Genomic DNA, 144,179 nt, shown 5'->3' with positions numbered 1-144,179 from the left:
GCCCTCGCACAGAAACGAAGACCCAACACAGCCATAAATAAATAAATAAACCCAAAGTTTAAAAAAAAAAAAAAAAAAAGAGGATCTTCATAGGAGGGAAAAGTCAGTACCAGTCATATCTTTCCAGGAAATAGTAAATAGTACATAATTACCTCACTATCTTCTTCATTCTTTCATTGATATATAGAAGATCCTGATGTACTCAGGAGCTAAAACAGTGACTTTCAGATGGGGTGGGAGCATATAATTAACTCCAGGAAGCATGAAATATTTATATCTAAAACAATTGATTATACAGTGTTTGAGGACTAGGCTCACATCTCATTTCTTCAGTTTTTGTTTTGTTTTGCTTGTTTTTTACACATCTCATTTCTTTACGGAGTGGAGCTTCCTATCAGATAGGCAAAAGACAAAATGCCTGACAATTCCAAAAGTAGGAGAGGAAGTGGAGCTCTCATAAACTCTATACGAGGGCTTCCCTGGTGGTGCAGTGGTTAAGAATCCACCTGCCAGTGCAGGGGACACGGGTTCGAGCCCTGGCCCAGGAAGATCTCACGTGTCATGGAGCAACTAAGCCCGTGCACCACAACTACTGAGCCTGCACCCTAGAGCCCACGAGCCACAACTACTGAGCCCGCACGCATAACTACTGAAGCCCACGAGCCTAGAGCCTATGCTCTGCAACAAGAGAATCCACCGCAATGAGAACCCCACGCAACGCAACGAAGAGTAGCCCCCACTCACCGCAAGTAGAGAAGGCCCGTGAGCAGCAACAAAGACCCAACACAGCCAAAAAATAAAAAATTAATAAAAGTTCTCTCTTTTTTTTTTTTAAGATTTTTAGAAATTTCATGTAATGTCTGAAACATTTATATTAACATATTTCCATACATATTTCCATACACATACAAATATAAGATTTTTAGAAATTTCATGTAATGTCTTAAAAGTTCTCTCTTTAAAAAAAAAGATATTTTGGAGACAACTGGAGAAATTTAAGCAGAAAATAGGTATCAGATAATATTAAGGAATAATAACTGTCTTTGTTAGATTTGATAATGATGTTCATTTTTAAATTTCCATAGCCATTAGAAATGACCCTCAGGTTCAAGGAAGTGATTCTCCTTCACCTCACAAACTACCCCCACCTCCATCTCCCTGGAAGAAAAAAACCAGGACATACACAAGCTGTGTATGTGCCTGAGGTCTTCCCTGCCAAGGAAAAGGCAGAGCCTGTGACACAGGGGACTAAAAGCAGCTGGACTTTCTGGCAGAAAAGGAGAAGAAATACGGGAAACCAAATAGTCTAATTTCTTAAAGGACCCACAAAGGGATCAATGGGCAAATCCTGCAATATTGATAATGTCATGTGATTTATGAATGCTTGAATTCTAGTGATTCAGTTAAAACCTGTCTATCTTTTACGTAGACACAATTTCATAGCACTTGTTTTCTTTTTTTCACTTGTTTATTTTCCAGTCCTTCTGAAAAGCAGTGTGCTGTGTGAGAAGCTCTGGATTGGGAACCAGAAGAGTTGATCACTTACCTTGATTCTTCCCGGGGGTGATACTAAACTTACTTAACAACAGATGCGGCACAGGTACCAACTGTGCAGAACAGAAGCTGCTCAGTGCTGGAGAAAGGGTCTGGATGCTGCCTGCCCCAAGGGCCAGGTATCTGTAGTCAGATCATGGGTAGCTGTGGGGGGGATGCCGAGGCCACAGAAGGAGATTCTTTTGGGGGTCTGAGGGCAGTGGCTATTTACTAACCACTGTAAAAGTATTTCAGTGTTTTCTTTTGGGAATGATAGAAATGTTCTAAAAATTATGGTGATGATTGACCAACTGTTTAAATTTACCGAAAATTATTGAGTAATTATTATGGGTGACGTTTATGGTATGTGAATTATACCCCGATAAAGCTGTTTAAAAACAAGAGCATTTCAATATTTTAACAAAACAGCCATAACAGTAAGTCCTGGCTGGCCTTCAGACTGGCTTTCCCATTAATGATATAAGATCAGAGGCTGGTCAGGTGTCTCCCTGGGTCTAGATTTTTAATCTGTAAAATGGAGAGTCAATGGTTTCTTCAAAGCTTTCCAGATAAATTCTTTCCCTTGTCAAAAAATCCCATAATTGTGTTATCATAATTTATATTGTCCTTCTTTACCTACTTATAAAGCCGTCATTGCCCAAACACATATTTACCCTTCCTCTGCTGTTTAGGAGGGATAGCAACCCTAGTGATTTTGTCCCTGCCAGACAGTTCTTTCTTATCCTGTGACTTTACCTCCTGCCTACCTTTCCCGTCCTTTGTGTGTGTGTGTGCGTGTGTGTGCGTGTGTGCCCCTTTTTCACCTATCTCCACTTAACACGTATTAGAAAAGGCACTAGGGCTTCCCTGGTGGCACAGTGATTAAGAACCTGCCTGCCAACACAGGGGACACAGGTTTGAGCCCTGGTCCGGGAAGATCCCACATGCTGCGGAGCAACTAAGCCCATGGGCCACAACTACTGAAGCCCGCACGCTTAGAGCCCGTGCTTTGCAGCAAGAGAAGCCACCGCAATGAGAAGCCCTCACTCGGCAACCAAGAGTAGCCCCTGCTCGCCACAAGTAGAGAAAGCCCGCACGCAACAACGAAGACCCAATGCAGCCAAAAATAAAAATAAATAAAATAAATAAATTTATTAAAAAAAAAAAAAGAAAAGGCACTAGACTTGGAATCAGAAGGGCTAGACTTTGAATCCTAACTCTGCTACTTAGTTCTGTGACCTGGAGTTGGTCATTTAAGTTTGTTTGAACCGGGCTTCCGTGGTGGTGCAGTGGTTGGGAATCCACCTGCCAATGCAGGGGACGAGGGTTCGAGCCCTGGTCCGGGAAGATCCCACATGCCGTGGAGCAGCTGAGCCCGTGCGCCACAGCTGCTGAGCCTGCGCTCTAGAGCCCACGAGCCACAACTGCTGAGCCCATGAGCCTAGAGCCTGTGCTCCACAACGGGAGAAGCCACTGCTATGAGAGGCCCGCTCACCGCAGGGAGGAGTGGCCCCTGCTCGCTGCAACTGGAGAAAGCCTGAGCACAGCAGCAAGGACCCAACGCAGCCAAAAATAAAATAAATAAATTAAAAACAGAATAAATTTATCTGAACCTTAGTTTCATCATCTGTAAAATGGGGATGAAAATGGCAACATGTGGTTGGTGGTGGAGTCCAGATGCGATCATGGAGGTGAAGGAGCTTGGTGAACGACACAGCACCACATGGATGAGAGGTGATGCCTAGTTATTCTTCTGAATTACTCTGTTCTCTCTGCAGTGGACAGATGAAATGCTGGCTAAGGAGTGGAGTGTATGGCAGTGATTGAGAAATACCCATGCCAAGATCCCCAGATTTCACACCACTTTGTGAACATAGAAGAGACTGGACACTCTGCTCTGAACTGAAATTGCCATACACAGATATTCAAGGTTGAAATCTTGCATCTCCCCGCCCCACCATTGCCCTTCTTCACATGGCATCCTCCCAGATCCGCCCTTATTAATGACGATCAAGAGAACAGCTACCTTGGATTGAACATTTATATGTGCCACACAGGCACTGTGAGAGGCACTTGTATTTCCTATATTATTTAATCTTTAAAACAATTCCCATTTTATAGGCTAGGAAACAGGCTTAGAGAGGCTAGGTAGTTTGCCAGAGTCACCCAGCTTCTGAATAGAAGAGTCAGAATCTTACCTTGGAAACTCTAACTCCATTACTCTACAGATCGAGTTCATTAACTAGTATGCCATATTGTCCTTCCAAATCCATTCTCTTAATGACCCATGTAAGTGAGGTTTTAAAATAAAAGTAACTCTAATCAAATTGATTCATTTTAAACTATGAAACCTAATAGGCAAGGTAGACTTTACATTTTGCTAAGAATATCTGATGCCCCTAAATATATCTAATTGGTGAATTTTCAGACAGTTTGACAAAATACAAAATATGTGGCAATTTTGTCCCCAAAGCATATATTGAATGCCAGGCATTGGGGATACAAAGATGATAAAGATAGCCTCCTTATTCACATTGCTTGCAATCAGGAAAACAGTTGAAAGAGAGGATTTTGGTAGAATAGGGAAAAAGTTATTTACTGGCTATGACGGGATTATAAATGAGGGGCACTTGACCTTGCCTAGGAGCTGAAGATGGCTTCCTGAAAGAGCCAAAGCCTGAGCAGAGGTGAAAAGGAGAAAAGAGGCATTCTGTGCAGAGAGAGCATGCATCACATAATGGATGTCTACAGAGGATGGAAAACATTTTGGTGTCACCCAAAAGAAACTGATGGAGGGAGGTGAGAGACAAGAGGCAGGCCAGATCTGGTCATGGAAGGCTTTGTTGGCTGGCAAGGTTGGACTTTATCTTAGAAACCATTTGGCGGGACTTCCCTGGTGGTGCAGTGGATAGGACTCCACGCTCCCAATGCAGGGGGCCCTGGTTCAATCCCTGTTCAGGGAACTAGATCCCACATGCATGCAGCAACTAAGAGTTCACATGCCACAACTAAGGAGCCCATGTGCCTCAACTAAGGAGCCTGCCTGCCACAACTAAGACCCCACGCAACCAAATAAGTAAATATTAAAAAAAAGAAGAAGAAAGAAATCATTTGGCAAATTTGAGTTATTTTCAAATGGGAGGTGGTAAGGCCAGATTTATATTTTGAAATGACTGTTCTGAACAGATTTGATCAGGTCAGATCAGAAAAGGAGGCTATTGTAAGGGCCTGACAGATGGAGGATGAGGGCTTGGACTAGGGAATGTAGAAAAAGGACTCTTGAGATATTTAGGAAGGGGAACAGACAGGACTGAGATTTGTTGCATATAAGGGACAAGGAAGGAGTTGAATGCCAGGTTTCTGATTTGAAAGTAAAAGAGTTGGTACAGACAGAAGAAACGCAAATAGAAGGGAAAGAAAAAATGATTCCATTTTGGACATATTTGAGGATTTAAAGTTTCCCATAAGTCATCTCTCATGCCTTTTAAAAATGAAACTTGTAAAATCTATCTCAAATGAATTCACTAGGAAATCCTGGGACCAGAGGCTCAGCTGATGTGGAGGGCCCTTTTTCTGTCAGTCTCTGTGGTGTTCAAGATAGCCTCTAGTCTCCAGACTCATATCCATCCTACCAGCTCAGTAACCCCAGTGGATTATTCTAACAGCAAAGATCTGGGAGGGGGGTCCAACTGGCTTAGCTATAATCAGCTTCATCTCTCAACCAATCAGTGATCTGATTGATCAGGCCTGGGCTGTAGCATGGGTGGGAGTGGAGCCAGCCCCACTCAGATCACATGAAATGAGACTTCCCATAAGAAAGAAGCTTCTTACACTAGGGTGAGGGGAGATAAGAGATGCAAGAGAGACAAAAAGTACAGATGTCCACTACTACATCTCAACTGGAATATATTCGGCAGACATTCTACACCAAGGGCTTAAGCTGGGAGAGGATACGGAGGAGCTTTCATTTAAGTGAAGTTTTGGATTATGATGTAATACTAGACGGCCTGAAAATTTTAATGACTGATAAGAAACTGTTCTTTTTTTTTTAAAGAAACTGTTCTTGTGACAGAGGGACTGCAGATGTTCTGGCACCTTCCTGAGATTTCATCCAAGGCAAGGAAAACCCATGGAGCAGGTTTTAAAGGACAATGGGAGACAGCACCACATGGAGTCCAGCTCATTCAGTAAAATGATTACATTTGAAACCATGAAAATAAAGAGATCACTCCAAGAGAGAGTTCAAGGGAGAAAAAAACATAATGCTGAGGTCAGTGGCTAAAGGAACACCAACATTTAAGAGAAATGTGGCCTAGAAGTCAAAAGAGTCTTGAGGAGGGAGTAAGTAATCAATAATGTAAATTCCTTCAAGATTTGTAAAACAAACACACAAATAAAAACTGAATTGGCAATGTGGAGTACATCAGTGCTCTTCATCAGATTACTTTTTGTTGTAGTGAACTGTGGAGCGAACTGGTAAGTGAAGATAAAGAGGCATCAAAGGCTTGGACTTCCCTGGTGGTGCAGTACTTAAGAATCCGCCTGCCAATGCAGGGGACATGGGTTCGATCCCTGGTCCAGGAAGTTCCCACATGCCGCGGAGCAACTAAGCCTGCGAGTTGCAGCTACTGAGCCCTCGTGCCACAACTACTGAAGCCCATGCGCCTAGAGCCCACGCTCCACAACAAGGAGAAGCCACTGCAGTGAGAAGCCCGTGCACCGCAACAAAGAGTAGCCCCCGCTTGCCGCAGCTAGGGAAAGCCAGCGCACAGCAACAAAGACCCAACACAGACAATAAATAAATAAATAAATTTATATTTAAAAAAAAGAGAGACATCAAAGGCTTGGAGGAGATGAGAAAAAGGGAGATAAGACTGCAGTAGTGACAAATGCAAGGTCAAGAGTAGGGAGAAGTTTTGTTTCTTGTTTGTTTTCAGAAAGTGATTTGAGCATTATCATAAGCTAAAAGGAGTCAATAGAGGAGGATATTTGAAAATGTTAGGCATTTATAGCTACTTTATCTATTTATTTCTTTTATTTTTGGCTGTGTTGGGTCTTCGGTTCGTGCGAGGGCTTTCTCTAGTTACGGCAAGTGGGGGCCACTCTTCATCGCGGTGCAGGGACCGCTCTTCATCGCGGTGCGCGGGCCTTTCACCATCGCGGCCCCTCCCGTTGCGGGGCACAGGCTCCAGACGCGCAGGCTCAGCAGTTGTGGCTCACGGGCCCAGCTGGTCCGTGGCATGTGGGATCTTCCCAGACCAGGGCTCGAACCCGCGTCCCCTGCATTAGCAGGCAGATTCCCAACCACTGCGCCACCAGGGAAGCCCTGTTAGGCATTTAAAGAGGGAAGGTTGTGTGGGTCATATACCTTTGGTTTGATGTGGAGAAAGATTCCTATTAGCTTCTTAAATCATAATACGCACAATGAAGACCCAATGCAGTCAAAAAGAGAGAGAGAGAGAGAGAATCAATGATAGAATTAGAAGATCACTGTTTTGCAACCACCAATGTAGTAACTGATTCAGGCAAAGAGCATCAGTGGACACAAATTCCATTAGGTGAAATGTTGTTGAGGAACAGGATCGTCACAAAGTATCAAAGTATCAACCCTCAGGTTCCTTGTCAATTTTAAAGGGGAAAGCTTATCTTTATTAATAGAGGAATCTGGCAGACAGTGCATGAACCAAGTGATGAAACCAATGATGAGACAAACTAAAATTATGTGCCTCCTGGTGGGATTTGACGGTAATATAGCATTACTCATTTAGTATTCTTTGACTAAAATTTTAACCTGAATCTAATCATGAAGGAACAATCAGTCAAATCCAGACTGTGAGACATTCTAGAACACAATTGGCCTGGCCTCTTCAAAAATGTCAGTGTGACCAAAAAAAAAAAAAAAAAAAAAAGTGGAGGATGGCTCTGGAATTAAAGAAAAATAAAAAGACAAAACAATTAAAGGCAATAAGTAATCTTCAATAAACGCTAGATTTAAAATTTATTAGAACAGGACTTCCCTGGTGGCGCAGTGGTTGAGAATCTGCCCGCCAATGCAGGGGACACGGGTTCAAGCCCTGGTCCGGGAAGATCCCACATGCCGCGGAGCAACTAAGCCCGTGCGCCACAACTACTGAAGCTTGCGCTCTAGAGCCCGCGAGCCACAACTACTGAGCCCATGAGCCACAACCACTGAAGCGTGCACACCAAGAGCCTGTGCTCCACAACAAGAAAAGCCACCACAATGAGAAGCCCGCACACCGCAACAAAGAGTAGCCCCCACTCACCTCAAGTAGAGAGAGCCCACATGCAGCAACGAAGACCCAATGCAGCCAAAAATAAATAAATTTATATAAAAAAATTTATTAGAACAGTTTGGGAAATTTTACTGTTATCGAATCAAAGTTAAATTACCTTGTCCTCACTGTATTGTGTTATGTCGGGGAATAACCTAGTCCTTAGGAGAAACATGTTCAAGTATTTATGGGCGAAGTGTCAGGATTTCTGCAACTTTCAGAAAATTGCAAATTTCACACACACACATATATGTATTCTATATAATGAGAGAGCTACAGACATATAGAGAAATATATAGATAATTTTTTTTTTTTGGCTGTGCCGCATGGCATGCAGGATCTTAGTTCCACCACTAGGGATCGAACCCATGCCCCTGCAGTGGAAGCGTGGAGTCTTAACCACTGGACTGCCAGGGAAGTCCCATATAGATAATTTTGATAGTTAACTTGATGTGTCAGTTCAGCTAGGCTATAGTACCCAGTTATTTAATCAAACACTAATCAAGGTATTGCTGTGACAGTACAGTTGGCTCTCCATATCCGCAGATGTGAAACCTGCAGGTAGAGAGGGCCGACAGTATCCATATTGTGCTATGCTATTTTATTTTATTTTATTATTTCATTATTTTTGGCTGCGTTGGGTCTTTGTTGCTGTGAGCGGGCTTTCTCTAGTTGCGGCGATCGGGAGCTACTCTTCGTTGCGGTGCACGGGCTTCTCATTGCGGTGGCTTCCCTTGTTGTGGAGCACAGGCTCTAGGTGCACGGGCTTTAGTAGTTGCAGCATGTGAGCTCAGTAGTTGTAGCTCTCGGGCTCTAGAACACAGGCTCAGTAGTTGTGGTGCACGGGCTTAGTTGCTCTGCAGCATGTGGGATCTTCCCAGACCAGGGATCGAACCCATGTCCCCTGCAGGGACAGGTGGATTCTTAACCACTGCGCCACCAGGGAAGTCCCTGTACTATGCTATTTTATATATGCAATTTGAGCATTGGAGGATTTTGGTATCCACAGGGGCTTTTGGGTCTTCTGGAGCCAATTTCCTGGGAAAAGGAGGGACAACTGTACTTTGTAGATGAGTACATCTAAAATCCAGTTGACTTTATTTTTTTTTAATATTTGTTTATTTATTTATGTAGGCTGCACCAGGTCTTAGTTGTGGCGCTTGGGATCTTCATTTCAGCATGCAGGATCTTTTAGTTGCAGCATTCAGGATCTAGTTCCCCGACCAGGGATCGAACCCAGGCCCCCTGCATTGGGAGCAGTGTGGAGTCTTACCCACTGGACCACCAAGGAAGTCCCGCATGAGAAAATTTCTTAAACTAAATCTTGTTATATATATCTCTATCTATCTATCTACCTATCTATAGAGAGAGGGAAGGAAAGAGAGAAAAAGAACTATATATCTATATAGAGCTACAGATTGATAGAAAGATAGATATGGATATATCCTATTGGCTTCGTTTCTCTGGAGAATCCTGACTGATAAAATAATAGATATAGATATAGATAAAGCAAATGTGGCAAATGTTAACAACTGCTAAATCTAGGTGAAGGGCATATGGATGTTCAGTGTACTATTAACTTTTCTCAACATTTGAAAGTTTTTATCATAAAAATTGATGGAAAGATTAAAAGTGTGTTTTAATGAAAATTTTGGAAAGGTAATACAGCTCAATCAGCACAGAGACATAGCCTAATAAAAATACTGGTATGGGCTTCCCTGGTGGTGCAGTGGTTGAGAATCCGCCTGCCAATACAGGGGACATGGGTTCGAGCCTGGTCTGGGAGGATCCCACATGCCGCAGAGCAACTGGGCCCGTGAGCCACAATTACTGAGCCTGCGCGTCTGGAGCCTGTGCTCCGCAACAAGAGAGGCTGCGATAGTGAGAGGTCCGCGCACCGCGATGAAGAGTGGCCCCCGCTCGCCGCAACTAGAGAAAGCCCTCACACAGAAACGAAGACCCAACACAGCCAAAAATAAACAAATTAATTAATTAATTTTTTAAAAAAATACTGGTATTTAAACATAAAGAGTGGTGATCGTACAGCACAGGGAATACAGTCAATATTTTATAATAACTATAAATGCAGTATGATCTATAAAAGTTTTGAATCACAGTGTTGCATGCCTGAAACTAAGATAATATTGTAAGTCAATTATACTTCAAAAAAAAAAAAAAGAAAAAAGAAAGAAAACTGTAAATATTGCCTTAAAAAAATCAAGAACAAATCAGTTTGGCATCAGAATCCTCCACTTTAGTATTAGCAAACAGTGAATTAGTGTCTTAAAAATCCTTGGGGAAGGGAAAATGTGGTCCTAAATTTTAGAATCATTTAAGCAAAAACTCATGGAAGTGGGAGCTCAGTAGTTGTGGTGCACGGGCTTAGTTGCTCCACGGCATGTGGGATCTTCCCAGACCAGGAACTGAACCCATGTTCCCTGCATTGGCAGGCAGATTCTCAACCACTGTCCCATCAGAGAAGCCCTGGTTATCTGTTTTAAATATAGCAGTGTGTACATGTCAATCCCAAACTCCCAATCTATCCCTCCCGCTCCCTGACCCTTTCCCCCTGGTAACCATAAGTTCATTCTCTAAGTCTGTGAGTCTGTTTTTTTTTTTGTTTTTTTTTTAATTTGCCCTGCCTCGCAGCTTGTGGGATCTTTGTTCCCTGACCAGGGATTGAACCCGGGCCCTCAGCAGTGAAAGTGCGGAGTCCTAACCACTGACTTCTGAGAATTCCCATTTCTGGTTTGTAAATAAGTTCATTTGTATCATTTTTTTTTTTAGATTCCACACATAAGCAATATCCTATGGTATTTGTCTTTGTCTGACTTACTTCACTTAGTATGATAATCTCCAGGTCCATCCATGTTGCTGCAAATGGCATTAATTTTATTCTCTTTAATGGCTGAGTAATATTCCATTGTATATATGTACTACGTCTTCTTTACCCATTCATCTGTTGATGAATATTCAGGCTGCTTCCATGTTTTGGCTATCGTAAACAGCGCTGCAATGAACATTGGGGTGCATGTATCCTTTCAAACAATGTTTTCCTCTGGATATTTGCACAGGAGTGGGATTACTGGATCATATGGTAGTGCTATTTTTACTTTCTTAAGGAACCTCCATATTGTTCTCCATAGTGGCTGTACCAGTTTACATTCCCACCAAGAGTGTATGAGGGTTCCCTTTCTCCACACCGTCTCCAGCATTTATTGTTTGTAGACTTTTTGATGATGGCCATTCTGACTGGCATGAGGTGATATCTCATTGTAGTTTGATTTGCATTTATCTAACAATTAGCGATGTTGAGCATCTTTTCACGTACCTCTTTGCCATCTGTATGTCCTCTTTGGAGAAATGTCTACTTAGGTCTTCTGTGCATTTTTTAAAATTAATTTTTATTAGAGTATAGCTGCTTCTACCTATTTTTTGATTGGGTTGTTTTTTTGATATTGAGCCACATGAGCTATTTGTAAATTTTGGAGATTAATCCCTTGTCGGTTGCATCGTCTGCAAATATTTTCTCCCATTCTGTGGGTTGTCTTTTCGTTTTGTTTATTGGTTTCCTTTGCTGTGCAAAAGCTTTTCAGTTTAATTAGGTCTCAATCATTTATTTTTGTTTTTATTGCCATTACTCTAGGAGATGCATTGAAAAAGATACTGCTGCGATTTATGTCAAAGAGTGTTCTGCCTATGTTTTCCTCTAAGAGTTTTACAGTACCCAGTCTTACATTTAGGTCTCTAATCCATTTTGAGTTTATTTTTGTGTATAGTGTTAAAGAATGTTCTAATTTCATTTTTTTACATGTAGCTGTCCAGATTTCCCAGAACTTTTTTTTTTTTTTTTTTTTTTTTGCCCTCTCCGCTCAGCATGCAGGATCTTAGTTCCCCAACCAGGGATCGAACCCTCACCCCCTGCAGTGGAAGTGTGGAGTCTTAACCAGTGGACCACCAGGGAAGTCCCCTCCCAGCACCATTTATTGAAGAGACTGTCTTTTCTCCATTATATAGTCTTGCCTCCTTTGTTGTAGATTAATTGACCATCAGGTGCATGGGTGAGAATATCTAAATAAATGCAATACAACTACACCTCCACTAGAATGGCTAAAATAAAAATGTCAATACTGAGTATTGGTTTATAAGAATGTGGAGTAGCTGGAATTCTCATACACTGCTGGTGAAAGCATAAATTGGTACAACCACCTTAGGAAACCATTAGCCAAAAACGTGTAACACCAAGCATATGCATTCCCTGTGAATCTGCAACTTGACTTCTGGCTTTTACACAAAATGTGTATCTATGAGCCCTAAAAGCCATGTACAAAAAAGTTCATAGCAGTATTTTTTGTAACAGCTCAAAACTGGAGACAACCTAAATGTCCATCAAAGGTGGAATGGATAAATAAACCTATACTGTGCTGCATGTCAATTATATCTCAGTAAAACTGGGAAAAATAAGCACTAGCCCTTCTTTTCTTGAAAAGGAGCAACTGTCTTGCCAATTACTGAATTAAAAAAGAAATCTGAGTTCTCTAAATAATATCAGTTTCTTGTCTAGTTCTCTTGTGATCCCCTCAAGGACTAATTATAAAGTTAAACCTCCAAAAGACCTAAATAAAATAGTGGTGGAAAAAGGAGATGGTGGGAAAAACAAAAAAGGAAAGTAGTTAACACATGTAAATATACACAGGGCATAGCAGGGAAGAATATAAAGGAAAGGTTGTAATTGTCATTTCTACAACAGGTAGTAAGGTTGAAGCAGGTTTTTATGATTTTCCTCTTCCATTACTATGTTTCCTTTGCCGTCAGCCAGTAAACCTCCTGGCTGGAGTTTTTTACCCAGTAGCGTGACTCGAACTTTTATTCCTGAGGGATCTAAGCTCCTGGTGATCTTGTCTTTATGGAGTTGGCAGTAATCTTCCATTAACTTTGATGCTGAATCCTGGGAGTCCCCAGGGATCCATTTGTATTCTTACTCTGAAACAACGGCAGGTGAGGTGAGAATTACCTCTCCCCAGAAGGTATCTCCAGGTATAAGGGAGTCCCTGCTTCTTACCAAAAGATGGTGGCAGATTGATTTAACTGTTGAGGAGGGTCATGAGGGGTTCAAAATGATCCCTGTTCAATTTTTTAGGTTACCACCCTTTTCTCAATCAATATCTTAAATTTTACATGGTAGGCATATAACCACCAGACGCTAACTGAACTGACATTTTAATTCGGCTTATTGGATCAATCATCAAGTTTGGTTTTACAATGATCAGAAAGCTATCTGTGGTTAAAGAACAGAATACTAGAAATTTCCTAGGATTCTACTGTGCCTTGAAATTTGTGGGATTTGAGGTTGTCCTCTTTCTTTAAGTACCATTAAAAGCAACCACTCCAGGGAATTCCCTGGCGGTTCAGTGTTTAGGATTCCATGCTTCCACTGCAGGGGGGCACGGGTTTGATCCCTGGTCAGGGGACTAAGATCCTGCAAGCCACACGCGTGGCCAAAAAAATAAAAAAGAAAAGCAATCATTCCACTTCTCAGGCTATAAATTCACACTGTTAATTCTTTTTTGTTTTTTTAATTGAAAACAGGGTTTAGTTATTTTAACTGATAATTGGAGTACAGGCTACTGGTAAGATAAAATCAGAAACTGAGTTTAGTACATTTTGCTTTTGTTCAGAACAAAATATCAGTTGATGCGTTTTTAATTTTTCCTGAAATTATTTCCATTACATTTTTAAAAACTATTTATTAAATTTTTATTGGAGTGTAGTTGATTTACAATGTTGTGTTAGTTTCAGGTGTACAGCAAAGTGAATCAGTTATATACATATATCCACTCTTTTTTTTTTTTTAGATTCTTTTCCCTTATAGGCCATTACGGAGTATTGAGTAGACTTCCCTGTGCTATACAGCAGCTTCTTATTAGTTATCTATTTTATGTATAATAGTGTGTATATGTCAGTCCCAATCTCTCAGTTTATCCCTCTCCCCCTTATCCCTGGTAACTGTAAATTTGTTTTCTACATCCGTGACTCTACTTCTGTTTTGTAAATAAGTTCATTTGTACCCCTTTTTTAAAGATGCTGCATATAAGCGATATCACATGATATTTGTCTTTCTGTGTCTGACTTACTTCACTCAGTATGACAATCTCTAGGTCCATCCATGTTGCTGCAAATGGCTTTATTTTGTTCTTTTTGTGGCTGAGTAATATTCCATTGTATTTATATACCACATCTTTTTTTTTTTTTTTTTGAAAAGTTAAAAATTCCTTAATTTTTTATTCCTGGTACCACTACCACAATTTACAGGGCAATATACCTGATGTAATGAAAAGAAAAAGAAAAAGACAAAGCTACAACAGATAAAAGACCTCAGGAATGTACATCTAATTGACACTACGTTGCATTAATCAATAGCTGCACTTTTTGCAAACTGTGGCTAGGACAGTCCTGAACAAGAAGGGTTTCCTGTTTAAGCTGCAGTAACTTTTCTGACTATGGATCATCGTTCCTTCTGTGGCAGATTTTTACAGTTCCTCTAATGCATTTGGAACGACTGTCTCAAAGTAACCTGCAGCTTTCCTGACAACTCCTCGCTCTCTCTCCTGCTAAGAACTGTAGCCCTTTTCTTCTGAGTTTTTAGAACCTTCTGCTACCATATCCACCACTTCCACCACCAGATCCATAACCACCACCATAGGGACTTCCCGAGCTTCTTGCACCAAAACTGCCCCCCTTCATGGGTCCATAATTTGATTGCTGTTGTCCACTAAAATTTCCAAAATCATTATAGCTCCCACCACCACCGTAGTTACCTCCAAAATTTCCTCCTTCATTGTAACCATCATATCCTCCACCACCGCCACCATATCCACCACCTTGGTTTCCATATCCTGGTCCACCACCACCATAGCCTCCTCTACTACTGTAACCAGGACCACCGCCATAGTTACCACCGTTGCCTCCAAATCCGTTATATCCACCATCACCTCCTCCATAACTACCTCTGCTGCCACCACCTCCACCACCATAGCCTCTTCTTCCACAAAAGTTTCCACCACGGCCAAAGTTACCTCCACCACCTCCAAAGTTTCCTCCACGACCCATAAAGTTGCCAGATCCACCTCCACGACCTCTTTGTGATCCAGCAGATTGCACTTCTTGTTTAGAAAGGGCCTTTTTCACTTCACAATTATGCCCATTAATAGTGTGGTATTTCTGAACAACAATTTTATCAACTGTATCATGATCATCAAAAGTTACAAAAGCAAATCCTCTCTTTTTTCCACTCTGCCTGTCTTCCATAACTTCTATGGTTTCAATCTTGCCATACTTTTCAAAGTAGTCTCTCAAATTATATTCTTCTGTATCTTCTTTAATACCACCAACAAAAATTTTCTTCACTGTTAGATGGGCACCAGGCTTTACAGAATCCTCTCTAGAAACAGCTCTCTTTGGTTCCACTACACGCCCATCAACCTTGTGTGGTCGAACACACATTGCTGCATCCACCTCTTCAACACAAGAGTAAGTCACAAAACCAAAGCCCCTGGAACGTTTTGTTTGGGGGTCTCTCATCACCACACAATCTGTAAGTGTGCCCCATTTCTCAAAATGTTCTCTTAAGCTATCATCTGTAGTTTCAAAGCTCAGACAACCAATAAACAGTTTTCTCAACTGTTCTGGTTCCTTTGGATCATGGCCCTCCTCCCCCCGGTGGTGGCGGCGACGGCCGGAGTCGGGCTGGGGGCGACCGGGCGGCGGTTTTACCTCCATTTTGAGACCGGCCTCGCCTCTTCCCTACCACATCTTCTATATCCATTCCTCTGCTGATGGACTTTTAGGTTGCTTCCATGTCCTGGCTATTGTTAATAGTGCTGCAATGAACATTGGGGTGCATGCATCTTTTTTTTTTTTTTAATTTTTATTGGAGTACAGTTGCTTTACAATGTTGTGTTAGTTTCTGCTGTACAGCAAAGTGAATCAGCTATACATGTATATATATCCCCTCTTTTTTGGATTTCCTTCCCATTTAGGTCACCACAGAGCACTGAGTAGAGTTCCCTGTGCTATATGGTAGGTTCTCATTAGTTATCTGTTTTATACATACCATCAATAGTGTGTATATCTCAATCCCAGTCTCCCAATTCATCCCACCCCCACTTTTCCCCTTGGTATCCATACGTTTGTTCTCTATGTCTATGTCTCTATTTCTCCTTTGTAAATAAGATTGTCTATACCAATTTTTTGAGATTCCACATATATGTGTTAATATACGATATTTGTTTTTCTCTTTCTGACTTACTTCACTCTGTATGACAGTCTCTGGGTCCATCCACATCTCTACAAATGACCCAATTTTGTTCCTTTTTATGGCTGAGTAATATTCCATTGTATATATGTACCACATCTTCTTTATCCATTCCTCTGTTGATGGACATTTAGGTGGCTTCCATGTACTGGCTATTGTGAATAGTGCTTCAATGAACATTGGGGTACATGTATCTTTTTGAATTCTGGTTTTCTCTGGATATGTGCCCAGTAGTGGGATTGCTGGGTCATATGGTAATTCTATTTTTAGTTTTTTAAGGAACCTCCATACTGTTCTCCATAGTGGCTGTATCAATTTACATTCCCACCAAAAGTGCAAGAGAACTCCCTTCCTCCCCACCTCCTCGAGCATTTATTGTTTGTAGATTTTGTGATGATGGCCATTCTGACCAGTGTGAGGTGATAGCTCTTGTAGTTTTGATTTGCATTTCTCTAATAATTAGTGATGTTGAGCATCTTTTCATGTGCTTTTTGGCCATCTATATGTCTTCTTTGGAGAAATGTCTATTTAGATCTTCCACCCATTTTTGATTGGGTTATTTATTTTTTTGATATTAAGCTGCATGTTCTGTTTGTATATTTTGGAGATTAATCCCTTGTCAGTTGCTTTGTTTGCAAATATTTTCTCCCATTCTGAGGGTTTTTTCATTTTGTTTATGGTTTCCTTTGCTGTGCAAAAGCTTTTAAGTTTAATTAGGTCCCATTTGTTTTTTTTTGTTTTTATTTTCATTACTCTAGGAGGTGGATCAAAAAAGATCTTGCTGCAATTTATGTCAAGGAGTATTTTGCCTATATTTTCCTCTAAGAGTTTTATAGTGTCCGGCCTTACATTTAGGTCTTTAACCCATTTTGAGTTTATTTTTTGTGTATGGTATTAGGGAGTGTTCTAATTTCATTCTTTTCCATGTAGCTGTCCAGTTTTCCCAGCACCACATATTGAAGAGACTGTCTTTTCTCCATTGTATATTCTTGCCTCCTTTTTCATAGATTAGGTGACCATATGTGTGTGGGTTTATCTCTGGGCTTTCTATCCTATTCTATTGATCTATATTTCAGTTTTTGTGCCAGTACCATACTGTTTTTTTATTTTTATTTTTATTTATTATTTATTTATTATGTTTATTTTTGGCTGTGTTGGGTCTTCGTTTCTGTGTGAGGGCTTTCTCCAGTTGCGGCGAGTGGGGGCCACTCTTCATCGCGGTGCGTGGGCCTGTCACTATCGCGGCCTCTCTTGTTGCGGAGCAGAGGCTCCAGACGCTCAGGCTCAGTAGTTGTGGCTCACGGGCCCAGTTGCTCCGCGGCATGTGGGATCTTCCCAGACCAGGGCTCGAACCCGTGTCCCCTGCATTGGCAGGCAGATTCTCAACCACTGCGCCACCAGGGAAGCCCCTACCATACTGTTTTGATTACTGTAGCTCTGTAGTATAGTCTGAAGTCAGGAAGCCTGATTCCTCCAGCTCCGTTTTTCTTTCTCAACATTGCTTTGGCTATTCGGGGGTCTTTTGTGTTTCACACCATTAATTCTTGATGTCTTCCATCTTATTGTTTCATAGGTGCATTGAAATCATCCAAAGCCCTGTCCTCAACAGTAAAGAAATAACTTGAATAGCTATTTAACCTTCCTGAGCTCTTTGATTTCAGATTCCCATTTATGAATATTGTGGAATTGCCACCACTTTTGGCCCTACCTGGGCAAGGTAATCACAATTAGATTCCTCCATTTTCTGGAGGGTTTGTTGCCTGCAACCTACCCTCAATATCAATTTCTGTAGGAGTTATAATTCTCAACAGAAAGCCTACGTAGAAAAGAGAAGGCAATTATTGGAAGGGTGTGGAGGATTCCTTGGTCATGTTCCTGTGCCCTGGCAGTCAGGAGGCAGGGAAGAAGTCTCTGTCTTTTTTAAAAATTTATTTATTATTTATTTGGTTGTGCTGGGTCTTAGTTGAGGCACGTGAGCTCCTTAGTTGTGGCATGCAAACTCTTAGTTGTGGCATGCATATGGTATCTAGTTCTCTGACCAGGGATCGAACCTGGGCTCCCTGCATTGCGAGCATGGAGTCTTAGCCACTGCGCCACCAGGGAAGTCCCCAAGAAGTCTCTTTTTTGATTTCTGTAGCAGGGTGGGGATGCCCCCTTCACCTGGATTTAGATAATGGGTATTTCTCAAACCCAGGGTGGGGATTTCTATGCTGTGCAGCCAAGAGAAAAGAAAAGAAAACATTCTACAAATGTCCACTACAGTTTCTACTTCTCTCTTTTAGATTTCAGAATTTTTCAGTTGACACTTTCGGGATTTTCCTGTGAGATTCTACATTGCCTGCAGATATTTTTGTCTCTCCTTTTCCAGTATTTATACCTACATAAAAAAAATATACAGCAATGTCTGGATATTTCCAAGAAATGCTAAATAGTGTATTGATAGCAAGTATTCTTATGTTTTTTTATTTTGAGGTATAGTTGACATATAACATTATATTATTTTCAGGTGTAAAACATGATTTGATATTTGTATATATTGCAATATGATCACCACAATAAGTCTAGTTAACATCTGTCACTATACACAGAAAAATTTTTTTTCTTCTGATGAGAAGTTTTAAGATTAACTCTCTTAGCAGCTTTCAAATGTGTAATATAATATTACTAACTACAGTCACCATGCTATACATACATCCCCATGACTTATAATTGGAAGTTTGTATCTTTTGACCCTCTTCACCCATTTTGCTCACCCCTCATCCCCCACCTCTAGCAACCACCAATCTGCTTTCTGTATCTGTGAGCTTGGGTTTTTTTGTTTTGTTTTGTTTTTACATATAAGTGAGATTGTATGGTATTTGTCTTTCTCTGACTTATGTAAGTTAGCTTAATGCTCTCAAGGTCCATCCATATTGTTGCAAATGGCAAGCTTTTCTTCTTTTTGAAGGCTGAATAATATTCCACTGTATTTATATACCACAATTTCTTTATCCATTCATTCTTTGGTGGACATAAGTTGTTTTCATATCTTGGCTGTTGCAAATAATGCTGCAATGAACAGGGGGGTGGTGCGTATATCTTTTCGAGTTAGTGATTTTGGTTTTGTTTTTGGATAAATACCCAGAAGTGGAATTGCAGGATCATACAGTAGTTGTATTTTTAATTTTTTGAAGAACCTCCATACTGTTTTCCATAGTGGCTGTATCATTTTACATTCCCATCAACAGTGCATGAGGGTTCTCTTTTCTCCACATCCTCACCCACACTTGTTAAGTGGTCCTCATTTTCAATGAGAGTACCTCTGATAAATGTTTTTTGTTAAGTATGATAACTTTAGCTTAATGTTGCTTTAAAATAATAAATGAAACATTCTATTCCTAGTGTATTAGTTTAAAATTAGGAGTGGAAATGATATTTTGCCACATTATTTTTAAACCTCTATTGAAATGATCCTACATTTTTCTTTCAGTAAATTTATATCAATAAATTTTCTTACCTTAAACCATCCTTGTTTTCTTAGAATAAACCTCATTTAATTATGGTGTAGTATACTTTGACTACAGTCTGGATTTGATTTGCTAGTATTTTATTTAGGATTGTTGTCTCTATATACCTGTGGTATAGGCCTATAGGAATTTTTTTTTTAAGGCTATTATCTCAGAATTTGATATCAGGATTATACTAGCTTTGTAACAGGAATTTAGAAATTTGCTATCTTTGTGAATCGTGCTCCTTGAAGATTAAAAAAAATACTAGAATAATCTAGTCTTATGTTTCTTTGGGAGAAATATCTTGACAACTACTTCACTTTGCTTTCATGGTTATTGATGTATTCAGATTTTGTCTTGGTTTAATTTTCATAATTTCTATTTTCCTAGAAAATCAATCACAATTTAAAAATTTGGTATAAATAATAATCTCTTATAATTTAAGAGCTTTTCTCTGTTTTGGGGTATTAACTTTCTCATAACAAATGTTGAGTATTATTTTCTATCTCATCCATATATTTTTGCTTCCTCATTTTTCTCTTGACATGTCCCATGTTTTTCTACTGCTCTGAACCAGCTCTTCTATTTATAAATGTCCTTCTAATTTACTAATTCCTATTTTCTAATTGTTTTTGCTATTTTTGTTAATTCTTTCATCCTGATTTCGTTGGCATTTGTTTCAAACATTTTGAATTTAATGCTTAGTTTGTTTTCTCATTCTCTCATATATAATAAAGGCTATGAATTTGCTTAGGATGGATAGCTGCACCTCATAAAATGTTACTCTATCCTTTCTTTAAAGAGTAGTCTTCAATCATAACTTTTTTCTCTGTGGTTATTTGATGTTTAAAAACTTCAACGGGTACTTTTGAGTATATACCTAGGCTTATACCATGATGGGTCACATGGTTTGACGTTTTGAAGAACCACCAAACTATTTTCTACAGTAGCTGCACCATTTTACATCTCCACCTGCAATGTTGAGTTGTAATTGTTACACATCCTGGTCAACATGTTAATGTCCATCTTTTTTATTATAGCTATCCTAGGGGGTGTGAAATATCATATTGTGGTTTTGATTAGCATTTCCCTAATGCCTCATGACTTGGGCAGATTTTCAGGTATTGTTGGTCATTTGTACATCTTCTTTGGAGAAATGTTTGTTCAGAGACTGCTATTATTTTTCATGGGAGAACACCAAGAGTCTAGTTCAGCAACAACAATCTTGAACCCAGCTTTCCTGCCTTCGCATTCAGTATTCTTCCCTGCAAATGGCGGACTGCATGATGTGTAGACATCTGCAGTTAGGCTCAGACAAATCTTTTATTTCAACATTAGTTAAGACATAAAACTGAAGGATCCAGTGGCATATGATTGAGGTACTACCTTTCCACACCAATGAGCCTGATTCAAGTCAACATTTATTGAATGCCTACCATGTTTAAAGCACCCTGCTAGGGACTGGGAGAGAGAATGAGATCAACACCCCCTCAAAATATGAAATAATCCCCTTCTTTGTTCCTGTTTTCTTACAATCTAGTTTTTAGAAGATAAGGCGAAAATTGCCATTAGGAAAAGAAGAAATACATAGTTGCATTTAAGAACAATCACATAACTTAAATTGTGGTTTCATTAGCTCTTGGCTTTTTATGACTTTACTATTGCCATTCCACCAGTCAAAGTAACTTCATAGACTCAGCTCTTTAGGAATATAAGTTTTCATTGGAGAGTTCCTTCAGTATTTAAGGATGGAATGGTACTTTATCAGGTAGATCATACTCTTCCTGGTAACAGAAAAACGGTCTTTTTTACGGGGGGGTGGGGAACGTGCGGCCCGACTTGCGAGATCCCAGTTCCATGTCCACGGATTGAACTTGGGCCCGGCAGTGAAAGCTCCGAGCCCTAACCACTGGTCTGCCAGGGAGTTCCCCAAACTGTTAATATGATGTTGCAGAGAAACCAAACTGCTGGAGGCACAAGGCTTAAACCTTGTCTACTTTGAACAAAGTAACACAGATGATGTTTTACACTGTAAGGTAACAATTTTATAAAACCCATTTGAATCACAACTTTGATGCAGCTTTTTTAAATTTGGTTTTGTGACATGTCACGCTACTGGCATGATTACTGGCTGCATGAGAAAGCTAGTCTAATTCCTTTAATTACATATCTTCTTCCTGACCTGGCCTGGCCACTCATCTTTATTCAGTAGGTTTGGATCAAAAACATTCATTGACTGTTGCAAAACATTTAAAGAAAAGCATCTCCCACCACTGAGGCTATTCAAAAGAACATTTATTATAAGCTCTGAAGTCAGTTCCAGAAACATTTTTGAGCAACAATAGCCCTACTAAGTGAAGGAAGATGTTCATTTGGATAGAAATGTTATATACTTTAAAAGGCATTTATTACTTTATAAGCCCAGCTCATGCATTAACTCCCTATCCCAATGCCACCATTTCAATATTCTGTATATTATTTTTCAATGCTCTTAACAAACATCTTTTCTGGATGTAGCATTCACAGGGTGTTTCTAGAATCTAAGCACCATGTTTGTTCTAATTTGAACTATGATCTGGATCTAGAATCCCACCATAAATTAGCTTGTGACCTTGGAACTACCATAACTTTTTGTCTTGGATCCTCATTAAAACAAAAACCAAATATCAAAAAGGAACATACCGGCTGATTCAAATGGTGGCTGTAAGAAACTAAGGAAACATGCATTTTCAAAAACAGCTGAGTGAAATTACGGAAAAACAAAAATTTTCTTTGATGGTCTGAAGAAAATGTACTTTACAATTCAAAATTATACTTGAGATGGATGTACAGATCCTTGAAGTTGTCTAGAGCAGAAATGACACTATACTGATTCAAACGGAAAATATATTTGATAAGTCTGCATCAAAATTTAATATGCCTGTAGTTAAAATTCTACTGATGTATTTTAAAAATCCTAACAGTGGATCTGGGCCAGCTGGTATGCATAGGCAGAATTAATCACAAGCTTTACTTCATGATGTAAAAGGCGGCTGAAATTAAAAAAATTTAGACAATTCTGGTTGAATAAAAAGACATGAAATTTGAATTTTTCTTATAAGCTGTCATCTTATGCATGCTTCTCTAAATAATGAAGCAATAGATGCTATCACAAATAAAGGTATTAGCATATAAATATATACCTAATATTAACATTTTTGTATTAAAAATGATGGTAAGCATCTAGTACTATAAAGAGGGGAAAACAAACCTAATACTGATGCACCTGTGTCCTGTATTAGAATAATAACATAAACACAAAACTTATAGAACAATATGGTGATTAAGACCATGAGTTCTATCTCAAAGCAATATTAAAATTTTCCCAGTTTAAAAAACATAGTGTGTGTGTATGGGGAGGGGGGCGGGTGGGCAACTAAGGGAATGTGGAGAAAGGAAACTGAATATTCTATAGGGCATTAAAAAAAAAGTCTTCTGTTTTCAGATAAAGAAATATGGAGTAAATAAAGAAAATACATATGTACCTAATTGAGGATAAATTACTACATTAGAGCATAAATGAAAACTGAGTTTTGGGCTGACCTGGCATTGCATATACTGGTATGAAAACCGTACATAAATTTCCCTTTGTATCATAAAGTTAATGATGACCATCACTAAAATTGAATTTTCTTTATATAGCAGGCAATAGAAAACAACAAGTATCTAAATTAATCTAGTTACTGTATTTAGTACTGCTGTGTAATATTTAATGCTTAATCAAAAGTAGCAAAAGCTGAAATTTATAGACTGTTACTTAAAAGATGCAGCAAGAAAGGCATTTTTTCTCATTTATAATTCTTCTAATCTGATCATCTGTAATGTTACAATCTTAGATTTAAGCAATATCCACAAACACAATCTTGTTCATTAAAAACTGTGGTAAACATCACCCTATTGATGTGTAGTCTCCTTAATTTCCTAGAAGTGAAATGAAGACCCAGTCACCTGTTCAAGATAACATGGCTTATTAGCACAAGACTTTATACTTTTTAACTCTTAGTTTGGTGCTGTGATATACCAAAATACTTCTAGACTAATAAATATTTGTTTAAACCAACAAACCATTAGGTGTAATATATAATATTTAAGAGTTTCTTATTATAGCCTAATAGGAATATAAAGACTTAGCACAAATATGACTAGCCTGGAATTAAATCAGATTTATATATTGCAAATAAAACACCATATATAAAATCAACCACATCTATTGATTTCCAGATCTTATGTGTTTTACCAAACTTAGATATAACTAAACAGAAGCTCAACTTAGCACTGCTAAGTCTAAATACAACCAAGCTTTGTTAATTTGTATGAATTTTCCTCTACATAGATAGGAATTACTAGATTTAAACACTCTTCAATCTTTAACAGCAACTTTATATAATTTCTCAGAATACCTGCACCATTTTGAAAGAATAATTGATAAATTTAGCAAAACGACCCACAGCTGACAGCTCCATATATAGCAAGATGTCTCTAAATGTATTTCTCTTTTAACATGAGCTGAATTTACTTATAGTAAATTGTATTCCTCAATATTAACAGCTCTTCAAAAGGAGACTTATCTGCCAATAATAATTGCATGAAAGATAAGTAGTCTAAAAAGCATATCATAATCTAGACAATACAAAAATGAAATATTAACTGAATAAAACAAAGGATTTTGTGGTACTATTTTCTGTGCAGAAAAAGTATTGGGTAGATTTCACATAATTCAAAAAGTAAACTAATCGCCAAGGGTCAGAAAACTATTAAGGTCTCAATACTATATAAAATCATCTCTTAAACTGAACCAAATAAAAATTCCTGCTATTCAATCATACGGCAAGATGTCCTGAAGCCAATAGTTTCATACATCTTCAGAAAAAGAGAAAATTAAGGCTAAAAAGATCAAACACCAAGTGTTTATCAAACCTTTCAGTCAATAGTCTTTATTAACATGCAAGTATCATTTGCCGCAAGCTACACAGTTTTTTCTAATCTTTCAGTTTTATTTCAATATTTTGAACTTAAGGTAACTTCTGGACCTAACATATAAAGTAACCTACTAAAATGGGTCAAAGTTAAACTGTATTCTAGCTATCACCTTGACCTTTAAGATCACCACTTAGGTTTATAATTGGCATTATTCATCACCAAGTAGCAGAATATAATTCTTGTACTTGATAATTCTATACTAAAATATGTAACAGTATGTCTTAAGATGTTACTAAAATATATGCAACTAACATTTATATTTAATTGCTTTCAATAACAATGTTAGGTCTTCTAAGAGGAAAAATTACTTTTACTGATCTTGGTTGTTTATGGTTTTTGCAGGTTCTAGAAAAACTGGTCCATATTGAACCAGTCTTAAAGAAGTAAGCTGAAGACGTAAATTTATAGACCCTATAATAACAGCTTTGTTTTACTACTAAGACAGAGACAATAATAAACCCAACTCTAGTGCTTCTTTTTCCACGACTAAGCAGAGACGCTCTATTATATAATGTTCTTCAAATTTTTTTTGTCTTAGTGTAAAAGCTGAATGACCTCTTCTATAAGTTTGAGTTCAGTAGAAGACCCAGATTATGGATATCATATCTAGTGGGACATACTTTAATTAACAGAAGATAATTAATATACTACATCAAAGTGCATTATTACTGCATCTCTCCATGTTTTTCTTATTTTATAACATTTCAGTTGAATGGAGGAAGACTGGAATTGTCAGAGAAGTCTTGCTCTTAGGATCTAGATGAAAAAGTTCATAGTGAGTCTTTTAAAACATATTTAAATAATGAGAAGTGTAATCACAACAAGGGACTATGTAAGAATGAATACTGCAAAGGAAACTTTATAGTCAATGGACTGGCCGAAATGCACAATGCACATGAAACGTAAGTCATGTAGTTTACTTGTTGACCATGTGGCTACAGTTCAAAAAGTCTCTGCTCCAAAAGCTGTACCTAGTAATCTTCCAAAATTGATTTTAAATAAAGTTCTTAAAGTGTAGCAATAAACAAAAAGACAAGATACACTTAAACAATACTGCAGTTTATCAAAAGACACATAAGAAATTTCAACTCTCATGTCTTTGACAGTTATAAAAATCAATATTTTGGCTAAGTTATAAACATGTTTATAATGCAATTATATGCAACTGCATAACTCTAGTAATGCTAATGACAGCTCTAAGATCAGAATAGGTTTTTAAAAAAACACTAAAAACATAAAAATATGTAGCCCCATTATTTACCTGTAGAATGTGTTGAATTTATGCCTAAATTTCAGCATTTACTATATCACCACTGCTCTAACTTTAAAAATCACATCCAAAGGATAAGGCAAAACCACCTAAGAATTGGCATATTTGTTTATTTCTCAATTTGTGAAAATGTCCTTAATTTGTTGATGTAGCAAACAAATTTCAACTCTGATTGCTATGCAAAAGAACAGAAGATAATCTGCTTTGCAATGAACTTTAAAGTTCAATTGCACACAGGCAACATGCTATATATGAAAAAATTACTAACTGAACTACAGGTATTAAATACTGAAAAAAGTTAACAGTTTATTATAATTTATTTTATTTAACAATCTAGGAAGTTTGCAGCCATCAGCAGTTCCAGTGCAATTTCAGGTGCAATTGGAAATTCAGGAATCTCCGTGGAGCTGTTAGTGTAGCGAACCTTGTAGGTAAAATACATGCATACTTTTGACAGCACATGTGAAGGGATCTCTCTAAAATTGACTTCATTCGTTTCGTTCTCAGCAAATTGACCTGGAAGAGAAAATGAATTTGTTCGTGATATATGGGCTGACCTGTGTTCCTCCAAAATTCATATGTTTAAGTCCTAACCCCCAATACTTGAATGTGACTATGTTTGGAGATACGTAATTAAGGCCCTAATCCAATATGACTGGCATCCTTATCAGAATAGGAGATTAGGCTGCAGACACACAGAGGTAAGACAACAATGTGAAGACACAGGAAGAAGACAGTCATCTACAAGGCAAGGAGAGAGACCTCAGAAGAAACCAACTCTGCCAACACCTTGATCTCAAATTTCCACCCTCCAGAATTGTGAGAAAATAAATTTCTGTTTAAATCATCCAGTCAATGGTACTTTGTTATGGCAGCCCTAGCAAAACTAATATAATGCAAAAAGGATAAACCCAACTAGCATCAAATGAAATATGTAGAAATATGTAGATTTCTGAGTAGAAACATAAAAAAAAATCTTTATTAAAAAGATTCAGTCTAGGAAATTAAGTATTTATAGATTACCAGGAGCTCTGTGCTATGTTGTCATGTAAATATAAATAATAAATGAAAACACTGTACTTAATCTTTTCAAGAAAGCAAATCCATTGTTTTCCCCTTTAGTTTTTAAAAATATGGTCATGTTAATGAGATCTCATAAGCTACTTCCTCCCTTTGTTTAATAACAGTTCATAAACTGTTTTTAGTGATCTCTCAGAATTTCTTTAGCTATATGATTTCTTTACTGTTGGGATAAAATATTTTCTTGGCAGTCTAGCACTAGCACTGTGCACTGAATATAAAAGGCAGAAAAATGTACTTTCTGAGAATGTAGTATTTTAAAAGTTTTCTAGTAATTGTCTGTTGGTTGGGGGTAGGATGGGATGCGGAGAAAGAAGGATTCAGCAGATAATTCATAGCAACGAGGTAAATTTTTGTTTGCCAATAACGAAAACTCTCTTTCTTAAATGTATGTACGAAATATTACCAAAAGGCACTTATTAAGCCTTTGACACTAGACAAACATTAGTGTTTTCTTTAGGTGAAATTGGTATAACAGCTGGGAATGTAAATTGGTATAGCCACTATGGAGAACAGTATGGAGGTTCCTTAAAAAACTAAAAATAGAGTTACCATATGATCTAGCAATCCCACTCCTGGGCGTATATCCAGAAAAGACGAAAACTCTATAATTCGAAAAGATACATGCACCCTTATGTTCATAGCAGCACTACTTACAATAGCCAAGACATGGAAGCAACCTAAATGTCCACTGACAGACGAATGGATAAAGAAGATGTGGTATATATATACATTGGACTACTACTCAGCCATAAGAAAAGAACAAAATGCCATTTGCAGCAACATGGATGGACCGAGACACTGTTATACTGAGTGAAGTCAGACACATAAAGACAAATATCAGATGATACCACTTATATGTGGAATCTAAAAAAAAAAGGGTACAAATGAACTTATTTACAAAACAAGTAGAGTCCCGGATGTAGAAATCAAACTTATGGTTACTGGGTGGGAAAGAGGGGGTGGAATGAACTGGGAGATTGGGACTGACATATATACACTACTATGTATAAAATAGATAACTAATGAGAACCTACTGTAGAGCACAGGGAACTCTACTCAGTGCTCTGTGGTGACCTAAATGGGAAGGAAATCTAAAAAAGAGTGGATATATGTATACGTATGACTGACTCACTTTGCTGTACAGCAAGAAACTAACACAACATTGTAAAGCAACTGTGCTCCAATAAAAATTAATAATAATAATAAAAAAAAGAAATTCATGTAAAAGTCACCATCTTAAGATGCACAATTCAGGGTACATTCACAATGCTGAGCAACCGTCCCCTCTATCTGGTTCCAAAACATTTTCGCCACCCCACGTAAAACCCACACCGCAGCCTCTGGAAAACACCCACCTACTTTCTTTCTCTATGTTTTTGGGGTTTTTTTGGCCACACTGCGCAGCTTGCAGGATCTCAGTTCCCTGACCAGGAATTGAACCCAGGCCACAGCGGCGAAAGCACCAAATCCTTAATCACTAGACCACCAGGGAACTCCCCTCTACTTTCTGTCTCTATGGATTTATCTATTCTGGATATTTCGTACAAATGGAATTATACAACAATGTGTGTCTGGCTTCGTTCACTTAGCATAATGTTTTGAAGGTGCATCCACCTTGTAGCATGCAACAGTACTTCATTCCTTTTCATGCAAACATTAGTTTGGCGCCGAAAGTTTGAAGCTTCAAAGATAAAACTCTTGTTTTTAAATTAAAGGAGATCAGGCTTTGTAAAAATCCTTTAATCTCAATTTTTAGTTAAAATTTTGTTGGCATCGGGATTTTTCCCCTGAAGTACATCCTAGTTCCGTCCAGTAGAAAAGTCTAAAAGCACTTCAACCCAGGAGCAATGAGTACTGCTAGCACCCACAGTGGGGTATCTAAGTACCATTTTCCACTAAAAAACAAACCAAAAAAAAAAACTACCCCCCCCCCAAACCCCAGGGCTCTTGAACAAATGGCTGTTTTTAGGATTGAGGAATAATGTACAAAATGAACCGGAGAAATTTTGTTATTACAGGAAGTAGTATAGCTATTCAAGACTAATAAAGCTGTGTCAGAAGGACACAGGAGCCAACCTGATGTGCTCCTTCTGGCATAAAAACGGAGCCATTTGAGCATCAGTAAGAATGACTGCACCTGACTGAAAAGTATCCAATAAAAAGTATATATGCAAACAAACAAACAAAACAAACATTCTTTACTGTTGGAGGATGCTGGAGAACCAATTCATTACTCTGAAAAATTACACGTAAAGGGAAAAAAAAAAATCAAGCATTTATCTTTTCTTTCCCGTACAGACTATATTTCAGGGTAACCAAATAGTTCTTTATAGGAGAGTTCTAACTAATAAATGCAGAAGAAATTACAGAACTAGAAAATCTCTGTTTTACAATTCCAAATGAAGTAAATATCAGCAATAATCACAGTGAATGCTAAAACTAAATATTATATGAAAGTATGACTGGGGAATTGCTCATGGACAAATCAGCTTGATAACTCTGGAACCCACTAATCAGTCTTGACATTGCTAAAAGACGTGATACAATAGGACTACAAGAGTTCCACCTATAAAGTATTCTTGCTAGAAAGATAAACTGGATTCTGCTCAAGGCTCTAGAGTCCTAATTATGAATTTACAAGATGAAACATGATTAAGTATAACCCGGATGTGGACATTACACAAATAACTTTGTTTCTAGTAAAATTGATAGTCTGAAAAAAAAAAAGCAGGGGGGAGGTTGCAGGGGGACTATCATAGATTTTGCAAGTGAAATAACCTAATGTCAGGAATTTGCTTGAAATAACTCTTAAAAAAAGTTAGGGGGCTTCCCTGGTGGCGCAGTGGTTGAGAGTCTGCCTGCCAGTGCAGGGGACACGGGTTCGAGCCCTGGTCTGGGAAGATCCCACATGCCGCGGAGCGGCTGGGCCCGTGGGCCACAGCTACTGAGCCTGCGCGTCTGGAGCCTGTGCTCCGCAACAAGAGAGGCCGCGATAGTGAGAGGCCTGCGCATCGCGATGAAGAGTGGCCCCCGCTTGCCGCAACTAGAGAAAGCCCTCGCACAGAGACGAAGACCCAACACAGCAAAAAATAAATAATAAATAAATAATAAATAAAAATTAAAAAAAAAAAAAAAAAAAAAGTTAGGATACTAGACAAAACAAGACTGGCAAAATGTTGACAACTATTGAAGCTAGTTGATGGGTACAGGAAGGTGTGTTATGCTATTCTCTCCAAGTCTGTGTATGTTCTAAAATCTCCACAGTAAACAATACAGAAAAGGGATTGCAAAGGATCTGAAATAGCCAAAACAATTTTGAAAAAGAAAAACAAAGTTGGGGGCCTCACACTTCCCAATTTCAAAACTTACTACAAAGCTACAGAAATCAAAATAGCGTGATAATGGTATAACGACAGATACATAGATCAATGGAAAAGAATTGAGAGCCCAAAAATAAACCTACATACCTATGGTCAACTGATTATCAACAAGGATGCCAAGATCATTCAATATGGTCTCTTTGACAAATAGTAATGGGATGTCCACATGCAAAAGAATGAAGCTGATTCACACTATATGCAAAAATTAACTTAAAATCAAGAACCTAAATGTAAGCGCTTAAAACACAACTCTTGTAAGAAAACAGAAGGTAAATCTTCATGACATTGAACTTGGCAATGGATTTTTAGACAGGACTCCAAAAATCAGAAACAACAAAAGGGAAAATAAATTGGACTTCATCAAAATAAAAAACTTCTGTGCATCAAAAGATACTATCAAGAAAAAACAGCCTACAGAATGAAGAAAATATTTGCAAATCATTTATCTCATAAGGTATAAAGAATTTATAAAGAACTCTTTATAAATTTCAGAATTTATAAAGAACTTATAAAGCGTCCAGAATTTATAAAGAACTCTTAAACTCAACAACAAAAAGACAAGTCAATTAAAAAATGGGCAACAAAATTGAATAGATATTCGTCAAAAGAAAATATACAAATGACCAGCAAGCACATGAAGATATATTCAACTTCATCAGTCATTAGGGAATTGCTAATCAAAATTACAATGAGATACCACTTCACACCCACTAAGATGGCTAGAATCAGAAAAATGGAAAATAACAAATGTCGAGAGGATGTGGAGAAACTGGAACCCTCATACACGGCTGGCAGGAACGTAAAATGGTTCAGCCACTGTGCAGACAGTTCAGCATTTCCTCCAAGAGTTAAACATAGAATTACCCTATGCTCCAGAAATTCCAATCCTCAAGAAAAATTTTCTTGAGGTAAAATGGGAACAGTAGATATGTGGGAAGCAATAACTTCTATAGGTAAACTTTACATGTAACCAGGAGCACAAATCACCAGAGTCCTTCTGTGGTGAACTGACCATGGAAGCATAAGGAAATGATCCTTCCTATTACAAAATAATCAATTAGTTTTTTTTTTTCTTTTAATTTTATTTATTTATTTATTTATTTTTGGCTGTGTTGGGTCTTCGTTTCTGTGAGAGGGTTTTCTCTAGTTGTGGCGAGCAGGGGCCACTCTTCATCGCGGTGCGCGGGCCTCTCACTATCGAGGCCTCTCTTGTTGCGGAGCACAGGCTCCAGACGCGCAGGCTCAGTAGTTGTGGCTCATGGGCCTAGTTGCTCCGCGGCATGTGGGATCTTCCCAGACCAGGGCTCGAACCCGTGTCCCCTGCATTGGCAGGCAGATTCTCAACCACTGCGCCACCAGGGAAGCCCCTCAATTAGGTTTTATTGAAACTATGGTAAATAACTGAAAACAGGAAATAGCAGAAGACATTTTTTTCCCAATGCAATATAACCATGCAGTAATTAATGTTAGAACAGTTACTGTCTTTCTTTTAATGTTATGAGTCATTTAATTCAACTTAAAAACACATTCATCAAACATTAAAAAAGTGAGGATATATTAAGAGGAAATAAAGAAATGTACCTACCTGGGCCACTCAACATGGCTTTTATTGTTCCTGATGTTAGAGCATGTTCTCTTTTTACAATAAATTCATGACCATCCGAAGATATCAATTTGACATACATGGCGTCAGGGCCCTCACAGCCACCATAGGTTTTCTCTTCTCCATCTAAAGTAAAGTAAGTAGTAAAATAATTTTTGAATCACAAAATTTATTAAAAGTAAACAGGTTTACCAAGGTTAATATCTGAATAACTCAGAGCAGAAACATTTCTGGAGAGTAACAGCCACCAAGATTTTAAAGTTTTTAACTCCTAGTTTTATTATCCTCTACATATTTTCCAATATCAGAATAAACTTTACATTCAAGAATGTTTACTTCATTTATTTTTATTTTTAATTTTTGGCCACACGGCTTCTGGGATCTTAGTTCCCCGACCAGGGATTGAAACTGGGCCACAGCAGAGAAAGCACCAAGTCCTCACCACTGAACCACCAGGGAACTCCCAAGGATGTTTACTTTAGATGAAAATTTACCAGTATTTTTCATGGATGTATTAACAATTTGTGAACACAGCAGCACACTCAAATTTGAAGACTAAAAGAAAATATTCAAATAGTAAAACTTTAATTCTATGACCTGAAATACTCATTTTTAAAATAAGGTGCATAGTATGCTTATGAATAAATGTTTATATGCCATGTGAGCACAACTTCTGACAAGCCCTGTATTCTAAAATGTAGGGCCTTCTTTACTCAGCATTTTACTCTTGATCCGTAAAAAAACAATCAAAACATTTTACTGCCCAGTTTAAATTATTGCATGAATATTGAAATCATGACTACAGACAAATAATCAAGCTTTAAAAGTTCAAAGTGGAGGTGAGGTAGCTACCAGCTACCCTCAACGACACCATGCTGGCTTCAGCCACAGGAGTTGGCTCAACGTAACTTTTTGAGGGAGTATATATTTTTATACAACCCTTTAAGATCTTTTCTCACACGTATAACTTTACAATTTTATACTGACAGAATTTTAATTTTTATGGTACCAATATCTGAAAGAAAATATCTCTTAAGGCTTATTCTAAAAACTTAGGAAGACTTAGCGAGGAGAAATACAGAGGATAAAGCTGAAGTACTGTTCAGTTACAAACATCCATTTACTCATTCACTTGTTAATAATTTAGAAATCCCTAAAACTGAGATTAAAAAATATCAAAATCACTTATGTACTACCGCTGCCAAAAATGATTAATCTGAATCTACTCAGGAGGAAATACTCAGACAAATCTAAATTTAAATGAGTCATGAAAGACCTCACTCCTCACCCAATCCCAAAAGTAGGGCACTGTTTAAAGAAGACTAAAGAGATAAATTAATGCAATAAGTAATCCTTGATTGGACCCTGGATTTAAAAATAATAAACCCACTGTAAAGAACACTAATCAAAAATTGAATGAAAAAACTGAAATTCTGAATATGGAATGAATTAGGAGATACATGCTTAAGCATTTAGGTGTGGAGTATTACATGTACAACTAAATAAATAGAACAGAAAAAAAAGCTTATGTGTGTTTTTGTGTGTATATGTGGGTATATAAACACATACATACGTATACACGCAGGAAAAGCAAGTATGACAAAATGTTAATTAGTGAAGGCTATAGTGTATTATTCTTGCAACTTTTCATAATAAAAAGCTGGGGGACTCATAAAAATGCATGTAACTTCTAATTATAGACTTTTCAAGTGTACAAATTTTTAGCAGTTTTTGCCAACCTCTGAGAACAAAAATAAAAATAATTATCAATTATTTAAATTTATACTTCTAGTATTTTTTTTTTTCTTTTTTGGCAAGAGAAACCACTTTCTATGTCTGTTGGGAGAGTTTCTAATTTCCTAAGGTACAATAACTAGCAATCACAAATTAAATTTGGCATAATAATGTTACTGATCTGCCTTTCAGAAATATATAATAGGGCTTCCCTGGTGGCGCAGTGGTTGAGAATCTGCCTGCTAATGCAGGGGACACAGGTTCGAGCCCTGGTCTGGGAAGATCCCACATGCCGCGGAGCAACTAGGACTGAGAGCCACAACTGCTGAGCCTGCGCGTCTGGAGCCTGTGCTCCGCAACAAGAGAGGCCGCGATAGTGAGAGGCCCGCGCACCGCGATGAGGAGTGGCCCCCCGCTTGCCGCAACTAGAGAAAGCCCTCACAGAAACGAAGACCCAACACAGCCAAAAATAAATAAATAAAATTAAAAAAAAAAGAAATATATAATAAACATAAGCTGCTGATTTAAACAACTAATTTCAGTCTACTCTACTTTCTTACTTGCATTTACTGACTTCAAAGGCCTATCTTTGAGAAGAAAGCTTCAACTAATTGAACTACAAAATGACTTTTATATAACTTACCCATTATGTTCTTATGAAATTCTACTTTGCGTCCACAGGAACTTTAGTAGTTTCCTGAAATATAACAATGCTACATTGAGATTAATGCCAGAATAACATGTTCTCCCGTTATTTTTTAATACGTCCTTGGTGTTACAAGTGCAAGGACTCTCTCTCTCTGCTATGTAAGTTTCCCAGCCACCACAATACGGAACAGTATCAAGTTTCTAAACATCTGAGAGAAGATGATCACCTCCAGGGCAGTAAAGTCTAAATACAGAGTTTTCCCCCGCCTTTTTAAGGTTAACTATTCTGACAACAGTTTAAAAATACATATGTTGTTCCTTAGGAGCCGAACTGAACTTGAAGGAGACACCCTTGGCCTTAATCATCTTTGTATGCTATATCTACTAGATACTGGTAAACATTAAAGCAAGTATCTGCTAAATGAATGACAACATGATAAATCCAAGGACGTGAAGTAGGTTTCATGTGAATAAAAAAGGTAAGGCTTGCCCTCTTCTTATGTAAGTGTGCACATCTATAATACATTTTACTGTTCCATCCCTTCTGCACAGAGGCTACCAAAGTTCTGAGATTTAACAATGAAGTGTTAAAAAAAAATTTAATTTTTGAGAAATCTTAAATTTCACGAAAGAAATGACTACCAAAGGAAAAGAGCTCATGTTTTCAGTAATTTGTATTTTAACAGCATTTCTTCAAAGGAGGATTTTATTTATCCGAATATTATTTTTTATGTCATTATCAGGAAAACAGTGTATCCTAATTATCCTGTTCTCTAAGAAATCCCTGACCAATAAACCTATGTAATCCCTCACCTTAAAAAACATCATTGATGTACAGAGAGGCTGAATGACTTGCTCCAGGTGTTGACAGAGTCAGGGTAAAAATTAAACGTTAGTCTAGAACACTCCCCAAGCATGGAGGGAGGTATTTAAAGTACCATGTCTAATGTGAGAGAAGGGCAGCAGGGGCAATGTAACGTTTTTACCAACCATTTGAGGGCCTAATGAGTGTAAACACTGCATTAAATGCTTTGCATACACTGTCTTATTTTAAAACAACACTTCTACAGGGGAATCATCATTCCCTTTTTTTTTTTTTTCATCATTCCCATTTTAGAGATGAGAAAACACGACGAGGCTGCTACCTGCTCAAGGCTTCTACAGCTTAAGCGGCAACGTGAGAATTTAAACCTGGGTAGGTTTGCTTTAGAGCCCACGCTCCCTTCCGTTATTCCATACCGCCATGGTAATAAATTCTGGCTCCTGTTAAAACTTCTTTTCCACTACTGCTGAGAGGTGCTGATATAAATCCTTAGTTATCTAAAATTTAAAAACAGTACTATGTCATTTTTTGGTCATAGTAGTAGGCAATTAAAAAATTTATCAGTCATTATTATTTTCTTCTGTTCATACTGCTTTGTACTCCTTCTAAAACGCAAAAAAAGGAAAAAATGCTAGAAAAGCTAGAAGAAGAAGAATTTCAAGTGCCAACTTTTCTCTGGAAAATCTCCAGAGCAAAACATCCAGGATGTTTACTTAACTAGCAGTAGCTAAGCAACCATGAAAAGTCACACCTTAGAAGCCCTTTGCATAGCAACAGTTTTTCTACAGACTTCTTAATATAGTAAATCGAATCCATCATTTATACAAGGGTTAAGGTTGGGTGGGGGAGGGAGCTCCCCATCACTAACAAAGAAAAGAGTAAATCAACATTAACAATTAAGAGTAAACACTGATTCCTATGTGGAAGTTAAAAATATTTGAAATATGATTAAATTTGGACTTAACCCACAAACAACCTATAAAAATCTAAGTTTAGGGTTACAAAATCTCAGTGTGAACATCTGAACATCTACTCCATAACTGAATTAGGTATATATGAACAAGGGAGGTAAAAGGAAGTGGTTGAACAGTGGGTTGAGAATAGTTCCAGGCAGAAGACATGAACAAAGACTTGATGTCATTGTGCTTTTAGAGTGTTATATATAAACATTACTTTTTTATAGTTTTCTATTTTTTAGATTTTTATTATCTAACAAATACTTAGAAATTCTAGGTGAGCCTAGGGCCTACACTGAAATCAGTTTTTATCCTAGTATCTTTGAACACCAAAAAGATCTTTAAATGGCCCATCCCTTTTCTGATTTGAAATGTTACCTTTATCATATACTATATTACTACATGGATTTCTAGACTGTATTCTGTTCCATCAGTCTGTTTATACCTGACCAATATCCCCACTGTTTTAATTACAATAGTGTGATAAACATGTTTTTGCTAAAGAGTTGGGCAAGTCCACATTTTGTTATTACACATTTCTTGTTAGGTCTACTTTTAGGTACTTTACAGTTCCCATTATGAATGGGATCTGTTTTTTTCGATTATACTTTCTGAAAGGTTATTGCTGGTGTTCTAAAGAAAACCTTTTAAATTCGGTAAGTTGAGCTTGTACTCCATGATCTTCACAAACTCTCTTATTAGTTCTAATAGTTTTTCAGCTGACTTGCTTGGATTAGCTAAGTAGATGAGAGCAACAGCTGCAAATCTATTCTTTGTATCTTTTTGCTTTTTTACATTGGCTATTTACCTGGAAAAAATAAGGTTAGATGTCTAACTGACATCACTCACAAAAACACGCTACAGATTAAAGAACCAAATGTAAAAAAACCCCACTGAACTCTAGAAAAATAGCAAAAGAAAAAATACAAATAGCTCATAGACCTGTATAAAAATGTTTGATCCCAATGGTAATTAAGAAAACGAAAACATTAAAACTTGCTAAGAACCAAGTTTTGGAGGGAAGGGGAAATGGGTGATACTAAACAAAAATAGTATATTTATACTTTTGAAATATTATGGGACAGTGAAAAGGAATAAGTTAAACCTATGTATATAATAACATGGAAACACCAAGATAAACTGTTAATTTTTTAAAAAGCAAATTAGAATGATAGGTACAGTTTGATGCCATTTAAGTAAAATAAGGGGTTTCTCACCTATTAACCTCACGTTTTCTGCCGGAAAAAAAAAAAATAAAAATAACCCTAAATAGCCAAAACAAGTTTGAGAAAGAAGAACAGAGCTGGAGGTACCACGCTCCCTGATTTCAAATCACTACTACAAGCTACAGTAACCAAGACAGTATGTAGAAAACAGTCACATAGATCAATGGAACAGAACAGAGAGCCCAGAAATGAGCCCACACTTATATGATCAATTAACCTATGACAAAACAGCGAAGAATATTCAGTGGGAAAAAGACAGCCTCTTCAATAAATGGTGTTGGGAAAACTGGACAGCTACTGCAAAAGAATCAAACTGAACTACTGTCTCATACCATATACCAAAATAAACTCAAATACTTAAATGTAAGACCTGAAATCGTAAAACTCCTAGGAAAAAACATAGTGCGTTCTCTGACATTGGTCTTAGCAGTATTTTTTGGGATATGCCTCCTCAGGCAAGGGAAACAAAAGCAAAGATGAACAAATGGGACTACATCAAACTAAGTAAAAAACTTTTGCACAGCAAACGAAACCATCAACATAATTAAAAGGCCACCTACTGAATGGGAGAAGATGTTTGCAAACAATCTGTCTGATAAGGGGTTAATACCCAAAATATATAAAGAACTCATGCAACTCAACATCAAAAAAACCCCAATTAAAAAATGAGCAGAGGACCTAAATAGACATTTTCCCAAAGAAGACACACAACACACAGATAGCCAACAAATACATGAAAAGATACTCAATATCATTAATCACCAGGGAAATGCAAATTGAAACCACAACGAGATACCACCTCAGACCTGTCAGAATGGCTATCATCATTTTTGGCAAGGATGTGGAGAAAAGGGAACCCTCACGCAGTGCTGGTGGGACTGTAAATTGGTGCAGCCACTATGAAAAACAGCATGGAAGCACTACCATAGATCCAGCATTCCACTTCTGTGTATTTTTTCTAAAGACAACAAGAACACTAATTCAAAAAGATACACACACCCCTACATTCCTTGTAGCATTATTTACAATAGTCAAGATATGGAAGCAACCTAAGTGCCCATCGATAGATGAATGGATAAAGATATGATACACACACACATACACATTACAAGATTACTCATATAATGGAATATTACTCAGCCATAAAAAAAGAATGAAATCTTGCCATTTGTGACAACATGGGTATTATACTAAGTGAAATAAGTCAGACAGTGAAAGACAAAAACTGCATGATCTCACTTATATGTGGAATCTAAAAACCAAAATGAATGAACAAACACAACAAAACAGAACCACAGACTCACAGATACAGGAGAACAAACCAGTGACTGCCACGGGGGAGGGGGTGGGGGAATGAGTGAAGTAGGCAAGGGAGATTAAGAGGTACAAACTGCCAGTTACCAGTCATGAGTCATGGGGATGAAATCTACAGCACGGGGAATATAGTCAATAATACTGTAATATCTTTGTATAGTGACAGATGACACTAGACTTATTGTGGTGATCATTTTGTAACGTATAGAAATATAGAATCACTATGCTATGCACCTGGAACTAACGTAGTGCTGTAGGTCAATTATACTTCAATTTTTTAAAAAAAATCATAAAAATACGTGTTTGAAAGAACAAATAACTAAAAACCTATGATTTAAAACTGATTTTTAAAAAGAAACAAGTATGTGGAACTAAGCCACTCATGAAGGAAACAATGGTCAGTCAGCCTGATGATTTGTTCTTAACAATATGTAAGAATATGATTAATTTGGAAAATGAAGTAAATTACATTAAACAAAAATTATCTAATGTTTAGGCCTATTTGAAGAGGCAAGAAGAGAGGCTTTGGCCATTAATACAAATTGACAGAAGTTACACAATTCCGGTTTGTAACAAGACATCAGAATATCTTGCCTAGAACGTGCTTATAGTGTCGCTGAATTTATGTATCTCAGGATGAGATAAAATTCTCATTCTGGCTTATTCAACTTATAACAATGCTCCTATAGTACTTAACTCTTGTGTAGGCAGTTTTAATACTTTTGGCAAAGTAACTCAGTGTCGTTACAAGTCCATGTTTAAATTTCTACTCTGCACATTTCTATCTTGAGACCCAGATAGGTTAAATGATAAAACTTCTGTTTCTTCATCTCCCAAATGAGGAAACTGGACTCGACTGTGTCTGAAGTCCCTTCCAGCTCTACCATTTCATGACTGAACCCATGTGAAATTCACCCTCCCTCTACAACAAACTGCCCATAACTCCCAATTTCCCATTTTTATTAAGCAAGAGTCACTCCCACACAGCACACAACTCAAGAGTTCTAGAGTGCTGTGTGTCCCCACTGAGGCTGTCTTGTCTGCCTTACCCCGTAACCTACCTAATCTCCCTCTTAGACAATGATCTCCAAACTCCTTTGTTTTGGTCTAAAAAGTACGAACAAGTACTTCACTATACAGTGTGAACCTAATTATAGATTCTACACACTATAAAATAATTAAAAAGAACCTTTAAATGATGGGCTGAAAATAAACAAATATAAAACCAACCCTGACCTTGCTTCCTCCCACTATGAAGAGTCCATGAAGATCGGCACCATGCGTGCCTCACGGTCCTTCCACCCGTAACTCCCTGCCCTCTCCTCGGATGTAGCTACCCACCTAAATCCCAACGCTGGCCAAAGCCGATTCTCCACCGAGCTCAGGCCTCAACCAAAGACTGAATCGGCTGAAGAAAAGTCACAACCATTTTGACTGGTCTCAATTTTAAATTTATGGCCACACACTTTAAACAGATACTTGGTGTCGTACTGATCCTCCTACCTAGTAAACTGGCTTTCTTACTTTGAGAAAATTTACAGCATCTCCTAAACCTCCAACATACCTCTCCTCCCTACCCTGACAACTTCACTTATTTCACCAACAAAACAGAAACAAATCACTTCAACTGCCTTATCTTTCCACCTTCATCCTACCTGCGTCTATATACCATATACTTCCTGTTTCAAAAGTTGAGTAAAAATCATCCTTCCTATGCAAGGCCAACCTTTCCACCTAAGCACAGTGATCCAAGGGCTTTGTCCTGCCACAATTCAACGTATCAAAATGCTGTAACTCATCACTACCACACGCTTCTCTGTAACCCACACTGATCAGACGTTTTAGACCTCCAGTCCATTCAAAGTGCTCTTGTCAAATTTCAACTACTTGGTCACTGGGTCAATTTTTAAAATTATTTTATTTATTCATTTAAAAAATATTTATTTATTTATTTGGCTGCGCGGGGGTCTTAGTTGCGACATGCAGGATCTAGTTCTGGACCAGGGATTGAACCCGGGCCCCCTGCCTTGGAAGCGCGGAGTCTTAACCACTGGACCACCAGGGAAGTCCCCTCTGGGTCAATTTTTAATCATCATCTTACTCTTACGGTTTTACAGTTGACTCCGCCCTCTTTTCTGAAACATTTTCTTCCCTTAGTATTACAGATGCCACACCCTCCTGGCTTTTCTGCTTCTGTCACTGTTTGCTCCTCCTGACCCGAGTGCTCCCAGACATCTGCCCTCTTCTCCACTAACACTCTTTACTTGATGTCCTCTGGTCCATAGTTTTAAATATCACATGTAAAATATGACTCCAAGATTATCCCCCTAGCCTGACTTCTCCCCTGAGCAACAGCAGTGGACATCCTACTCGCCTACTGCATATATTCTGAGCTGCATAAAGTCATCAACCTCAGTACAGTCTATACAGAACTCCTGCTTTATCCCTCAGAAACCAGTGCACCTGCCCCAGTCTTCCTCATTCCAGTAAATGGTACTACTGTTCACCCAGATGCTCGGGCAAAACAGGTGACTCCTCCAAATTTTTTCTTGTCCTGGGGCGAAGGGAAGAACCATTTGGCTCCACCTTCAAATTACATTCCAAATCAGACCACTTCTCACGAACTTCCAACTCTACATCTCTAGTTCAAGCTACCACAAGAAAACTGAACTACTACCAGCCTCCTTAGGAGCTGGTTTTTCCACTTTCCTCCAACTCCGTCAGTTTGCCACTCAGCAATTAGTCATCAAAAGCATAAGCCAGATATCACTCCCCTGCACAAAATCCTCTAATGGCTTCTCATCACGGACAGAACAAGGACTGTAAAGTTCCATCTTATTTACTCCTTGCTAACCACTCTGATCTCATCTCCCATCACTCTTCCTTCATTAACATCCAGCCACATTGGCCTTCTAAGTATTTTATTCGGTCAAGTTCATTCCTCCCTTAAGGTCTATGCATTTACAGTTACTGCTCTCTGAAAAACTCTTCTTTCAGATCTTTATTATTTTAGTCTCCAGGCAAAGCATTAACTCCTCAGAGAGGTAGGTCTTCCTTGATCACTTCCCTTTCAAAATCAGACACCACACCCTAGTCACTCTAACTTAATCTAACTCTAATCTAGCTATAGTCTCTTCACATTTATCACCACCTGAAACTGTATTTGCTTACTTAATGTATAGCCTCCTTCCTCAAGCTCGGTGAGGGCAGGCCTCATTTACTGCCTAGCATATAAAAGATGCTCAATAAAGAGTTGAGTGAATGGCACTACTGTTTTCTTAATCACCAAGGCTTGAAATTTTGAGCATCACTGGGTGAGCTTCTTCTGATCTTATTTAATAATGGAACAGTAAACATCTAGGACAGGTTAGCTGAAATGCATTAACACATACCAGTGTAAATACAAAGATTTTCCAGATTATTTTCTAGTACTGAAAAAAATCTTCCCAAAAAAACCAAACAAGCAATTTATACGATATAAATATTAATTTGGAGGGCTTCCCTGGTGGCACAGTGGTTAAGAATCTGCCTGCCAATGCAAGGGACATGGGTTCGAGCCCTGGCCAGGGAAGATCCCACATGCCACAGAGCAACTAAGCCTGTGCACCACAACTACTGAGCCTGCGCTCTAGAGGCCGCAAGCCACAACTACTGAGCCCACGTGCCACAACTACTGAAGCCTGCACGCCTCGAGCCCATGCTCCGCAACAAGAGAAGCCACTGCAATGAGAAGCCCGTGCACCACAACGAAGAGTAGCCCCTGCTCGCCGCAACCAGAGAAAGCCTGCACACAGCACCAAAAACCCAACACAGCCAAAAACAAACAAATAAATAAATTTATAAAATAAAAAAATATATATTACTTTGGAACTTGATATATAGAACTGACTGTAACTTCTGACTACAAACTACTGACTATATTACAGAATTACCATAACGTAATGAAACTAGTATCTTCCATTTGAAATAAATTTATATACATATATATTTTTTGGAATGGTAGATAATTATTAGGTAAATCTCACACTTAAGAATAAAAAAGACAGTCATTTAAAAATTAAGTATGAAGCCAAAATCATCACTGGCAATAAGCACTTAATACCCACGATGACAGGGACCATAGTTGTCTCCTTGCCACTGTATCTCCAAAATGAATGAATCCACGGGTGAACCGTGATATTTCAACATCATGAATTATACCACAATTATAATGTAAACGAGATCCGAGACGCATCATTTTAGTCCACTAAACAAAAAAGGAAACTAGTTGGGGATCAGAAAGCAAATCTGGCAGTTTGAAAATGAGGTTTTAAAACTCTAAAGGATTGCGGTTGTTTTCCACACTGAAGGCGATGCAGAGTAGAAATGCTCGCACTAATAACTCGAACTCCATAGCTGTATTAAAGAGGTTCCATAAGAGACACTTAATGGCCACTGTACTTGACACTAGATACCTCCTTTCAGATGAGACTGGGAGGCAGATGCACGGCAGCCCCAAAACACCAAGTAGGGCAGAGATCACCCAACAACTTGGTAAACTTCTCGGGGTCCCGCAACTGGGAAGAACGAAGGCCCTCTTCTATAACTAGGGACTGACCCCAAAAAAAGAACGAATCTGAGTGCAGCCGGGGAAAGCAAAAAGGGAAAGCGACAGGGCTGCCAGGCTCCTAACTCCACCCTGCCCGCGTTCAACCCCGAGGAGGCCCAGTCTCGCCGGCCGCCGCCCCTCCTTCCACCCTTTTCCAAGCCCACCGAGCGGCGCCAGGAAAGGTCCCGCCGCCCTCCTCTCCCCTCCCCCAAACCAGGAGCCGAAGAGGCCAGGGAAGGTTAAGAGCTTCCGTTCCTTCCCCGCCCAAATGGGAAGGGGTGGGAAGTGGGATGGCGAGCGCGCCCACTAGGAGCCTCCCCCGTCCCCCACGCTGGCCCGGAGCTCCGTTCCCACTCCAGCCCGAGACTCACTCGTCAGCCCCGCAGCAACCGCAGCCACCGCACCGGGTCCACGCGCACCGCCACAGCCCCTACACCAGGGCCGCCCCCCCCCACCCCCAGCTGCCTGCCGCCGTGGGTTCCGGGGCAGTTGGAGGAATCACTTCCGCTGGGTCACGGACGCTTTCTACGAGCGGGAGATTAGTACCTGGTGAGGCGGGGACTCGCTGAGTCCGTCGCCCGCCGGCGTCTACAGGAAGTGCGCAGCGCCCCCTCCCTTCTCCCACAGGCCAAGCCTAAGAGGACGGTCGTCCCTGGAAAGTCTCAACCAATCCTATTCTGGGTCTTTTGACTCCCAGCATGCAGCGCCGATCCTGATCTGATTTCCGCGGGGACAGCATCCTCAAAGAGGTGCTGGGGGGCGGGGGTGTGTGTGTGTGTGTGTGGGGAGGGGGTCCGAGGCAGCATTGCATCCTGGGATTTGTAGTTTCTCTGGCGGGTACTGTCGTATTTGGTTGAGGCAGCACTGCAACCTGGGACTTGTAGTTTCTCACGCTGAATGTTAAGAACCTTGTAATTTTGGAGATTGTTCCTGCCGCTCGTTTAGGGGTACGCGTAGAGGTCGGAGACTATCTGCAGAGGAAAGATTGGGTAGTGGGAGTGCGGTTGCTATGCTAACAAGATCGTGCTCTTTATGAAGCAGCTTGTCTTTTGTGAAAAGTTGCAGAGCTTGTTGAAGAGCGTCCCAACAGCTCGCGAAATCGCTGGCCTCATTTCCTCTCTTCCCGGTACCTTTCGGTGTTTACTGAAAACTAACCACGCCCCCCACCCCCACTCTGAGGCCTTTCCCCCACCTCCTGCTCCCTGCCAGCCACAGGGTTGCTCAGCTTCTGGATTCTGAAATCACTCACCGCAAGTCCTGCCACCAGTACTCAGTTCTGACACCATCTTTGTCACTCCACGCCCCCTTTGCCCCTCCTTTCTCTCCTCTTTCTCCTGCTCTCTCCCCGGCGCGCTTCCCCCCACCCCCAATCCCCTTATCATTTTTACAAATCTTACCTCCACTTAAGATGGGGTTATGTCCTGATAAGCCCAGTGGAATTTGAAAATGTCGTAAGTCGAAAATGCATTTAATAGACCTAACCTATTCAACATAATTTAGCCTAGCTTATCTTAGAATGTGCTCAGAATGCTTACATTAGCCTGCAGTTGGGCAGAAATCGTCCAATGGAAAGCTTATTTTATAATAAAGTGTTGATTATCTTAGGTAATTTATTGATTATTTGTACTGAAAGTGAAAAACACAATGGTTGTATAAGTGTATTGGTTGTTTACCCTCCTGTTTGGGTGGCTGATTAGGAGCTTAAACACCGGAGAGAGAGTTTCATACTGCGTATTGGTAGCCCAGGAAAAGATTAAAATTTCAAATTGTGTATGGTTTCTACTGAATGCGGGTAGCTTTGGCACCATGGTATAGTCAAGAAATTGTAAGTCGAACTATCGTAAATCAGAGCCGTCTTTACTCGCTTTCCCTTGGTGAAATTTAGGCACCCTTCCAGGAAGGGTGAAACAGCTAAATAAAGTTCACCCTCTGTTTACCGGACTGTGGCATGAAAGGAATGTAGGGCCAAGACTCTCACCATTGCAAGTTGCTCAACTCCGACTGTTGTGTAACGATGTCCGCAAAAGGAAAACAGATACAGGCGATCCAAAGTTTGTTGACCTAATTAGTGACTTTTGCCTGCAACTTTTTTAGTTCATTTGGCAGATAAAAGGTGTTGCAAAAGCAATACCGGACAGACCGTCCTGGGTTAATTTTTCAAAGCCTTTGCAAAAATTATTAAAGTTTTTTGGTTATAATAGCTCAGAGTAGAATTTGGTGGGGAGGAGAGGCAATGGGGTGAGAAAAGGAGGCTGTGGGCCCATTTTCAATTATACTTTTCCTCCTCTACTTCAGAAGTGTTGTTTTCTCCCCTTAAAACTTTCCCTTTTCCTCATTGCATTATCACCTTCCATAAGGGTCACTCTGTTAGTTGCCTAGAGAATGATAGAATTTTCCAGGTGAGGATACTGAGGCCAGCTAATGCCAGATTTAGGGCTAGAATCTAGTCTAGGACTGTTTTTTTAAAAAACGCAAAATTTTACTTAAAAATTTTATTTATTATGTAATCAATATAATACATGCTTATAAAAATGCAGAAATTGCAGATAAATTTGGTTTTTTAATACACTTTTACATAGATTATACTGTGGATATATATGGTTCTTTATTTATTTTCCAACTCAACAAACCTCAATAACCCACACTTCTGTAACCAAAATCTCAACAAGCATCATTTTTAATGTCTGTATATACTTACATTGTCCAAATGTACCATGACTCACTTAAGTATTTCCTTAAATGTTGGACATTGACCATATTTCCATTTTTAAATCACTTCATGTAATACTGTGTTCAGTATCTGCAGAAATCTTTGACCATGTTTCTATTTCTTTAGAATATGAACATTTTAAAAGATCTTGATAATCTGTTGACAACTTCTTTTCCCCAAAGATTCTCGTAGTTTATTTTCGAAACTAGTAATGTATAAAGAAGTATTTAGGGTCTTTATCAAAATACTAGCTTTACCACAATTTTTCTTTTCTTTTTTCCATCACACCATTCTGCCCTTTAGCTCATGTTAAAGGAGAGGATGGGGGCTGGTGGATGGGGAGGAAAGACAGCCCAAAAACAAACAAAAAATACATACAATAATGGTAGTCATACATTCTACAAGTGATAGCCATTTTCAATTTTTCTATCTCCCTCCATCTTTAAAGGGACTCTCTCAGATGATATGAATGGGGAATCAAGGCTTATTTTGTAAACAGCCTTAGTATCATTCTAAAATCCCACTCAAGTAGTATATATTCAAAAATTATCTCTAAACTACTAGAATTGGGAAATCTTTTTAACCATGAATGACAATTTCATATAATTCTATAGCACAGAATTTTCAGAATATCATCTCATTTTAGCTACTTAGAAACCTTGAGTAGACCAAATATTATTATTTCCATTTGCTTATAGTTTCTGTAGGAAGAAACTAAGCTTAACAGAAGATAAAAATTCAGGTTCTCTCAATATATATATATATATTTTTAAATTAATTATTTAATTAATTTTTGACTGCGTTGGGTCTTTGTTGCTGTGCGGGCTTTCTCTAGTCACTGAGATCGGGGGCTACTGTTCGTTGCAGTGCGCGGGCTTCTCACTGCGGTGGCTTCTGTTGTTGTGGAGCAGGGGCTCTAGACGTGCGGGCTCAGTAGTTGTGGCTCACTGGCTTGGCTCTAGAGTGCAGGCTCAGTAGTTGTGGCACACGGGCTCAGTTACTCTGCGGCATGTGGGATCTTCCCGGACCTGGGCTCGGACCCGTGTTCCCTACATTGGCAGGCAGATTCTTAATCACTGTGCCACCAGGGAAGTCCCTCAATGTATTGTTGAAGTAATCATACAAAGAGGCCATTAGACTGAGATGGCTCTGATGCCTTGGTAGTTTAGTGAGCAACCCAAAAGCTAAGCCAGATTCAAGTCTTATAAATACCTCAAGGTATTTACAACCAATCACAAACAGACAACTAGATTTTTCTCAAATAATGCAACAGCATAAGCTATAAGCAGGGACTTCCCTGGCGGTCTAGTGGTTAATACTCCACACTTCCACTGCAGGGGGCATGGGTTAGATCCCTGGTCGCGGAACTAAGATCCTACATGCCTCACAGTGTGGCATAAGCTATAACCAATCAAATAATTTCCTTGCTTTGCATGTGCATCTTCTCCATAAAAACCTTGCCCCTAGCTCCTGTCAGTGGAGTGCTCCTGACCACTTCCAGTTTTGGTGCTGTCCGATTTGAATAAATTTTTGCTCAAGTAAACTCAAAAATTTTAGCATGCCTCAGTTTATCTTTTTAAAGGTATTAAAGAAAAACACTATATGAACAGAAAAATTTACATACATATCAGTACAATAATGGCTAATTGATATTGTTTGTAATATGAATTACACTAAAACAAGAGTTTTTGAAAGGTAAGTGGAGGATAACTTTAAAAAAGGGAAGTTACAATAGCAAAGACATGGAAACAACCTAAATGTCCATCGACAGATGAATGGATAAAGAAGATGTGGTATATATATATATATATATATATATATATATATATATATACACACAGTGAAATATTACTCAGCCATAAAAAAGAACAAAATAATGCCATTTGCGGCAACATGGATGCCATAGAGGTCATCATACTAAGCGAATGAGTCAGAAAAAGACATATGATATCACTTATATGTGCAATCTAAAATATGGCACAAATGAACCTATCTACAAAACAGAAACAGACTCACAGAGAACAGGTGTGGTTGCCAAGGGGCAGAGGGAGGGGGAGGGATGGACTGGGAGTTTGGGGTTAGTAGATGCAAACTATTACGTTTAGAATGGATAAACAACAACGTCCTACTGTATAGCACAGGGAACTATATCCAATCTCCTGGGATAAACCATAATGGAAAAGAATATGACAAAAGAACGTATATATGTGTGTAACTGAGTCACTTTGCTATAATATATAATGTGCAGAAATTAGCACAACACTGTAAATCAACTATACTTCAATGAACAAACGAAAGAAAGAAAGTTAAGTTATCCATAAAGAAATAGTATAATTTTGTCCTTCTGGATACCCAGAAAAAAATAGACAGGATTTGGAGTTGCGAAGGTGATACTATTTTCGACTATTAGTTTGTTCCTCTCCTATGCCAATAACATATATATATTTTATTTTATTTTATTTATAAACTTATTTTATTTTTAGCTGCATTGGGTCTTCATTGCTTTGCGTGGGCTTTCTCTAGTTACTGTGAGCGCGTGCGGTGCACGGGGTTCTCACTGTGGTGGCTCCTCTTGTTGCAGAGCACGGGCTCTAGGCACGCGGGCTCAGTAGTTGTGGCTCGCGGGCTCTGGAGCACAGGCTCAGTCGTGGTGGCGCACGGGCTTAGTTGCTCGGCGGCATGTAGGATCTTCCTGGACCAGGGCTCGAACTCGTGTCCCCTGCATTGGCAGGCAGACTCTCAACCACTGCGCCACCAGGGAAGCCCGCCAGTACCATACTGAGTGAAAAACATGGTTCTGAAATAGAAAACAAAAGCGTCCTTTACTAGTTGAATGCTCATCCCTCAATACCCAGCTGAACCTTTGGACATTCAGAGGCCAAATTAATCATTCTGTCTCTCGGGCCTCTGCAGCATTTTGTAAATTGGTATATTACAATTATATTTCAGCATTATATTTTAGCTAATTTTTAGGTGTTTCCCTCACTATGTAAGCATTGTGGATTTCCAATTTTATTCAGTATCTTTGTATCCTCTGCTTCCAACTTAGTCCTGGCAGTTGGCGAGGCGCTCAATATCTCTTTAACAAATAATGAACAATCGTGTAAACGGATGAGAGTGATTTCCTAAGACAAATTTGACAAGTATCAACATTATATGAACAAGTTCCTCTCATTTTCTACCAACCTACTGGTTGGATTAAATTACTATTCATTTTTGTTCAAACGTGCACTGTATTATTCCTCTGTGCCAACAGGTTAGAAACATTTTCCGCAGAGAAAATGGTTTTTTGGGCACAGAAAATGATGCCCACGAGAATGAAAGATTTAACCCTGCTTCCAGGCTTTGTCCTTCGCGCGTGTCTCTCCCCTCTGTCCTTCCACACGGTTATAAAGAGCGCCAGACTCCGACGAGGGGAAGCAGCGCGCGGAATGGCCATTTGCTGGTCCCGGCAGCGAGGGTCAGGTCGATCTCAGCCCACAAGGAACGCGCGTGCCTGGGCAGGTTGCCGGCGGGCCGTCCATTCTGCGCACGCGCAGGCGGCCAGTGCGACCCGCGGACCTGCAGGCGGCGGCGAGCGCGCGGCTCGTCTCTGCCGCGGTCCGGTGAGGAGCTGCGCCTCGGCGTGCCCGGCTGCCGCCGCAGTGCAGTCGCCGCTTCTGGTCACGCGCGGGATGCTGCTTCTGGCGTTGGGCGGCCCGTGGGCGGCCGGCCTTCGGCTCGGTGGGAAGAGGACGGCACCGTGGGCAGCCACTGCGCTCCGAGGCCCTAGGGCGGCCGTCTGGCGGGCGGCTTCCTGCAGAGGCTCCTCGGGGCGGGGCGGCGGCGGGGGCGCGGGGCTGTCGGCAGCCGCGACGCTTCTGCCGTGTCGGGTGCGAGCGCAGGTCGGCGGTCAGAGGGCTCGCGGACCCGAGTAAGGGCGGGGGTGGGAGTAGCACCGGGCCTGGGGAGCCCGGCTCTCCCATAGCTTCTCCCCGGCCTGCACGGCGGCTCTGGTGCTGAAGGAGCCCCGTGCTGCGGGACTGGCAGGAGTGGCCGGCCTCGGCCTGGGCAACAGGCCGGTGCTCCCGGGGTTCGCAGCCCCCGCGAGTCCAGCAGTGTCCCTTGGAAAGTGCTTATTTTCTGGGCGGTTCCAGTCACTTTGCAGAGATGGTTGCAAATCCAGCGGGCTTGTGAGGACTCTCATTTTTTTTTTTTTCTGTCGAGCGCAAGCTCGGAAGGGTTAATTTGCAGCGAGATTAGATGCACCACGTGGAGACCGAACTGAAAGAACTCGGGGAACCTGATTTTGAGTTTGTTCTGTTTTTTATTAGGTGGCTCTATTTTTAGGAATTCCTTTGCTCCTTGGAAAAATGGGATGGAGACGTTAATCCTTCTCATTTTAATCTGAATAAATTGTCTCCTAATCCTGCCCTGTAAAATATTAGGATTAGCAAACATGGTTGAAATTTGGGAGGAAAGGCCAACGCGGGAATTGGAATCGCATTAAATTTCAGCATAAAGGGATTAGGCATGCCTTCTACATCTTGAAGAGTGTGTGTTGTGAAAGTCATTTGCAGAGGTTCGGGCAACTCTTTTGTTCCTGTGAAATTTAATGTAGGAGTTCAAGTAAAATATTTTCCTTGCGAGGAGCAAGAGATGGATACGAGACCCTTGGGGAAAGAGTTATTCTTTTTTTTTTTTTTTTTTAATACTAGCTATAGTATAAATATTTTAGAAGTATTAAAAGAAGTCCGGACTTTAAACTTTCTGAATTTGCAGTATTTTACTTACATAATTAAACTTAATTTTTTAAAAAAAGCTAATGCATTTAAATCTTTGACAGTTGAGCGAGAGTGATGTGGAATAGAAGAAACTATTCCACTATCTTTTTCCTTGTTTAAGGTCACACTTTAAAATGCTTCTAGCTGGGATGCAAACCTAGGTCTTCAAACTCCCAATTCAATGTCTACTTGTGAGTGGAATTAAGGAAAGCCATTCTGTTACTCAGTTTGCTTTCTTTAGCTTTGTAGATTATTGGAAGAATTCCTTAAATCACCCCATGTGATAAGTTCTCTTTTACTCTTTATTATATTTTTCAAAATAAACTTAAAAAAATTTAAAAGTTGGCCTAAAATGCAATTTATCATGTACTCACATTATAATGGTCTCTGTTTCAATAGATACCTGTTTGTTGGGGAAGATGTGTTCGATGTTTACATACACAACTTGAAAAATCAGAAGATGGAAGGCTGATTTATACTGGGAATCTGGCCCGAACAGTATTTGGTGGGTAATCAGAAGTGAGGATATTTCCTTTTTTCCCCCCTTTTACTTATAAAAAAGGTTCTTAGCATATGATACTTATTATTTTAGCACCCTGTAATTGCAAGGCAGAAGGAAAAATTATAATTTTTTTCTTGTGGTCTGTTGATAAAAGATTTAGAGGTTAAGACCTTTGCATTTTTAGGAGACTTTAAAAAGGTTTTTGTAGACTCTTATGACTTTGTGATCTTATGGCTGGGCACTAAAGATTCCATCCTTTGGTCACCTTTCGGGATGTTTAGCAACAAAATAAAACAGAACAAAAAGTGTATGTTTATGTAATGTTTGAATATGCAGAGGAAAAAAATATGGGCGAATACCTCTTAGGAGTAGTTATTTCGGGTAAGTAGACATTTACGGTATATGTTTTTAGATTTTGCAGTTAAAATGAGCAGTAATACTTTTATAATTCAAAGATATATTAATTTTACATTTTTTTAGGTCATCTTAGAATTTTCAGCAAACATATTTACTTAGTGGTTTTCCAGGTAGTAGGGAGTTATCGTGGAGAAGGAAAGGGCAGTGTATTAGATAGCTACAAGTTTAAAGCTCTTTCTTTAGGTCATAATTCAGTATTTAGTATGGAATATTTTAGTAGGGAAAGTCAGAAGAACTTAAAATGAAATACAACCTCAGGAACTTGAACAAATCACAAACTTAATAATCTTAAAAAAAAAAAGTATAACCTGAAATATCTGGAGGATTACTTTATAGCCAGGTTGGCCACAAGATTTCTGTGCCCCATTTGCATGTGTGTTTTTGATCATGCTGGTGTTAACCAGTTGTCTAAAATTTAATCTGGAAGTCTGTAAGTTCTCAAGAGTGTGTGACATTAAAATAGAGTATGTTTAAAATACAATTTTAGCTACTTAAAACTTTTTGGGAATAAGGACTGATAATCAGTATTGAGTGGCGTTCTGAAGTTATTGGAATAATCAATTTCGGATGGTAGAAATTTCTTCAGAAGTCACAGCATGAGTGGGTCACTGAGCCTGTTTCTCATCTCTGGATTGAGCCTGGGATACCTAGATTGATGCCCTTGAGATGTGTTCACCGTGACCCCCATGGTACCCTTCTTTCTGAATACAGACACCGTTCCTTCAAATGAAGGGAAGGCTTAATCAATTTTTTTCATGTTCCCACTTGACTCAATTCTGAAGAGAAGAGAATATAGATAGGAATTAATTTTAGTGTGGGTACGATATAATATTTGTGGAAGAGCAGAGCTACACATGATATTCAAAGTTCTAGAACTGTAACCTGTAGAAGAATTTAATGTTTGAGTTCCTTCAATATTATATTAATAAGAAGTCACTGTACTTATCAGGGATTAATATTTTTTCTGTGTAAAACTGAGTGAGAGACATTAACATAGCGGTACCATTTAAACTACCAAATTGGGTCCTAATTTAAAGATATTTGAAGGGACTTTTAGTTGACGGTTCTTGTTAATTCAGCAGCAAATAATTACGGATGTCATAGTATTCTCATTTTAAGATGAGTAGAATTTGAACATGAAGACGTGTGAAAGAAGGGCATCCCAGGCACGGAAGTAGTATGAGCCAAGGCATGAGAATATGTTTAGAAAATAGCAATTACTTCAGTCCAGGCATAATAAAGTGTATGTATGTATAAGTTTCCTAGGGCTCTTACAATACATTTCCACAGGCTTGATGGATTAAAACAACAAAAATTTATTCTCACAGTTCTGAAGGCTAGAAGTCTGAAATCAAGGTGTTGGCATTCCGTGCTGTCTGAAGGCTCTAAGAAAGAGCTTGTCCTTGTCTCTTCCAACTTCTGGTGGCTCCCAGCAATCCTTCATGTTTCCTTGGCTTGTAGCTGCATAACTCCAGTCTCTGCCACCTACTTTGCACGGCGTTCTCTGTGTCTCTGCTTGTCTTGTTCTGTCCTTTTAAGGATACTCTCATTGGACGTAGGGCCCACCGTAATCCAGTATGATCTCATCTCAACTTTTAATTGTCTGCAAAGACCCTATTTCCAAATAAGGTCACGTTCTAAAGTTCTAAATGGATGTGAATTTTGAGGGGACACTATTCAACCTACTATAGTGTGAAAGAGTAATGGGGAAAACAGGTAGTTGGAAGGGCTAAGGAGGCTTTTATATAGAAGGCGGCTTGGTCCCCATTGAATCCCATGTGTACCAATGTCATGGCATCTACCTGTGGGGGGAAGGAATTATTTTTAAATTACTGATGCAAAATAAGCCTTCAAGCAAGAGTGATGTATGAGAGTGTCTGCTTTGTTTTAGCCTCACCAACAAAGTATGATGTCATATTTTTAGTTTTTGCCAGTTTGGGGGAAAAACGGTATCTCACTGTGGTTTTAATTGAATGTTTCTTATGATTGAGGCGTAGCATCATTTCATCTGTTGAAAGGCCGTGTGCATTTTTGTTTCATTGAACTGTCTGCTTATATTTCTGGCATGTTTGTTTATTGGGTTGTTGATCTTTTCTTCTCATATACTAGAAACCTTTTGTGTATTGGGGATATTAACCCTTTGTCATATAAGCTGCAAATATTTTTCTCATTTGTCTCTTTGTTTACGGTATTTATGTCCATGTACATTTTAAAAAGGTGATCAGGTGTATCAACTTTCCCCTTGATTGCCTCTGTATTTTCGGTCATAATTAGAAAAGTTTTCCTATTCTTAGATTATAAAGGACTTCACGGGTATTTTCTTCTTATACCTTTCTTATTTTATACACTTAAATCTCTGGATTATTTGGAGTTTTCCTGGTATATGGTATGAGGGATAGATTGAATTTTCTCTGAATCTGGTTGTCCCAGCACCACTTATTTTAGATTGTATCTTTGTTCTATATTAAATTTCCATATGCAGTTAGGTTTGTGTCTAGATTTCCCATTTTTTCCCATTGATCTGTTTATGTACTGAGCCAGTACCACACTATTTTAATTATAGAATCTTATGTTTTAGTATCTAACCCTCCCCCCTTTTTTGCTTACTTTGTTTTTCCAAAATAACTTTATAATCAACCCTTCTAGGATCTCAACTTGTCTGTTTTCCAAACCGATGGTATTTGATCATGTTAAAATTGTACCTTCAAACTAAGAAAGTTTACATTCTAAGTTATTTATTTATTTGCTGTGGTAAAATAGACATAAAGTAAAAGTTACCATTTTGACCATTTTTAAGTATACAGTTCAGAAGTCACTGGTTTTTTAATCTTTCTAACATGATAAGTAAAAATATCTCACTATTTTAACTTGAATGTTTTTCCTTGGTAAAGAAGTTGATTACCTTTCCCATATGTTTCTTAACAACTGGTGGTGTTTTTTGTTTGTTTGTTTTTTATTTTGCTGTTTTAATGCTGGGCACTTAGCCTGAAAAAGTTAGCCCCATATTTGAACATTTTATGTTAGATCTGTGGAAGTGCTTGTTAATAGAGAGCTTTATTTGATTATCTGCTGACTGAGTTAACTTTTATAGTATTCATAAAGATTTTTGAGTAATATTAAACCTTTTATTGGGAACTGAGATAGAAGCCACTCAACCCTAAAGCGGACTTCCCAGCTGGAGAGGCAGTGCCTTGTAACGGCCAACAGCCTGGACCCTAGAGTCAGATTGCCTGGGTTTAAATCCCAACACAGCTACTTGGTAGCTGTGTGACATTGAGCAAGTACCTCATATTTTCTCATCTTTTATTTTTATTTATTTATTTATTTTTAAAATTTATTTAATTATTAACTTATTTATTTTTGGCTGTGTTGGGTCTTCGTTTCTGTGCGAGGGCTTTCTCTAGTTGCGGCAAGCGGGGGCCACTCTTCATCGCGGTGCGCGGGCCTCTCACTATCACGGCCTCTCTTGTTGCGGAGCACAGGCTCCAGACGCGCAGGCTCAATAGTTGTGGCTCACGGGCCTAGTTGCTCCGCGGCATGTGGGATCTTCCCAGACCAGGGCTCGAACTCGTGTCCCCTGCATTGGCAGGCAGATTCTCAACCACTGCGCCACCAGGGAAGCCCTTCTCATCTTTTAAATGGGAGTGATGATGATGATAATTATACATCAGTCTCATAGGGCTTTTTTCTAGATTTCATGAATGAAATATGTAAAGTGCTTAAAATAGAGCCTGGAATATAATAAGCACTATATAGGTGTTTTGGTTTTGTTGTTTTGATGATGATGTTGTAGGGAGAAAGGTGGAAGAATTAATTGGATAGGTTGATTCTTTTATAAAAGTTAAAAGTGTTAATCTTCTCCCATTTTTTTTTCTTATTTAGGTGTGAAATGTTTTTCTTACTCTACAAGTCTGATCAGCCTTGCATTCCTACCGTACATTTTTGCACAAAATAATATTATATTTGGAAGTCTGCCTTTGCAAATCTTATTTTATAGCATCATAGGAAGCTTTACAGTGATCACTCCAGCACTGCTTCACTTTCTTACAAAAGGCTACGTCATTCGGTTGTACCATGAGGCCACAACAGACACTTATAAAGCCATTACTTACAACGTTGTGCTTTTGGAAACAAGTACAGTGTTCCACCAGAATGACGTGAAGATTCCAAATAGCACACATGTGTTTACCACCTTTTATGCTAAAACAAAATCACTGTTAGTTAATCCAGCACTCTTTCCAAACCCTGAAGACTATAACCATCTAATGGGTTATGACAAGCCATTCACTTTTGATGTGGAAGAAGCCAGTGAAAAGAAACAGCTTAAAGAAGAGAAATGAGTCTGTCGTTTTTATGTTTGTGCTTAAATGTGATTTATGTTCCAGTGTATAATAATTGCCTTTACTTTTGTTTTTTGTTAGTGACTGATTGTTAAAAACATAATTTGGAATTGTATCACAGAACTTTTAATTTCCAGAGAATTATGTTCCTTTATAATAAAAAAAGTTATGTTTGAAAAACAAAACATGCAATACTCTATCATTTGTGTTAAAAGGGTGTGAAAATACATGTATATGCTGACATATGCATGGTTACTTTTATATAATAAGTGTGATTGCCTCTCAGCTGGGGATTGGATGTCAGAAGCAAATGGGAAAGTTATTTTTCCTTTGTGTTTGGATTTTTCTAAGGATGTAGATATTACCTTTGCCCACATTGAAAACTCTTTAAAAATTCACAGATTATGGGAAACTGTTAATCTGCTTCCTTTGGCTCAGAGCACAGGTTTTTGCCTATCTTCTCTGGCATGGCTGCCCACGTTAAAGATATCCATATCCAGTAGGGTGTGGTTAGCTCTTGGGGAAGTGGTGACCTAAGTAGTATCGTCTTCAGTGGTTCCATTTGTCCCTCCATGTGCACTCTCCTTTGTTACACCCTATCACAGTGGGAAAATTGTATGTACTACATAGATGGATAGTACCTTTTATAAAATAAAAGTCTCCATGCTAATGTTAAGTTGGTTCTTGTGAAGGATTTTCAGCCAGGAACAAAGGGCCTCAAATCATGCTATTTAGACTAGTAGATACTGATTAAGTGCCTAGAGGGTGTCAGGTACTGGGCTAGTTGCCAGAGTCACAGTTAAGAACAAAACACCCAGTCTGTAGAGAGCTGGCTAACATCTATCACCTGCCACGATGATTAATCTTTCTGGCTTGCCTGTGTATGAGGGAGGTGGGTGGAGAAGCAGCAGGGACATCACTAGTTCTTAGGGGAAAGATCATTCAAGTCTGAAGCTGCTAGAAGGTTATAGGAGACAGCTTAAGGTAGAACAGTGCTCATCTTTCTGAGACTTAGAGCCTGCCCTCTGTTGGATCAGCCAGCTTGTGGTCTTAGTAGAGGGCGGGCTCTATTCTCAGATGAACAAGCTGCCACCACCTCTGTCCTCAGTTTGGGCCTCTGCCTGTCTGCTTTTCTGTCCTCTGTCACCTAGATATGGACCTGTTGCTATCTTAGCAGTTAATGTGATTTATATCTTTCTGTAAAAAGATTATTCCATAATCAAATGCTCATTATCAAATGTTAGATAAATATTAGAAGAAAAGAGTGTTGTCAACATTTCAAAGTTTTCTCTCAAGGGTCAGTTTTCTCATAACTTGTTTTTAGTATATCCTATCTCTTTCTTTAAATGTCCTGTATCCATGCAACCATTTTGTCACCTGTGGAGTGGAGTGAAAATCCTATTTTTATGAGTATCAATCAGGGGCTTCCCTGGTGGCGCAGTTGTTGAGAATCTGCCTGCCAATGCAGGGGACACGGGTTTGAGCCCTGGTCTGGGAAGATCCTACTTGCCGCGGAGCAACTGGGCCCGTGAGCCACAACTACTGAGCCTGCGCATCTGGAGCCTGTGCTCTGCAACGAGAGAGGCCGCGACAGTGAGAGGCCCGCGCACCAGGATGAAGAGTGGCCCCCGCTCGCCGCAACTAGAGAAATCCCTCGCACAGAAACAAAGACCCAACACAGCCAAAAATAAATAAATTAATAAAAAAATTCCTCAGATTGTTTAGAGAAAAGAAAAAAGGCTTAAAAGACTACATGAGAAAGATGACTTCTCAAGGGCATGATTTGGAGTGAGACCAAGATGTAGAAAAGGATCAGCATGCATAGGATACCATAATGATTCATCACTGAAATAAGTCTGCAGAAACAGCTCAGGCCAAGGTAAGAAATATACGCACGTCCTTCCATGCCACTTTACTACCCTCTCCCCAGGCAGAGTAATCTTGGAAAGATGAGGAAGGTGGTGAGTCTCCCTCTACCTAAGGGAAGGATATTGAGTCAGTTTTATTTGAGTCTCAAAGGGCAGGGTGATCGCATTGGACCTCTGGGTTACATCAGATAGTATACCCTTTGACAATAAGATGTAATCCTTTTCCTCAACGTAGATTACATCATACTGAAAGACTTCAGCTTTTGGAAGCAAAAGTAACAAAATGGTCATTAGGTATGAATGACAGCCTTAGCTTGGACACATTCGTTAAAATTGTATTCTGATTTTTTCAGAAAAAGTGACTCTATCATCCAGATTCATTGTTTCATCTAGACCACTTGCTCTCTACTTTTATTTGGAACCAAATCCCAGACATCATAAGATTTCTTTCTTAAATATTTAATTTTGTAACTCTACAAGATAAAGACTTAAAAAAATAACAATACCATCATAATACCTAAGCTGCCCTTGACCCCCAGTGTTATCAAATATCCAGTCTACTCAAATTTCCAATTGTTTCATAATTTCCACCCCCCCCCATTTTGTTTGGATTAAGATCTAATTAAAGTTCCCACCTTATTCACACCTATTTTCTAAGTGTCTTTTAAGACTTCTAATCTATGGGCCCTTCTAAATTTTTCACTTTGTTTTTGTTTTTTTAGGCCCTGCCACATGGCATGTGAGATCTTAGTTCCCCAACCAGGGATCAAACCCGGCCCCCGGCAGCAGAAGCATGAAATCCTGACCACTGGATTGCCAGGGAATTCCCTCCTTCACTTTGTTGCCCACCCCCCCCCCCCCGCCCCTTGCAAATCATCTGTTGAAGAAACTGAGTTTTTTGTCCTATATTATGTTTTCATGGTCTAGATTTTCTGATTATATCCCCAAGGTGTAGTTTACCATGTTTGTCTGTCTACTGTATTTGCTATAAATTGGGGCTTCATCAGGTTGAGGTTTGATTATTTTGGATAAGACTGATTCATAGCTGATGTTGTTTGTATTATTTTTCTATTGTTGCATAACAGATTGCCCCTAAAACTTAGAGGTTTAAAACATCAACAGACGTTTATGATATTGCACAGTGTCTGTTGGTCAGGTATTTGGGAATGGCTTAATTGAGGGGGTGTGGCTCAGGTACTCTCATGGGGTTGCAGTCAAGATATCAGCCGGTGCTCCTGTCATTTGAAGGCTGGGCTGGGGCAGGAGGAACTGCTTCCAAGGTGGCTCACTCACATGAATGACAAATTGGTGCTCGTCTTTTGGGAGGAGGCCTTGGTTTCTTGCCACATGGATCTCTCTTTAGAGCTACTTGTTTCCCCCAGAGCAATTGATCCAGGAGAGCAAGGTAGAGGGTAAAATGTCTTTTATGATCTACCTTGGAAGTTGCACATTATCATTGTGCAATATTTTCTTAGTTACGCAGTCACCCTTATACATTGTTGGAGGGGGCTACACAAGGATTTGCATACCAAGAAGTAAGGATCATTGGGAGCCATCTTGGAGGTTGGCTACCACCATGTTCATCCATCAAGAAGTATACCATGTCTTTCTGTCTCTCTCTCTGTGACGTTAGCAACTAATGCTCAGTGCCCAAGTTTACTAATTCATTAGGTGTTGCAAAATGGTTATATTCTATCATTCCTTTTTCATATATTAGCTGAAATACTTCTAAAAGTAGAGAAAAGAGTATGAGAAGGCAAGGGAAACTTGCCTCTCTGTACTATTTGGTTACCAGTAGTTCAGTTTCTATAGAAAAGTCAGGATAAATGCTTGATTCTTTCCCTTTATCAGCTTTCAAAATAGAGTTGGTTTCCTAGCATCATCTGCTGATTAGACTTTAAAAAAATTATTATGAGCTTATTGATTTGAATATATTTGATATATTTCAATTCATCGCAGTTACTATCTTATTAATGATAGTAATAGTCTACAGGAAGGCTGAATGTTCATGTCTGGAAGCTGTGAATGTTACGTTAAATGGCAAAAGGGATTTTATAGGTGGATCTTGAGTTGGGGAGATTGTCATGGATTATCCAAATGGTTCCAGTGTAATCACAGGGTCCTTATAACAGGGAGGCAGGGTATCAGAGGAGAGGCGAAGTGATGATGGAAGCAGAGAGGACAGTGCTGAACTTTGAAGATGGAGGAATGGAAGGATTGCAGCTCTCAAACTGAAAAAGGCAAGTAAACAGTCTTCCCCTGGAGTCTCCAGAAGAGCTAGGTATGCTGACTCCTTGCTTTTAGCCCATTGAAACTGATTTCAGACTTCTGACCTCCAGAACTGTAAGAGAACTCATTTGTATTGTGTGTGTGTGTGTTTTCCGCATAGCATGGCTTGTGGGATCTTAGTTCACCGACCAGGGATCGAACCTGGGCCCTCGGCAGTGAAAATTAGAGTCCTAACCACTGGACTGCCAGGGAATTCCCCATTTGTATTGTTTTTAAGGCACTAAGTTATTTGTTACAGCAGCAATAGGAAACCCATCTTTGGTCAATGGGACTGTCATCAAATTGGGTGTCTAATATGATCAGATGTTTTAGGCTCATCTTGAACCTTTTCTGCCTCACACCTGGAAACAGTAATTTCTCTAGAGTATTTGTTCCCTTTAGTGGGAAATGGTATTTTGAGACTACTAGAAGCGTTCATGGATTTGTCCTCTTTTTTTCCCCCCACTTAAAAAATATATTTTTAAATTGTGGAAAATACATATAACATAAAATTTACCATCTTAACCACATTTTTTTTTTTTTTGGCCGCACTGGGCAGCTTGTGGGATCTTAGTTCCCCGACCAGGGATCAAACCCATGTGCCCTGCAGTGGAAGCATGGAGTCCTAACCGCTGGACCTCCAGGGAATTCTCCATCTTAACCAATTTTAAGTGTACGGTTCAGTAGTGTTAACTGTATTCATATTGCTGTGCAACAGATCTCTAGAACTTTTTCACCTTGCCAACCTGAAACAATACCCATTGAGCAACTCCCCATTTCCCCAGACTACGCCCCACCCCATGGATTTTTACCTTTAAAAAAATGGGAAAGTAGTACAGTTCTTTAGTAAAACCTTTTACAAATATGATTATTTTCCTCTAAACTTGTAGGTTTTTAAGGCCCCGACTCCATGCCATTTTTTGGCTACTAATCCCAGACCATGTCCTTTAAAGAATTTCAGGTAGCAAAGCATCTAAAGCGGTGGCTGTCTTTCTAGAACAAAGTGAGAGTTTTGGAATGAAATACATTCCACACACAAAATAATGACCATTTTAAGGTATTCCCTGGACCTGTAGTTTGCTAAAGTGAGTGCATTCTCAAGCCTGGTGAGACCCTCCCACCCACCATGCAGAACTACAGCTAATGTCCTGTGTCTGGGGTCTCATCCAGCCGGGCTCTACCCTTTGGCTGAACCTGTTGCCGAGCAGAAACACTTTGCATGAGCCTGTTCAGTTCAGAGCTTTAGGTTCTGCTCTCTGGCCATGAGAATTGTATAAAGAACTTGTGGGAGGGAATTCCCTGGCGGTCTAGCGGTTAGGACTCCACGCTTCCAAGCCCAGAAGCATGGCCATAAATAAAGAAAGAAGGAATAGGAGGGGGTGCTTAGGGTTTAAAAAAAAAAAAAGAACTTGTGGGAGAGAGAATAGCAATGCAGAGGGATAAAGAGTGCTAGTCTTTTGATCTTCTAAAGAAGACCTACAGGCTGGTTTTTTTACTATTGATTGGGAAGTACTGGTTTTGTTTTTAAAGCTCTGTGCTCTCATTTGTATCATGCGTTCGCAAAGAGTACATTCTGAATCATTTTCCTTTCCTCTTGCAGGAAGTGCTCAGATATTAAACACACACACACACACACACACACATTCAAAAGAGGAAACAGTTGGATAGGAACTCAGAAATCATGTGACTGATGACTAAGTTAAATTTTTTCTACTTATTAAAAAGGAAGAGTCTGATGATTAGTTACTGATTGTCGTTGCATTTTTAAAGTTTTGAAGATACTGAATCATGTTCCCATTTATGCTTTTTTCCACCCTGTTTTCTTCCACATTTACTGAACCTGGAGAGAAACTCTGGATCTGCAACTCCTCTGACACAAGTGTTTGGTACTCCTACTGTGGTAAGTACGAGAGCAAAAGCAGGTACTCATAATGTCAACTGTTCCAAGGGCAAGTTTTCACAGGAACCTTTTTCCGCTGTCGCCGGGATGCAGGAAATGACCGTATGTTCCAGCTGCCGGGGAGGCTGCTGGCAGCAAAAGTGATGTCTGGTTCCTGCCCTGGGTGGATTTTCTCCATCCGTCACCGGCCTCACAGGTCTCTGAACTGTGTTGCACTTGACCTCCAAGTGCTTCTGTCCTTTCCTGTGGTCAGCTATCTCTACCTTGAACCCAGTTTCAGATTCTTCCCAGTCTGGGCAGAACTATCTGCTTCTGAGATTTTGCCTCAGGCCCAAGACTGACCGGGTCTTCTTGAGAAGGTAGAACAGTCCTAGCTGCTGCTTGGAATTGATTATAGCTCCAGGCAATGATTTTTTTTTTTCCAACGTTATGTTGGGTGTATAACAGGTGCTCTGTAAGTGTTTCAGGCTGTGGTTTTTGAAGGCTCTTGGACTTACCTCCCTAATTGGTTGTAAGGCTGATTCTGTCAGTTACTGTGTGACCTTGAGCAAAGTCTTAGCCTCTCTGTGCCTCAGGTTTTTTATCTGTAAAGTGAAAGTGATTTTTGAACCCATTTTACAAGGATTGTTTTGAGGTAAAATTTTTAGCACAGAGCCACATAGAAACAATAATATTGATTACTTAAAAAAAAAAAATCAGCCACACTCTAATGCTATTTACTGGTTGGATCACTGTTGTTTTGTTTTATCTTGTTTTGTTTAGTTTTCCCTCTTTCTCTACAAATATCTGCTGGTCTGAAAGCACAGCTTCGGGGCTTGACTACTGTTTTGGTTTGGTGCTTTGCACTGTGTTGTTCACCATAGGTTGGTTGGCCTTTTCTACCCACTAGTGATATCAGAAAGGTTTAAGGGGATGCTCCCGAAAATACTTGCTAGCTGAAATCCTCATGGGAAAAAAGGATTTATGGTCTAATCATTTGGGGGAGATTTACAAATGTACTTTGAGTTCTGAGAAGTTCTGCAATAAAGAAACCTATTTAATCCCCCAATTTTCCGTTTTATTTTGTTTTATTTTTTGAGTGTGTGTTTACAATCCTGCAAATGCACTCTGGCAAATATTAATATAAAGTTACTTCTGGGGAATTAGGGTAATTGCCAGATGTGGGAACAAGACCTAAGTGTGTGACTAGTCTCAGACGGGTGGCTTTTTTTTCTGTCTGTGATTGTGCTGAATTCCCTGAAAATTCCCCACCCCGCAAGGTCAGTTTACACTGCCCTGTTCCAGGCCCTCTTCAGCGCACTCGGCCCCCTTCTCTCCTCTCCTTTGGTGCTTCTACTCCACTCCATGCATTGATTATGCCACCTTCTCTGTGCTGTATTTCCTATGGCCTTTATTTATATAACACTTCATATTATTATTTAGCTTTTAATCTTCTAGTAACACTAACTCAATTTGTCTTCTGATTTGATTTTTGAGGAGGGATTTTATCTGTTTCTCTCCAATGCTGAGAAATTCTGTGGTCCTTTCCTGCTGCCCCACGGATGTAGGGACCGTGGAGAGCAGGTGGGATGTACAGCTAAGCGAGACCCTGCTTGCTGCCATGCCCCTCTCCCCTGCCCCTGCCACGTCAACCTTTCCCTGCCTTAGAGAATCCGTCCTGGCTGAGATGGAAATGCGTCATTTGTGGGAAGCACTGATCCCTCTAGGTATTATTGTCAGGATGTTGGTGACGACAATTCAGTCCTTTCTGTGAGGATGATTCCCATTTGGCCAAGCTACTGGGCATACACGGTATACATGTTTGCTAGGGCTGCCATAAAAAACATCACAGACTGGGTGGCTTAAACAGCAGAAATTTATTTCTCACAGTTCTGGAGGCAGGAAATCCAAGATCAAGGGTCAGCAGGTTTGGTTTCCTTCTGAGGCCTCTCTCCTTGGCTTGCAGATGGCTGTCTTCTTGCCATGTCTTCAAATGGCTTTTTCTCTGTATGCACTCATTCCTGGTGACTCCCTGTATGTCTAAATCTCCTCTTCTTCTAAGACACCAGCGGTATTGGATTAGGGCCTACCCTAATGACCTCATTTTAACGTAATCACCTCTTAAAGACCCTGTCTCCAAAGACAGTTACATTCTGAGGTACTGGGGATTAGAACTTCAACATATGAATTTAAGGAGAGCACAGTTCAGCGCATAACATACAGAAATGGCAAGAATTGGCTGTTTTATCCTCCAGCTTTGGAAAAGGCAGAAAATGTGGCTGTCTGAGTCAGTCCACAGAGCCCTGGACACACACCGTCCCGCAACCTAGAGCTGTCAGACTCAGCTCTAACCTTTTTTTGGCTATGGATAGTCCTGAAACTCAAGGAATTAATGGATTATTTAATTAAACCAATATTCACTGAGCATCTGGCATGTGCCTGTTCTAGACACTAAGGATATTATCTAGCAGTGAACAACAAGACAGAAGTCACGGCCCTCCTGGAGTTTCGATCAGTGAAATATTCAGCATGTCAAATGGTGGTGATTGCTGTGAGAGAAAAATAAAGCAGGGGAGGGGATAGAGAGTACAGAGATGGGGATGGGGGTTGCATTTTAAATTAGGACAGGCAAGGAAGGCCTTACTGAGAAGGTGACATTTAGCAAGGACAGGAATAGTTGAGGGAGTGAGCCATGCCCATATCCAGCAGAAGGGGTGGAGGGAAGAGCAAGCACAACGGCCTTGAGGTGGGAACACGGCTGGTGATGGAGGGATAGCAAGGAGGCCAGCGTGGCTGCGATGGAATGAGTGTGGGGGCAGGTAGCAGAAGATGACATAGAAGGGAATGGGCAGAGGATGAGGGCCATGTAGGTCAGGGAATGACTTTATCTTTTACTATGAGCAAAGCCTGGTCTGACTCCTGGGTTGATAATAATCTGTAAGGTGGCAAAGGTGGAAGCAGGCGACCTGTTGGGAAGCTGTTGCAGTAACCCAGGTGAGCGAGAGAATGGTGACTCGGACCGGAGGGGGAGCAGTGGAGGCGATGAGGAGGGGTCCGGTTCTGGAAGTATTCTGTAGATGGAGCCGGCAGGACTTGCTGACTGATTGGACTTATGCTTGCAGCATGGTCCTCCCAGCTAAGTGAGTGTATCTTGGCATCTGGGGTGTCCCCCCAACTCCAAGCAGGCCAGCCTCTTTACTGGCCTTTATTTATACTTCTGTTGATATATATGTGTACTATGCTCTAACCTGAAATATTCGTGTCCATCTTTCCGTTTCATGGAAACCTCTGAGGTCTATCAAAAGTCCTACCTCCCTTACAGAGCCTAGTCAAGTCAGTTGAATTTAATTCAGTTTAATACGTCTTTAATAGGCATTAGGTTTCATTATTATGCTGAGGAATACTGAGAATGCAAAGGTTATGTTAAGATGTAGCTGGTATCTTCAAGGAACTTCTGGCTTTTGTCTTACTTATGTGTAGTAGGAGGGATAACTATACATATCACCAGGATTCATTTGTTTATTCTGCAAACTCAACATGGCCACTGGGAAGTCTAAGAGCCATTTGGAGCTAGGACTCTTTTTTTTTTTTTTTTTTAATTTTTATTTATTTATTTATTTTTGGCTATGTTGGGTCTTTGTTTCTGTGTGAGGGCTTTCTCTAGTTGCAGCAAGTGGGGGCCACTCTTCATTGCGGTGCATGGGCCTCTCACTATCGCGGCCTCTCTTGTTGCGGAGCACAGGTTCCAGACGCACAGGCTCAGTAGTTGTGGCTCACGGGCCTAGTTGCTCCGTGGCATGTGGGATCTTCCCAGACCAGGGCTCGAACCCATGTCCCCTGCATTGGCAGGCAGATTCTCAACCACTGCGCCACCAGGGAAGCCCAAGGACTCTTATACTCCTTTCCAAATCTGTTTCTTCCTAAATCTTCCCTATCTCATCATCCACCTAATTCCTTATCCCCAAACCAAGGGTATCCTTAATTATCTCTTTCCCTTATTTTTCACATTGAATTTATCGATGATTCCGTTTTTAATATCCCCAGAATATATTCTAAAGCCAACTACTTTTTTTTTTTTTTTTTCTGGCCACACTGTGTGGCTTTTGGGATCTTAGTTCCCTGACTAGGGATTGAGCCCAGGCCATCACAGTGAAAGCACCAAGTCTGAACCACTGGACCGCCAGGGAAATCCCCAACTACTTTTTTTTTTTAATTTAATTTTTATTTTATATTGGAGTATAGTTGATTTACAATGTTGTATTAGTTTCAAGTATACAGCAAAGTGATTAAGTTATACATCTACAAATATCCATTCTTTTTCAGATTCTTTTCCCGTATAGGTTATTACAGAATATTAAGTAGAGTCCCCTGTGCTACACAGTAGGTCCTGTTGATTATCTATTTTATATATAGTAGTGTATATATGTTAATCCCAAACTCCTAATTTATCCCTCCTTCCCACCTTTCCCCTTTGATAACCGTAAGTTTGTTTTCTATGTCTGTGAGTCTGTTTCTGTTTTGTAAATAAGTTCCTCTGTATCTTTTTTTTAGATTCCACATATAAATGATATCATATGGTATTTGTCTTTCTCTGTCTGACTTACTTCACTTAGTATGATAATATCTAGGTCCATCCATGTTGCCACAAATGGCATTATTTCATTCTTTTTTATGGCCGAGTAATATTCCATTGTATATTCCACATCTTCTTTATCCATTCCTCTGTCGATGGACATTTAGGTTGCTTCCATGTCTTGGCTATTGTAAATAGTTAAAGCCAACTACTTTTCACTTTCCTTTGCTCACCACTCATGTCACCTTCGTCTCTTCTCTGGCCTCTGCAACATCCTCTTAAATTGTCCTTTCTCCACTTTAATTCTTGCCTCCATACAATCAGTTCTTAGCATAGATACCAGAGAGATCTTTTAAAAATGTAAATAAGTTATATAATGTTATTTCAATTGCTTAAAGCCCCCCAGTGGCGTTTCACTACAATTAGAGTGAAATCCCAACTTTGTACCAAGGCGTCCAAGACCCCTCGAGATGGCCCTTGCCTACCTGTCTGATTCCTATGATTCCCATGATTCCCACCCTCCCTCATTATTTTCCATTTACACTGACCTATATTATTATTATGGTTATTGTTTGTATTACCAATATAACCAGCATAAAATTTACCCTTTTAATGATTTTTAAGTGTACAATTCAATGATATTAAGTACATTCACATCACTTTGCAACTATCACCATTATCCATTTTTGGAATTTTTCATCATCCCAAACAGAAACTCTGTACCCATTAAACAGTAACTCCCCATTTCTTCCTCCCCCCTAGTCCCTGGTAACCTCTACTGTCTGTCTCTGTGACTTTGTCTATTATATGTAACTCATGTAACAGTCTTTGTGTATATATGTGTGTGTGTTTGTTTTTGTTGCTTGAACATGTCAAAGTCATTGTCACCTATGAGTCTGTACTCCTGATTACAATGTCCACAGGGTTGGTAGCTTTCTGTCACTCACTTACTGGATACTGTAGTTGAGGTATCTCTACCCATTGCCACCCCCAACTCCTCCATCCCCACCGTACACTCAGTCTTTCTCTCATGGCCCTCTTTGATTTCTTTACTAGAGTGCACATTTATCAAGAGCCGGGCCCTTGCCTGTCTTGTTCATTGTTTCTCTAGTGCCTAGAGCAATATTTGGTGCTAAGCAGAAGTGAATAAACACACATTTATTATCTACAGTGTGTTATGCGCAAGAGACATGAAAAATGAATGAGACATGCTTCCTGCCCTCAAGGCTTGTGCTATTTTTATGAAGAAGACTGACATGCAAGCAAATAATTGCAGTAAACATTTTAAATGACCATCGAAGGATGATCAAGTACTGTGAATGATAGTGTGTTTGTGGCTGTCGGGCTGGGGAGGTGTGGAGGAGTCAAGGAAGACTTAACAGCATTGTTGATATTTGAGTACATTTTGAAGGCAGACAAGGAGTTTCTAGACCGATGAGGACAGGGCATTCCTGTCAGAAGGAACTGCATATTTATGTAATGGAAATTCTGTTAAAGAGGTAAAATGAAGTGCTGTGATGGTTCAACTCCAGCTAATGCTTCCTCCCTTGATCTCCAATAGTACTTAATACCAACACTCAGGGTGGCACTGGTTTCATTTCCTGTGCCAACTGCAGTTGCCTGGACTCTTGGGTTAAGAAGGATTCTGAGGCAGAGCTCAGTGGGAAAAAGTGCTATGGTGGATTCGCAATGCTGACATTTGTGGTTGCAGGGGAAACCAGAGGCTCTTGTACTGTGCTTTTGCTGAACCTCGTCACTACTTTCTGTGGTATTTAATAAACCAAATGTAGAATTTTACCATAAACATGGTGACTTTAAAGTAATAAAGCTATTTTCCGTTAGCTCCCAAACCTTTGCAAATAAATTAAAAATCACATGCTATGTACTGTTATATGATCTTTTGATTCTTATATCTGATTTTTTTAATGTATGGTGGTCTTGTCTTCCTAGAAAAATCTTAGGCTTCCTGACATAAAGATTAAGGTTACACTTCTATTCTCCACCCTCATCCCACCCTACCCCACTCTGCCTTGCTCTGGTGCTGGCTTAACACTGAGCACCCATAGGGGTATTCTGAACATTTGTCTGATTGCATTGACTTGTCGATGGTTTCATCATAATCAGACCAACTTCAGACATGTGGGAACCTTAACTGAAGATAGAGAATTGCCCTTATGACATACAACATGGCCCTGGTGATTCACTGCTTTTAGCTTGTTCCCGGCTTTGCTGCAGAGTCTTGGTTGGCTTGCTCTGAGGGTTTTCTACAAGCTTATCACTGAGAAAGAAGAGACACATTGCACTGTGCTCGGTAATGCATATGAAAGTGCCCACGTTTCAATACCATGTCAACCTTTCACGGTAAGAAAGTTAATAAGTATATTAATTATGCAAACCTTCAAAAATATAGGTAAAAAAAAAGAAAAGAAGGCACCATAAGCCTATCACAGTTAAGAATTAACCACTATGAGCATTCTGATATTTTGGTAAATATTCTTTTAGATATATAATGATATATGTTGAAAACAGTAAAAGTAGAACCATATTGTATATACTGTTGGGTAACCAGCATTTTTTAAACTTGATAGTATACCATAAACGTCTATAACATTAAATATCCTAAAAATTCATGTTAATGACTGTATATTAATTCAGTAAATAGATGCACAATATTTATTTATTCAGTCACCTCTGAGCATTTTTTTACTTGAGATATAATGGATATATAACATTATATTAGTTTCAGGTATACAACATGATGCGGTATTTGTATATATTGTGAAGTGATCACCGCGATAAAGCTAGTTAGTCTCCATCACCGCACATAGTTACAATTTTTTTCTTCTTTTGGTGAAAACTTTTAAGATGTACTTTCTTAGCAACTTTCAAGTATGTAAAACAGTATTATTAACCACAGTCACCATGCTGTACATTACTTCCCCATGACTTATTTATCTTGTAACTGGAAGTTTGTACCTTTTGACCCACTTCACTCATTTCTCCGATCTCCCACCCCCTACCTCTAGCAGCCTCTGTGTCTGTGAGTTTATTTTTTGTCTTTTGAGTGTGTTCGTTTTTTAGATTCCACATATAAGTGAAGTCATACAGTATTTGTCTTTTTTTTTTTTTGGCTGCGCCACACAGCTGATAGGATTTTAGTTCCCCAGCCCGGGCCCTCGGCAGTGAGAGCTCGGAGTTCTAACCACTGGACCACCAGGGAATTCTCTGTCTTTCTTTGTCTGACTAATTTCACTTAGCACAGTGCCCTCAGGTTTCATCCATGTTATTGCAAATTGGGCAGGTTTTCCTTTGGTCATAATCCACACAGGAATAAACATCTTTGCATCAAATGTTTGTGAACATCCATGATTCGATAAAATGACTGTTAATATAGCTCATTCTGTGAGACTTTTATTGCAGGCAAACTCAATTCATTGAATGAGAGCTGTTAACATTAATTTTAAGGGTTGCATTCAGGGGCAAATTAAATAAAACTGGTTTAGTCTCTTTCCCCTCCTCCTCAGGGCTTTTATAAGCTCTTCTACATCCTTCTTGAAACTTCTTATTTAGGAAGATTTGTTTATTAACTCATTCATTCATGTATTCAGTCACTTACCATTTACTAGAATTCTAAGTACTTGATGTGTATTTTCCATTTTTAACCAATGCAACATACAGAAAGGTGAGGAGAGTATAGAAAAGAAGAACAATGTAGAAAAGAACAGGTTAAAAAGTATGAAAATGGAACAAGTAATTTTACGAAAATATGTTTTGGGGAGTTCACCCCCTTCCCCACAGTTTAAAGTAATTCACTACCTTCAACCTCCACCTTAACAATGTAAGGGCATTAAAATACTAATCTGTTTACATTATAGGGAGTTTTTTTTGGTATTCGTACAGTATTTTAAATTTTATCTTACGTGGTAAGAACATTTTACATGGGATCTACCCTCTTAAATTTTTGAGTGTACAGTACATCATTGTTGACCGTAGGCATGAAATTGTACAGCAGATGTCTACAGCTTATTCACTTGCTTGACTGAAACTCTATGCCCATTGATTGGTAACTTCCCATTTCCCTCTCCCCTCAGCCACTGGCAACCACCATCCACTCTTTGATTCTATGAATTTGACTATTTTAGATACGTGGGCTCAGGCAGTATTTGTCCGTATATGACTGGCTTATTTCCTTTAGCATAATTTCCTCAAGGTTCTTCCATATTGTAGCATATTGCAAAATTTCCTTTTTTTTTAAGACTAAATAGTATTCCGCTCTATGTATATACCACATTTTCTTTATGCATACAACTGTTGATGGACATTTAGGTTGTTCCCACATCTTGGCTATTGTGAATAGTGCTGCAATGAATTTAGGAATGCTAATATCTCTTCGAGATCCTGATTTCAATTGTTTTGGATAAGTAGCCAGAAGTGGGATTGCTGGATCATATGGTGGTAATATTTTTAATTTTTTGAGGAATCTCTATATTGTTTTTTATAGCAGTTGTACCATTTTGCATTCCTACCAGCAGTGTGCAAGCATTCCAGTTTCTCCTCATCCTTGCCAACTCTTGTCCTTCTTTTCTTTTTTTGATAATAGCCACTCTGACTGGTGTGAGGTGATATCTCATTGTGGTTTTGATTTGCATTTTCCTGATGCTTAGTGACGTTGAGCATTTTTTCATATACCTGTTGGCCATTTGCATGTTTTATTTGGAGAAATGTCTATTCAAGTCCTTAGCTCATTTTATTTTATTTATTTATTTATTCACACACACTGTATTTTATTTTTACAAGAGATAAATAAACTGACACCAAGCATTGTAAATGGATGACCACAACAAAAGCAACAATGATTGCAATTACCAAACACAAAACACACTCATACTATGTCATAATATTGACATTCAGTCCAGTAATCCTCCACTGTAACAGCTCCTTTACTTTGCAGTGAAAATTGATTTGTATATTTTTTGCCTCTGAGTCCTTGCGGGATTTTTTTTTTTATTCAAACAGAAAGTCACAGAAATTATAATCATCCTCATCAGTTCACTCAGTCCCATGTAATTAATTTTTTTTATCTTGATCTTTTGTTAGTACTTTTATGAATTCATCAGTTTTCCATTAGAGTTCTGAAAATGCTTATTCATTCAGTTCAGCAGTATAGTCAGTTACCAGAAACCTGTACTTGTCAGAGTCTTTTCCATGGATTCCTTGAAGATGAAACCCTTTTATAGGGACATTTTTGTGAAAGCATCAGAGTACACCCAGAACTGTCTGTAAATGACAAAAGACGTAAAAATGACCACAGTTAAAGATTTGATGAAAGTTCATAATAATGCAATTGACAAGGAAATTTAGTTATTTCTGAGATACACATTTTAAAGTAATAACTAGAATTATGACTTATAACATTATACCAGAACATATAAGATTTTTAGAAATTTCATGTAATGTCTGAAACATTTATATTAACATATTTCCATACAAGTAACCCAAAGAAAGTTTAGCATTAGTTTTTTTGTTTGTTTGTTTGTTTATACCGCAGGTTCTTATTAGTCATCAGTTTTATACACATCAGTGTATAAATGTCAATCCCAATCGCCCAATTCAGCACACCACCATCCCCACCCCACCGCGCTTTTCCCCCCTTGGTGTCCATACATTTGTTCTCTACATCTGTGTCTCAACTTCTGCCCTGCAGACCGGTTCATCTGTACCATTTTTCTAGATTCCACATACATGCGTTAATATACGATATTTGTTTTTCTCTTTCTGACTTACTTCACTCTGTATGACAGTCTCTAGGTCCATCCACGTCTCAACAAATGCAAGTCCTTAGCTCATTTTAAAATCAGGTTATTAGTTTTATAACAGTTGAATTGTTGGAATTCCTTATATATTTTGGAGATTCACACCTTATCAGATATATGGTTTTCAAGTATTTTCTCCCATTCCATAGGCTGCCTTTTCACTCCGTTGATTGTTTCCTTTGCAGTACAGAAGCTTTTTAGTTTGATATAGTCCCACTTGTTTATTCATGTTTTTGCTGCCTTTGCTTTTCGTGTCATATCCATGAAATCATTGTCAAGACCAATGTCATGAAGCTTTTCCCCTGTATTTTCTTCTAGGGTTTTTACAGTTTTGAATCTTATGTTTAGGTCTTTAATCCATTTTGAATTGGTTTTTGTTTGTGGTATAAGATAAAGGTCCAGTTTCTTTCTTTTGCATGTTTTGCCAGCACCATTTGTTGAAGAGACTGTCCTTTCCCCATTGTGCATTCTTGGCATCCTTGTCAAAGATTAGTTGACAAAATACACATGGATTTACTTCTGGGCTCTCTGTTCAGTTCCATTGGTCTATATGGCTGTCTTTTTGCCACTACCATACTGTTTTGATTACTGTAGCTTTGCAGTATAGTTTGAAATCAGGAAATGTGATGCTTCCTCTTTCGCAAGATTTTCTTGCCTATTTGTCATCTTTTGTGGTTCCATATGAATTTTAGAGTTGTTTTTTCTATTTCTGTAAAAAATGCCATTGAGATTTTGATAGAAATGTATTGACTCTATAGATTGCTTTGGGTAATATGGACATTTTAATAACCTTAATTCTTCCAATCAATGAACATAAGATAGTTTTCCATTTGTTTGTGTCTTGTTTAATTTCTTTCATCAATGTTTTGTAGTTTTCAGCATACAAGTCTTTCACAAACTCCTTAGGTAAGTTTAATACTAGATATTTTATTCTTTTGGTGCTATTGTAAATGGGATTGTTTTCCTAATTTCCTTTTTGTATAGTTCATTGTTAGTGTATAGAAATGCAACTGATATTTTGGATTTTGATTTTGTATCCTGTAACTTTACTGAATTTTTTGATTAGTTCTGACAATTTTTAATGGAGTTTTTAGGGTTTTCTAGATATAAAATTATGTCATCTGCAAACAGAAAATTTTACTTCTTCTTTTCTGATTTGGATGCCTTTTATTTATTTTTCTTACCTAATTCATCTGGCTAGGACTTCCAGTACTATGTTGAGAGTGGGTATCCTTGCCTTGCTTCTGATCTTAGAGGAAAAACTTTTAGTTTTTCACTGTTGGGTATGATGTTAACTATGGACTTTTCATATATGACCTTCATTATGTTGAGGCCATTTCCTCTAATTCTAGTTTGTTGAGAGTTTTTATCATGAAAGGATGTTGAATTTTGTCCTCTATTGAGATGGTCATGCGATTTTTATTCTTCATTCTATTAATGTGGCATATCACATTAATTGATTTTTGTGTGTGAGACCATCCTTGCATCCCACAGATAAATGCCTCTTAGTCATGGTATATGATCCTCTTAATGTGCTGTTGAATTCAGTTTGCTAATATTTTGTGAGGATTTTTGCATCTAAACTCATCAGGGATATTGGCTTATAGTTTTCTTGTAGTGTCTTTGTCTTGCTTTACTATCAGGGTAATGCTAGCCTCATAAAATGAGTTTGGAAGGGTGCCCTCCTCTTCATTTTTTTGGAAGAGTTTGAGAAGGGTTGGTGTTAATTCTGACTTAAATGTTTGGTAGAATTCTCCTGTAAAGCCATCTGGTCCTGGACTTTTCTTTGGGAAATTTTTGATTACTGATTCAGTCTCCTTACTAGTTATAACACTGTTCAGACTTTCTTTCTTTAGTCCTCTGGGGATCTCCTTGGAAAAATTGGGGCTCTGAATGCATGAACCAATCTCTTCTCTCTGAGTGAAATTGAGGGGTAGGTTATCTCTTCCTAATTATGCTATGCCAGCAGCAGTGTCTCTTGTGAGAGGTGTCCCGAACCTCAGTACTGAAATGGTGAGTCTGGTTTTACATTCTCCTGGATGCAGGAAACTTTCGGTTGGTTTCTGATTTCTCACAAAGGGAAATTGTCCGTAAATTTTTGCTGAACTGGTGTGTTGGTCAAGGGAAGGAGGACTTTTTACTCTACCATCTGGCTGACTTCACTCCTCTGGGGAGGGAGATATTTTTAACTACCCTCAATTTTTCTCATTATAAAATTTTAATGCTAAAGGTAGTTTTGGGGAGCTGATATTCAGAATACTTACTGTAAATGATTTATAGTAATTTTATTGACATTTTCTTTCTTCCATTTAGATAACTTGAAATTCCCTATTTCAGTAAATTCCGAGCCCTGTATAACATTGAAGGGAGGCCGTGGAAATCTGTATCTTTACTACATTCCAAGTAAGTCCAAAGTTTTGTTTTTGTAGATCAATTAAAAGGGTTCCAGAAATATCAATGAAAAATGATGGTGTTCTAAATGTATGTGTATTAGTTTTCTCTTGCTATGTAACAAATTATCACAATCTTAATGGCTTAAAACAGGACATATTCTTTATCTCATAGTCTTTGTATATCAATAGTCTGGGCATGGCTTACCTGTGTCAGCTTCAGGAGGTCTCCCACAAGGCTGCAATCAAGGTGTTGGCCAGGGTTTCTTCTGAAGGCTTAACTAGGGAAGGACCCAATTCTAAGCTTATGTGGTCGTTGACAGTGTTCAGTTTCTGTCTGACTGTTGGCCAGCCCTCAGTTCCTTGTCATGTGGGCCTTTTCATCATGGCTTCTTGTTTCATTGAAGTTAGCAAGGGGGACAGTTAACTAACAAGATAGAAGTCACAGTCTTATGTAGCCTAATGATGAAAGTGCCACCCTATCACCTTTGCTGTATTCTGTTTGTTAGAAGCAAGTCACTAGGCTAGCTTACACTCATGAGGAAGGATTACATAATGGCATGGTAAAAATTGAAATAATTTGAAACTTCTAACCATCTACTAGGTATATCCATTGTCAATCATTAGATATTCAGCTGATAAGTAAACTTGGGTTTCCATGAGTCAAGGATTTGTGTATGAGCAAGCCAGGACTTTTTTTCCTAAAGGTGACCTTTCTAGAAAAAAATATGATGATGATGATGATATGAAAAAAGGCAATGATTTTTGTTTTGTGTTATTTCTTCTTTTTCCTCTCTATGAGTTTACTTGCCATCATCTTAATAAAAGTTAATTTGGTGATGGTGATAGCATTGGGCTGGATCTGAGTGTTTGTGAAAACACACAAAACTTTCATCCTCTCCTACTGGTCAGCTGTTGCCTATAAGGATCCCAGGAAATTCAGTTGTAATCATCATCATTATCATTATTGTTTTCATTTTCACTATTATCATTCACATCCTAGCTTATATTTGGCGCTTATACTTTAAAATGTGCTTTTACATAAATAAGCTAAAGAAACATATCACCCTGATTTTAGTTCTCCAGCTTACAGGAAAAAAGGTAGTTGAGAATCTAGAAATGATAGACAATAAACTTATGCTTTAATTTCCCTGAAAACCTGTATCTTGACACTTTGTTTCTGCATTCATTTATTCATTAAAAAATACTTAGTAAATGTATAGTTCATTTCAAGTATTATGCTAGGTGCTGTGAATTCATTGATAAATAAGACATTCTCTTGACCTTCAAGAATCTCTCAGCGCAATAGGAGAGACAGATGTGTAGATAATATAGTATGATAAGTGAAATGATAGCAATAAGGCTTAGTGGTAGCACAGAGGAAAGAACAATGAGCTACTTGCTCCACTTTCTTGGCCAAGGGTGAAATAAATAAACTTTTTTTTTTTTATTGAAGTATAGTTGATTTATAATACTATATTAATTTCAGGTGTACAACATAGTACTTCAGTACTTTTACAGATTATACTCCATTTAAAGTTATTACAAAATAATGGCTATATTTCCCTGTTCTATATGATATATCCTTGTTGCTTATTTTATACATAGTAGTTTGTATCTCTTAATCCCCTAAAATAATCTAAATTTTTGCCCAACGAAGGCTCTACAATTTCTTCCTCTTTTCTCAGGTTTTGTTTTCTGGTCGATGTGGTGTGCTTTACCTCTAGGTGTTTGCAAAAGTGATTATTTACATAATGAATGACCTCATTTTCAAGTGATCCCCTTCCCCTTACACACAGGAAGCAGGCCTTCCAGACCCAAGTAATAATAATACAGCACAGTTTCACTTAGGGTTCTCTGAAAAGCAGATACCAAGAAGGAATTAGACATACAAAGGATATTTTGGGGGGAAATGTTTGTGAACAATAAAGGAAAGAGGAAGCTAGAGCAGGCAAGGAGAGGATGCAGATAGAGGTGTTGGTCTGATACCTTTGAAATGAGAGAGAAGGAAGGATAATTTGGTAGGATGGTCATCAGACCAAAATGCATCCCTGAGACATCCTCAGCCAGGTCAGTGGGGAGTCTTAGAGCAAAGATAGCCTGTCACACGTGTCCCATGATAGGCAGGAGTAGGCTGGCTCTAGTGTCCTTGTTGTGCTCTGTCGTTATAGGAGCAGACTGTTAGGGTCTGGCCTCCGGATGAGTGCTAAGATATATCTGAAAGTGCAGTAGCTGATGGCTGTCTGCCCACTGCCCTCCTCCCCACAGATTCTTTGGAAGGGAGTCTTAAGCAGCACACCTCCATGGCCACCGCAAATACCCTAATCACTTACTAAATATGACATTTATATAACATGATATTAATTCAGTAATGAAAGAATTATTCAGTCATGTTTTTTTTATAATGCTTTGCAGTTATGACCTGAGTTTCCCTAGAATATACTAGAACATCTGTATAAAATGTGGGCCACATTCATAGAAATCAACCTTATTTTTGTGGCCCTATCTCTGCTTAAATTCAGTGAGAGCTATAAGAGCAATCTTGTACCAAAAATAGGTTGGGAATGGAAATGATTTGAGACTTCATAGCCTTGCTAATAAATTATATGTCACTATTAACTAATTGACATATACAGCTGGATCATAAGCCTTCCTCAAAGTTATTTCCAGAAGTTCCCAAAGTTGTGTTAGGTGAGCTCAAAAACAGTCTTCTTTGCTAAACCCCCGAGAGCCACCATGTTTCTTGTCTCTCACTCCAACGCCCACATTGATATCTCTGGCCTGCTGAGCCACGCAAGTGGTACCTCACTTCAACCACTGTTCACGTGCCTAACATGACCACAGTGATATCGAAGGGCAAGAAGCTTCTCAAGATGTAAAGGGTTGAGATGTCAAAGCAGCACTTCCTTTCCTGGAATCATTGAAGACTGGAATCATAGTGTGTTCCACCCAGAAATGGAAGAAGATTCTTTGTTCTGCATTATCATTGGATGTCACGCTACCATGTGCTTGTATCTCAAGGCGCCCCTTGTGAAAACAGCTCTTCAACTTCTGTACACATCCCTGCTTTGAGAAAGGTTCAGGTCCATGTCCATGGCGTGGGCCACGGGGCCACTGTTTGAAACAGACTGTATAACGTTCTTCTTCTCTACGCTTTACCCTGAAAGTAGAGAAGTGGAGACAAATAAGGAAGATTGGTGGTACTTTAGGCTCAGAGTAACGAGAGCCTGCATTAAGATAGTGGTAATGCGGATAAAAGGGACGCAAGTAGGATTGACCGGGATTAGGAATTCTAGTGCTGATTTGGTGATGAAGATAAGGAAATCAATTTTGGATCTTTTGGGTGTGGTGATAAGTGACATTTGAGTAGAGATATTGAATGCACACAGGGGACAGATGCTTAAAAGAAAAGTTGAGATTAAAGATGATGATTTGGGAGTCATTACCCTATGTGGTATTTAAAGTTGGGGAGAGTGTGCAGTGTGAAAACTGAGAAGCACTGAGATTAGAATCCTAAGAAAGATGAGTCAGTGAGCTAGACTGGGGAGAGGAGTCAGAACGGTTGGAGGACAAGAAGAGAGCGGTAGCACCAACACCAAAGGAAGGACAGGGTTTTGAGGAAGGAGCTGGCAGTTCTGCACAGCCAAGTTCAAGGTAAAGATGGAAAAAATTTTTTAAATTTTTATTATGACTACAATGAGTCATGGTGACTTTGTTAGAAAAATACTTTCCATGAGGTAGTGGTTACAATAATTGTTTTCATTATAAAAAAGATTGTGCATCTTGTCCAGTTGGACCAACTGAGTAACTTAGAAGAGTTGAGCAAAATGCATTTCTTCCTGGAATTTTCCATCTTCATTGGTAATAAAGAGATCCAGAGGAAATAATAAATAGCTCATCTATTTAATTTTTAATCAAAAGGTTCAGTTTTGTTCTCCAAGAAATCTTTCATCAAAACAACCTTCCTGGGCTTCCCTGGTGGCGCAGTGGTTGAGAATCTGCCTGCCAATGCAGGGGACACGGGTTTGAGCACTGGTCTGGGAAGATCCCACATGCCGCGGAGCAACTAGGCCCGTGAGCAACAACTACTGAGCCTGCGCGTCTGGAGCCTGTGCTCCGCAACAAGAGAGGCGGCGATAGTGAGAGGCCCGCGCACTGCGATGAAGAGTGGCCCCCTCTCACCGCAACTAGAGAAAGCCCTCGCACAGAAACGAAGACCCAACACGGCCAAAAATAAATAAATAAATTTATTAAAAAACAAAAACAAAAAACCAACCTTCCGGGGGCTTCCCTGGTGGCGCAGTGGTTGAGAATCTGCCTGCCAATGCAGGGGACACGGGTTCGAGCCCTGGTCTGGGAGGATCCCACATGCCGTGGAGCAACTGGGCCCGTGAACCACAATTACTGAGCCTGAGCGTCTGGAGCCTGTGCTCCGCAACGGGAGAGGCCGCGATAGTGAGAGACCTGCGCGCCGCGATGAAGAGTGGCCCCCACTTGCCGCAGCTAGAGAAAGCCCTAGCACAGAAACGAAGACCCAACATAGCAATCAATCAATCAATCAATAAATAAATCTTTAAAAAAACAAAAAAGAAAAACAAAAAAACCAACCTTCCTTTCCCTTCCCTCTCTTTTGAATTTCCTAGTGGAACTATGACTACAACTGGAAATTTTATATTTTCATGTGATAGTTTTCTCAAAAATATAGGTTATTCTATTTTTAGGCATAGCCCACATAATTCTCACTGTGGAACAGCCTATTTGATTACAATCAACTAGTGGCCCTGTCAGAACTTCAGTTTTCTCATCTACAAAACAGGATAATAATATCCACATTATGGGTAGTTGTCATAATTAAATGAAATAATGTAGGAAAAGCACAGGGCATATTTTAAGTATACAGTAAATGTTGGTTATTAAATATTTATTAAAAAATACCTTATTTGAGGGGCTAATGAAATTTTTTTCTTTTTAAGGAAGAGACTTAAAAAGCTTATATTTCAATATCTATGTATCTTTTAAGTCCGTGAATTTCCCAGTGCGCAAAGAAGTTATTTGCCGAGGATCTGATGATGATTATTCTTTTTGCAGAGCTCTGAAGGGAGGTAAGCATTCAATTCATATTACCCTCAGAATAGAGTATAATTCCTTATGAGAACGCTATGAAAATTAAATATGTTAAAAATGTGAAGCTCCTTTTCTGATAATAATTCTTTATTTCCATCCAAAGTTTTTCTTTTAGCAGTTTAAACAATATTTTACAATTATGTGACTGGATTATTATTAAGATGACACTTATTTGGTGTGTTTGAAGGGATATTAAAATTTTTACCTTGTTCAGATTAATACTGTATATTTACCTTTGGTTATGTTCTCTTTTTCTAAACATTGCATTTATTATTTTTCATAAAAACACAATAGATCTTTCTATGCAGTTACATTCGTTCCTTCAGTGTCTTTTCTCCCTTTTTATCCACCCTGGAATTATTCACAGAATCATAAAATTTCAAACTTTAGGAACTTAAAGGTCACTTACTGCAAACCCATGGATTTTTCCTTAATAATTTTTAAACTAGTATTTTAAATAGTTTAAAAAATTCTATATATCATATTGTCACATTACCAAAAATTAGAAAATGAAAACAATCAAAAAGTCACAGAATCAAAAAATTCTATAATCATATTGTCACATTACCAAAAATTAGAAAATGAAAACAATCAAAAAGTCACAGAATCATATTTCTAAGAACATTTTGGTGTATTTTGTTCTCATTTTAAAATTCATGCATATTGTTATGCAGTTGTAAGTATACTGTACTATAATTATTTTCTTTTTAAAAATTAATTAATTATTTGACCAGATAATGCATGTGGTTTAAAAATCAGAGTATAAATGTTACATAATGAAACATCTCCCTTAGTGGGTATGCCCTGGTTTACTTAACTATTTTCCTATTAGACATTTAGTTTTCCTCTGATATTTTTACTATTATAAATAATATAATGCATATATAAATATTCTCATATTTTAGATTTGAATATTCTCATGTTTGGAAGAAGGAGTTAACACATAACTCCAAGGGAGATTCCTGAGCTTAAATGGTTTGAATCTATGTGGTTTTGTTTACATAAGGCCGAATTGCTTTTCTGAAAGATTGTATCAGTTTATACATTGTACCACTGGCAATGTATACATATAGTAGTTTAATCTCTGTCTTGTTAACATCGGGCATTATCATTTTATTTTTTAAAATTTTTATTGGGGTATAATTGCTTTACAATGGCATGTTAGTTTCTGCTTTATAATAAAGTGAATCAGCTATACGTATACATATATCCCCATATCTCTTCCCTCTTGCATCTCCCTCCCTCCCATCCTCCCTATCCCACCCCTCTAGGTGGTCACAAAGCACCGAGCTGACCTCCCTGTGCTATGCAGCTGCTTCCCACTAGCTATCTGTTTTACATTTGGTAGTGTATATATGTCCATGCCACTCTCTCACTTTGTCCCAGCTTACCCTTCCCCCTCCCCGTGTCCTCAAGTTCATTCTCTATGTCTTCAGAACCATTTTTTTTTAGATTCCATATATATGTGTTAGCATACGGTTTTTGTTTTTCTCTTTCTGACTTCTTTCACTCTGTATGACAGTCTCTAGGTCCATCCACGTCACTACAAATAACTCAATTTCGTTTCCTTTTATGGCTGAGTAATATTCCATTGTATATATGTGCCACATCTTCTTTATCCATTCATCTGTTGATGGACACTTAGGTTGCTTCCATGTCCTGGCTATTGTAAGCAGAGCTGCAATGAACATTGTGGTACATGACCCTTTTTGAATTATGGTTTTCTCAGGGTATAGGGCATTATCATTTTAAAAAAGAAGTTTTTAAAAAACTTTATTAGGTTAAAAAACTTAAGCCTAATTGTTTTTTATTAACATTTTAAAAATTACTATTGCAGTTGAATGTTTTCCCCTATAATTATTTACCATTAACCAGTGCCCTCTCTTGTTTAAAAAAAGATTTCAGGTAGTTTACATGCATATGTTAATTTGAGCAACATAACATAAATTAGATAGACAAAAATTAGGTGGGACAAAAATGGAAAATAAGGGTAGAGAATTAATGGAATGAGAGTAATATAAAAATTCTTAACGGAAAGGCTTATACTTGCTTTGACAGGGACATCAATTGGATTATACATTTTTTAGCAGTCAATAAAAAAAAAAGTTTCTGGGAGTTCCCTGGCGGTCCAGTGGTTGGAACTCTGCGCTTTCACTGCCGAGGGCCCACATTCGATCCCTGGTTGGGGAACTAAGATCCCACAAGCTGTGCAGTGTGGCCAAAAAAAAAAGTTTCTAAGTAAACCAATCTGCTTGCTATGCAAATGAAGCTTCCAGATATGTCTCCCAGCCAACCAACTCTCCGCATCTCTAACTTGTCTGCCACCCCCAAGCCACATACACATTGTGGAGCTGGCATTGCTTATTAGTCTGGGCTCAGAGCCATAAACACCTGAGTCTGTGTCCCAGCTTTTCCACCTATCAGCAATGTGACCTTGGGTGTTATTTAACCTCTATTAACCTCGTTTTCCTCATCTGGGAAATGGCAACGGTGAAACCTATTTTACATGGTTTTAAGGATTAAATTAGAGAATGTGTGTTAAAAAGCTTAGTACAGTGCTCAGCGTGAGAATTCAAGAATTATGGTGATTAAGTATTCATGTGCATAATAGGATCCTTCTTTTGTTCCTGACTTTATAGTCCTGTCGTTTTTATAAGTGAGGAAACCGATGTCTGCAGTGGTTCAGTAACGTGCCCTTGGTCATTTGGAGATCTGGTAATGGAGTAGCCTCCTAACTCTTAAGAACTACTCTTCCGGGCTTCCCTGGTGGCGCAGTGGTTGAGAATCTGCCTGCCAATGCAGGGGACACGGGTTCGAGCCCTGTTCTGGGAAGATCCCACATGCCACGGAGCAACTAGGCCCGTGAGCCACAACTACTGAGCCTGCGCACCTGGAGCCTGTGCTCCGCAAGAAGTAGAGGCCGCGATAGTGAGAGGCCCGCGCACCGCAATGAAGAGTGGCCCCCACTTGCCACAACTAGAGAAAGCCCTCGCACAGAAACGAAGACCCAACACAACCATAAATAAATAAATAAATTAATTAATTAAAAAAAAAAAAAAAAAAGAACTACTCTTCCACTGGCCATGCTTTCTTTCCCTTTGAAAGAAATCCTCGGGACTTCCCTGGTGGTCCAGTGGTTAGGACTCCACGCTTCCACTGCAGGGGGCATGGGTTCGATCCCTGGTCAGGGAACTAAGATCCCGCAAGCCTGCACTGTGGCCTAAAAAAAAAAAAAAAAAACCAAAACAACAACAACAAAAAAGTGAAAGAAATCCTCTTGGTAGATTACTGTTGTTTAAAAAGTGTCCATTTCTCTCATACCACAGCTTTACAATTATTTCACTTAATCTCTGTGGGATTATGTTGACATTTATGTGAATTTTCAAAGTTTCACTTTCTTGAGATCAAAGATGTATCAGACTCAACCCAGCCTGCCTGCTTCTTCCCACCTCCCCTCCCTGCCTTCCACAAACATCTGTTGAACCTAATTTGAGCGAGTCATGATTTAGGTTGTGGTGATCCAAAGTTGAATGATAGGTTCTCCCTCTTCAGAAGGTCACTCTGTTCTGGGAAAAATAGTCATGGGAACAAATGTTACAAGGAAATGTCATAAATGCTAATAGATTATATGCTCTTAGTCTTAACTGCATAGTTACCAACTTACTGTGACAGGAGAACTCAGATAAGCCTTCAGAGAGTCTTTTATTAGAATCTTGAGTCTGAGAACATCAGAGAGTGAGGAAAAAGGACATCCCCTGAGAGGAAACAGCATATGCAAACGTATCTAGCCATGAAGGAATATGTTTTATTTGGGGAGTAGCTTTTTTGTAGCTGGAGCAGAATGTGTTTGTGGGAATTGCTGGAGGTGAGCCTAGAAAAGCGGGAAGGAGCCAACATGTAAGTCATGCATAAAATATTGGCCTGCACCTTGTTGTTAGTGGGTGGGGATGACCCACTGAATCTCCATTTTTGCAGATAACTAGGGTCCTTATGGAAGTGTTACCGACCAGGGTTCTTAGCCTTCCCTGATCGATAGAAATTGATAAGAGGGACTTCCCTGGTGACGCAGTGGTTAAGAATCTGCCTGCCAATGCAGGGGACACGGGTTCGAGCCCTGGTCCGGGAAGATCCCACATGCCGTGGAGCATCTAAGCCCGTGCGCCACAACTACTGAGCCTGCGCTCTAGAGCCCGTGTGCCACAGCTGCTGAAGCCCGCGCGCCTAGAGCCTGAGCTCTGCAACAAGAGAAGCCACTGCAGTGAGAAGCCTGCGCACCGCAACAAAGAGTATTCCCCGCTAGTAACAGATTCCCTTGCTCACTCCCCGAGAAGGGGTGGGCGAGCTTGTTTCTTGTATGGGGTGAGGGTAGGGGTGTGTCCAGGGCAAGTTGGCCGGAGGCGTGGCTTAGGTGGTCTGCCCACCCCTTAGGTGGTGTGTGCAGGGCGCATGCGCAGTACCCTGCTTTTGCTCCCGACACCCAGTTTTTGCTTCCGGCTCTTCAGAAGTGGCAGTTGGGGTTTTTATTTTTGGCCTTTTTGTATCTTATTGTCCGTAATTTGCCCCGACTGGGCCTGCATGCAGTTATTTTTCCTCCCTTACAGTTTCTCTATGATTTGTTGCTGGAGGAGACGTTCGTCCAGGTGCAAGCACTGCAGCAAAGGGTCCCAGGTCCCAGCCTGTCTCAAAAGGAGGTGGGGTTGGCTGAGGCAAGAAACTTGGACGGAAGGAAACACAGCTGGGAGGCTGTGTGAGGGACCACGAGGGCGGCCCTGGGAGTAAAGAGGAGGAGACGAAAGAGAGCGTATTGAGGAACAGGACAGGCAGGAAGTGCTGACTGATCTCATGTGGCAGGCAAACATTAGATAAATCAGGAACTGCTCCAGGGCCGTTGACTGGATGGACGGAAGTGCCATTATCAGAAATGATGTGTGCAAAAGGAAGGGGCAGATTTTTAAAGGATAACGAGTTCTGGTTTGGCACGTTGGGCTCAAGGTCATTTGGGAACATTCAGATAAACATGTCCATCTGGCAGCCAAATATATGGGCTTAGAGCTCAGGACATTCTGATTTAAGAAGCATTAATGCTGTCAACCGTCCCTTGAAAATTTGGGAAGCAAATGAGTACGGAACATACTTACCAACTTTTAAAATAACTTTCCTTTCTATTGTTGTTACAAAGATCATACATTTTTAGGATATGATATTTAGAAAATATGGGCAAGTGAACATAAAATAAAAATTACACATAATCATTCCACTTCTTTTATTTTTAAAAAATATTTATTTAATTAATTAATTTATTTTGGCTGCGCCGGGTCTTAGTTGCGGCACGTGGGATCTTCGTTGCGGCATATGGACTCCTTAGCTGCGGCGTGCATGTGGGATCTAGTTCCCTGACCAGGGATCGAACCTGGGCCCCCTGAATTGGGAGCACAGAGTCTTACCCACTGGACCACGAGGGAAGTCCCTCCACTTCTTATACACACACACACCCCCCTTCATTTCTTTCAAAAACACGTTTATGAATAAGTAAATGGATATTTCAAAGGTGTTTTAAACTTAATAAGTCTGTTAGCCCTACTTTCAGGATTTTGCAAGGGTTGCTGTAACAAGGTACCACAAACTGGGTGGCTTAGAGATTTATCATCTAACAGTTCTGTAAGCTAGAAGTCTGAGATCAAGGTGCTGGTAGGGCTGTGCTCCCTCTGAAGTCTCTCGGGAAGGATCTGCTCCAGGCCTCTCTCCTATGATCTGGCGGCCCCAGGAGACTCTTGCCTTGTAGATGACCATCGTCTTCCTGTGCCTTCATGTGGTCTTCCCTCTACGCATGTCAGTCTGCATGTCCAAATTTCCCCTTTTCATAAGGACACAGTCATATTCAATTAGGGCCCACCTTAATTACTTCATCTTAATTTGACCGTCTGCAAAGATCCTATTTCCAAATAAGGCCATATTCACAGGTACTGGGGGTTAGGACTTGAATAGATCTTTTGGGGGGACACTGTGCAACCCCTTAACACCATCCGAGGCTTGGGTCCTGCATCCTGCATAGTTGCCAGGAGACCTGGACTGGACCACCAGTGAGCTGCGTGGGTCCCTTCTGGGAAGAGCAGAGAAGGGCCTAAGCTGAGGTTCTGTCTTCCTTTTCTCTGACTCTGCCTTGGTTCTCTCTTGGCTCCTTCACGAGGCTTCAAGCTAACTTCCCGTAAGAGGAGAGTGGGAGATACGTCTTTCTCGGAAAGAAAGACAAAACAGTTGAAAAAAGAGGGCTACTCCACAGAAGAGGTTAGAGCTCCTTCCCACGTGACCTGGTAAACATTTGGGCAGTTTCCCCAGGTAGAAATTTGGGAGTTACTTTTTTTTTTTTTTTTTTTGGCTGCACAATGTGGCATGCGGGATCTTAGTTCCATGACCGGGGATTGAACCCGTGCCCCCTGCCGTGGAAGCTCCGAGTCTTTTTTTTTTTTTTTTTTTTTTTAAAGGATTTTCTTATTTATTTATTTATTTATTTATTTATTTTTGGCTGTGTTGGGTCTTCGGTTCGTGCGAGGGCTTTCTCCAGTTGCGGCAAGCGGGGGCCACTCTTCATCGCGGTGCGGGGACCGCTCTTCATCGCGGTGCGCGGGCCTTTCTCTATCGCGGCCCCTCCCGTCACGGGGCACAGGCTCCAGACGCGCAGGCTCAGCAATTGTGGCTCACGGGCCCAGCTGCTCCGTGGCATGTGGGATCTTCCCAGACCAGGGCTCGAACCCGTGTCCCCTGCATTAGCAGGCAGATTCTCAACCACTGCGCCACCAGGGAAGCCCGAAGCTCCGAGTCTTAACCACTGGACCGCCAGGGAAGTCCCTTGGGAGTTACTCTTGATTTCTTCCTCAAACTCAAGTCCCATCCATCTCCCTCCCTCCTACAAAGCTGACAGGGTTTGCTTCACAACCAGGGCCCCATACTCAGAAGGGCTTCACATTTGGGGTTTACTATTCTGGGATCACATTCTTGAGATGCTTAGTCATTTTATCTTTGAGCGTGTGTTTTGTACACGAAGTGTGTTGGGACAGTGGTGTATGTGCCCACCTCCCCTGGACAGGTTCTCGGCTTCCTGCTGCTCGCTACCTGCTGGTGCCCTGGGCCTGCCTGGCATCTCCCCTCTCATCCCATCCAGTGACACCTGCCGCCCTGTGCCCCTGGTGGAGGCCTGGAGCAGGGAGGGTCAGGGCCAGGCATGGTATCCTGCAGTACCATGGGGGCTGGGGTATGGCAGTGGCCGCCCCACCTGGGCTGGCAGCACCGCGGCACTGTTTAGTGGGTGACTAGGTGGGGGCCAGACGGTCTCCCCCGCGGCAGGTAGCTCGTGGAAGTATTGCACAGAGGTTGCGAAACCTTTGAGGGTCACTTGTGCATCTGCAGGCCTGTGGTAAAGAAAGATGCCCGATTTGGCTTCCTTGCCCCGCTCTGGGGTATGAGGCACCTGGCAGCATGTGGGAGGGCGACCCTGTCAGGCAGCTGTCAGGCCCAGGCTTTGCACAGGTGTCCCCCCCCCCCTCCCACCCCCAGGTCGTCGTGGAGCAGCCCCTGGGTGCCTGTGAGCTTCTACACTTACCTTGCGCCCTGTGCCAGGGAACATTCCCTCAGATTCTTTCATGCCTGGGGGACCTTCTCTTCCTCCTTCCAAACTTCCTGGGCCTGGCTTAGGTCACTTTCTCCTGACCAGCTTCAGGCACCTTCTGGGGATGAGCCACGAAATATAAATTGTGAAACTTCAGTGATTCTGCCTCAGAGTTAAACGCTCTGATATTTGTGTTTACGGTCGGCATTGTACAATATAAAGGGGAATGGTAAAATTCATGCTAATGATTAAAATTTTTGTTTTATTTTGAATACATTAAATAGCAAACAAAAACATGGCAGTGACTGTAGTTAGCGCTGCTGTGTGGTATATCTGTAAGTTGCTAAGAGAGTAGATCCTATAAGCTCTTATCACAAGGAAAAAAAACCATTTTTTTCTTTCTTTCTTTCTTTTTCTTTATTTTTTTGGTTTTATGAGGTGATGGATTACCGTGATAATCATTTTGCAGTGTATGTAGGTCAAGTTATTATGCTGTACACCTTAAATTTCTGTGCTATATGTCAATTATATCTCAATAAAATTGAAAGAAAAAAAAATTTTTAAACTCATGGCAAGTCGAGAGAGAGGGAGAGAGAGACTATGGAAGAAAGGAAAAAACTTTATATTTTAGTACCTTTAATGGATGTTTCCCCTGCTTTCTGAATAAGTGCCCTCCCATTTTCATTTTGTGCTTAGCCTTGCAAATTACGTAGCTGATCTGGGAGCCAGGTATGCAGGGACCGGGTAGTACCAAGAGCTGGAAATTCAGAAGTGACCAAAGCAAAGCCCCTGTCCTCATGGAGCTTGTAGGCCAGTGGAGGAAACAAGATGGTAACTAGGTCACGAAAGAAGATAAAGATGAAAGTGAAATAAAATTCAATGTACGATAAGTGCTCTCAAGGAAAGCAGCAGGATGACGAGACAGAGCATGATGAGGGAGGTTACCTGAGATGGAGGTCACGGGAGGCATTTACTTCCTCTTCCCTTCACCACTGTCACTGCCTCCTGGGCTCTCACGGGTCTCCCTGACTTTCAGTGCTGCCCTTAAATCCAGCTACTGTACAGTCGGGTGACTCATCTCTCTAAACAAACTCTGACCATTTCACATCCTTGGATGTTTCCCTATCACCTCCATTCTCTTAGTGTGGAACCTGAGTGCAGTCACGCTTACTTCTTCAGGTTTACTTCTTAGCACTCCTGCTGCTTCTTTGCTTTAATAACATTGAGCCCCTTGCAGGCATACGTGTAAGCTATACTGATTTTCACCTTCCTGCCTTTGCTCCTCTTTTTCCAGCCACGTGGAATGTACCCCCTGCCTTCCTTCCCATCTTTTATGATGGTCCTACTGTCACAATAACAATAATATTAACATCAACTATAATATTCATAACATTATCATTATTATTCGCAAGATGCCATGGGAGGGGTGTCTAGAAAGGAGTAACATTTAATGTTATAATAAATGACATTTGAATGTTAATAACATTTCATGAGTGCTATGTTCCAGGCCTTGTTCTGAGCACTTACATGTATTAACTTATATAGCCCTTGTGGACAAAGAATGTCACCTGCCATATCAGTAAACAAAGAATGTTGTGGCCATCAAGGCTTCAGCCACTGCAGCCGCCCCCTCCTTCCTCTCCCTTTCCCCCCACCGTGGTAGACTGTGAGGGGATTCAGGATGGAGAACACAGGATACCGGCCCTAGATAGTTAAGGTGCACATCAAAGGAATGATTCAGTGAGCCCAGACTCTCGCATCTTCCCATACATGGAAAAGTGCTAAATTCATGAACTTGAGAGGTCTGGTTTTTCTTTAATTAACAGTAATCTTTTGATGTTCCGACTACCTCAGTTTTTTTTGGGAAAACTTCTGTATATCTGGCTCCTCGCTTACCTCTTTGGAGCAGTGCCTCAGAACTATCTGAGAGACTGTCTCCCAGGCTTAAGTCCTCAGTACGTCCACCGAATAAAACATAATTCTCAACTATAGGCTGTGCATTTTTTTCAGTTGACACCCTCATAATAATCCTACGAGGTAGGTGTCATTATCCACTGTCATTTCACTGAGGCACAGAGAAGTTAAGTGACTTGCCCAAGGTCACACACTGAGTAAGTAGAGGAGCTGGGATTCAAATCCAAGCAGTTCAGGTCCCAGAGCCATCACCCTTAACAAAAATGCTATCCTGCCTTTATCCTTACTGCATCTTTTCATTGCACATTGTATTTGGAATGGTTTCTTTGCATGTCTGTGTCCCCAAAAGACTTTAACTCTTTGAGGGAAAGGATGGTATTGTACTAACCCTTGTCTCCCCAGTCCCTGGTACATAGTAGGCTTTCGATAAATATTGGTTGAACTATTAAATTTGAACTGGATTAGCCTTGAATGAAAGATCGTAAGATCATGAAGATATGACCACTTTACTAAGTTCAAGAACCAACATCTTAATGTATTAGTACCCCTAATAAGAATACTCCCAGAAGCAAATAAATAAATGCTTATTTGTGAGAAATGAAGGTATAGCTGTAGACATCATCTATTCATTTGCTGGTAAGGATTGTCTTTAGCCAACTTGGAGAAAAATAATCAATACAGTTTGCACTTGACTATTTATATTACTTTAAGAAAGATTTTTGGTCAATACTGCTTTTGTTAGAGGTTCAGAACATTTCTCTTTCTATCCCTACCCTGTAAGTTCACTCCTTTGTTGTTTCTGACTGGGTCAGTGGAGTGTGGTTTTTCCTGCATTTCTGACTCTGTCCCACAGCTTCCTCAGGGCCAGGCCCATGGCTGTGCATTTCAACAGTGACTACATATCTAGGCTTCTTGGTGGTGGAATTGGAAGGAGCTTTGGTATCCTGGCTGCCTCCCAAATCTCTCCTCCACCTTTAGGAAGATTTTTCTTTATCATTCCCTGATAAGAGGCAGCAACAATAAATAAGCACATATGTAACTTGGGATGAAGCACATTAGTACTAGCTTGTTCATCATTCATTCATTATTGAGACCAGTGGGCCTTACAAGTTTGTATCCGCTAAGGGATGAGATATAGGCTGATACTGAGAGGGGCTCAGTGTGGCAGAGGAAGCCATAGGAGAATTGTAGCCAGGGTATAAGATTCATTATTTCTCTACAATTTTGCTTGGGATTGCTTCTGCCAGTAGTAAAATTGTAAGAGGTGCACTCCATACTACAAACAAACAAACAAACAAGCAAGCAAACAAAAAAAGTCACCTGATGTTAGCCAGTAACTTTTTGTATTTTGTATTTTGGTTGCAGAGACTGTGAATACAACAATATCATTCTCCTTCAAGGGAATACGATTTTCTAAGGTATTGTTCAAGTCATTTTGTACTTCCTTAACCTTTTGCAGTAACAGATGTGTTAAGAATTTGAAACAAGCAATTCACAACTTCTAAAAATATTGATTCAAGATTAAGATGTTCAGGGCTTTTTTTCACTTCTTTTTGGTTTTGGATATTTTGCTATTTCTTCTTTCTGTGGAATGTGGAAAAATAGAAAACTTACACCGAAGAAAGTCCTCTTTAAATTTTATTTTTTCCTTCCAGCATACCTTGCTAAAAGTAATGCTCATTGTTAATATGTTGAATGATCTTTGGGTGAAAGCACTGTAGGACCATTGTGTATAACTCAGTAACTGCCTCCATGGGTAATAATGATGTAATTCTAGATATTTGCATTAGAAATGCAATGAAATTTTGCACATGTTTCACTTTTGGTAACAATTTTAAGATAGACATTAATAATGCATATTCTTTACCTATTTTGTTACAAATTATATCTAATGTTTGAAGATTTCATAGGCTAGGCTAGAAAACTGAGAAAGTAAAAACCAATTCAATTTAAATGGGTTTCTCCTAGTAAGATAAAATTCTTATAAAAGTCTTACAAAATAGAAGCATCTAACATTTTATATTACTTGTATTTCTTACTACTCGTTTTAGGGACGATACAATTGTATTACAGAAGCCATCGCTGGGAACACTGAAGAAAGGCTCTTTTGCTTGAACTTTACCGTCATACACCACCCTGATTTCAGTTAGAATAAATCGAGTATATGTTTTTATTTTTCAAAGGTTTTATTCTTCATTTAAAATCTTTTTATTTTTTTATAAATTTATTTATTTTATTTATTTATTTTTGGCTGCGTTGGGTCTTTGTTGCCGCGCGCGGGCTTTCTCTAGTTGCGGCGAGCGGGGGCTACTCTTCGTTGCAGTGCACAGGCTTCTCATTGCGGTGGCTTCTCTTGTTGTGGAGCACGGGCTCTAGGCGTGCGGGCTTCAGTAGTTGTAGCACGCGGGCTCAGTAGTTGTGGCTCGTGGGCTCTGGAGCACAGGCTCAGTAGTTGTAGCGCACGGGCTTAGTTGCTCTGCGGCATGTGGGATCCTCCCGGATCAGGGCTCGAACCTGTGTCCCCTGCATTGGCAGGCGGATTCTTAAACACTGCTCCAGCAGGGAAGTCTTTTCACTTAAAGTTTTTTTTGCACAGTGTATTAGTTTGCTAGGAGTGCCATAGCAAATACCACGGACTGGGTGGCCTAAACAACAAATTTAATTTTCACAGTTCTGGAGGCTGGAAATCTGAGATCAAAGTGTCAGCAGATTTGGTTCCTTTTGAGGCCTCTCTCCTTGGCTTGTAGATGGCCTTCTCCTCCCTGTGTCTTCACATTATCTTCCCTCTGTGCGTGTGTCCTAATCTCCTCTTCTTATAAGGACACCAGTCACGTTGGTTTAGGGCCCGCCTGAGTGACATCATTTTACCTTAATTACCTGTTTAAAGACCCTGTCTCCAAATCCAGTCGCATTCAGAGGTACTGGGGGTTAGGGCTTCAGCATGTGAATTTTGAACGTTCACAGTTCAGCCCATAGCACACATAGACACATAGCCCATAATACAGCCTCTTCAATCTGTCGACTTCTCTCCATTTCCTGCCTCTACCCTGGGACAAGTTGCCAGCCTTGCTCCCGTGGACGCCTCTGCTGCCTCCTGACTGATTGTCCTTCACCTGGTCGGGTGCCTCAGGTAAGTCATCCTCCACAAAGGTAGTTTCAATAATATTTTCAAAATACAGGTCCTGTCACGTCACTGCAGTGCAAATGGAACAAAACAAAACAAAAACACACAAGGCCCTTCCTATGGCTTTTGATTCCTTTCGGGATAAAGCTGGAATCTTTCGGAGAGTATGCCAGGCCCTGCCCACCCTTTCCCTCTTCAGCCCCTTTTCCCACCACCCTCCCCTTGCTCTCTGTGTTCCAGAATGTGCCATAGTCCCTCCTACTCCAGGACCTTCACCCACACAGTTCCCTCTACCTCAGCTCCGTGCCTCCACATTACCCTATGCGACCGTCCCGACGGAGAAGGGTAAGGGACTGAATAGCACCGTGAGTATGGGGTCAGAAGGACCAAGACAACTGATGGTTGCAAGGCACTTTATTTAGAATCTACTGAATCTTATATAGACAGAAGAGGAACTCATTATTAGACAATAATCCCATGGAATTGCTTATCTCTCAGTTCAGTCACTACCACGGACGTCAACAAGTTTACAACAACTATCCTTGAACATTATCTTCCCTTAACCAGGCTCCCACACAGCCCCCAGCCATAAGGAACAACCAGGACTCTCAGTTCCCTGAGGTCTCCTGGCTTGAGATAGCTTTGCTGATCTCTTTTACATTCCTCAGGCCTGGGAAAAAGAGTGCATTCCAAGGTAAGGGCTTTGCTTTTTGTGAGAGACATACTGTCTCCTCCAGGAGTTACCTCCCGGCTAAGACTGCATGCTTCCCACAACCCGACCTTTACCCCTTATCAGTAACAGGTGTGGATCTTCATTGGCTCAGGTGCTACTTTCTCAGGGAATTATCATCCGGGAGCATGCAGCACACCTCTTACACTTTTGATACTGGACAGAGGCAGTCCTGAGTAAAATCCTGCAGAAACTATATAACATGAAGCCAGGCTTCCAGTCTCCTATGGCTTTCTTGGTCCCCCAGATCCCTTTCCTCCACCCACCTTTACCTCATCCAGGCAGGCCCAGCTTTCTTTGTGATATGCTTTTGTCTACCTGTGTCCCTTCCTTCCAGTTCTTGACACTCCTTTTGTCATTATGTCAATCATCAGTCACAAGACTCAACTCCATGATCCCAGGCGGGGTAGTCAGCTCAGTTTTGCTCAGCGCTCTTGACTCAGCACCTAGCATAGTACTTAGGCTTGAATTTGCTCTGAATCCATACTTGTTGAATGGATAAACAAACATTTTCTTCTTAGAAAATATTCAAATAATACGTTAACTATAGAAAGCAATACTCCTGCAATCATTCAACTAGTATTTATGGAGCTCCTGCTATATGGCAGGCCCTGTTCTAGATGCTGGGGATACAGCATTTAACAACCCAGGCAAGAAATATCCCTGTCCTCATTGAGTTTATAGTTTTGTGGGAAGAGACTGACAAATAAATTACTTTAGAAGTGAGCATGCTTTGTAAGTGCCATGAAGAACAATAAAGCAGGGAAGGGTGTAGGGACTGGGGTGGGGAGGTAGTGATGGTTGTGCTTTCAGATAGGCTGGTCAGGAAAGGCCCCACTGAGAAGATGATATTTGAAAGAGTTGAGGGAGCAGGCCATGTGGCTTTCTGCGAGTAAAGGCATTGTAGCTGAGAGAACAGCTGATGAAAAGAACCAGGGGTCAAGGAAGAACAGGGAGCTGTTCAGATGAAGTGAGTGAGGGGAGATGAGGTCAGAGAGGTGTACGCGTTGGCGGTGGGTAGGCACGTGCTGTAGAGTTTGATAGGCCATTGTTAGGGCTTTGGCTGTTGCTCTGAATGAGATGGAAAGCTCCTGGAGGGGTCTATTTGGGAGAGTGATGTCAGCTCACATTTTAAAAAGGCTTATTCTGGCAGCCATCTGCTTAGACATGGGAAAAAACTAGGGAGCTTTTTGTGATCATCTAAGTAGGGAAGGAAGGGGAAATTTGGGAGACTTTTGAAGCAATCCAGGTAAAAGATGATGGAGGAGGTGGTGAGAAGTGAGCTACACTGGATATATTCTGTAAGTAGAGACAACTCCAAAAATACTTTTGTCGATGGGTTGTATGTAGGATATGAGACAGAGAGTGGAGTCAGGGATGATTCCAACTTTTTTGCTTGAGCAAATGGAAGGATGGAGTTGCCATTACTTGAGATGGGGAAGTCAGGAAGGAGCATGTTTTAGGGGGGGAAACCAAGAACTTCATTTTGGACATGTTGAGATATCATTAGATATCCAAGTGGAGACTTTCTAAAGGCACTGGATAAATGAGGAGAGGTCTCCTGGGCCGGAGATCGACATTTGGAAGTTGCCAACACGTAGAGAGAGAAAATAAGAGGTCCAAGGGTTGAGCCCTGGGGTTCTCCCTCATCGGAGAGTGGAAGGTTTAGGAGGAGCCAGCAAAAGAGAGGGAATGGCCATGGAGGTAAGAGGAAAATCTGGAATACTGGCCTATTGGAAGTCAGGTGAAGAAACTGTTTCCACAATTTTGATCTGCTGATCTGTTAAATAAGAAGAAGACTGAGTGTTGACTTTTGGATTTTGCATTGTGGAGGTCTGTGATTTGATAATGTCACCAAGAGAGAGTCCCCTGAATTTTCTAAGCATCGGTTCCAACCATGTGCCACCCAAATGTGGGAGTCATTTATTAAGCTCTCTGCAATGCTCTGTGCAATCCCCACTCACTAAGGTTTGAGGTAGGAGGGCAGGTCCTTACCCACCTCCATTTCGCCCTTTAAGAGGAGGGGTTTGGGTTGAGGGTCAGAGCACAGCTTTCTCTAAAAACACTTCCACAAATCCCCTTTAAGATCCTCCCTTGCATAAAAGATCCCTTGACCCTTTTTTATACTTGATGTAAATACTTTTTATTAGTTGATGTAAATATTTTTTTATATACTTCATGTATGATAGCTCATTCTGTAACTTTTGAACTCTTGAGAGGGTTCCAGAGCTGTGGAATGGGTTATCAGACATTCCCTATTCCCTGATGTTGTTTTGGTGTAACCACAGCCCTAGCTCCAGGAATGGATCCTGATTTGCTAGATCAGCCAGTGTGGGGTATTCTCCAGGGAATTATTGGTCCAGTTGGGCACATGACTGAAATTGGCTCAGTCAGATGGCAAAAAAGTACTAAAATTCCTTGGCTGTCTCACTGGATATAAACAAGGAGGATATTGCCTCCATTTCTGCTGACAATCATCTGATGACCAAAGGGGAACCAGACTTTAGATGAAGCCAATGCTGTGGACAGAAGAATAGAGAATTAGAACCTGTAACTCTGCAGACACTGTTGAGTCATTGAGTCAACTAAGCCAGACCCTGCCATACCTCTGGACGGTCCTGTTACTGGTTTAGTGAGTTGGAGTCAGGACTCTATTACTTGCAGCTGAAAGCATTCTAGCTGATTTACAACTACAGGGTCTGACTCATCCCAGAAGTCAGGTTAATTTCAGATTCTGGAACTCCCTTTGCTCCCTTCTCACTTTTTCCATTGCTTTTTTTTAAAATTTAATTTTTAAAAATTGAGGTGGCATTGATTTATAACATTGTATATTTCATGTGTACATCATTATATGTCTACTTCTGTGCACCCTACAGCAGGCTCACCACCAAAGATTTAGTTTCCATCTGTCCCCATATGGTTGATCCCCTTTACCATTTCACCCTCCCCCCACCCCTCTCTGGTAGCCACTACTCTGTTCTCTGTATCTACAGTTTGTTTTTTCCATTGCTTTAACCCTTCCATTGCTGATACTTGTGGGGCAACTTATCTATTAGGCATGGTGGGCACAATGCTTAAGGCCCTCAAAAATGTTTTAAAATTGCCCCTCCCCCTTCAGCATTGGCCCCGAACCCTCTTTTCTTTTTACGTTTGGGGGGAGGAGCCACCACATCAGCAGCCATCATCAACCAACCAGTGGGATCTACTTAGTGGTAAATGGATTAGCTGTTTAAATGCTAAGGGTTACTGGCCTGACCACACCACAGCATGGCCACTCAGGTTCCTGCAGAGATGGCCTCAGTTTCCACCTTTGCCCCCAAATGTTTACTTCTTGTCTGATTGAGGAGGAGGGTTTCGAGACCCCAGATGGGAGGCCATTGAGCTCTTACCCTGCCTTGCTGTGTAGATACATGATATGAAGTGGGAATGGGGGGCTAAGGGGCTCTGACTGTCATTTGGAGATACTTGCCTCACGTAGATCAAGCCTTAATGTTTTTCTCACATCCTAGTGATAGCAGACCCTACACCAAGTGGATATCAGAGTTAATACTGTGAGGAGACAAAATAATGAGAGTAGTTTTACCAAAGATAATAAAATATCGCACAATGTCTGCATTTTACCATTGATTTGAGTACATCCTTAGAAAACTGAATGTAGCAAAAACCCAGGACATTTTTAGAAATTGTATGCTCTCTAGCAACCTTGTGTGAATTTTTATACAAGCACTGTTTTTTTGAGTTATATAAAATGTTATAAAAATAGAAAAACATGTTTAAAAATTTTAATTTCTCTTAAAATCAGAATTTAAAAAACAAATATAATAATGAATATATAATAATGAATCTAGTCTGGGTTATATTCATCTTTATGCTAAGTCAATTATAAAATATACTTTACAAAAAGTTTTATTTGTTTATTTGGCTGCGCCGGGTCTTAGTTGCGGCACATGGGATCTTCGTTGTCTCGTGAGGGATCTTCAATTATGGCATGCTGGATCCTTTTAGTTGTGGCATGTGGGATCTTTAGTTGTGGCATGCGAACTCTTAGTTGCAGCACGTGGGATCTTTAGTTGCAGCATGCGAACTCTTAGTTGCAGCACGTGGGATCTAGTTCCCTGACCAGGCATTTAACCCGGGCCCCCTGCATTGGGAACGCGGAGTCTTAACCACTGGACCACCAGGGAAGTCCCAAAATACACTTCTTAATACATGTATTTTTGAAGCAGAAAGGGGGCCCATGAAAGCAAAAGCACTAGGACCCAAGAAAGTCGTAACGTGGTTCTGATGCTTGGTTACTACATTCACTGCTTTGGGGACTTTTGCTAATATTAGAAGGTTGCTAGATGAATAGACTTCTTCAGTGTTTATTTAATGCCTATTGTTTTCCAGGCACTGTGCTAGGCCTTGAAGGTGCGGGGGTAAACAAGACAAACAAGAATAGTTCCTCCCTTCACAGAATTTTTGATCTAGTAAGAAAATCAAACAACAAAGCAAGTGATTATTGGAAAATATGATGGGAGGTCATTGTTGGAGGGGAAGAACAGAGTGGTGGGGCAAGAGACAAGAGGAGAATTGAATCTAGTCTAGGGGATGGGAAAAAGATCTCCTGGAGGCAGTGACATGGAGGCTGAGAGTTGGAGGATGAGTTTGAAATTAATCCAAGTGCTATATTCCAGGCATAGGAAAGAGCAGGTGCCAGGTGTAGAGGTGAGAGAGATACAGCATATTCAAGATGTTGAGAATGTTTAATAGTTACTGATGCTTATCATGCCAGATGGTGGCCACTTTTCTAGGCATTTTGCAAGTAATAAAGCATTTAATCCTCACAGCAATCTAAGAGATAGGTACTAGTATTATCACCATTTTACAGGTGAGGAAGATAGAGAAGAAGCACAGAAAATTAAAGTAACTTTTTCAAGGTTATACACCTAGTAAGTGGCAGAGCTGGGGTTGGATCCTGACAGTCTGGCTCCAGGCTTAGGTTTCTCCTCTTCTTTTCAGGTATAGCTGGGAGTTAGAAAGTGAGAGAGAGAGAGAGTTGTCGGAGGTGAGGCAGGGGACAGCGCTGCATTGCTGGGCTGTCCTACTCCTGACCCCCAACCCTGAGCGGGAGCCCTGCTCCTTCTTGACCTCTGTGTTTATCTCACCACATCCATCACATCCTCTCTCCTGGACCACTGCAATTGCCCTCGTAACTGACATCTACTCTTCTACTCTTGTCTCTCATTCCCCAAACCCTCCAATGGCCCATCTAATCATCCTTAGAATGAAATCCTACCATTTGGCCCATAAGACCTGATATCTTCTGGTCCCCAAAGTCCACCCTTCCAACTTCATGGCCTACTTCTGTTGGCATCTTTCATTTGGTTCTGGCCACACTATCTCCTTCCTTTTCCTCCAAAATGTTTAACACATTTTTATCTCTGATTTTTGCAATCATCCTTCCCTGAGCATGGAATGTCTTCCAGATATTTACATAATTTATTCATTCTTTCCATTCAATTTTCTGCTCAAATATAACTTCTTCAGAGAGTCCTTCCCTGGTCAGTCTATATAAAATAGAACTTACTTTCTGCTGTCTTCTCTAGTTTACACAATATATCTATTTATTTGTTTATTGTGTGATTCTGCCACTAAAATGTACTCCCTGAGGGCAGGAATCTTGTTTTGTTTATTGTTCTATGCCCTGGGATTATAAAACCCAATAAAGCAGGAGCACTTCTATCTATCTTGCCCCAGTCTCTGTTTCCTAGGCTAAGACAAACACAGAAGGTGTCGGATAAGAAGCACCGTCTTTCAAGCTCTATGAAAGTCACCTGCTAAGATCCATGCAGCTGAAAACTAGGAGCCTGAGTTTCTGATAATTGTTATGGAGTTGGATGTCATACCAGCTCTAGACTGCCCACTCCTGTCTTCTGGTTTTGAGGGAAAATATACCCCTATTCAGTTAAGCCACTTTAGTTGGGTTCCTCTTACATGCAGCCAAACACAGTCTTAACATATGCAGCAACTGCTTATTATAAGGGCATAAGGAGAAGAATTCAAAGACCACTGAGTTTTCAAGCTTGTGTGACAGGGGAGAATTCCCCAAACATAAATAGGACAATCTGACAGTGGAGCTGATTTTAATGGACTAGTGAAGGATTTTATTTTATATATATATATATGTATATACACACACACACACACACACACACACACACACACACACACACACACACATATATATATATGTAATTTCTCATTAGCTGCCTTTCAGTTTGATTTATGGATGCTGGGGAACCACTTTGATTTTACTGACAGCTCATTTACAAGCCTCTCTTGCAGCATGGCTGATGACTTTGGAGAGAAACGCCCAGAGAAAGGACTTTGGGTTGTAATGTCTTGGTGAGATTGCCGTGTTCTGGGAGCACAATTCTCTGTTTTACAGAAGGAAAAAACCCTCAATGTTTTCAGTGAATCAGACTTCATCAGTATTAGTTGGGATGCAAGCTTGGCTCCTGGGACAAAGACCCTATATAACAGTGACTTAAATCAGATAGAAGCTGATTGCTCTCTCATCTAGGACTGATACGGCACCTTGAGGACCCAGGAACCATCTAGCTGGCCCTGGTCTGAATGGACCAAACAGTTCTTCACTGTATCTGTGACCCAGATGGCACCTTTCCGTTAACAACACCATTTAAAAGACACTTTTATAAAGTTATCAGACATCACTTTTTTTTTTCTCTCTTTTTAACATCTTTATTGGAGTGTAACTGCTTTACAATGGTGTGTTAGTTTCTGCTTTATAACAAAGTGAATCAGTTATACATATACATACATCCCCATATCCCCTCCCTCTTGCATCTCCCTCCCTCCCACCCTCCCTATCCCACCCCTCTAGGTGGTCACAAAGCACCGACCTGATCTCCCTGTGCTATGTGGCTGCTTCCCACTAGCTATCTATTTTACCTTTGGTAGCAGACATCACTCTTTTAATTCTTGTTTATTACTGCTCCTTCATTGCCCATAAAGAGTAAATGACTTATAAAAATATTGCTTAGATGTTGACTTTTTATTCTGTCTCTTGGAGTCATTTTAGGGTTTTCAGCATATTTGCTCATTGAATAAATAATCCAGTGAATAAATATAATTGTTTTTAGAAGCTTCTTCTTGATCTACAAACTTAATTCAAGGAAATCCTGAAAATAGCAATTCTTTTATTTAGATCAGTTTATGGCAGCATCATAAGCGTATCATGGAAAACCCCATGGTTTGTGGAAGTAGTCTTTCCCTCACCATTGATTTCCTTTAGGAATTAAGAAAAGACAGTGGTTGTAGTGGTTTACTTGTGTGGCCCTGGGCAGCTGAGGCTAAGAGATTTACATGGATTGCTGTGCCTCATAAGGAGAGCTGGGGTGGCCAATTTTCAAATGAGCCAGAAGGCCCAGATTAACAAAAGCCAGGAGAGACCTAGCAGGTGGTTATTCTATCCAAGGTTGATCCCTTGAGGTCAGAAGATTCAGGTCAATCTCGCAAGTCTTCCTGCAGAGCTGCTTTAAAGTAAACCTTTTGTGATATTACTTCAAGATGAGCCCATTCAGAAGGTTTTAAATGACCTATTTGCTATATTTACTTTAAAATTGTTCTTCATATGGTGTTTTCAAGTTTCAAAAAACAACAGGTGGAAGGTTCTGTAAAGTAATTCTTTAATTAAATTTTTGGGTTTTTTTACAATTAGAATTTCTCTTTAGATAAAAAAAAAATTTGTTGGCCTCTTAATTACCAAATAGTGCATTGCACTGTAACAGTTTCACACAGTTTGTAAATGCAAAAAGCAACAAGTAGAACTTCTCTTTTCATTTCTTTCTCTACACTGCTTCCCCAAAACCATTTTTACAGTTTAGTATGTAAATTTTCAGACCTTTGTTTCATACGTATGTCACACTATACATGCCATTTTTATACACATGTATATAAACATGCACATTTTTAAACATGAAATTACTGCATGTTGTTTTTTATTTTGAATCTGGGAAATATTTCCAAGTCAGAACATATAGATCTACCTCATTTTTAATGACTGTGTAAATTTCTATTGTTTGGATATACCATGATTTAGTTACCCATTTCCTTAGAGAATCTATAGTATAGGATATAGTATAGATGTAGAATATAGTACTAAACATTATACAAAGTATTATTTAATTCTCACAAGTCTCCAAGAGGTAGATATTATTATTATCTTCATTTTTTAGGTGAGGGAATTAAGTTTAGTGAAGTTAAGTAACTTGCCTAGAGTTACACAGTTAGTAAGTGGAAGATCTAGGATTTAATCTCCATATTGTAAATCTCCAAAATCTGTGTTACGTTGCCTATCATTTTGGTGGGATTATAGGTATCTTAGATTTTTGTTTTGGCCACGCCGCGTGGCCTGTGGGATCTCAGTTCCACAACCAGGGATTGAACCTGGGCCATGGGGTTCAACTGGAAACAGTCATTATGGATAATTTTCAAAGTAAATCATGATATCATTAATACACATTATACAGCATTTTAAAGGAATGAGATAGATGTAGATGTACATGTACTAATATGGATAAATCTCCAAGGAATATTATTTTTTTTTTAAAGGGCTTGTTTTTTTTTTTTTTTTTTAATTTTTTTTTTTAATTTTATTTATTTATTTATTTATTTATGGCTGTGTTGGGTCTTCGTTTCTGTGCGAGGGCTTTCTCTAGCTGTGGCAAGCGGGGGCCACTCTTCATCGCGGTGCGCGGGCCTCTCACTATCGCGGCCTCTACTTCTTGCGGAGCACAGGCTCCAGACGCGCAGGCTCAGTAATTGTGGCTCACGGGCCTAGTTGCTCCGCGGCATGTGGGATCTTCCCAGACCAGGGCTCGAACCCGTGTCCCCTGCATTAGCAGGCAGACTCTCAACCACTGCGCCACCAGGGAAGCCCCAAGGAATATTATTGAGTTAAAAAGTTAAGCTGCAGGGACTTCCCTGGTGGTGCAGTGGATAAGACTGCATGCTCCCAATGCAAGGGGCCTGCGTTTGATCCCTGGTCAGGGAGCTAGATCCCACATTCATGCTGCAACTAAGAGTTCGCATGCCACAACTAAGGAGGCCGGGAGCTGCAACTAAGACCTGGTGCAAACAAACAAATAAATAAATATTTTTTAAAAAGTTAAGCTGCAAAATTCATCCTAAAATTCATATGGCATATCAAGGGACCCTGAATAGCCAAAACAGTTTTGAAAAAGGACAAAGTTGGAGGACTAACACTTTCTTATTTCAAAACATATTACAAAGCTACAGTAGTAAAAACAGTGTAGTACTGGCATAAAGACATAAATAAACCAATGGAACAGAATAGAGATCCCCAAAATAAATCTTTGTCTATATGGTCAAATGACCTTCAACAAGTGTGCCAAGACCACTCAATGGGGAAAGAACAGAATATCCACATGTACAAGAGTGAAGTTGGACCCTTGCCTTACACCATAGACATAAATTAATTCAAAATAGATTAAAGAACTAAATGTAAAACCTAAAACTATAAAACTCCCAGAAGAAAACATAGGGGCAAAGTTTCATGACTTTGGACTTGGCAATGATTTTTTGGATAAGATGCCAAAAGCATAAGCAACAAAAGCAATAATAGAAAATGGGACTACAACAACCTTAAAAACTTCTGTGCGCAAAAAGACACAATCAACAGGGTGAAAAGGCACCCTATGGATGGGAGAAACTATTTCCCCATGATAAGGGGTTAATAGTCAGAATATACAAAGAACTCCTACAACTCAACAACAAAAAATCCAATAATCTGATTTAAAAATGGGCAAAGGATTTTATTTAATAGACATTTCTCCAAAGGTGATATACAAATTGCCAAGAAGCATATGAAAAGATGCTCAATATCATTACATCAGAGAAATACAAGTCAAAACCACAATGAGAGGGAATTCCCTGGTCATCCAATGATTAGGATTCTGCACTTTCACTGCCGAGGGCCCGGTTCAATCCCTGGTCCTGCAAGCTGTGTGGTGTGGCCAAAAAAAACAACAACAGAACAAACAAACAAACAAAACAAACCAAAAAAAAAACCCACAATGAGATGACACCTCACACCCATGAGGATGGCTACTATCAGAAAACCCAAAAAATAGCAAGTGTTATTTGTGAAGTTATTTGTGGATGTGGAGAAATTGGAACACTACTGCACTATTGGTGGGATTGTAAAATGATACTACTACTATGGAAAAAAGTAAGGGGGTTCCTAAAAAAATTAAAAATAGAACTACCATGTAATCCAGCAATTCCACTTCTGGGTATCTATACAAAAGAATTGAAAGCAGGGTCTTAAAGAAATATTTGCACACCTATGTTCATAGCAACATTATTCATAATAGCCAAGAGGGGGAAGCAACTCAAGTGTCCATCAGTGGATGAATGGATAAACAAAAGGTGGTGTATACATACAAGGGAATATGATTCAGCCTTAAAAAGGAAGGAAATCCTGCCAAATGCTACAACACAAAAGAGTCTGGAGGATGTGCTATGAGAAATAAACTAGTCACAGAAAGACAAATACTGTTTGATTCCATTTATATGAGGTATCTAAAGCAATCAAAAACCAGAAAGTTGAGTGGTGGTTACCAGGAGTATGACAAAGGGAAAAGGAGAGTTGTTGTTTAATGTGTAGAGTTTCAGATGTGTAAGATGAAAAAAGTTCTGGAGATCTGTTTCACAACAATGTGAATATACTCAACTGTATTCTTAAAAGTGGTTAAGATGGTAGATTTTATGTGTTTTAGACCACAGTAAAATTTTTTGCCAAAACATTAAAAATTCTGTTGTTTGTAGATGTATAGGGAAATGGAAAAATAGTAAAACTAGTATTTATTTAGTATACTGTAATTTAAAACATTGGAAACACTGAGTATTAAAGTGCTTTACTTCTTTGTAAAAGAATAGTTAAGCTGCAGATAGACATGTACTATATCATACATTGAGAAAAGCAAAAGAAAAAATCAAAACCTACCAAAGTATACAGTGTACTTTCTACAGGGACATATATTCATATATAAAGACAGTAGGTAAAAATTGGAAGGATATACACAAAATTGATCACAGTAGTTACCCTTGGGCAAGGGAAAATGGGTCCAGATTGTGGGTGATGGTTAAAAGGGTGCTTCAAGTTTTTACGAATCAATTCATGAATTATTTATATAAAAATAGCCTCTAAACATATAAAATGACATTCATTCTCATAAGGAAAACTGAAATTAAAACTCCATTGAAATACCATTTTTCTTTCTTCAGATTGGCAAACATTCAATAGCTTCATAATATATTCTGTTGGTGAGGTTAGGAGGAAACGTTTGTTGATTCTTGGAAGGCAAATGGTACCAGGCTTACAAAGGGGAATTTGGCAATATCTAACAAACCCAGCTATCTACTTCTGGAAATTCAACATGAACATGTACCTCAAACAATATGAGGATAAATTCACAAGGTGATTCACTGCACCATTATTTGCAATTGCAAAATACTGGAAACTACTTCTATGGCCAAACTGGTTGAATAAATGTTGGAAGACTGGTTGAATAAATGTTGGTATATACTCATGATGGAGTTCCATGAGAGAGATCTCTGTGAACTGATAGGAAATGATTTCCAGGGTATATTAAGTGAAAAAAGCAAGTTGCAAAAGTGTATGTAGAGTATGCTACCTTTGTGTAAGAGAGAAGAAGAAATTTTTTTAAATGCATGTATCTGTTTATTTTCACAAACCCAAATCTAGTAAAATTGGTTACCTACAAAGAGTGTGTATAGAGGAGGCACAGAAACTATAGAGGTAGGAGTAACATTTCTCTGACTACACCTTTTAATATAATTTTCACTTTTAGAGTTATGTTAATGTTCTAGGTATTTCAAAATGAAAATACATCAACAGGGATGAAGAATAAAAACCCTAAAATTGAAGGTAAATAGAAGCATATAAGCCCAACTATGTTTTAAAATGAACATCATGACCACATTGAAATAGGAAGAAAAAGAACTAAGTAACTTCTGAATATAGTAATTTGTCTATATATCCTGTCTAAAGAAAAAAAAAAAGGTGCAAACAAATCTTGAATTCTTCTTAGTAGTTTTTTTCCACAGTAGTGTGGGAATAGCAATTCTAAACCTACTTTATATATTATAGGATTGATCAAAGGAATAAATATATTAATTTGTTGGGAGCTAGGTTTCCCACTATATAAGGAAGGAGATATAAATATGGACAGTGGGGAGGTAAAGAAGAACCCTGTAAACCGGTCCTGGAATTGGTATTGGTTAAACTTATGATTTCTAACATCTTTCCTAAGTTTTCATTGAAGGGGCTTAGGAGCAAGGACACTCCAGCACAAATTTAGCGCATATGATACCATTCCCTACTAACCCACTAATAGGAATTGGTACTCTTTAAGCAATGGGTGACTCAAGCTTGGGGTAGGGAAGGTCCAAGATGAGCCCAAATCATCATATTGTTCCAGACAGTAAGGAAGTGCTAACAAGAAAAAAAAGAGTGTCATGTCAAAAACACTCAAAAGCCGGCTTGAAACGTTCACTGTCCAAAACCAGGTCATTTAGTGCATCAAAATATATAAGAACAGCAATAGATTATTATCTATTAAAATATGAAGAGTCTTTAGAGGTGTACAAGTAATAAATAAAAGAATAAATAAATAGGAGAGAAGGGAGTGTTCTTTCTACAGTAGAACGCCAACTAGTAATGAAGTTAGAAGGAATAATGGAGTTACAAAATAACCATATTTTAACCATCACAGTAAAGTTTTATTCCAGCAAGGATCATCAATGAAAAAAAAAAAAGCATCATCAATGGATGCTACATCTAGGAAGGGAAAGTCTGAAGAGAAACGAAGTGTTTACCCAAAGTACCCTCCACCGTTACTTATTAATTACAACAGGAAAAGTAATAACTATCCAGTGGAGAAACGAGAAAACACCTTCACAAAGCAGTCACAGTTGACATCACCAGTAAAGTGTAAGTGGACATAATGTGTCTCCCGATGGAACTCCTTGAAAAGGACACAATGCCATTCATGTAGCATTGCAGGCAAAATGCAATGAACTTATCATGAGGACACATTAAAGAAACACAAATTGAAGATTATTGTATAACATAACTGTTTTCTTCCAAAATGCCCAGGTCATGAAAGACAAAGAAAGGCTGAGACATGGCATCTAAATGAAATAAGTAATCCTTCATTGGATCCTGGCCCAGACAAAAATTGTTTATAAAGGAAATTATTAGGACAATTGAGATGAAATGTGGACTACATATTAAATTCAAATTCCTTATTAAATTTCTTGATTTTAATAATTATACTATGTTTATGTAAGAGAATATCCTTGTTTATAAAGGGTAAAGGGGCATGGTGTATATAATCTACTCTTGAGTGGTTTAGAAGAAAAAATATATATGCACAAACATTTTATATATGTACACATACACACATATATGCAGAGAGAATTATAAAGCAAATTAGTAAAATATTAAAAATTGGTTAATCTAGGTATACAAGAATTTAACCATTCCTGCAAATTTTCTGTAAATTTAAAACTAAATTCTGAAATTAAAAATTTATTTTAAATGATCTGTAAATAAAAAATTTTAAATTAATTAAAAAAAAGAAATAAACGGACATTGGCATTATACTTATTTAGTTAAACTAATAGAAGTTGAGATGTGGACTCACTCAAAATTCTGCTCCTTTACACAAGAGCCGCAGTGTGTTCCAACAAGAGTACAGTACTCAGGTAAGATGAGAGAACTTGGAACACGGTAGGTTTACCGTAAATATTATTTATCTTCCTTAACCTCCCTCTTCCATGTTTTCTTTTTTTAATAATATATTATAGTAATCACACTATATTGACAGTTTCTTCTTTTTTTAATAATTTTATATTTATTTATTTATTTGGCTGTGTCAGGTCTTAGTTGCGGCACGCGGGATCTTCACTGTGGCATGTGGGATGTTTTTGTTGTGGTGCACGGGCTCTTCGTTGCGGTGCACAGGCTCCAGAGAGCGCGGGCTCGGTAGTTGCGGTGGGTGGGCTCTCTAGTTGTGACGTGCGGGCCCCAGAGCGTGCAGGCTCAGTAGTTGCGGCATGTGGGCTTAGTTTCCCCGTGGCATGTGGGATTTTATTTCCCTGACCAGGGATCGAACCCACGTCCCTTGCATTGGAAGACGGATTCTTAACCACTGGACCACCAGGGAAGTCCCATGTTTTCTTTTATAAACCACTCGAAGATGGACATTTCCAGCGCTTTAGAGTGGAAATCAGAGCCTCTAGGCTGCTTTTTTTTTTATCTTCATTTTCATATATATATATATATATATATATATATATTTTTTTTTTTTTTTTTTTAACTTTTGACCCCCTTCACCCATTTCTTTTACCCTCCACCCCCGGCCTCTGGTAACTAGCAATCTGCTCAATGTATCTATAAGCTTGGTTTTTGTTTTTGTTTAGATTCCACATATAAGAGAGATCATATCTATCGTATTTGGCTTTCTCTGTCTGACTTATTTCACTTAGCATAATGCCCTCCAAGTCCATCCATGTTTTCACAAACGGCAAGATTTCCTTCTTTGTTATAGAAAAATAATATTCCATTGTATACATATATGTGTGTGTGTGTGCATATATATATCTTACATCTTCTTTATCCATTCATTCATTGACAGACACTTAGACTGTTTCCATGTCTTGAGTATTTATTGTAAATAGTGCTGTCATGAACATTGGGGATCATATATCTTTTCAAGTTAGTATTTTTGTTTTCTTCGGATAAATACCCAGAAGTGAAATTGCTGGATCATACAGTAGCTCTATTTTTAATTTTTTGAGGACCCTCCATACTGTTTTCTATAGAAGCTGCACCAATTTACATTCCCATCAACAGGGCACAAGGGTTCCCATTTTTCTACATTCTCTCCAACATACTTGTTATTTTTTGTCATTTTGGTAATAGCCCTTCCAACAGATCTGAGGTGATATCTCATTGTGGTTTTGATTTGCTTTTCCCTTTGATTGATGGGGTTGAGCATCTTTTCATGTACCTGTTGGCAATCTGTATGTCTTCTGTAGAAAAATGTCTGTGCAGATCTTCTGCCCATTTTTCAATTGGATTGTTTGTTTTTCAGGCTTCTTTTTTATGTCAGTGGCCTTTGTCTGTCACCAATCACTACTGCTTGTACTGCTGTGACAGCTCCAGGGTCTGGCCAGTGCCTGTCGGCCACTGGGTGGGCTTCAGATCATGACTGGGTCATGACCAGGTGGGCAGAGTTCTCTGTCACTGGACTAGTCCAGGTGCACAGACCCCTCGCTCTAGCTGGTTTGCTGATGGAAGCCAGGAAACATTGATCCCAGACCTGGATCTATCACGCATCTGACCTCAGGCTTTATCATCGTCACCTGCCAAGTGAGAGGTTTGGACTGGATCATCTCTAAAGGCCATGGCTTGATGAAACAGGAGAACCTAAAACATGATTTACCCTCTTAAAGAATTCTATTACTTTCTAATTTTATCTTGGGTGTTTTATGTTCTTAGAGCATAGAGAGTGAGTCAAAAATTAGACATGAACCCAAACCCTCACTTTCCATTTTAAATTAGATTTTTGTTCACAGAGAATAGTGGAATATTAGGAATGTAAAAGAAATCCTTCAAGTTGACAACCCACTGGGTACAAGACAGCTGAAATGTATGAGACAGAAGCCATTTCTTCTTCTTTTTGTTAAAAGTAAGTTAATGTGGTTAACTCATGACTGTTTAAGTGGGATAGTTTGCTCAGAGGGAAAAAAAAGTGGTCATCTTTGAATTTTTAAAGGGAAATTATAAGGCAATGTAAGTCTGTGAGCATCTCAGCTTCTGATTGTCCCTGATCAAGCTTTTATATGTTTTGCCCTCTACCCAGACACACCTCTTCATCTCTCTCAGAAGAGTACTGTCTGAGGATCTTTGTTCCCTAACAACTGTGAGCAAGAATAGATGTGATTCTCCATTCATTCAAAATATCTGCCCTGAGTTCTGTTCTGTGCCAGGTGCTATGCATGGAGGATACAAATAGAAAACACTTCCCTGGTTGCAGGGCCTTCACAGGCTTGTCAGTCCAGAAATTAGAGGATAAAAAGTGAATCAAGCAAAGATCAAATGGGAAAGAGCGGCTTCATGCCCTAACACTACCTAACAATAAAAATCTCTCAAAGAACAACAGGTGAAAATGAAAACAAAAACACGAAGGGTACAAAAACAATGCCAGTGACAAGAATAAAGAGATTGTTCATTTCTACTTGCAGCATGGTGACTCAAAATCAAACATGGACACTTGCATGGTGTCCATGGTCTATTGTTTTTTTTAAAAAAAACAATTTCAGAAAGTGTTAACGAAGTACAAATAAATTAATGAGAAACTTTAAAAGCTTTTAGCTGTAAGTTATTACTACTGTGTCAGTCAGGGTCCCAGCAGAAAACATGACACATTTAAATTAGGATAATTTAAGGAGCCTTTAGTAAAGAAAGAGTTTACCGAGGCCCAGGTGTGGGGAAACCATGAAGATTAGTGCAGGACCCCAGGGCTAGTAGCAGAGGAGCTCCATTATTGCTTTAGGTCAAGGGTAGGGGACCAGGAACTGGGAGGTAGAGGGTCTGTCTGATGGAAGCTGACATCCCCTACATCCTTTATGCAGCTAGACTAGCCAGAAGTAACCCCACGGGGAGGGACTTCACTTTGCTTCCTCCCTCAGATCTCCTGCTGGGGTCCCCGCTGGCTGAACCCAGTGGAACCAGAAGGCGTGGAAGCAAGCTGTCTTCATCCTTACAGGTCAGCCCCTAGGGCACAGAGCAGGGAGGAGAAGGGAGGGGTGAGTGGAAGATGTCCAGAACAACTCCATGACAGGAAACTGAACATCAGCATTCACAAAGACATCAGATCACCTTCCCAGGCAATGTTTGACAAAATCCTAGAACAGGTCACTTAATGGTTACTGAATGTGGATGACACACCTTGACAGTGCATCCACCAACAATTTTGCCATGTATTAAGGACACCTTTTCCAAGGTAGTAAGGCAGTGTAATTTAAACAAAAAGGATGTTCTGCATGTGAGAAAAACCACTTCCTTACTAACCATAAGCAGGAAGCAGTCCTGAATATTTTTTGGTACTGTATGATCAATAACAAAGACCAGGAAAGCCTTACTAAGAAAGTCAAGCTATTCTTGGAGCAGGCTCTGCTAAATCGTGAAGGGCAAATTATGAATTTGCCTTTGTCATCCTTCCCGTTTTCTTTCAGCAATCCCCCTTCTCCTTTCCTACATGGCTGTTTGTGTGTTTGTTGTTTATTAGAACTTTTTATCTTCATGGCCTTTTGGGGGAGGTGAGCACGTTTCCTGATCCACTCATCCTCTGGGGATTTTCTACAGGAAAAGATTTTGTTTTAATTTAATGGAAGAACCAGTTCCCTGAACCAGTTCCCATCCTTAATGAGCCCCCAGGAACAACAGCACAGAATCAGAGGGTTCAAACAACATCATTTGACTTCTTTTTTTTATTTTTGAGATAAGCACTGTTATTTTTCCCATTTTAAGGAGTATCCACTGTCTATAACCATGCATTCTATTTTTATTTTACTTTTAAAATTTTATCAAAGTATAGTTGATTTACAATGTTGTGCTAATTTCTTCTGTAGAACAAAGTGACTCAGTTATACATATATATATTCTTTTTCATATTCTTTTCCATTATGGTTTGTCACAGGACATTGAATATAGTTCCCTGTGCTATATATACAGTAGGACACCTCGTTGTTAATCTGTCCTATATATAATAGTTTGCCTCTGCTAATTTCAAAGTCCAATCCTCCCCTCCTCTCTGCCTCCCTCCCCCTTAGCAACCACAAGTCTGTTCTCTATATATGTGAAACTGTTTTTACTTTGTAGATATGTTGATTTGTGTTATATCTTAGATTCCGCATAAAAGTGATATATGGTCTTTGTCTTTCTCTTTCTGACTTACTTCGCGTAGTATGATAATCTCTAGGTCCATCCTTGTTGATGCAAATGGCATTATTTCATTCTTTTTGATGGCTGAGTAATATTCCATTGTATATATGTACCACATCTTTATCCATTCATCTGTCGATGGACATTTAGGTTGTTTCCATGTCTTGGCTATTGTAAACAGTGCTGTTATGAACACAGGAGTGCATGTATTTTGAATTATAGCTTTGTCTGGGTATATGCCCAGGAGTGGGATTGCTGGATCATATGGTAGTTCTATTTTTAGTTTTCTGAGAACCTCCGTCCTGTTTTTCATAGTGGCTGCACCAATATACATTCCCATCAACAGTGTAGGAGGGTTCCCTTTTCTCCACACCCTCTCCGGCATTTGTTATTTGTAGACTTTTTAATGATGGCCATTCTGACTGGTGTGATGTGGAACCTCATTGTAGTTCTGATTTTGACCACACATTCTAAAACACCCACTATTGCTTATATATCATGGCTTAAACTAAATCTAGATTTATTAGTTGTAATTTACGATTTGACCTCTTTACACAGCCAATAAGGCATGGTGGACCCTGCCCGTCACACTGGGCTTCTGGCCCCATGACTTATGGGTGAGCCCAGAGGCCGACCCAGGAACCTTTCTCCACTGGAAACAGTAGAAAGATTCAGCGTGGAGTGACTGAAGGATGGAAGAAGATCTCAGTGGATCAAGTTGCTTGCCTCATTTTGAAAGTTGGGTAAAGCATGGTGCCCAGTAACACAATCTTTGTGCATAAGACACAAGAGAAAAGCTATTCTGCTACCTGAGTCCAGTGACAGGCAACTGGTAAATAAATTCTGGGTGTCCTGGTCAGGCCTGGCTTTGCATCCTGGCTCAGCCACGAACTGTGTGATTTATGCCTCCATTTTGCACTCTAAAATACGGCTGATAATAATATATACCAGCTCAGGTGGTGGTGAGGATTACCAGCACAATGCATGTAAAGTGCCAGTGTCTGAGATGCAGTAATCTCTCCACAAATGATGGCTATGAGGATGATAATCAAGATAATTCCATCAACCAAGGTATCGAGTCAGATCCAAGTCCAGGTTATTTTAAATCTCAGGCATGTTTCCCATTTGCTCCCTTGCTTATATTCTCAGGGTGCTACCTAGGCCAGGCTTAGATCTCTCTCTCTCTGCTTAACTGGTCTTCCTGCTTCTAGGCTTGTCCCCTCTTACCTTTCCGTCACTCTGCAGCCTCAGATTCTTTGTCCTCACCCCTTCCCACCTATCACACCTCTCCATATAGTTCTCCTTCTCCATCTTTCTAACCACTCTTCTAGGTCTTTTTCTTGCTTGCTTGCTTGCTTGCTTGCTTGTGAGATGCAGCAGGCACGCAAAAAACTGTACAAGATCTGTACACAGTTTAAGGAATGATCATAAACTACTCCCTAGGTTAAGAAATTCAACACTGTTGCTCTCCAGAACCCTCTCCACTCCTGTGTGCCCTTCCTTGGTTACAAACCCAGCCCTCTCTCCAAGAAGTAACCACTCTCCTGATTTCTGTGATAATGTTTCTGCTTTTCTTTTTAGTTTTACCACCTATGTATGATGAATCACTAGAAGATATATCTCACTTTAGTGAATCCAAGAAGTTCTCTTTTATATTTGAGCATATCTGAAGTGGAGACGTGCTTATGATGATGGCTTGTCAAGGTTTAATTGGCAGCACTTTTTTTTTTCTAGAAGAAGAAATATAAACTATAAATACAATACTATAAAATAATGGTGTGTTTTACAATTAGTGGCACCTTAGATTTGATGTAGACTAGTTTTGCTTGTTTTTGAACCATATGAGTGAAATTATACTGCATGTGTTCTTTTACCTCTGTCTTTTTTCTTTTTTGGATCAGCAGGATGTTTGTGAGACTCTTTCACTGTTACTACAAGCAGTTGTAGCTTGTTCATATTGTCTACTACAAACGACAACGCTGCCATGAACAGTCTTGTGCCTGTGCCCTGGGCTCACAGGAGTTGCAACACTAGGAAAAGGCACCATAATTTCTCTCTCAACCACTGCAATTTTTTTTTTTTTCTTTTTTTGGCTGCCCTGCACCGCTTGAGGGGATCTTAGTTCCCTGACCAGGGATTGAACTCAGGCCATGGCAGTGAAAGTGTGGAGTCCTAACCACTGGACAGCCAGGGAATTCCCTCAACTACTGCAGTATTATCCAAACATAAGCTTAACGTTAATCCCAACTAGAGCAATGTGTTTGAAACACAAATCTGATCATCTTATTCTCCTGCTTAGAACGTTTTAATGGTTTCCCACTGTTCTCACACTAAAGATCGACATCTCTGATACAGCTTTCAAGTCCTTCAAACCCAGTGCCAGCTCCCACCATCATTCTTATACATTTTTCCTCTATGCTCTACAGCTACAGTGGTCTTCTTTCAGTTTTTTAAACAAGCCTCCCCCAGGCCACTCCTACCCACCCCACCCCAGCTGGTTAAGTCCACCCATCCATCAATCTAAGCTCTCACCTCAACTCTTCAAATCAGCATAGGTCATGACCCTTTACTGTGTCTCCTCGGAGAACTCTCTTCTTTTTAGAATATGTATTAGGTAGGACATGGATCTGCTGCTGAAACAGAGACTCCAGTGACATTAATGTGATAGAAGTTTATTTTTTGCTCAAAATACACCGTGTGCCTAAGTAGCTGAGGATTTGTCTGGAGGCTCTGTTCTGTCGGGAGCCCAGGATCCTTCTGCCTTGTTGCGTTGACATCTCTAGATTGTTGCTTACCAGCCTGCTCTAAGATGATTCACCACCATCTCACATTCCAGCCGGTGGAAGGGAGAAGGAGGGAAGGGAGGGCACAATCACTCCTTTTAAGTGTATGAATCAGGAGTTCCAATTATTACTTTTACTCACCTCTTACTGATCAGAACTTGGTCATGTGGCCACACCTAGCTGTAAGGGAAGCTGGGAAAAGTAGCCTTTATTTTGGTTGCCATATGCCTGGCAATGAACCTGGAGATCTGTTCCTATAGACGGAGTGAATGGATATGGGGACACCTAGTGGTCCCTGTGACATAACACCCAACCCTGACTGCAGTGCTACATTAATTAGTGTAATTATTTGATTGATGTCTATCTATCCCACCAGACTATAATCTCTACAAGAGCAGGGACCATATCTATTTTTGCTGACCATTGTGTCCTCATCATCTAACCCCATGCCTGACACCTAGTACGACCTTAATAAATATTTGTTGAATGCATGCATGAATGAAGAGATTGGGTCTCTGACTACCTCTTGTTATTTCTGGTGTCACACTTGACACTCCAGCCAGACCAAACCACTTGTGGTTGCCTTAATTCATTCTCTATAAAAAAGAAAAAACATTTTTTTTTTTTTTTGCTAATCTGAAAAGCAAAAATAGTCATCTCACTGTTTAACTTTCTTTGATTTTTGAGATTACACACATTTTCACATATTTCCATTAATACTTCTTGTTTTGAGATTTGATATAACCAATTCTAACAACATCCTTTGAAGTACACTAAGAGCTTAACACAGTAGATTTTAGTCAAAGTTAGGCAGCATACTCAGGCACTTGCTTGATGAGGAGTAAAATATAATGCTTGGATTAGGGCTTTCATGCAATTCTACCTGAATGCTATTTCTTAAACCTGAGCTTTCCACAAGCGTTGAGAAGCAAAGAGTTAAAGGTTACATTCCCTGTTTAGAACCTGGAAGGCTGGTGTGATGTTGTGATTTATAATAAGAAATCTGTATTTGGTCTTCCTCTCATTTCTGGCACAGAGCTCCTAAAATCCTTGGCATTTCCTAAGTGTTAAGAGCAATTTAGGTGCCTTGATACTCATAACAAAGCCCTTTCAACCACACCTGAGTTTATGTTAATGAGGTGACTTTTGGAAAGGATCTAAGGTTAGGGGCTTGTTGCCAGGGGAATGTGATTGGAGGGTTGGAAATTTCAGTCCCACCCCCTGACCTCCAGGGATGGGAGAGGGGGAGAGGGGCTGGAGGTTGGCCAATGGCCAATGATTTAATCAATCACGTCTGCATAAAGAAGCCGCCATAAAAACGCAGAAGGAAGGGGTTCAGAGAGCTTCCAGGCTGGTGAACAAGAATGCAGCTACACTCCGGGCCTTACACTCTACGGGGACAGAAGTACTTGCACTGGGGACCTCACCCTATGTATCTCTTCATCTGGCTGTTCATTCGTATCCTTTAATATCCTTTGTTATAAACTGGTAATCTAGTAAGTAGACTGGTTTCCTGAGTTCCGTGGGCCATTCTAGCAAATCAATCAAACCTGAGGTGGAGCTTGTGGGAACTTCCGATTTACAGCCAGGTGATCGGAAAAAGCACAGATAACAAGCTGGACGTACGACTGGCATCTGAAGCGGGTGAGTCTGGTGGGATTTGGCTACTAACCTGTGGCATCTGAGGCTACCTCCAGGTAGATAGTGTCAGAATTGAGTTAAATCGGTGGGACACCTGGCCAGTGTCCTCTGAGAATTAAGTTAATTTCCTGATGGTGTGGAAAAAAACACACCCATTGGAGATGGTGTTTTAAATTGCTCTTTAAGGGAATATCCATGAGTTTCAGCAGTCAGTAAAGATTAATGTATTGATAACTGAATAAGTCTGATTAAGTCACGGTGGGAAGGATGGCCAGCTCGCCCACAATTACCCAACCACACCACCTACTACCAGATGTTTTCCTTTTTTAAGAGATAATAAGAGTACAGACACACAGGGATTGGAAAGGGTGGGATTAGAGCACCAGAGGGAAACTGTCCTTGAAAACGAGAGAAGCGTGAAAGAGCTGCAGATCCAGCCACTGGTCGAGTTCGCACTTGGCGTGAGGACCTATTCAGGTCACAGCAGCAGTGATTACCAAAGGAGACGGACAAAAGACAAGTACAAGAAAGAGCTGAAACACCTAGCTCTGTGCCGACTGCCTTCGCGTCTGCATGTCTCGGACAGGCCATGTGCGGGCGGCTGCCGTGATGCTGTGTCAGTTCCAGGCCACAGTCACCAGCCGCTGCAGCGCAAAAATCAACAGAGGAGAAGGCCGGCTTGTAGCTGGATTGGGGAGGTCGGCTCTTCTGGTGCTCAGCAGGCTTTTAGCCTGGCGCTGATTCTCCCAGCTCTCTGGGTGATCCCACCACTCAGGGGGAGGCATGGGTTCATGTCAGCAGAGTGGAACAGTTGAAGTTCTCCCTTCAAAGTTGAGAATGCTACTTTCTAGACCCTTCCATCTCGCCATATAAATAAACCAAGCCTGGAGAGTCTCCAAGTCACCTCTGTTAAACAAGATAGAATTTAAGCTTCTCCTGAGAGCTTTCTGGTAACCTGATTTCCATTCCAGTGAAGAAGTAAAGGTACGCCCACCAGTGTCATGGTGACAAAGCAGAAAAAGAATAGGAGAAGCTGCCTGTGGACACGTGTTCCAGTGGTTACATCATGCACATGGATTTCCTGTTTCTTAGTAAAATAGATATGAATATTGTCACATTGAAAATTCACAAAGTTCCACGTGTTTGGTTTCATCCTCACCTTCTTTGTTGATGAAGTAAAGTAGGAATTTTCTATCCAAAAAAAAAAAGATAATAAGAGTATAACAAATATAAAATACTTTAATATGGACACACTGAATGAAGCTATAGGAAAAAAATGGAAATATGTGAGGGTGGTGGGATTTAGGTTTTATTATCATTATTTTAACATTTTTTTAATATTGTTGCTAATGAAGCTAAATCACAGCACCATTACCATCTCCAAAACATTATCACCACCACCAGTTCTGTTAGCAATGTCCTTTTAAAAATACACAAGACCTGGGAATTCCCTGGCAGTCCAGTGGTTGGGACTCAGGTGCTTTCACTGCTGGGGCCTGGGTTCAATCCCTGGCTGGGGAACTAAGATTCCGCAGGCCACGCGGCACGGCCAAAAAAAAAAAAGAAAAAGAAAAAATACACAAGATCTATAAGATATTATGGGTAATAGAGAAAAGGAGACGGGCTGTTCTAAATATAAGCATGAATGTGGCCAGTGTGCGGAAGACACATTTTCCTGTATAAGATTCAATTATAATTCTGAAAGCCAAGAGAGGAAGCAATAATTCCAGGGAAAGGAAGTAAAGGGCTTCTATTTCCTTAGTGTTCATGAGCAGGCATTGACATTACTGCTAATGAGAACAGCACGCTCTCAGACAGAAAGTACGTGCATACGTGCCAAGCTTCTGTGCGCAGATACCCAGCACAGCTCCAGCAGTCGGGAACTCAGCAGTTTTGCTCCTGAACCTCACTAAGAGTGACCTCTTAATAAATTGTTCAGTGACTGCTCAGAAATGCATTTGACCATAGATGCCCCAGTGCACACATATTTCCCGCTCGTCATGTAGTTTAGGAAGCTTCTCCCTCGTAATGCCAAAATCTTCAGCAGGGTTCAATTTTACTCACTTCTCAATTCAAATGCCTGAGTTTTCAAGTTCAACTACTTTCTGAGTAAAATTTACTCATACAGCTGTTTAGAGAGGCTGAATGTGCAGAAAAAGAAAAAGAAAAGGACTTGGTAATATAGGTGGGGAGAGAAGATTATTTCAGAGCAGGGAAGGAGATTTGGGTAGATGGACAATTTTGGCCAATCGGAGGATACCATGTGAACAGGTACATGTGAGTGTGTGTGTAGGGGGGGGCAGATAAGAGGGGCTAAGAAAAGAAAGTAGACTTGTGACATAACTGCCTCTATTAGAATTTTATAAGAGCACTGGTGGCAGCCCTGCATAAGCAGATGTAACTGGAAGGCTGTAACTAGCTTCCTCCAGTTTAGCCCAGTTTGCCCTGACTAGGCTGATGCATTTCTGACCCTTCCTTTCCTGGTCTGATGGAGGCCTACCCCTCTGGTATTGGAAGGGACAAGGGCGAAAAAGACAAAGGAAGGGGAAAACGCTCAGAGCTTATAGGCAGTGGCACCTGAAACCAGGCACCCCTTTGGGGACATAGTTGAAGCTTCAAGCCCAGCTACAGAAGGAAAGAGTGGTTGGTTGTGGCAGGGTCTCCAGATGCTACTAGAAACGTACCTAGAAAGTGAGGCACCTGGGAATGATGGGAACTTCATTCATGGGATACTTACTTCTCTGACATCAATTGCATCAATAAGAGAGGTTGCAAATTCAGGTCCCAAATCAGGCCAGATAGAGCCTGCTGCGTGTAAGATAATGGGGAGGGGTGTGATTATGGCGAATAGAAGCACGCGAGGACATTGTAAGTTTACTGTAGGGGGATGTAGAGAACAAACGTATGGACACCAAGGGGGTGAGTGGGGGGCGTGGTGGGATGAACTGGGAGATTGGGATTGACATGTATACACTAATAGGTATAAAATAGATAACTAATAAGAACCTGCTGTATTAAAAAAAATTTGCTGTAGGGGAACAAAATTTGCCACCCCAAAATGTCTCTTTGATATGCAGATTATTTCAGGCTGAAAACAGTCAAATTCCAAAGGACTCAAGAAGAAACTTTGACCTTCCCCCTAACTGCCTAAAGAATGTGGAGAGAGGACCTGTTCCAGGAAAGGAACCATCACCGGAGATAACTATACGGATGACCTAGGTGTGTAGACAGGGAGGAATCTAGCAAAGTCTGTTTGTTAAAATTCCTCTCTGTGTCCCACTGTCCCTGCATACTCCGGAAAACATTTGTTTACCAAGCATTTGCTTTTTCATCTCCATGTCAGTTGCCTTTCTCCCCTTCAAGTTCCCAAACCACTATCCCCAACATCCTCTTTTGTCTTTAGCTGAAAACAGTATTTAAAGTGAGGTTTCAGCCATTTTGGTGAGTTACTCAGTTTTCCTGGGTCTCTCACATGTATACATGTTGTTAAACTTTTGTGTGATTTTTCTCTTGTTAATCTGTTTCATGTCAATTTAACTCTCAGACCAGCCAGAAAAACCTAGAAGAGTAGAGGAAAATTTCTTCCTCCCCGACATCATCATATGAGAATCCTGGCCCAAATTATTCAGATCTTCTGACATTTCAAGACAAAGTATAAATTTGAATTTTTATGCAAAAAATTTAATCACAAAATGTTGGCAATTGATTTTAAAAGTTTAAAAGTACCATGTGGGACAGATGTTGCTGTACCTGCCAAACCACGTGTGCACATCCCACAGCCCCTGAAACTCAATATGCCAAAAATGGAACTCATTAGTCTCTATTCCCCATTTCAGTGAATGCTTCCACTGACTGCCAGGGGCTCAAGCTAGAAAGATGGGCATCAGCCCTGATTCCTCCCTCCCCCTTATTCCTTACATCCAACTGGTGACCTAGCTATGTGGATTCAACTTCTGAAATCTCACTTATATTTGTCCCCTAACCTACTCTCACTGGCTTTGTTTAGGTTTTCACAATTTCTTTCCTGGCCTAATCCATTTCTCAGCCTTTAGTCTCATCCATTTCCTTTTTTAAATGAAAATTTTTAAAAAAAATTTATTTTGGCTGCACCGGGTCTTAGTTGTGGCACGCAGGATCTTTGTTGCAGCATGCGGACTTCTTAGTTGCAGCATGCAGACTTCTTAGTTGCAGCATGCATGCAGGCTCTAGTTCCCTGAACCAGGGATTGAAGCTGGGCCCCCGGCATAAGGAACGCGGAGTCTTACCCACTGGACTCACCAGGGAAGTCCCTAGTCTCATCCATTTCTAATCCTCTAGTGACCTACCTAAAATAAAAAATTGAAGCAAGTTATTGCTTTGTGCAAACAATTCCCTCTTCCCTACTACCTGTTGGGTAAAGTCAGCGTGGTTTGGCATGGCACAAAGCTCCGTATTCTGACTCCTGTCTACATATTCAGCCTTATTGCTTATGTGCCTTTGTCGACTGAAAAAAAATGCACAACCTAAAAGTTGAGAATTATGTTTTATTCAGTGGCCTTACTGAGGACTATAGCCCAGGAGGGCAGCCTCCCAGATAGCTCTGAGGGACTGTTTACTTCAAAGAGGTAAGAGAAGAGCCACGATATATAGGAGTTTTCATTGCCAAAAAAAAAAAAAACCAACCATGTAGTCAAACATCAAAATAATATTGCTAATCACAAAAACCAGACATCTCAAGTTAATGATTTTAGTGCTTTTCCATGTATGGGAAGATGCAAGAGTTGGGCTCCTTGAAATTATTCCTTTGATATGCATCTTAACTATCTAGGGCCAGTGTCCTGTTCTCCATCCTGAATTTCCCTCGGGACACACAGCTGTGGGAGGCTGTAGTGGCTGATGGCTTGATGTCGGGCAAATTTCGTTGTTTACACCTTCCTCCTCCTGTTTTATGCTCAGATACTGACCTGCCTGCAGTTCCTCTAAGGGTCGTGCTGTTTCGTTCCTCTCTACCTTTGCCCTCACTGCTCCTATTATCTGGGATGAATGCCCTTGCCTGTCTGTATCAGGATGTGTTCAGTTCTAAGTAACACAAAACCCAATTCAAACTGGCTTAAATAATAAAGTAGGTTTATTGACCTATGCAAATAGTAGGGTAAGCTTCAGGCTTGGTCTGATCTAGTGGCTCAGTGATGTCACCAAGGACCCAGATTCCTCTTTTTCCATCTTCTATTGTTATGTCTTCATCTTAAGGCTGGCATTACAAGACAGCCGCTGACAATGCCTGGGCTACCTGCCTCTTTGGCCACATCCTAAATAGGGGTAGTGGTAGAGAAGAGAAGAAAATGAGGTAAACATATTTTAAAATCTTTGATCTGTACAATTAAGATATGTGCCCTTTATAATATCTAAGTTATAGCAATAAAGCATTTTTTAAAATTCTGCATTACTCGTCGATACATTCTTAATTGGATCTGTGTCTGTGTTTTTGATTAGATACTTCTGAGACTGAGCAGATGTAGCCTAATAAGACACAGTTACATGTGAATTTTATATATAAGTAATCATAATAAAATTACCTTTGCAGGCTTATCTCTAGCACTTCCCAGCATATACATTCCATTCCAGCCAAATTGGATTACTCATTCTTCCTTGAACATCCTGCCCTCACTTCTTTGTCTTTGCTCATATTCTCTTTATATTAATTTTTCATAAGTTAAATCACATTTTAAATGAACCCAAAAAGCTTCCTTTGGAAAGGAATCAAATCTTGTTAGACCTTTTGCAAAATGAAAAATCTCAAATTCTCACTATACCATTTATTTTTTGGAAAAACCCAGATTTTCATACATTGAGCTTGTACAAAATGAAAATCTTATTATCCAGAAATGTTCACAAATAATAGCTAGTAAAAGTTAATAGCAATAATAAAAACAGCTAAAAGCAATATTTCCGAGAGGCAGTGTAAGGTCAAGGAACAAGCATAGACTTTGGTGTTAGATGAATATGATTTTGATTAGTTTTTGCCACTTACCAGATGTGAATTCACCTAAGTCAATTAGGTTCTTTTGGATAAATAGAAGTAGCTTCCAAAAATCACTGATAGTAATGGGTCTATGTCTCCTTTCAGCTTTTCTGTCAGTTTATAATGATAGCAAGTTTTAGACCAATTTCAGTCACACAGAGATATTTATAAATAAGTGGGCCCAAAAGAGTCATTTATACATTCTGTGCTCTGTGCCCTCTGTGTTCTTTTAGGTCTTCCAACAGCATCTTGCGGTAAATGCGACAACCGTCTAGGGACAGGATCCAGCTCATTGGCTAACTGAAGTCAGATGACCAAAAATCTTCTTAATTGGTGGCTAAATTTGGGACTGTTCTTTCAGGAATCATGCACCATTTCTAAGGGTATGGATACCAGGGCTTGCTGGATTTCTATGCCCTGGTCACGCATGGATAGAAAAGCCTGTGAACTAGTTCTTGAACCACTAGTTTCACCACTGAAAAACCATTTATAACCCCACTTTGCTAGTAAGTCACATTCTGTAATTGATCAGAGAAAACAATTTCAGAAGCTCTGATAGTCTCTAAATTGGAGCGTATCCTTTTGCTGCCATGTTAGCTTACCACCCTGAGTTCATATGCCTAATAGGGCAATCCATTGCTTCTTGGATATAGTGAAAACGAACACTCATACTTTACCCCATTTATGCTGAAGCATTTGAAAGTAAATTATAGACAAAACAACAGTGTTGGTAAGTTACTTTTCCTCTCAGAACTTGAGACCCTGAGATGGGTATCGTATTTTCTTCTTTTATTTTTAAATTAATTAAGTAATTTAGGCTGCACCGGGTCTTAGTTGCGGCACATGGGATCTTCCCTGCGGCATGTTTAGTTGCGGCATGTGGGATATTTAGTTGGGGCATGAGGCCTTCTTAGTTGCGGCATGCGGGCTTCTTAGTTGCGGCATGCGTGTGGGGTCTAGTTCCCCAACCAGGCATCGAACCCGGGCCCCCTGCATTGGGAGCGCAGAGTCTTACCCACTGGACCAGCAGGGAAGTTCCTCGTATTTTCTTTCTCATCACTTCTACTATCCCAAACATCTGATGAGCTCTGATAGTTTGCACAGCTCTGGGTAGGTTCTACACGTGATATTAAGATTAGGAATAGAGGAACTTGGACTTTTGTAACCTCTTGGCCAGGGTAATGTTCTCATTTTACATTGTGCTGTGTAACGCTGGGTTGAGAGTGTTCCAGTCTCTGCCCCACCACACCTAATTTTGACAGGAAGAGCAGTATAGATACATGAATCATAATACTAAAGTATAATTTTCAGAAGGTTAAGAGACATGGATTTTATGCAAATGTAAAATAAATATGTCAGAGGTTTTATTCAACTCATTCATTAATGGGAGAACAAGTAAGATGCTGTAACCAGTTTAAAGGGAATTTGAAGAACCGACATGCATAGGTAATCAGGAATGCTGAAATGAATTTACTACTGGATCCAAATCTGGTTAATATCCTATAGGCCAATAAAATGAAATATTTGGGGGGTCATCCTTTTTATAGGATGGAAATCAATTTTATCTCTGTTGGCAAAATTCGTTTGCATTGCCGCAGACAAGAACGTATGGCTCATTACATATTAACTTTTACTTCTACAGAGTTGAAAGCAAGCCTAGTCAATAGATAGACACCCATATAGAATCAATAACTGGGGAGGCTCTATATAGTGTTTAAAAACATGCCCACAAATTCTTTGATACTCTTTACTTCAAGAGATGGAGCTTAATTCCTCTCCATTGAGTGTGGGCTGGATTTGATGTCTCACTTCTAACCAACAAGATGGTAGAAATGATAGTGTGTGATTTCTGAAATCAGGACATAAAAGACATTGTAGCTTCCTTCTTCCTCTTCCTCTTCTTCTTCTTTTCCCCTCTCTCCTCTTCCTTGTCCTCCACCTCCTCCTCTTCCTTTTCTCGTCTCCTCCTCCTCCTTCACAGCATTATTTAGATATAATTTTATAATTCACACATTATACAATTAATCTATTTAAAGCATCCAGTTCAGTGGTTTTTAGCATATTCAGAGTTGTGCAGTCATTACCACAATCAATTTTATTTTATGTTTTTCTTTTTTACATTTTTTTTTTTTAATTTATTTTATTTATTTATTTTTGGCTGTGCTGGGTCTTCGGTTCGTGCGAGGGCTTTCTCTAGTTGCGGCAAGTGGGGGCCACTCTTCATCGCGGTGCGGGGACCGCTCTTCATCGCGGTGCGCGGGCCTTTCAGTATCGCGGCCCCTCCCGTTGCGGGGCACAGGCTCCAGACGCGCAGGCTCAGCAGCTATGGCTCATGGGCCCAGCTGCTCCGTGGCATGTGGGATCTTCCCAGACCAGGGCTTGAACCCGTGTCTCCTGCATTAGCAGGCAGATTCTCAACCACTGCGCCACCAGGGAAGCCCCTCTTTTTTACATTTTTAAAAAATTTATTTATTTTTGGCTGCATTGGGTCTTTGTTGCTGCGTGCGCGGGCTTTCTCTAGTTGCGGCGAGTGGGGGCTACGCTTATTTGTGGTGCACGGGCTTCTCATTACGGTGGCTTCCCTTTGGTGCAGAGCACGGGCTCCAGGCGTGCGGGCTTCAGTAGTTGTGGTGCACGGGCTCAGTAGTTGTGGCTTGCGGGCTCTAGAGTTCAGGCTCAGTAGTAGTGGCACACGGGCTTAGTTGCTCCGCGGCATGTGGGATCTTCCTGGCGATCCAGGAAGACGGATCCAGGTGACGGACCTTAAAATAGGGGAAATTACCCTGGATTGTCCCCGTGGGTCTAATTTAGTCACAGAAGCCCGTAAAAGCAGAGGACCTTCTCTGGCTAGAGGCAGAAGAGATACAGCAGAACAAGGAGTCAGAGGGACACCAAGCCTGGGAAGGATTTCTGCACCACTGCTGACCCTGAGAGGTAGGGGCCATGTGACCATGTGCAAGAACTGGAGAGCAGCCCTGGGAGGTTGAAAGGTGATGCTGGCTGACAGCTAGTAAGGAAACGGGGATCTGAATAAGCCCAGAAGTGGATTTTCCCCCAGAGTTTGCAGGTGAGAGCTCAGGCTGGTTGACAACTTGATTTTGGCCTTGTGAGACCCAGAGAAGGGAACCTGCTGAGCCCACTGGACTCCTGACTTACAGAACTGTGAGGGAATAAATGTGTGTTACTTGAGCAGTGGGCTTCTTTGTGTTAAGCCACTGGAATTAGGGGACTACTTGTAACTGCCTCCTAGCTTATCCTAACTAATGTACTAGTTCTGTAAATATAAATATTTACCAATTGGGAGAAAATAGTTTAAGCCCCCAAATGCCATCTACTTTTTTCTCCTATAAAAACATTACAATGAAAACAAAAACAAATGAAAGTGGAAGTGTGTGGGAAAGGTTCTTGGCAGAAATACACGGAAATCAGTCAGTACGTATTCATCATTTGAATTCATTAAATGTATATTGAATATCTGTAAAAATATATTGGGCTGTGGCAGCACTGGATACAGAGATATACTGTGTAGTCCTTCCTTTTGACGAGCTTGTGGCTGGATGGTGAGGCATAGAGGCAAGGGTATACTGATATCTATACTATGTTTAGAGATGAGAGAGTGGCATAAGTCATGTGATGGAGTGATGCAGGTCACGTGCTATCACATTTAGAGAAGAGAAACTATTCAAGGTTGAGGCTGTCAGCAGATTCATGGATGTACACAAGGAATATGCTCTTGGCTCCTCCTTGCCACCTCTACTTTTTTTTTTAAATAAATTTATTTTATTTATTTTTATTTTTGGCTGTGTTGGGTCTTTGTTGCTGTGCACAGTCTTTCTCTAGTTGTGGCACGCAGGTTTCTTGTTGCGGTGGCTTCTCTTGTTGTGGAGCACAGGCTCTAGGCACACAGGCTTCAGTAGTTGCAGCATGCAGGCTCAGTAGTTGTGGCTCGTGGGCTCTAGAGCACAGGCTCAGTAATTGTGGCACACAGGCTTAATTGCTCCGCAGCATGTGGGATCTTCCCGGACCAGGGCTCGAACCTGTGACCCCTGCATTGGCAGGTGGATTCTTAACCACTGTGCCACCAGGGAAGCCCACCACCTCTACTTTCTCTTCTCTCTCTCCTGTTTTTGTTTATTCCTGGGTTCAATATTGTCATCATATCATCACAGAATTCCGAAGTCTTAAAGGAACTTAGAGATTATCTACTTACAGATGAAGAAACAAAACCAGAGAAGTTAAGTGTGTCATCACAGCTAACTTCAGTAGGTGCACAGTGAAAAAGATGGATCATTTGGTGGCCATTAATATAATAATATTATGTGAATAATAATATTGATTCATAATTATAAAAATTAATTTTATTGGTAATTGGTAATTTCAGTCCAAAAAATCACTAGTTTCTTAAATATTTTCCATCCCGAAAGATGGGGGAGCATGGGTGCTTATGTGTCATGCACTCATAGGCTTGCTTAGTAGATGCCTATAAAATTCTTCATTATGACTATTTCAAAACTTTCTGTTCTCCTCCAGCCTGACCCAAACCCCATTCTGTGATTCGAAATCACTGGGGTCCCAGCAAAAACAGATAATACTCTCAAACCAACTTTGAGAGTTTAATAAGAGGATTTTTGTAAAGATATGTGCAAGATTTAAGAAAACCAGTGGGGGATTGTGCAGTACCTCAAGAGTTAGCGACAGCAGGGGAGCTATTACCACCTTAGTCCTGAAGGTACAACACGGGGGAATGGTTATCAGAACATTGGGAGGGTAGTTACATGGAGAAGCAGCCTGGTAACATTTGTGGCCTCGGGTGCAGGTACATGGCCAACTCATGGTAACTGGCAGGGAGGGAGCTGGGGGAAATACAACCAACGTCAGTCTACTCCATCCCTTCATCTCCTGTCAAGGTCTCCCGTTGGCTGATCACATCCTGATGTGGAGGCAAGGGTGTTGTTGACAGAGTTCATACAGTTCAGCCTCCCAGGCTCAGAGTAGGGTAGAGAAGGTTGGAGGTCAGGCAAGATAGCCAGTATACCTTCTCTTGACCCAAATAAAGACGTCTTCTATTTTTCTGAAAAGATTAAGGCTTCCTAAGTTTAGATGTTTCCAATTCTTTCAAGTCTTTGGATATTTATCCATCCTTTTTCTTTTTCACTCCTATCCCACAGGAAGTGCTCCTTTTTTCAAGGTTAAAGTCATTCTCTTCATCTCCCCTCGATGCCCACTTCCATTTATCCTCCCCAGATGGAAGGATAAATAGTTGCTGCAAAAATTCTCAGTGCTCTTCCAGTAACCCCTAACACTCAGAATGTAAAACAAATACCATCACTGGGACAAATCTGGATATATTCTAATTTGTGTTAAATAGCAAATCAGCAGCATACTTTAGTATTCTCCCTCTTAGCTTAACAAATTATCTGTTGCCCTCATCACAAATGATCATGACATAAGACTGGGATTGATGAACTCCAGCAATGATTTAAAGGAGAGTGCTAACCTGTGTTTTAGAGCAGTCATTGGCCATGTTAGAATGGATGAAAGACCATTGAGATTAGAGGTCGGGTGGTTGAGTCTACTGTGGTAACCCAAATGAAGGCCACAGCAGTGGGGATGAAGTGAGGGGCAGAACATGGAGATTTCAGGGAGGCATCAGGACAAACATAAGGGAAGTGGGGATGAAGGACAGGAATGAGTGCAGGATGACTCCCGGGTTTTTAAGTTGGGTGGCTAAGTGGATAATGCTTGGAATTAGTCATTAGCCAGATAGTAGGATGCTTTGAGCTGCAAGTAACAAAAGCCCAACTAACAGTGGCTTCAGCCAGTGTTTGCCAACCAGTGTGCCTAGCACAATAGTGCGCAGCAGGTGTGTCCCAGGGGCTCTGAGATATTGACCCACTTGGTCCTTGGGGCAACCAGAGCCTGAGGTGGCTGGGAGCCCCTGGAGACAGTTACCCCTAGCCATGAGCATCCTCATCTGCTTACCTAAGTGTGTCCTATGAACATCACTTTTTAGTATGTGGTATGAAATTAAAAAAGCTTGGGACTGGCTTAACCGTAAACCACATAAGTTCTGGTTGAAGTTAGATCCAGGATTGGTTAATTAGTAGCAAAACACAGTTGTCAGGAACCCAGATGATTTCCATCATTCCATTCCACCTTCCTCAGCATGTGGGTTTTCATCTTCACGTTTGCTCCCAGATGATCCCTGGATATAGGTCAGTTGTTCCCATAATGTCCCTTGATTTGGGCTTTTCCAATGTTCTTCATGATGGAATTCCGGCAGGAACATATCTTTGTCCCCGCCCCCCCTCCCACAAGAGGAAGGAAATACTTCTCAGAAGCTCCCCATGAGGCTTTGCCTCATGTCTCCTTGGCAGAACTTGGTCACACATCCACTGCCAGGCCAGTCCTGACAAAGGGGAATGAAATCACTGTGACCTGCTTGCCAAACCCAGATGTGCAGCCATAGCTACCCCTGGTGCTATGCCCTCAGAGTCATCTCCACATTATGAATCAGATTCTCGTGCTTCTACCTTCAAGCCCTGCAATGCTTTTCCGTTCACCTAAGCCATTAATTTTGATCTGACATTTGCTGTTCCCGTAATCTCTTCCACCACTACTCTTCGTTCTCAGTGTTTAGTCATAATGAGCCTTTGAATGGTCTTCTGAAGAACCATCTCTCTCTACATTCCAGTTCATACATGATATTCCTATCGTCTGTTGTCCTACTTGGACAATTCCTATTCTTATTGTCTGAAACATTTTTACCTCCTCTTTGCTTCTCTTTGTCTTTTCTCAGCCTTCAGGTCTTGGCTTAAAATTCACTACCCCCGGATATCCTGACCCTCAATTTGGTTGTTATATCACAACACTTTTCACTGTTAAACCATCTTTGCTGTTGAACACCTAGGGAGTAAGCTCTTTGAGAGGAGGAAACAGTGTTGTTTTTTTTGTTTTTTCTTCCCACTTTTGAATCTCTGTTTCTTGCACTGAGGTGCTCCAAATAGTTGTTGCAAGACTGACCAAACTGAATGAATAAACCCGAATCCCTTGAGCACCTTCCAGGCTCACATCTGTCTTTACTTTGAGAACTTAAGGGTGGATGTTGGAACTTACAGCCAACTTTACTTCAGGTGACTCAAACAGATACTTGTACACCAATGTCAATTGCAGCATTATTCATGATAGCCAAAAGGTGGAAACAACTAGTGTCTATCAATAGATTAGTGGATAAACAAAATGTGGTATACACATACAATGAAATTTTATTCACCCATAAATAGGAATGAAGTTCTGAGTGTGCCTTTGAACACATGGATGAACCTTAAAAATAAAGTGCTAAATGAAATAAACTGGACCCAGAAAGATGAATATTGTATGATTCTACTTATATGAGGTACTTAGAGTAATTAAATTCATAGAAACAGAAAGTAGAACAGAGGTTACTAGAGGAGAGTAAGGAGGAAGAGTTATTATTTAATGGTTATTGTTTTAGAGTTTCTGTTTGGAGTGATTAAACAATTTTGGAAATAGATAGTAGTGATGGTTGCACAACATTGCGAGTATACTTAATGCCACTGAACTGTATACTTAAAAAATGGTTAGAATGGCAAATTTTGTATTATATATATTTTACCACAATAAAAAAAAATTTTTTTAAAGTACTGGATTACTTGTAAGACTACCCCCTTTCCCGCTCTCTTTCCTACTCCTAATACAACTCATTCTTAATTCCTTTTCAGGTTTTGAGTCCTTCTGCTTTTTAAAAAAAACACCCTGATTACTATTTTATCTAGGAATTCTCCTTTTCAGAGGCACATAACAGAGTACTCAGCATGCCAGGCATGTTTTACATGCTGTCCCTGAGGCTGGAAGCAGAATGATCATTTCTCTCTGTCAAGTGAGACTTCTTAAGAACATAAATGGGTCCAGGGTCACAGAATTTTATGACTGGGTTGAATGCTTCCCTTCTCCCCCACTTCGACATCTTAACAGGAATGAAAGTTTAAAGAAGATACAAAAAAATGGATAGTGAAAGTCTGTATCCTATTACTCAGGTAAAACCTTACTTGTGAATTTTCAACTTTGCTAGTATTGCCAAATTGCTCTCTAAAATAGCTGTACCAATTTATACTGTCACCAGCAAGATATGCAAGCTCTTGTGTTCCACATCTTTGCCAATATTTGATATTAACAGAGCATTTTCTGGGGGTAAGGGTAGAGTGAGGGTGAGGATTGGCTTTTTGTGTGTATTGTGTTATTTATTTAAATTTTTGAATTGAAGTATAACATGTTCACAAAAAATGTCTCATATCAGAGATAGACATGTTGGTAAATGATCATGCAGTGAGGATGCCCATTCTACCGTCACTCAAGCTAAGAGTTTATGCTTTTTGCTGATTTTATGGGGAACAAATAAGTCTCATTGTGGTTTTATTTTGTTTCACTAATTTCTAGTGAGGTTGATCATCCAATTTACATTCAGATTTACTCTTTTGTAAATGGATATCAGCAGCTAACACTTCCCAAATGCTTCCTGTGTGCCAGATATTCTTCTAAGTGCTTTACTGTATCAACTCACTTCATCCTCACAGTGGTCCTATGTGGAATGCTATTATTATCTCCACTTTACAGATGGCTAAACTGAGGTCGTTACATGGCTAGTCACTTCCCATAGTCACATAGTTAGTTAATGGTGAAGCCAGAATTGGAATCTAGGCAGTCAGACTTGGCATTTGGGTTTGTAGTCACTATGCTATTACTGTATAACTTCATGTACTAGTTATCTATTATTGCATAATTACTAGTTATCTATTATTGCATAATAATAGATAACTCCTAGACACAGCAGCTTAAAACAGCAAACATTTATTAACTCATAATCTCTGAGTGTCAGAAATCTGGGAGTGGCTTAGCTAGGTTGTTCTGTCAGGATCTCTCATGAAGTTGCAGTCAGGATGTCAGCTGGGACTTTGGTCTTCTGAAGATTTGACTGGGGCTGGAGAATTTGCTTCCAAGATGGGTCACCCATATGGCTATTGGATGGAGACCTCCATTCCTTGCCACAGGGGCCATTCCCTAGGGCTGCTTGAGTGTCCTCATAACATGGTGGTTACCTTCTGCCAGACCAAGTAATCCAAGAAAGAGCAAACAGAAAGTCATGATGCCTTTTACGACGTAGAAGTCACATATAGCCATAGAAATCACACATACGCTTCCCATCATTCCCATCTTATTCTGTTTGTTGGAAGTGAGTTACCAAACTCAACTCACACTCAAGGAGAAGGAAATTAGCTCTATCTTTTGAAGCGAGTATGGACAGAATTTGTGGACTTTTTTTTTTTTTTTGGCTGCTTTGGGTCTTCATTGCTGCACATGGGCTCTCTCTAGTTGCAGCGAGTGGGAGCTACTCTCCATTGCAGTGTGCGGGCTTCTCATTGCGGTGGCTTCTCTTGTTGTGGAGCACGGACTCTAGGCACGTGGGCTTCAGTAGTTGTGCATGTGGGCTTCAGTAGTTGTGGTGCGTGGGCTCTAGAGCGCAGGCTCAGTAGTTGTGGTGCTCGGGCTTAGTTGCTCCACAGCATGTGGGATCTTCCCAGACCAGGGCTCGAACCCATGTCCCCTGCATTGGCAGGCAGATTCTTAACCACTGTGCCACCAGAGAAGTGTGGACATATTTTTAAACCACCAAATATACTGCCTATATTCTTACGGTTTTATTTGTTTTTTTTTTAATTTGTCTTTTGTGATTCTTTTTTTTAATTAGAATTTCCCCCAATTTTATTGAGATATAATTGACGTATAGCACTTTATAATATGTTCAGCATAATGATTTGACTCACATGCATCATGAAATGATGACCACAGGAAGTTTAGTGAACATCCATCATTTCAAATAGATACAAATATTTCTTTCCTTGTCATGAGAACTCTTAAAACTTACTCTCTTAACAACTTTCATATATAATATACAGCAGTGTTATATTTATCATTTTGTACATTACATCCCTAGTACTTATTTCCCTTATACCTGGAAGTTTGTACCTTTTGATTGCCTTCATTCAATTCCCACTCTTCCTGTCCCCTCGCCTCTGATAACCACAAATCTGATCTCTTTTTGCTTGTTTATTTGATTTTGAAGTATAATTTACCTACAACACTATGTCCATCTTGTATGATCCTTTATATATTCCAGATACACATTCTTTTTTGGATAAGTGCACTGCAAATATTTTCTCCGAGATCTGTTGGGATTATGATTGGAATTGCAATGAATGTACAGATTACTTTGAGGGAAACTAACAGCCTTATAATACTGAGTCTTTCCATTCATGAATATAGTATATCTCTTTATTTAGGTCTATAATGCATCATATAATTTTTTATGATTTTCTTCACTAAAGGCCCTACACATCTTTTGTAAAATTTATTCCTAATTATTTTTAAAATTTATATTTCTAATTATTTTTTGCTATAGTATAAGAATATAATAGACTTTAAAACACTGAGTTAATATCTAGCCACTTTTGTTGAACTCTTTTATTACATTTTGGATTTTCTCCATAGTCAACTAGATTGACTGTAAATAATGGCAGTTTAGTTTCTTCCTTTCTAATTCTTGTGCCTTTTCTTTTTCTTGTTTCACTCTGTTAGCTAGGACTTCCAATATAATAATGCACATACTCACTCTTAAGAGAAATCCCTTTCTTAAGTTCTTACTAAAGAGAAATTCTTGCCTGAGGAGCCATGTATAACAAGTAGCTTTTCTTCTAGCCAATAAAAAACAAAGCAAACAGAACCAACCAAACACAAATAAATAAATAAATAAAAATAAAACATAAAATGAAAGCCAAAACAAGAGAAAAAATCTAGAATTGTCAACCATATCCATTAACAAGGGAATGAATGAATAAGCTGTGACATAGTCATTCAATGAAAAGTTATACAGCAGTGAAAATGAATAAATAAGACTACATATATCAACATAGATAAGTCTCAAAAATACAATAGGAGGGAAAAATGCAAACTGTTGATGAATACATACCATGTGATAATATGTTAAAAATATGGAATAATATTATACCTTGTATACCACATATACACAAATTGGAAGGATCAGGACCAACTAAACATGGTGTTTACTAGGTGAAGGGAATGCTATTGGGGGTTTCAGCTTTATTTGTGTTGTATTTCTTGTGGATGGTGGTACATGAGTCTTGGTCATATTATCTTTTTCTAAGACATCACATGAGGGAAAGAAAAGAGAATTGCAAAGTACTATGCAGACAGAAGTAGCTGTCAAAATGCAAAGCTTAATCATGTGGGCTCTGCTGTGAGACTATTTGGCTTCAAATTCTGGTGCTCCCCCACTTATTATATTACCTTGGCCAAATTCTGTAACTTCTCTATGCCTTAGTTTCCTTGTCTATAAAATGAAATTTAATAACATTACCTAATTTTTTTCTTCTCTATTTTTTAAAAATTGAAGTATAGTTGATTTACAATTTTGTGCCCATCTCTGCTGTATGGCAAAGTGACTCAGTTATACACATACATACATTTTTAAAATTTTAAAATTCTTTTCCATTATGGTTTATCCCAGGAGATTGGATATAGTTCCCTGTGCTATACAGTGGGACCTTGTTGTTTATCCATTCTAAATGTAATAGTTTGCATCTACCAACCCCAAACTCCCAGTCCATCCCTCCCCCCAACCCCCCTCCCCCTTGGCAACCACAAGTCTGTTCTCTATGTCTGTGAGTCTGTTTCTGTTTTGTAAGTAGGTTCATTTATGTCATATTTTAGATTCCACATATAAGTGATATCACATGGTATTTGTCTTTCTCTTTCTGACTTGCTTCACTTAGTATGACAATCTATTTGCATCCATGTTGCTATAAATGGCATTATTTCATTCTTTTTTATGGCTGAGTAACATTCCATTGTATAGATGTACCACATCTTCTTTATCCATTCATCTATCAGTGGACACTTAGGTTGTTTCCATGTTTTGGCTATTGTCAACAGTGCTGCTATGAACATAGGGGTGCATGTATCTTTTTGAGTTATAGTTTTGTCCGGGTATATGCCCAGGAGTGGAATTGCCTGATCATACGGTAGTTCTATTTTTAGTTTTCTGAGTAACCTCCATACTATTTTCCATAGTGGCTGCACCAACTTACATTCCCACCAACAGTGTAGGAGGGTTGTCTTTTCTCCACACCCTCTCTAGCGTTTGTTGTTTGTAGACTTTTTAACGATGGCCATTGTGACTGGTGTGAGGTGGATAACATTACCTGTCTTATAGGAGAATTGAGATGATAAACAAGGCCATACGAACCACTTATGAAGCATTGAATAACAGTAGATATTAAAACAATCTTTATAGCTGAGAGTGCATTTCTGCATTTCTATAACATGCATTTCTGTGACATTTAAAGCAAGAGGCCACATTCTGTGCTCTGGTGATGGAGAGATGCTCTTGGAGTTGAATGCCAGCCCTGAACTTTATTGGTAAGTACAAAGGTGAAATTGTTAACATGGTATACTTAGACATATAGGACAATTCGAATCTATCCGGGCCGCCTATGTTTTTATTTGGTAAATCTGGCAAACCTGGATGTGAGGGAAGGGCGCTTGAGGCATGAAAGAGAAAGGTGACTATGGGAAGTATCACAGAGTTCAGTATGGCCTTGGCATAATGTGGGCATGGGGAAAGCAGATGTGCATTTGTATTTCGTGTGTGGGTGAAGTGCGGAGAAAAGAAGTATGAAGCAAAGCTGAAAAATAGGTAGAATCCAGGGTTTTTTAAGCCTCATACCTTTTTTCAAAAATTAATTAATTTATCGTGGCTGCGCCGTGTCTTACCTGCAGCACGCGGAATCTTCGTTGTGGCATGCATGTGGGATCTAGTTCCCCGAGCACAGATCTAACCTGGGCCCCCTGCATTGGGAGCACAGAGCCCCACCCACTGGACCACCAGGGAAGTCCCAAAGCCTCATATCTTATACTATGGAATTTGTACTTTAACCTGTTGGCATTGGAGAAGCATTGAGGGATTCAAGGAAAGCAGGGAAGTAACATGAACAGATTATTGTGTTAAAAGATCCCCCTGGAGGCAGAATGGGGTGAAGGCGAGAAACTGGGGGCTTGTGGACCAGCAGCTACAGTTTAGGCAAGCTGTCTAGGTAACAGTCTGGGTAGGAGGTTGGAGGCTTAATGGAAACAGTGGAAGGTGAGGAGTGCCCAGATTTAGCTGATGTTCAGGAGCAGACTTGGCAGAATTTGAGACCATTTGGATCTGGTGGTGGTGAGGGAGATGGAGGCCTTGGGTGGATTCTGAGGCCAGTGCCTTGGCACGCGGGTGAGCAATGATGACTTTTTTAAAAAATTAATTAATTAATTAATTAATTTTATTTTTGGCCGCGTTGGGTCTTCGTTGCAGTGCGTGGGCTTCTCATTGCGGTGGCTTCTCTTGTTCGGAGCACGGGCTCTGGCATGCGGGCTTCAGTAGTGTGGCATGTGGGCTCAGTAGTTGTGGCCCACAGGCTTAGTTGCTCTGTGGCATGTGGGATCTTCCCGGACCAGGGTTCGAACCTGTGTCCCCTGCATTGGCAGGCGGATTCCTAACCACTGTGCCACCAGGGAAGTTCCGAGCTATGATATTAACAATGGTGAGGCACAGGCTGAGGAAGGCGTTTGGTGAGAGAGAGACAGTACCTTCATTTCTGGGCATGCTGAGGTGGCATTTCCTGGAGCAGAAGCAGGAGAAAGGTGGGGTTCAGGGGTGGGAGCTGTCATTGTCTAATGTGGCTGCAACCATGGGGTCCCTGAGATTTCCTCTGGGAGAGAGGAGCCTGAGACGAATATTTGAAGAAGCAGAGGGAGACCTGGGAAGATAAGTATCACTAAGTGAGGTGAGGGGTAACAAAAGGGGTGCCGGCTATGAAATCAGCCAGAGGTTAAGCTGAAAAGAGACCACGGGCTAGCTAGGGTGTCGCTGGTGACCTTACAGAGAGCAGTTTCACCCAAGTGCTTCAGGGCAGAAGCCAGAAGGAAAGATAAATGCAAAATGCTTGGGGCCCCGTGTTCATGCTCTTCTTTTTTTTTAATTTAGATTTTATTTTATTTACTTTTAAACTTTTTTTTTTAACATCTTTATTGGAGTATAATTGCTTTACAATGGTGTGTTAGTTTCTGCTTTATAACAAAGTGAATCAACAGAGAAGAGACTCAAAGCACCTGAGAGGCTGAGCGATTAACAATGTGATTATTCACAATGCACAGCAGCTGACAATTTCCTTTAACTTGTTTTAGGTTGTGCTCTGGTATGAGAGGCTGACTCATGTTTAGCCAGTCTCCCCCCATTTTGTTGCAAAATCAACTTTGTTTCCCCCTTCCCAATATTCTTCTGAGAAAACAATTTTATGCGTCTTTATTAATAATGTATTTCATACCCTAAATCATAAATTTTGCTGTGAAAATTCCCAGCCCTTAATGAACTGCTGAATTTTTCATGACACTGTGCATTGGGGAAAACCTATTCAATAATACAATTCTTGAATGATAAACACAAAATGTAGAGAATAAAAAATAATTAAGGAGACAATTTTACCTCTCCTGTATGACAAATTAAATCCCTAGAGCATGACATGACTTCATTTAAAAAAAAAAGTCTCCTAACTCTCTGGTTCATTGTTGTATCTCAGATCCAATCTTGTGCCTTGCACTCAATAAATATTTGTCAATGAATTAAAGATATCACCCAGTTGGTATTAATCATATGTTGCTTTGCATTTAAAATGAATATGTTTAGTAAGTCACGGGGATGTAATTGTACAGCATAGGGAATATAGTCAATAATGTAATAACTTTGTGTGGTGACAGATGGTAACTAGACTTATCGTGGTGTCATTTTTAATGTATAAAAATATCAAATCACTATGTTGTACAATTAAACATATAATATTGTAAGTCAATATTACTTCAATTAAAAAAAATCAAATGAATATGTTTAAATCTCACTCCAAATAAGGATGTTTCTTAAATGACTATGTTTAAAACTTTATCACCAGATTTTTTGTATCCCTGAAGTCAGGATCTATAAATTATATCTCCTTGCATCCCAGATCTGGAATTTGGTAGGTTGAACAATGCTTCTTGAATTGTAGAGCAAATCACATTAGCTATAAAATGGTAGCGCCTATATGTATATTTATAGCTAATACTAACTAAAAACTTCCTGCTGGCTTTTTGTGGATCCCCTTTATCAGGATAAGGACGCTCCCTTTTGTCCTAGAGCACCAAACTTAAAAAAATTATGAATGATTGTTGGGAATTCCTTGGCAGTCCAGTGGTTAGGACTCAGCGCTTTCACTGCCGGAGCCTGGGTTTGATCCCTGGTGGGAAAACCAAGATCCCGGAAGCTGTGCAGTGTGGCCAAAAAAAAAAAAAAATTATGAATGATTATTGAATTTTACCAAATGACCGATCTCTAGATAATCATGTATTTTTCTCCTTTAATTTGTTAATATGGTAAATGACATTAATTGTTCAACCAATGCTAAACTGATTTTTATTCACATACTGCAACTAACTTGGCCATGAGAGTCTTTTTGTTTTGTTTTGAATGAGTTTTTGTTTTTTGCAGCGCTGGATTCAGTTTGCTAATATTTTTAATGTTTTTAAACCAACTTTATTGAAAAATAATTTACATAAAATACACCCATTTTGAGTATATAGTTTGAGGAGTTTTAATTAAATATATACATTTGTGCAACCAATACTGCAATCAAGATATAAAATATTTCCATTACCCCCCAAAAGTTTCCTTGTTATCCTTACCTTCCAGGTCAGTGTCCTGCAGCCTTGGGTCTGGCAATCCAGTAGTCTGTTTTCTGTCATTATAAATGAGATTTTCCTTTTCTAGATCTCATATAAATGGAATTATGTAGACTGTGCTCTTTTACTCAGTATAATGCTTTTAAGAGTCATCCATGTTGAGTGTATCAGGAGTTTGTTTCTTTTTTTGATGAGTAGTATTCCATCATAAAGATATACAGTCATACCTCGTTTTATTGTACTTCACTTTATGGCACTTTGCAGATATTGCATTTTTCACAAATTGAAGGTCTGTAGCAACCCTGCATAGGGCAAGTCTATTGGCACCATTTTCCCAATAGCATTTGCTCACTTTGTGTCTCTGTGTCACATTTTGGTAATTCTTGCAGTATTTCTAACTTTTTTTTTTTTTAACAGTGATCTGTGGATAGAGATCACAGTTTCCTGGTGGTTCTTTTTTTTTTTTTTAATTAATTAATTTATTTATGGCTGTGTTGGGTCTTCGTTTCTGTGCGAGGGCTTTCTCTAGTGGCGGCAAGCGGGGGCCTCTCTTCATCGCGGTGCGCGGGCCTCTCACTGTCGCGGCCTCTCTTGTTGCGGAGCACAGGCTCCAGACGCGCAGGCTCAGTAGTTGTGGCTCACGGGCCCAGTTGCTCCGCGGCATGTGGGATCTTCCCAGACCAGGGCTCGAACCCGTGTCCCCTGCATTGGCAGGCAGATTCTCAACCACTGCGCCACCAGGGAAGCCCTCTAACTTTTTTATTATGATTTATATTTGTTATGGTGATCTGTGATCAGTGGTCTTTGATGTTACCCTTGAATTGCTTGGAATGCCATGAACTGGGCCATATAAGACAGTGAACTTAATTGATAAATGTTGTACGTGTTCTGACTGTTCCACTGGCCAGCTGTTCCCTCATCTCTCTCCCTCTCCTCAGGCCTCCCTATTCTTTGTGACACAGCAACATTGAAATTAGGCCAATTAATAACCCTACAGTGGCCTCTAAGTGTTCAAGTGAAAGGAATCGTTGCACGTCTCTCACTTTAAATCAAAAGCTAGAAGTGATTAAGCTTTAGTGAGGAAGGCATATTGCAAACCAAGATAGGCCAAAAGCTATGTTTCTTGCACCAAACAGTCAAGTTGTGAATGCAAAGGGAAAGTTCTTGAAGGAAATTAAAAGTGCTACTCCAGTGAACACACGAATGATAAGAAAGTGAAACAGCCTTATTGCTGATATGGAGAAAGTCTTAGTGGTCTGGATAGAAGGTCAACTCAGCTACAACATTCCCCTAAGCCAAAGCCTAATACAGAGCAAGACCCTAACTCTCTTCATTTCTATGAAGGCTGAGAGAAGTGAGCAGGCTTCAGAAGAAGTTTGAAGCTAGCAGAAGTTGGTTCATGAAGTTTAAGGAAAGAAGCCATCTCCATGACATAAAAGTGCAAGGTGAAGCAGCAAGTTATCCACAAGATCTAGCTAAGATAACTAATGAAGGCGGCTAAATTAAACAACAGATTTTCAGCGTAGATGAAACAGCCTTATATGGGAAGAAGAGGTCACGTAGGACTTTCATAGCTAGAGAGGAAAAGTCAGTGCCTGCCTTCAAAGCTTCAAAGGACAGGCTGACTCTCTTGTTAGGGGCTAACGCAGCTGGTGACTTTAAGGTGAAACCAATGCTCATTATCATTATGAAAATCCATAATCCTTAAGAATTATGCTCAATCTACTCTGCCTGTGCTCTATATAAATGGAACAACAAAGCCTGGATGGCAGCACACCTGTTTACAACATGGTTTACTTGAATATTTTAAGCCCACTGTTGAGAACTACTGCTCAGAAAAGAAGATTCCTTTTAAAATATGACTGCTCATGGACAACGTACCTGGTCACCCAAGAGCTCTAATAGAAGTGTACAAGTTTCATGTTGTTTTCATGCCTGCTAACACAGCATCCATTCTGCAGCCCATGGATCAAGGAGTAATTTTGACTTTCAACTCTTATTTAAGAAATCCATTTTGTAAATCTACAGCTGCTATACATAGTGATTCCTCTGGTGGCTCTGGGCAAAGTAAATTGAAAACCTTCAGGAAAGAATTCGCCATTTTAGATACCATTAAGAATATTCGTGATTCATGGGAGGAGGTCAAAATAGCAACATCAACAGGAGTTTGGAAGAAACTGGTTCCCACCCTCATGGATGACTTTGCGGGGCTCAAGACTTCAGCGGAGGAAGTAACTGCAGCTCTCATAGAAATAGCAAGAGAACTAGAATTAGAAATGGAGTCTGAAGATGTGACTGAATTGCTGCCATCTCATGATAAAAGTTTAACAGATGAGGAGTTGCTTCTTGTGGATGAGAAAGAAAATGGTTTCTTGATATGGAATCTACTCCTGGTAAAGGTGCTGTGACAATTGTTGAAATGAAAACAAACGGTTTAGAATATGACATAAACTTAGTTGATAAAGCAGTGGCAGGGTTTAAGAGAATTGACTGCAATTTTTAAAGAAGTTCTAATGTGGGTTAAATGCTTATCAAACAGCATTGCATGCTACAGAAAAGTTGTTAGTGAAAGGAAGAGTCAATTTGTGAGATGTCAAGATGTGGCAAACTTCATTGTTGTCTTATTTTTAAGAGATTGCCCCCGCTACCCTGCCAACCTTTAGCAACCACCATTCTGATCAGTCAGTAGCTGTCAACATTGAGGCCAGACACTCCCCCCACCAAAAGATTATGACTTGCTAAAGACTCAGAGGATGGTTAGCACTTTTTAGCAATAAATTATTTTTAAATTAAGATATGTACATTTCTTTTTAAGACATAATGCTATTGAATACTTACTAGACTACTTCTACTATAGTGTAAACATAACTTTTATATAAGCTAGGAAACCAAAGAATTTGTGTGACTTGTTTTGTTGTGGTGGTCTGGAACTGAACCCATGATATCTCTGAGGCATGCCTGTACTACAATTTTTTATTCATTGAAGGGGATCAGATTATGCCACTTCAGAATCTGCCACTTTGGCATAAGGATTATTTTGATCTGAAGGCAATTGAGAAACAGCAGATGTGGAAAGAGTTTTCTGCCCTCCTATCTGCCTAAAAGCAGGGCATAAATTTCCCTTTGTGAAGGTGTCTTCCCTGCTCTCCTGTATCAGGAAGGGAAAACCAACCCTTATTACTGGAGACAGAAAGTTGGCATCAAGATGGGTCTTCACAATAAATATTACTGAAATAACTTTTCTGTTAGTTTCCCCATATGTTTACCTTCTCACAATTTACCTCCCCTAGAAGCCCAAAGCCCCTTTCCTATGTCTTGCCATTTCTTCACAATTTATCACTCTTTGTTAAGATGGTATATATAAACCTCAGATTCTAACCACCCCTTTGAGTTAGTCATCACTGAATTCTCCTGCATGCATATGCATTACACACATAAATAAACTGTTTTTTTTCCTCCTGCTAATCTGTTGTTTCTTAGTTTAATTTGCATGTCCCAGCCACCGAATCTAAGAAGACAGAGGAAAAGTGTGTTTCCTCCCCTATACCATTTACCTTTTGACAGGCACTTGCATTGTTTTAGGCTTATGCTATTATGAATAAAGTTGCTATGAATATTCATGTACATATCTTTATGTGAACAAATCATTTCTCTTGAGTAAATGCCCAGGAGTAGAGTTACTGGGTCATATGATTAGTATACATTTAACTTAAAAAAAAAACTGTCAAAATGTTTTCTGAATTAGCTGTGCCTTACATTCTCACCAGCAGTGTGTAAGAAGTCCAGTCACTTCACATCCTCTCTTTAACACTTGATATTGCCAGTCTTTGGTTTTAGCCATTACTGGGTGTGCAGTGGTTTCTCATTGTGGTTTTAATTTGCAATGATGTTGAGCATCTTTTCATGTGCTCCTTGGTCATTCATATATCTTCTTTAATGCACAGTCTGTTCAAATCTTTTGCCTATTTAAAAAATTGGGTGGTTTATTTTCTTGTTACTGATTTTTAAGAATTCTCTAGATATTCTGGATACAAGTTCTTTGTCACCGAAGTGTATTGTGAATATTTTTGCTATGTGATTTCTCTTTTCTTTCTTTTAATGATCTCCTCTGAAGAGCATAAATTTTTAATTTTCATGAAGTCCAATTTATTATTTTAAAAAATAGTTTGTGGCTTTTGTCTTTCCCAAGGTCATGAAAATGTTCTCCACTGTTTTCTTCTAGAAGTCTTATCGTTTTAGGTTTTGGACTGGGATTTATCTCAGACTAAAGGTATGAAGTGGACATGTTTTGGCTCGCCTGTGTCAGAAGTGTTGTTGTGAACTGTGTATCCATATCATCAGGGATCTGGCTGTTGGGGGGACAGCAACCTGATCAGCAGGGGACACTGATGTTCCTTGCTTGTGACCAAGAAGAGTCTATGTGGTGTTCCTTTAGCATCATATGAAGGTCCGTTTCCTTATCAACCATTCTCCTAACGCTTTTAACCTCCATCAGTCAACAGTCAATTCATTTATTTATTGAAAAACAAATCAATAATTTCATTAGGGGCTGTGAAATGAAAATTTTTAATTAATCCTGTTATTCCTTCTATATTTATTAGCTGGCATTCTTCTGTAAAATAGAGCCATTTGGCTCTCCTAAAATACATTTTATACTAGAAAGCCAAGGTAAATGCTTAATTTCTTCCCTTTACCAATTTTCTCAGTAAGAATGTGGTTTAACAGCTTCTTTAGATGGTGACAAATGAGTTCCTCCTCCCCCGCAGCTTTATTTTTTTTCAATACAATGGAATTTTTGGTTTTAATATAGTCAATGTGTGTCATTCAACTATAATCATTCTTTTTGATGCTTATAAGCCCTTAAGATCACCTTCAACTTACTCCTGTGTCTTTTTTTAAAAAAAGAATTGGCTTTTTATTATTTTTTATTTTATTTGTTTACTTTTGGCTGTGTTGGGTCTTCATTGCTGCACATGGGCTTTCTCTAGTTGTGGTGAGCCGCGGCTACTCTTCATTGCGGTGCATGTGCTTCTCATTGTGGTGGCTTCTCTTGTTGCAGAGCATGGGCTGTAGGTGCACGGGCTTCAGTAGTTGCGGCACATGGGTTTAGTTGCTCCGCGGCATGTGGGATCTTCCTGGACCAGGGCTCGAACCTGTGTCCCCTGCATTGGCAGGCGGATTCTTAATCACTGTACCACCAGGGAAGTCCCACTCCTGTGTCTTTTTGTTATGATTCCATTAATCTTTGAAAGTTTCCCTGGTTTCAAGAACTACAAAAATGTCACAGGCTCCCTTTGTATCCTTCCCGTCCTCCCTCTGAATCAATTTTTTCTCTGAAGAGTCCTCATTTCTCTTCATGGGAAATGGTACTAGAGACCAAAATCAGGATACAAGTTTTTATTTTCTTGACAGTTTATGGATGCATTTTAAAAAATAAAAAATATTTTATATACAATATTGTATATTGTTTTTGTGTTTGTTTTTGGCAGGAGTGTTGTTCTGGGTACTAGTGTACCATATTGCCAGAAATGAAAATTTTCATACTGAATATCCAGTGTCAAGCATTTTACTACACAAACTATTCTCACATCAGTGAAATGTGGAACTCTTATTAGCATGCTCATTTTAAAGATGACAAAATGAGACTGGGAGACTAAGAGACTTACCTCAGGTAAGTGGCAGGGTGGTCTTTGGAGCCTGGCAGTTGGACTTGGGAACAGGGACTTGTTACCACCATGCTATGATGCTGTCCAGCTGCTCAGAAGTATTACTCACAGGAGGCTTGGCAGGAAGTAATTTACATGGCATCGACTGACTTCCAAGAATTTTTTTTTTTGAGAAGCAAAGCTTATGAAATATGCAGAAACAGGGTTAGAACAAACAGATAAAGATGTTTCTGTAGAATCGGAAAATCGTCCTAAATAGTCTTCCTTCTTTCAGTATTTTATACTGCCAACAGAGTTAACCCTTTTGTTGTGACACTCCAACCAATCCTCCTCTGGCCACTCTCAAAACTGAACACACCTGACTCCAGAATGTCATTATTTTTTAAAAAATTGATATATGCAAAAGATGACATGTAATTTGATGTTAGTTCTTAAGCATAACAATACAGTGAATACTGTGTACCCACCACCCAATCCAAGAACTAGGATATTACCAGACACTTATATCTATGTTTCCCTATCCTAATCCCCTAACTCTCATCCCCAGGCCCACTTTTTTTTTGTTTAATGTTATTTATTTAGTTTTTGTTGAAGTATAGTTGACTTACAATGTTGTGCCTATCTCTGTTGTACAGCAAAGTGACTCAGTTATACACATATAGACATTCTTTTTATATTTTCCATTATGGTTTATCACAGGATATTGAATCTAGTTCCCTGTGCTATACGGTAGGGCCTTGTTGTTTATCCATCCTATATATAATAGTTTGCATCTGCTAATCCCAAACTCCCAGGCCTTCCCTTCTGCACCCCTCCCCCTTGGCAACCACAAGTCTGTTCTCTATGTCTGTGAGTCTGTTTCTGTTGTGTAGATAGGTTCATTTGTGCCGTATT

At 39.8% G+C, this 144,179-nt stretch overlaps 4 protein-coding genes across 10 annotated transcripts; 2 read left to right on the top strand and 2 right to left on the bottom strand.

Moving 5' to 3' along the window:
* Positions 1-14,076: 14,076 nt before the first annotated feature.
* Positions 14,077-15,616, bottom strand: LOC130704510 (heterogeneous nuclear ribonucleoprotein A3-like). 2 transcript variants are annotated; one of them, XM_057532102.1, is made up of 2 exons: positions 15,600-15,616; positions 14,077-15,533 (listed from the first exon to the last, which is right to left on the bottom strand). In XM_057532102.1, the coding sequence occupies exons 1-2, from the start codon at positions 15,603-15,605 to the stop codon at positions 14,469-14,471; spliced, it is 1,071 nt and encodes a 356-aa protein (XP_057388085.1). In that variant the 5' UTR covers positions 15,606-15,616; the 3' UTR covers positions 14,077-14,468. The 2 variants fall into 2 exon arrangements, with proteins under 2 accessions (XP_057388085.1, XP_057388084.1); XM_057532101.1 differs by having other exon boundaries at positions 14,077-15,605.
* A 10,069-nt stretch (positions 15,617-25,685) lies between these two features.
* Positions 25,686-44,544, bottom strand: ELOC (elongin C). Of its 5 annotated transcripts, none has more exons than XM_007185061.3 (5): positions 43,644-43,766; positions 35,511-35,685; positions 34,361-34,414; positions 31,966-32,109; positions 25,686-26,433 (listed from the first exon to the last, which is right to left on the bottom strand). In XM_007185061.3, the coding sequence occupies exons 3-5, from the start codon at positions 34,362-34,364 to the stop codon at positions 26,243-26,245; spliced, it is 339 nt and encodes a 112-aa protein (XP_007185123.1). In that variant the 5' UTR covers positions 34,365-34,414; positions 35,511-35,685; positions 43,644-43,766; the 3' UTR covers positions 25,686-26,242. The 5 variants fall into 5 exon arrangements, with proteins under 5 accessions (XP_007185123.1, XP_057387940.1, XP_007185124.1 ...); XM_057531957.1 differs by having other exon boundaries at positions 35,605-35,685; XM_007185062.3 differs by lacking the exons at positions 35,511-35,685; positions 43,644-43,766 and adding an exon at positions 44,522-44,544.
* Positions 44,545-49,520: 4,976 nt separating this feature from the next.
* On the top strand, positions 49,521-56,189 carry TMEM70 (transmembrane protein 70). 2 transcript variants are annotated; one of them, XM_057531956.1, is made up of 3 exons: positions 49,521-49,854; positions 51,145-51,250; positions 55,547-56,189. In XM_057531956.1, the coding sequence occupies exons 1-3, from the start codon at positions 49,657-49,659 to the stop codon at positions 56,002-56,004; spliced, it is 762 nt and encodes a 253-aa protein (XP_057387939.1). In that variant the 5' UTR covers positions 49,521-49,656; the 3' UTR covers positions 56,005-56,189. The 2 variants fall into 2 exon arrangements, with proteins under 2 accessions (XP_057387939.1, XP_057387938.1); XM_057531955.1 differs by having other exon boundaries at positions 49,521-49,866.
* Positions 56,190-61,796: 5,607 nt separating this feature from the next.
* LY96 (lymphocyte antigen 96) lies at positions 61,797-91,609 on the top strand. The gene is made up of 5 exons (XM_007185064.2): positions 61,797-62,040; positions 74,719-74,808; positions 79,769-79,897; positions 90,802-90,854; positions 91,488-91,609. The coding sequence occupies exons 1-5, from the start codon at positions 61,929-61,931 to the stop codon at positions 91,584-91,586; spliced, it is 483 nt and encodes a 160-aa protein (XP_007185126.1). The 5' UTR covers positions 61,797-61,928; the 3' UTR covers positions 91,587-91,609.
* Positions 91,610-144,179: the final 52,570 nt, after the last annotated feature.

This window comes from Balaenoptera acutorostrata, chromosome 17 (assembly GCF_949987535.1).
Source record: "Balaenoptera acutorostrata chromosome 17, mBalAcu1.1, whole genome shotgun sequence".
Classification (NCBI taxonomy): domain Eukaryota; kingdom Metazoa; phylum Chordata; class Mammalia; order Artiodactyla; family Balaenopteridae; genus Balaenoptera; species Balaenoptera acutorostrata.
Note: the sequence above shows the minus strand (reverse complement) of the source record. Positions and strands in the feature narration are given on the sequence as shown.

Bases quoted from the DNA above. Each gene is read 5' to 3' on its own strand.
- LY96 (XM_007185064.2), top strand. From the start codon at position 61,929: ATGTTCCCATTTATGCTTTTTTCCACCCTGTTTTCTTCCACATTTACT. The intron at 74,809-79,768 runs GTAAGTCCAAAG...TTTCTTTTTAAG, and splicing joins GTATCTTTACTACATTCCAA to GAAGAGACTTAAAAAGCTTA. The intron at 79,898-90,801 runs GTAAGCATTCAA...TTTTGGTTGCAG, and splicing joins TTGCAGAGCTCTGAAGGGAG to AGACTGTGAATACAACAATA.
- ELOC (XM_007185062.3), bottom strand. The intron at 26,434-31,965 runs GTAGGTACATTT...TTTCTCTTCCAG, and splicing joins AGCCATGTTGAGTGGCCCAG to GTCAATTTGCTGAGAACGAA.
- TMEM70 (XM_057531955.1), top strand. From the start codon at position 49,657: ATGCTGCTTCTGGCGTTGGGCGGCCCGTGGGCGGCCGGCCTTCGGCTC. The intron at 49,867-51,144 runs GTCGGCGGTCAG...CTGTTTCAATAG, and splicing joins CGTGTCGGGTGCGAGCGCAG to ATACCTGTTTGTTGGGGAAG. The intron at 51,251-55,546 runs GTGGGTAATCAG...TTTCTTATTTAG, and splicing joins TCTGGCCCGAACAGTATTTG to GTGTGAAATGTTTTTCTTAC.
- LOC130704510 (XM_057532101.1), bottom strand. From the start codon at position 15,605: ATGGAGGTAAAACCGCCGCCCGGTCGCCCCCAGCCCGACTCCGGCCGT.